Here is a 114,126-nt window from a genome sequence, read left to right as displayed (position 1 = left end):
CAACTCCATCCTGATTTTGGCTCAGGTCATGATCTCAGAGTAGTGAAATCGAGCCCCGCATCGTGTTCAGCTTTGCACTGGGCATGGAACCTGGTTAAGACTGTCTCTCTCCTTGGGGCGCCTGAGTGGCTCTGCCAGCTAGACCTCCAACTCTTGATTTTGGCTCTGGTCAAGATCTCAAGGTCCTGGGATTAGGCTCCGTGCTCAGTAGGGAGTCTGCTTGAGCATCCTGTCCCTCTGCCCCTCCCCCACTGTGCATGCCCTCTCTCTAAAATACATAAATCTTTTTAAAAAAAGATACGCTCTCTTCCTCTCCTTTTGCCTTCCCCCCCTTGCTTGCATGTGCACATGCACTTTTCTCTCTCTCTCTCTAAAAAAAAAAGAAAAACAAAAACAAAAAAAAACCATGGAGTTAAAACCATTCTTATCAAACTACTCTAAAAAAAAAAAAAAGAAAAGAATAATTTCCAAATTCATTCCATGAACCAAGAATAAACCCTGATACTAAAATCAGGTAAATATACCACGAAAAAAAGAGAACTACAGGCCAACATCCCTGATGAATATAGATGTAGAAATTCTCAATAACATATTTGCAAAGTGAATCCAACAATACATTTTAAAAAATCATTCAACATGTTTAACGGATTTATTTCTGGGTTGCAAATGTGGTTCAATATTCATAAATCAAACAACATGACATATCATGTTAATAAAAGAAAGGATAAGAACCATATGATCCTCTCAATAGATGCAGAAAAAACATTTGACAGAGCATCCATTCATGATAAAAACCCTTAACAAGGTAGGTTTAGAGGGAACATACTTCAACATAATAAAGGTCATATATGAAAAATCCACAGCTAATACCATCCTCAACAGGAAAAAACAGACCTTTTCCTCTGCAGTCAGGAACATGGCAGGGATGTCCCCTATCACCATGTTATTCAACATAGGAAGTCCTAGTCACAACAATCAGACAGCAAAAAGAAACAAAAGGCATCCAAATAGGCAGTGAAGTAGTAAAATTTTCACTACATGCAGATGACAAGATACTGTAAAATGAAAACCCGGGACGCCTGGGTGGCTCAGTTGGTTAGGCAGCTGCCTTCGGCTCAGGTCATGATCCCGGCGTCCTGGGATCCAGTCCCACATCAGGCTCCTTGCTCAGCAGGGAGCCTGCTTCTCCCTCTGCCTCTGCCTGCCATTCTGTCTGCCTGTCCTCGCTCGCTCTCTCTCGCTCTCTGACAAATAAATAAAATCTTTAACAAAAGAAAAAGAAAAAAAGAAAACCCAAAGACTCTGCCCCAAATCTGCTAGAACTGGTAAACAAATTTGGTAAAGTCACAGGATACAAAATCAACATAAAAAATATATTGCATTTCGGGGCGCCTGGGTGGCTCAGTGGGTTAAGTGGCTCAGTGGGTTAAGCCTTCGGCTCGGGTCGTGATCTCGGGGTCCTGGGATCGAGTCCCGCATCGGGCTCTCTGCTCAGCAGGGAGCCTGCTTCCCTCTCTCTCTCTCTGCCTGCCTCTCTGTCTATTGTGATCTCTCTCTGTCAAATAAATAAAATCTAAAAAAAAAAAATATTGCATTTCTATATACCAATAACGACACAGCAGAAAGAGAAATTAAGGAATCAATCCCATTTACAATGGCACCCCAAACAACAAGATACCTAGGAGTAAACCTAACCAAAGAGGTGAAAGATCCATCTTCTGAAAACTATAAAACATTGATGAAAGAAACTGAAGACAACACAAAGAACTGGAAAAACTTTCCATGCTCATGGATTGGAAGAACAAAGATGGTTAAAATGTCAATACTACCCAAGACAATCTATATCTATATCAAAATACCACTAGTAATTTTCAGAGCTAGAACCAACAATCTAACACTAAAGACTCTACAGAGCCACAAAAGACTCTACATAGCCAAAGCAGCCTTAGAAAAGAAAACAAAGCTGGAGGCATCACAATTCTGGATTTCAAGCTCTGTTACAAAACTATAACCATTGGGGAGCCTGGGTGGCTCAGTGGGTTAAAGCCTCTGCCTTCGGCTCAGGTCATGGTTCCGGGGTCCTGGGATTGAACCCGCATCAGGCTCTCTGCCTGCTGCTCTGCTTACTTGCGATTTCTCTCTGTCAAATAAATAAATAAATAAAATCTTAAAAAAAAAAAAAAAAGCTGTAATCATCAAGACAGTATGGTAATGACACACACAAAAAGACACCTAAATCAATAGAACAGAAAAGAAAACCCAGAAACGAAGCCACAATTTTATGGTCAATTATCTTTGACAAAGCAGGAAAGAATATCCAATGAAAAAAGAGACAGTCTTTTCCACAAATGGTATTGGGAAAACTGGACAGCTATATGTAAAAGAATGAAATCGGACCAGTTTCTTATACCACAAACAAAAACAAATTCAAGATGGACTAAAGATCTGCATGTGAGACCTAAAACCACTAAAATCCCAGAAGATAACACAGATAGTAACTTCTTTGACATCAGTCATAGCAACTTCTTTCTAGATATATCTCCTGAGGCAAGGGAAATAAAAACAAAAATAAACTATTGAGAAGACATCACAATAAAAAAAAAAGTTTCCTTCTGTACAGCGAAGGAAATAATCAACAAAACTAAAATGCAGACTATAAACTAGAGAAGGTATTACATATGACATATCTAATAAAGGGTTAGTATACAAAACAGATAAAGAGCTTTAAATTCAACACCCCCCAAATGAATAACCCAATTAAAAAGTGGCAGAAGACATGAATAGACATTTTTCCAAAGAAGACATCCAGATGGCCAACAGACACATCAAAAGATGTCACACCAGTCCTCATTGGGGAAATGCAAATCAAAACTACAATGAGATACCATCTCAAACCAGTCAGAATGGCTAAAATCAACAACACAAGAAACAACAGGTGTTGGCTAGGAGGTAGAGAAAGGGGAACCCTCTTACACTGTTAGAGGGAATACAAACTGGTACACCTACTGTGGAAAACAATGTGGAGACTCCTCAAAAAGTTAAAAATAGAATTAGCTTCTGACCCACCAATCAACCTACTGGATATTCACCAAAGAATAGGAAAATACTACTTCTAAGGCATACATGCACCCTGATGTTTACAGCAATAGCCAACATATGGAAACAGCCCAAGTGTCCGCTGACTGATGAATAGATAAGGAGGTGGTGTATATACATACAACAGAATATTATTCAGCCATCAAAAAGAATGAAATCTTGCCATTTGGATGGAGCCAGAGAGTACTAGGTTAAGTGAAATAAATCAATTAGAGAAAGACAAATATATGATTTGACTCATATGTGGAATTTAAGAAATAAATGAGAAAAGGGGTAAAAAAGAAAGAAAAGCAAACCAAGAAACAGACTCTTTTAACTCTAGAAAACAAACTGATGGTTATCAGAAGGGAGGTTGCGGGGGGAATGGGTAGAATAAGTGACAAGGTTAAGGAAGGCACTTGTTGTGATGAGAACCGGGTGATGTGTGGAAGTGTTGAATCACTATATTGTACACTGGAAACTAATATTATACTGTATGTTAACTAAAAAAAAATTACATTAAGATATTGTCTTAATGACTGAGCTTTTAGGGCTCTTTTAAAATTTTGAACCCTTGTTTTAACCCTGTGTCCTATTCTGAATTAGGTCATTAATATTCGTATTTGTACTTTAACTTCTAATAAAGCTAGTCCACAGATTTCATCCACTGCTCTCATGCAACCTGCACTTGCAGACTCCATATTCACTTACGTCCTCAAACTACCTTCCATTTGAAGAACCAATTTTTCACAGATGAGCCAACCAATAATGAATTGAATTATCTAGTGTTAGTACTGCTTGCTTGCTGCTGGCAAAGAGGCTAGCCTCAGGGTTGCCTGGGAGGCTCAGTCAGTTAAGTGTGGCCTTCAGCTCAGGTCATGATCCCTGGTCAGGCCCCACTGGGGAGTCTGCTCTCTTTCCCTCTGCCCCTCCCCCTGTTTGTGTTCTCTCCCTCACCCTCTCCCTCTCCCACTCTTGCTCTCGCTCTCGATCACTCTCTCTTTCAAATAAATAAATAGGGGCACTTCGGTGGTTCAGTGGGTCAAGCCCCTGCCTTTGGCTCAGGTCATGATCTCAAGGTCCTGGGATCGAGTCCCACGTCAGGCTCTCTGCTCAGCGGGGAGCCTGCTTCCTCCTCTCTCTCTCTGACTGCCTCTCTGTCTACTTGTGATCTCTCTGTCAAATAAATAAATAAAATCTTTAAAAAAAAAAAAAGAAGAAGAAGAAGAAGAAGCAGCTAGTCTCAGTCAGGGTGGAAGGAAAGTTTATTTTTAAAAAAAAAGCTTTATATTTTTGTGTCACCTGGTCTTAACTGGTAAAATCATCTGAATTGAACAACCTTAAATATATTCTCTGAAGATGTGAGCTGCACTGGATTGTGGGAGGGGCAGGCAGAATGGCGGAGGGGTTCCCTCAGGTATCTTCCTTGGAGGTCCCCTTCTGACTGAATTCTAGAGAAGGATATTCCTTTTCCCTATTCTGACTCCATGCCCTAGGTCTTAATTTTTTTCTTCTTCTAAGATTTATTTCTTTATTTCAGAGAGAGAGAGAGAGACAGACAGACAGACAGACAGCACTCATGGTGGGGAGGGGCACAAGGAGAAAGAGAGAGAGAATCCCAACCAGACTCTCCACTGAGCATGGAGCCCCATGTACAGCTCCATCTCCCAACCTGAGCAGAAATTAAGAGTTAAATGCTCAACTGACTGAGTCACCCAGGTGCCCTAGACCTTCATTTTATTATTATTATTATTTTTTAATTAACATATAATGTATTATTTGCCCCAGGGGTACAGGTCTGTGAATCATCAGTCTTACACAATTCACAGCACCCATCATAGAACGTATCCTCCCCAGCGCCCATCAACCGGCCAGTGCATCCCTTCAGCCCACCTCTCCTCCAGCAACCCTCAGTTTGTTTCCTGAGGTTAAGATAGATCTTCATTTTTAACAATTAAAATCATAAAGGGCTTTGTACGCAAATGAGAATACATATTTTCAAACACTGTGGAAGATTCACAATTTAATGACCTTATATCAGGCTCCAAAGGAATCCTCAAAAAAATTTTTTTTTTTTAGTTTTAGAGCAAGAGTGAGCATATGAGTTGGGGGAGGGGGTAGAGATAGAAGGAGAGAATCTCAAACAGAGTCTGCTCTGAGCATGGAGCCTGACATGGGGCTCGATCTCACAACCCTGAGATCATGAACTGAACTGAAACCAAGAATCAGACACTTAACTGACTGCCACCCAAGTGCCCCTCTCAGAAAAATTTTCAAACCTGGTAACAAAAAGCTATATTAATGGGGCGCCTGAGTGGCTTAGTGGGTTAAGCCTCTGCCTTCGGCTCAGGACATGATCTCAAGGTCCTGGGATCAAGCCCTGCATCAGGCTCTTTGGTCAGCTGGGAGCCTGCTTCCCCCCACCCCTCTCTGCTTACTTGTGATTTCTCTCTCTGTCAAATAAATAAATAAAATCTTTTAGAAAAAGGTATGTTTATGAAATTAGAAATTAAAAGACAAAGCATCACTACCATTGGAATTTAAATAACACACTTACAAATAGTCATGGGTTAAATAGAAAATAAATGGAAATTAGGAACGATTCTAAAACTGAATAGGAATGAAAGCACTTAATGTTAAAACTTCTCTACTCAGGAAATTGCACAGTCTTAGATGCATTTATTAATAAACTGAAAAGTTCGAAAATAAACTAAGCTTACAATACAAGAAGCTTGTAAAACAGCAGCAAAAATAAACCCAACGGAAGAAGTGGAAAGGAACTGATAAAGGTAAAGGCAGAAAGTGAATCAAACTTCCTCCACATTTTATTCTAAAGCAATCTCTCCCCAAAATAGAATGAGTCAATAAAACCCAAATTTGTTTGTTTTTTTTTTTTAAGCCAAGATAGACAACCCTGAAACAAGAATGATCAAGAAAAAGAAAGAAGGAATATATAAACATGAAAGAAAGGATGAAGAAAGCTAACCCCCCCCATGATAAAGGAAAAAAAAAAAAGCTAACCCCCAATAATAATTGCTTATACCAATCAAGTTAAAACTATAAAGACCAAACTTAGCTCAACCTAGAGAATCTGAGTCTATCCAAGGTCATAGATTAGAACAGTGGTTAATGATCTACCTGGAAAAGTGTCCCAGGCCCGGAGGCATAATGGGCCAGTTCAACCAAAACTTCAAGAATAGGTAATACCTATCTTATATACCAAAATCTATACAAACTGTTCCAAAACCTCAAAAACAGATGGCATGATGGCCAACTCATTTAATAAGACAAGCATAACGCTGATCAAAATTAAACGGGTGAATACTATAAAAGTGAACTATAGACCAATCTTCTAAAAGTAAATAAAACAGATCTTAAATAAAATTTTAGCAAATGGAACCCAGTAGCGTAACCAAAGAATGATCAAGTAAGGCTCCATCCAGCCTGCTGAAGTCAATTCCTGAATTTCACATTCTCTGAAAGCAAACAGGTCCCATCTGAACCACGCCCAGGGCCTGATTTATTCATGAGCTGTTCATGGTGTCTACCTTCCCCTCTTCAGTGGCCTACTTCAGGCTGGCTGGACTCCTGTGAGGGTCAGATCACATCATTCCTCTTTTCAAAGCCCTTCAAAGGCTTTGTACTGGCCACACTATCTCCTACTCCTTGCCTAAAGCCTTCACTCTGCTCTACTTTTCTCCCTGACATTTAATCATTACCTGACATATTATATATTTATCTTTTATCACTTCCCTCCAGCTGGAGTGCAAGCTCCATGACGGAAGGGACCTTGTGTGTCTTGTTCACTGCTCTAAAACTATTACCTCACAATGTCCATCACATAGTACGTTCTTAAATATTCAATGAATGAAGGAAGGAATGAATGAAATGATGAAAAATAGAACGGTACTTCAAAGTTCAAAAGAGCAACCACCTTTAAGAATAGCACACACTGGGATGCCTGGGTGGCTCAGTGGGTTAAGCCTCTGCCTTCGGCTCAGGTCATGATCTCAGGGTCCTGGGATTGAGCCCTGCATCAGGCTCTCTGTTCAGCAGGGAGCCTGCTTCCCCCTCTCTCTGCCTGCCTCTCTGCCTACTTGTGATCTCTCTCTCTGTCAAATAATAAAAAAAAAATCTTTAAAAAAAATCTTAAAAAACAAAAAAGAATAGCACAAACTTGGGGCACCTAGGTGGCTCAGTTGGTTAAGGGTCAGACTCTTGGTTTCTGCTCAGGTCATGGTCTCAGGGTTGTGAGATCGAGCCCCTGTTGGGCTTGTGCTGGGCATGGAGCCTGCTTAAGATTCTCTCTCTGCCCCTGCCTCCCTACAACTCTGTTCCCGTGTGAGCATGTGTGCTCTCTTTCTCTCAAGAAATGAATAACAAAACAACAACAACAACAACAACAATAATAATAATAATAAATAACACAAACGCACATACTTCTGGTTATGTGGGCACAGGGGTGTGCCAGATATTGTTCAAGGCTCTAATGATAGAGTGATGAATGAAAACGCTGAGTTTCGGGGTGCCTGGGTGGCTCAGTTGGTTAAGTGTCTGTGTTCAGCTCAGGTCATGATCCCAAGGCCCTGGGATGGAGTTCCACATCAGGCTCCCTGCTCAGCTGAGAGCCTCCATTTCCCTCTGCCTGCTGCTCCCTCTGCTTGTGTCCTGTCCCAATCTCTCTCCCCCTCTCCATAAAATAAATAAATAAAATCTTTTTTTAAAAGAGATTTTACTTATTTATTTGACAGAGAGATAGAAAGCACAAGTAGGCAGAGCGGCAGGCAGAGAGAGAGAGGGAGAAGCAATTTCCCCGCTGAGCAGAGAGCCTGAGGCAGGGCTCGATCCTTGGACCCTGGGATCATGACCTGAGCTGAAGGCAGGCACTCAACTGACTGAGTCACCCAGGTGCCCCTCCATCTGACAAATAAATAAAAATCCTAAAAAGAAAGAAAGAAAGAAAGAAAACGCTGAGTTTCTTGCCCAAACAGGATATAGTAGGAAAGCTAAACAGAGCAGGTTATTTAAATAAAGTGAAATAAATATTGTAATAGGAAAAATACCAGAGCCTAAGAACCCATGTAGCAGGGTTCCACCTAGGCCTGGGATAAGGTTTAAGTGGATGTCTGCACATACTAATAACTGAAAGAGGAATAGGAGCTAGCCAAATGAAGAGGTGAAGATATGTTTCTAGCAGAGGGAGCAGCATGTTCAAAGGCCCAGAGGCATGAGTTTGTAACTACTAATAAAGAGATTATCAGGTAGAAAGTTAAAGCTAGATCTCAAATGAAACTTAGTATGGTTTTGAGGTGTGATGGTATATGATGGATTGGAGTAAGACTGCTTCTATATACCCATAGTGCTGACTGATCTGAAGCCAAGAGAAGTGTGGTTAATACATTGATCATAGGGAGTTATGGTGCTGGTAGCCAGCACTAAGAGTTTTAGCCCTACTCTTGTAAGGGCCTATTCAGCCAGTGCGGCCCCACCCTGGTTGAACTGCCATTTTGTTGTAAAACTTAAATTGACCTTGCCCCCACCAGGGGAACTTACTTAAGAACCAGTCCCAGAAACCAGTCCCAGGTAACAAAGTCCAAGTACAAGGGTGGGTCAGACCAGGTGGAGGTATTCAATCAGGGGGCCATACTGTCTCCTAGCTACTAAGGAGTATGGGCCCCTGCCCTTTGGGAGCCTTTTGGCACCAATCCTAACCAAGGTGTGATAGGCTAAATCAAATGTCTACTAGGGTAAATTGTAATTCAATTGGTCACCTAGCATGACTGTGCAGCTTTCTCTGTGTGTTACAATTTCATTGGCCACCTGTGTGTGGTCAGGCCCAACCACATGGCCTTTGCTCTATAAAAGTTAGACTGGAAAGCAGGGAGGGGTCGTCCTCTCTGTAGGGGCGGCCCGACTGGTCTGTTTGACGGTCAATCTGATTCTTGATGCTTGGCGCAAAATAAAGCTTTGCTTGACCTTCGCTTTGTATCAGTCTCGCTCCTTTAATCACGGACCCATTATTGGGGTACCCAATTTTGGGGGGACCCAACAGTCTCAGTGGGGAAGAAGTTCAGCGAAGGTAGAAACAGATAGATGGGAGGGCAAGTGAAGCTGGTGATGAGGGAAAAAGGTAGGCTCAAAATGAGGGGCTCACTATATTATTGTTGTGCTGCTATTTTGTCAAATCATTGATGGCCATTTACTGAGTGTAGCTGACCCCTCAACACGGGGATCTGGGGCACCAACCCCCCCTCCATCCACACCCCATAGTCAAAAATCCATGTTTAACTTTGACTCCTCCAAAAATTTAACCACTAATGGCCTACTGTTGACCAGAAGCCTTACTGATAACCAGTTAATTAACACATATTTTCCCTGTTCTCTGTATCATATACAGTAATCTTACAGTAAAGTAAGCTAGAGAAAAAAAAAATTTCATTAAGAAAATTATAAGACAGGGGCACCTGGATGGCTCAGTGGGTTAAGCCTCTGCCTTTGGCTCAGGTTGTAGCGTTGAAGTCTTGGGATCGAGCCCTGCATTGGGCTCTCTGCTTGGCAGGGAGCCTGCTTCCCCCTCTCTCTCTGTCTGCCTCTCTGCCTACTTGTGATTGCTCTCTCAAATAAATAAATAAAATCTTTGAAGAAAAAGAAATTATAAGACAAAGTACACTTAAGTACTATACTGCATTTATTGAAAAACAAAAACAAAAACAAAAACATAAACAAACCTGCAACCAGCAGAGAAATTGAATCAGGAATCAAAAATCTCCCAACAAACAAAAGGCTAGGGCCAATTGGCTTCCCAGTGGAATTCTACCAGTTAAAGAAGAGTTAATACTTATTCTTCTCAAACTGTTCCAAAAAACAGAAACGGAAGGAAAACTTCCAAACTCATGTTACAGGGCCAGAATTACCTTGATTCCAAAACCGAACAAAACCCCACCGAAAAGGAGAATTATAGGCCAATATCCTTGATGAACATAAATGCAAAAGTTCTCAAGATACTAGGAAATCGGGGCACCTGGGTGGCTCAGTGGGTAAAGCCTCTGCCTACAGCTCAGGTCATGATCTCAGGGTCCTGGGATCGTGCCCCACGTCGGGCTCTCTGCTCGGCGGGGAGCCTGCTTCCTCCTCTCTCTCTCTCTGCCTACTCCTGATCTCTCTGTCAAATAAATAAATAAAATCTTAAAAAAAAAAAACAAGATTGTTTATACATGGTGTTTAAAAAAAAAAAGATACTAGGAAATCGAATCCAACAGTAAAAATTAAATAATTAAAAAATTATTCACCATGATTAAGTGGGATTTATTCCTGGGCTGTAAGGTTGGTTCAACATCTGCAAATCAATCAATGAGATACACTACATTAAAAAAAGAAAGGATAAGAACAAGACGATCCTCTCCATAGATGAAGAAAAAGCATTTGACAAAATACAGCATCCTTTCTTGATTAAAACCAACAAAGTAGGGATAGAGGGAACATACCTTAACATTATGAAGGCCAAATACGAAAGACCCACAGCTAATATCATCCTCAAAGGGGAAAAACTAAGAGCTTTTCCTCTACATTCAGGATCAAGACAAGGATGTCCATTAACATAGTACTAGAAGTCCTTTCCTCACCAATCAGACAACAAAAAGAAATAAAAGGCATCCAGACTGGCGAGGAAGAAATCAAACCTTCACTATTCACAGACAGCGTGGTATTCTGTAGAAAACCCGAGACTCTACCCAAAAGTTGTTAGAACTGATACAAGAATTCAGCAAAGTTGCAGGATACAAAATCAACATACAGATATCTGTTGTCTTTCTAAATACCAAAAATGAAGAAGCAGAAAGTCAAGGAATCAATCCCATTTACAATTGCACCAATGAATGAAACTAGATCACTTTTTTACACCATACACAAAAATAAATTCAAAATGGATGAAAGACCTAAATGTGATACCATCAAAATCCTAGAGAGAACACAGGCAGCAACTTCTCTGACACTGGCTGTAACAAATTTTTACTAGACACATCTCTGATGGCAAGGGAAACCAAAGCAAAAATGAACTACTGGGACTTCATCAAGATAGAAAACTTCTGCACAGCAAAGGAAACAATAAAAAAAACTAAAAGGCAGCTTATGGAATGGGAGGAGATATTTGCAAGTGACCTATCTGATAAAGGGTTAGTATCCAAAATCTACATAGAACTTATCAAACTCAACATCCAAGAAACAAATAATCCAGTTAAGAAATAGGCAGAAGAAATGAGTGGACATTTTTCCAAGGAAGACATCCAAGTGGCCAACAGACACATGAAATGATGCTCAACATCACTTATAATCAGGGAAATACAAATCAAAACCACAATGAGATACCACCTCACACCAGTTAAAATGACTAAAATTAAAAGTCAGAAAATGACAGATGCTGGTGAGGATGCAGAGAAAGGGGAACCTTCTTACGCTGTTGGCAGGAATGCAAGCTGGTGCAGCCACTCTGGAAAACAGTATGGAGGTTCCTTAAAATTCTGCACTACCAATTGTACTACCCAAAGTTACACATACAGTGATCTGAAGGAACACATACACCCCAATGTTTATAGCAGCAATGTCCACAACGACCAAACTATGGAAAGAGCCCAAATGTCCATCGACAGATGATGGATGGAGAAGATGTGGTATAGATATACAATGGAATATTACTCAGCCATAAAAAAGAATGAAATCTTGTCATTTGCCATGATGTGGATGGAACTAGAGTATATCATGGTAAGTGAAATAAGTCAGTTAAAGAAAGACAAATACCATATGATTTCACTCATATGTGGAATTTAAGAAACAAAACAATGAACATAGGGGAAGTGAAAAAAAAAGAGAGAGAGAAGGAGGCAAACCATAAGAGACTCTTAACTATAGAGAACACACTGAGGGTTTGTAAAGGGGAGGTAGGTGGGGGGATGGGCTAAATGGGTGATGGACATTGAGGAGGACACTTGTGATGAGCACGGGGTGTTGTATATAAGTGATGAATAACTAAATTCTATTCTTGAATATTATACTATATATTAACTAACTAGAATTTAAATAAAAATTTGAAAAAAAGGAACTTAAAGGAAATTAAACTTACTTTTTGGTTTTATAAAAGTAAAAAAAAAAAAGAAAAAGAAAAAAAGGAAGAAAAACAAAAGAAAAAGATCTTCATATAAATGGACCTGCACAGTTCAAACCCACTATTTTTCAAGGGTTAACTCTATCATGTCCAGGTATTACACAAGAAGCTTTACATATTCGTACCATAGAGATCTCACAAGATTCTTAGCATAGAATTATCTCTAGTAGGAATAATAAAGCTCAGAGAAGCTTAGAGACACAGCTACCAGAAAGATTAGAATCCAAATTTTGTTCTGTTTGGCTTTCAAACCCCACTTTTTCCACTCTAATTGGTCTATATAATGTGACAGATCCAGGGCTAGAATTGAGTTCTTTTTCACTGTCAAGTTTGTTTGCACTATACCTCTCAGATCATTTTCCAATTTGTATTCAGCACAGTATAGAATGCTACTTGGCATTCTTTACCTGGTGGGGAGAGAGATACCTTAACTTTTGAAGAGACTGGGTCATCAGTGACCTCACCCTTTTTTAAACAAGTTCCTGCAATATTCCATTAACTTTTAGAGCTGAACATAGAAATATTAAGAGGCACTCTGAAAAATCCTAAAGGTCCCAGATATAGTCCTCCCTGCCCCATTATATAGCAGCAAATTAATTCCTTGTCACCATCAGAACTGGTTCCCTTCTGGCTGTTGGTATAAGAAGCTAAAACAGCCAGATGATTGCCATATGTCCAATTCAGAAGGGGACATTATTGTGTCACTCCCTTCCCCCAGTGGGACCATCTTACCATTGGGAATGAAGACCCCAAAATTCTGTGACTAGGCTAAGAGGTAATGCACTCACTTTGAATCTTGATTCTCAGACCTGTGTGTTCTGGCTATGAAAGAAAAATTTGGTTGCAGACTTAAAGTCTACACTCTATCTTGTGGGACGTTATACCAGACGTCACTGCAACTGAGTCTTTGGGAGAGCATTCCACTTTTCTACCAGGCCAGCTGCTTTCTGAGGTGACAGGTTGTGGGAAGACCAGTGAATTCCCGTTGCTATGTTTCTTTTGCCATGGGATGGGTGATTTGATCAGAGGCAATGTCAAGGAGGTCCCATGGTAATGATGAAGGCATTCCGGAAGCCCACAGATGGTGGTGTAGACAGAAACCCCGAAGGCAGGGCAGGCAAAGCCATACTCAGGATATGTGTCTATTCCATCGATGACAAATGACTCCATGATGGAAAGGTCCAATGTCATCATCCTACTAGTGGGTGGCTGCTTTGTTTCCCAAGAAACGATGAAACTGAGAAATCAAAGTAGGTCTCCCCTGCAAACAGGCTTAGGAATACAGTAGTGAGAGTCTTTATTTGGCCCACGCGTAGCTTCTGTTCTTGAAGATACGGCAACTTTGTACATGGGCCACTGAGCCCATGGGGCGGCTAAGGAAAAGGCTGACATTCACAGTCGGGTCACTTTGCTCACCTGATCGAGGTGGACAATTTTTGCTGCAGATGTCCTTCGGTGTATATTCTTATGGAATACAAGTATCTTCTCACTCTGTCCGTTTTTTTTTTTTTTTTAAGATTTTATTTATTTATTTATCAGAGAGAGAGAGGGGGAGAGAGCAAGCACAGGCAGACAGAGTGGCAGGTAGAGGCAGAGGGAGAAGCAGGCTCCCTGCCGAGCAAGGAGCCCGATGCAGGACTCGATCCCAGGACGCTGGGATCATGACCTGAGCTGAAGGCAGCCGCTTAACCAACTGAGCCACCCAGGCGTCCCTCACTCTGTCCGTTTTATGAAATCTATCTGCATACCTGTTCTCTGAACCTGTTTGTCATCAATTTCCAATCTTGTTCCTTCCAAATCCATTACCATTTAGCCAATAGCTACTGCCTGGGAAGCTGTCCAGACCTACATCTCTTGGCCATCTCAGTGTACACAAATAGCTCGAATTCTGCCCATAAAGGGGATTTCCCTTCACCACTAGACTAATACTATAGTCGCGTTTTTCTTCCTTAGCTAACTGGTCCTAGGGAAATACCTCCCGAGGCCGTAGATGGGGAGCAAGGGACAGCTGCAGTACAGTGGGAGGAGCTGCCCTAAGATCCCAGCCACCCGCTCGCCACTTACCAGGACCAGCTGCGCCTGATACCTTACACCCTTAAAAAAAAAAAAAAATTGTATTTATTTATTATTTGAGAGAGAGAGAGAGAGAGAGAATAAGAGAGAGCACAAGTGGTGGAGAGGGAGAAGCAGCCTCCCCGCTTAGTAGGGAGCCAGACGCAGGACTCGATCCCAGGACCCTGAGATCATGACCCAAGGTGAAGGCAGACGTTTCACAACTGAACCCCCCAGGCGCCCTGACACACCTTTCCATTTAATGTAGACTGCAGCTGGGCACACCCAGTCTTACTGCCCAGTTCACACCGGTCAGCTCAGATCGCAAGGGTACTTGGTATCTTGCGGCAGGCATGCCCAGCAGCAATCTAGGAGCCGTTCTCGAAAAGACAAAAATTTTTTTTACAGAGATACAACTACTCCCAAACCCTGGAGAGGTGAAGTTCGAGCGGCAGAGGGGCTTGCACTGTGGCCCGCCTCGGTGTGGAGCCATCTCCTGCTCTGCCTGCCAGCAGGTTACTTGGTAAATGCGTGAGAGCAGCACACTCAAGTGTAGGATATGCAGCTTCCAAGAGCCCCCAGAACCCACAAGTGTTGTACATAGCGTTGTGGAAGGTGACCCCAGGAGCAGCATTGGCTTTTGTTTTGGGGGGAACCTGGCAACAAGCTCCAGTCCGCTGAACCTCTGGAAACTTCAGAGGTGGTGCACTCCAGAATTTTCATGGGACTCGCATCCACCTTCTGGCACTGTGCCCATTCTCTCTGGCTGACTTCCCTTCGATTTCTACCTAGCGTTGTTTAGTATGTTTCTTCTTTACCCCAGAGACTGTTTACTTTTTCTTTCTTGCTTTTTTTTTTTTTTTTTTAAAGATTTTATTTATTTGACAGAGAGAGAGAGACAGGGAGAGAGGGAACACAATCAGGGGCAGAGTGAGAGGGAGAAGCAGGCTTCCATCAAACAGGGAGCCGGATGCGGGGCTTGATCCCAGCACCCTGGGATCATGACCTGAGCCGAAGGCAATGCTTAACCGACTGAGCCACCTAGGCGCCTGGTTTTTAATTTTGCTTCCAGGTTCTCAACTCATTTTATCTCGAAGTTGCAATCATTTAACATTGATTCAATATCTACTGAATACCGATGATGTGCCAGGCAGGGTACATCGAAGCCATTTGGGCGCCGAGACAACACAGCTGCCTTCATTTAAGGGGGAATGTTAAGTACAACACAGTGGGCTATGACAGAGATAGCAGACGGAGGGCTGGAAACACACAGGAGGGGGATTGAAAGTAGATGGGGGAGTGGTCAGGAAAGCCTGCCAGGAGGTGGTGATCTTTAGGCTTTCTGAAAGCTGAGTGGGTCTCTGGAGGTAAAGCCAGGTCAGGGTCAGAGGGTTCTCCAGCTAAGGGGAGCAGCACATGCAAAGCCTGGAGGGGAAACAAGGGCAGCTCCTCTAAAGTGCCGTCAGTCTCCTTCTCCTTTCAGAGTTCTCCTTCTGGTTCCCACCCGTTCCCCAGTCCAGGTTTATTCCCATTCCTTCCCTGAGGAAGACCCAAAAGTTTGCCTTAAGTTATACAAAGACAATATAGCTTCATTACCTTTTGGGGAGAAACATGCTTTCAGACCCCTTATTTCTTGGGGACACAAAACTCTGGATCCTAGTTACTAAGGAATTTTGCTTTAAGCTTGGACTCTTCTTGCTGAAACAAATTATTCCTTCATTTCTGCCCATTATTCTTGACTCAGCAAATAATTATCAGTTTCTGATCATTACTAGGAGATAGTCTAGGGGTACAGTATCTTGCATTCTAGTAAAACTATCCACTTTTCGATAGTTAATAGGTATTTCCTATTGTTCATAGGCGAGTCATAAGACGTAGGTCCTGAAGGAGCAAGATTTGAAAGGAACTGGAATACAGATAAAAAATTCTATAAAAAATGGAACTGGTTTTCCAAACTAGTAGTGTTCCATGGCTTTCTCTAGTGTCATTGTGAAATGATTTCACGGTAAGAAAGGCTGATCAGTTTTCTGGTCATTTAATTAAATGTGTTCCTGTTATGTAGCCTGTCCTGGGATAAAGGCTCATAAATATGTGAGGTGGGATAAATACTAAAAAACCCAAGATAATATTGTGCCTTAAAGTAACTTTCTGTGTAATAAAGAACTGAGAGGAACATATGGGGTTTGCATATTATTTATTTCTAAAGAAAAGATAAGCTTGAGCACGTGATTTAATATAAAGCCACAGGCTATTAACTTTAAAAGAAACTATTATATTGCACTTACTCTCCTTCTATTTATAAATTACTTAAATTAGCACCTATATACCAGTGATATCGTCAATGAAGTGTTGCAAGCTATGGAGAGGTGTAGGTTATACGTATTTCTGTCTTAGCAATGAGAGAGTAAATGTTTTAGGACTCGTGCACTAAAAACATACTTAAAAATGTAGTTACAGAAAACTAGAACATTACAATGTAAAAATTAGCATAAAGACATCACTGCACACTAATCGAATTTATTAACAACCTACACGGCTACCAAGCTAAAATAAAGGTATCTGAAAAGCAAAAGTAGCAAAAACCATGAGCAGCTCCCAACAGTTACGATGCACTCATAAGGAAATGCCTGAGTCCTGGCTGGAGGGTAGCATCTGTCTGTTGTCTGAGAGGCTCTCTGTGGCACAGTAATTACACTTTTGGGAGTTTTTGTAAAATTATGAACCTTGCATGGGAACCAAGTTTTTTAGGAGAACAGACATAGAGTCTCAAGTAATTTTTTTTTTTTTTAAAGATTTTATTTATTTATTTGTCAGAGAGAGGGCGAGAGCGAGCACAGGCAGACAGAGTGGAAGGCAGAGTCAGAGGGAGAGGGAGAAGCAGGCTCCCTGCCGAGCGAGCACAGGCAGACAGAGTGGAAGGCAGAGTCAGAGGGAGAGGGAGAAGCAGGCTCCCTGCCGAGCAAGGAGCCCGATGTGGGACTCGATCCCAGGACACTGAGATCATGACCTGAGCCGAAGGCAGCTGCTTAACCAACTGAGCCACCCAGGCGTCCCGAGTCTCAAGTAATTTTAATACTGGTTTATGCTTATGATTGTTTATTCACAAATGAGTGAAAAAAATTTTAGCAACCTTTATCAATTCACTTAGTGGTTCCTAGTAAGGAATGCTTTTTGGCCTCCAGATGGACATGAATATCTACATAACTATGCATTGTTTACTGCTGAAAACTAAAGAACATGGCTTTCACCTTTGGGTTAGCTCCAGACCTATCAGAAGGGAATGCATTCATTGCCTGTGTCCCCAGGTCACACAACCTTCCTTGCATAAGCTGTGTATGCGTACCCTTCCTGCCCACAGGTTACGCCAAGGGCCATGTCTTAGAGATATTCTAAGGCAGAAGTGAAGAGGAGACCCAATTTTCTGGTTGATACAGATTTTATCTCTGGATTCAGAGCTAAAAAATGAATGACTCATAAAATATCTACCTACCACTTTTATTTTTCAGGACAACTCAGTCTCTTATAGCAAAGCTTAAGTGTTTTTTTCTTCTCCCTTCAACTCTTCTTTCACTTCTCAGTGATTGCACTCAGACAGTGTCTGCAGTGTTGTTTTCAGTTTTTTTTTTTTACTTTGAAAGTATTTTTAATGTCTTAAAAAGTTACTTTGAATAGAGAACTCATGGCTTAGTATTACATGTCGTTAATTAATACATGCATGTCATAGCCTCACGAGTTGACCACAACGGATTCCTATCCACAAACAGCTTTCAAAGAGTTTTTTGCACACACATATACATTAATGTATAAACATAGAATCCTTCTTCCACTGATTTGTGGACTACACTTAATTTGTTTTATAGAAGTACCCTATAAAACTAGCATGAAAACATGCTAGTAACATCCTTACATGTAAATATGAATGTAAACATCTCTATAAATTGAACTGTATGTTCCTATTTAACAATGGTTTTAATAGTAGATTAGGAAATTTTTCATACCACCTGGGATACTCTTTTAAAATACAACTCTTGGGCGCCTGGGTGGCTCATTTGTTAAGCATCTGCTTTTGGCTCGGGTCATGATCCTAGGGTCCTGAGATCAAGCCCCATACCAGGCTCCCTGCTCAGCAGGGAGCCTGCTTCTCCCTCTCCAACTCCCATTTTGTGTTCTTTTTCTTGCTCTGTTATAAATAAAGTACATCTCTTTGGTCAACCTCCTATCCAGGTGGTGAATATGATTTGAGGAAGAATTGCTGTGTATCAAAAAAGCTCTCCCAGGAACTTCACTTTCCATTCCCACTACAAACACTAAGAACCTCTGACTTTAAAGACAGCTTCAATCAACTGAAAAGGGGCTCAGAACTCCTGGAAAGCACACCTGTTTTCTTCACAAATAAGTGGCCAGAGACCAGAACTAATTTCCCATCTCCTATGACAATTAACCCATCATGTCTATATTCCTGTTGATGTCAGTCTCTACACATTCTAATAAACCTGGCTGTGTTTTGAGGACACAATTTCCTTATAAACCTTTCAAGAGGTGTCTGTTTTTGTTTTTTTAAAGATTTTATTTATTTGACAGAGAGAGATCACAAGTAGGCAGAGAGGCAGACAGAGAGAGAGGGGGAAGCAGGCTCCCCTCTGAGCAGAGAGCCTGATGCGGGGCTCGATCCTAGGACTGTAAGATCATGACCTGAGCCGAAGGCAGAGGCTTAACCCACTGAGCCACCCAGGAGCTCCAAGGTGTCTTTTTAAATCTCAAACCCTTGGTAGGCACCCCTCAGCTCCTCAATTGCTGACATCCAGATTATCCTTTCTCTTTGCCCACCCCAGGTCCTCTGAGCTCATGCCATCATGCCAGAAAATCTCCTACTCCTTTATTTATAGTCCCCACATCTCTGTAACTATTTCTTGTCACTTATTTTAATAGTCAAATGAATGGTCCATTGAAAACTCTGGATTCTAAGTTCTGACCTCCTTTCCCCCTTGATCTTTTACACCACCTCAATAACCCACTCCCACAGACAGATCCTACATTTCTGTCATTACCAAATTCTAAACTTCGCTCAAATCTCAATTTCAAGCATCCCATATACTGACACCACTTCTTGTCTTTCCAACTCATTCTCTCTGGTGTACATATTTTAACAGCCCTTGACCTCAACAGGACCTAAAACTACTAAGCCCACTTTCCTTTCTCTATCCGTCTCCCATTTTGCATGCGCCTCCAAAATGAGTCCCTCTTTTGTCCTTTTCATGTGTCTTCAATTCCCTTGTACCAACCATGCTGAAATCCAACCGTCTACCACGTAGCTGAATGTGGCTAGAGGAAAGAGACACAGCTAAGCTAGATGGTTTCAAGCTCATGACTCATATGCCAAGATGGTTCCTCAGTGCTGCCTGACAATCCTACTACAGGCCACTAATCAATTCAATTTCTCACTCTCCTGGGTAACTATTTCTTGAAACTTCTCCTACTTTTCCCCTTCCCCAGAGAAAACAAGGGCAATCTGAAGATAATTTCTATATCCGCCTGTCACTTGGATGGCTCTCCTTCCAGATATCCAGGTGGGTTTACATCTCTGCTCAGCTGTCACCTTTTCAGAAGGGCCTTCCCTAGTTACTATAAAAAATGGCTTCTTGATTTATCCAGTTTTATTTTTCTTTGTAGCATTCATGACGCCTGACATATACTGTCTTTTCTGTAGTCCTCCACACCATTACTCTAAACTGAAAGCTCTATGAAAGTGGGGATTTTGTGTTTTGTGCCTAGAACAAAGTCTGACAAGTATTAAGTGCCTATAAATATTTATTGAATGAAAAACAAAATATCCAGACAAAAGATTTTTGTTTTTCTTAAAATAGAAACATGACACTTTTTGTTATAAAATTACAGTATTTAGCTGTCCTTAAGAGTGTTGTAGTTTTCCCTAATGTTCAGTAAGATTCACTCTTCCTGGAGGCAGCATGGTACAGAGACAAATACAGTCCTGGGGTGAGGGCAGGAGGGGAGTAGGCGGTGGGTGGGGAGAACATTTGGCTTTTACTATTAGCTCTGTCACTAATTAGTAATGTCATTTAGGGTGAGTCATTTAACCTCTCATTTCCATCAGGGAATGTGAGAGAGTACTTTTATTTTTATCTAAAGAAAATACCACCAAACACAAAACCAGTAAAAACCACTCACTACACACACCAAAAATTTTGTTCCTTTCAAAGTGAATTGATGGGACTTTCATAGTTATAAAACAGAATTCCATTCCACAATCTAATAGATCATTAATAGTTTTTATACTAAATATGCTGTTAGCAAATGAGAGACTTTTCTCATTAGAATAAAATCACTCTCAAAATTCAAGATGATAATCATAACAGTCAATTAAATAGAAGAGTCACATATGTCATGAAAATTTTCTTGCTATGAATGTACAGAAAAAAATGCCCAATTTAACTGAGAAAGGCAAATTAAGATTATACCTAGTCAATACTCGTATGTATTTTAAAAGTGACATTGGTTTTTTAAGAATACAAACAGAATGAGTACTTGGTAATGTCCAGAAACTAATAAAAACGAATGGATTCAAATACTACTAAATTCAAGTAGTAAACTCAATATATCCTATATGCAGAAGTAACACCAACCCTCCCCACAACAAAAAAACACCAAATATTGTCAAGCAAAATATTTTTAATTAGTAGGCTGATCATAAATAAATCCACATAAAAGATTTAACAGAATTACAAAGAGTTTTGTATTTCTTTCGTGGACTCAATTCATAACACGCATTAGTCAACCTCATTCTTGAACTGTGACAAAAGGAGTTGTCATCCAACAATGCAGTTCAGTTTAAGCAATTTGTATTTTGTAGTTACATTTTTACATTTTCTTTACAAATGTAACATTTATGTACATTATATATATATTTTTCTATAGTTCATGTACTGAAATGCTACTTTTTTTTTACAGGGAAAATATTGAATTCATGAATACAAATCATTCCTTGTTAAAAAGTAATTCATATAAACAAGTAACACGGTACCACTGCCTTTTGGCATCTCTTGTCAGACAGAGTTCAAGTCCGGAAGAGTTTCTATCAATTATCAGAAAAAGGAATTGATCTAATTTGACATTATGACGTTATCATTCCACAGAGCTACCTAAATGTGCCGGCTTGCACTGCCGCACTACTGGAAATGTGCAGAAACCAATTCAAAGTGGACTCGGTGAAACAGCATCATAAATACCATTAATTCAGGCTGAAGAAAACCTGTCAAGTTCTTTCTTCCCCTTCACCTTTTGCCAAAGCCTCAGGGTGCTACACTCTACGCACTCTGTCTTGTAACAGCAAATGCCTTCGTTTCAAATATCCTAGATGTGCTTTCCTGACAGATTATGCTTTACCTAGGCTATGGGTCTTTTTCTTCATATTCAAATTTTATTCCACTTCACTTACAAATCTGCTGCTGAATGTGAAGCAAAAATTCATAGTAAGAGAATGCGGCTTCTGTTCGGTCTTCAATCAAATGTTGAAAAAATTCTGTTTTGGCAGGACTCTCATCTCTGAAATGAAAAAAAAAAGGGGGGTATTTGTCTAAAAATGCACATCATTACAGAGTATATATTTAAAAAATTACTAACACGTGGGGGCTTTAGGAAAATGGAACATGGCTATTAACCAATTAACAGCATTCTCCTATTAGTATATGTTTTCATAATATTATTTAAGGTTTGCTTTGAAGACATGCAGTTTCACACAGACTGCACAGGATAAGACAATTTCATAATTAAGTTACAGAAGTACTTACTTTACCACGTGAAGAATTGGGCTTAATGGTCTGTTGTCTCTAAGCCAAGTTATAAAGGATCTTGCTCTTTCTGATGAAAGTGTATCTAGCTCTGGAAGATGAGTCTGGTAAAAGTAATACAATTAGGAAATTACTTCCTTTCTTATGGACTGTAGCAATATTAGAACTAAATCATGATTCATTCCTGTTACCACCAACCAACTGCCAGCACTCTATTCCTAGACCTAAAGCAGCAACCAAAAGGGGGAAATTCAAATTGTTCACAAATCTGTTTATATTTTTCTGGATAAGTTAATAAAATATGTTTCATTCATTCATTTTTAGAGAGAGAGTGTGTGTGTGCACATGCGCAAGCAGGAGGAAGGGGAGCAAGGAGAGATAAAGGGAGAAGAACAGAGAAAATCTTAAGTAGGTTCCACACCCAGTGTGGAGCCCAAGGCAGGGTTCAATCTCACAACTCTGAGATCATGACCTGAGGTGAGAGCAAGAGTCAGATGATTAACTGACTGAGCCACCTACAACAGATGTTTAATGATAAGTATGTCACTGATATTTTGCCTGCATATTATATTTTTTCTAACTAAGTCAATAAAACATACACAATGATTAGTATGTCAATGGTATTGTACTGTACTTTTAGTTTCATCTAAAGGAAACATGCAAATGAAGGGGGTTATCACTAACTTCTAAATTTACCCAACAGTTATAGACTCCATCCTCTTCTAAAAACAGTTATTCTCAGAGAATTGTGTGTTTCCGTTAGTCCCTAAAATTTAAGGGCAAGGGACACACAGATGGCCAACAAGATGCATGAAAATATGTTAGTCATCACTAATCATCAGGGAAATGCAAATCAAACTACAATGAGATATACACCCCCCCGCCATGAGATGTCACCTCACATCTGTCAGAATGGCTGAAATCAACAACACAAGAAACAACAGGTGTTGGTGAGGGTAGGAGATGGGAATTCTCTCATACTTGTTGGTGGGAATGCAAACTAGACAGCCACTGTGGAAAACAGTATGGAGGCTCTTCAAAAACTTAAAAATAGAACCACATTACAACACAGCAACTGCACTACTAGGTTCTGACCCAAAGGATACAAAAACACTAATTCAAAGGGCTACAAGAATCCCTATTTATAGCAGCAGCATCAACCACAGCCAAGATAGGGAAGTAGCCCAAGTGTCCACTGACTGATGAATGGTTAAAGAAGAAATGATATATATGTTTCTCTCACTTATAAATATATATAATATATATATACACCCCCACTGGAATATTACTCAGCCATAAAAAAGAATGAAATCTTGTCATTTCCAACAACATGGATGAAAGTACATGCTAGAAAGTACAATGCTAAGCAAAATAATCAGAGAAAGACAAATACCAAATGATTTCACTCTGCAATGGAATTTGAGAAACAAAACAAACAAGAAAAGCGGGAAAAGAGAGGAGGAGAGAGAGAGAGGGAGAGAGAGAGAGAAACTAAGAAATAGACTTTTGACCACAGAGACTCTAGACTATGGAGAACAAACTGATGGTTACCAGCGGGTAGGGTAGGGGGGTGAAATAAGGGATGGGGGTTAAGGAGCGCACTTGTGATGCGCACCTGGTGGTGTACGGATGTGCTGAACTGCACTGCACACCTGCAACTAATATAACACTGTGTATTAACTAAATGGAATCAAAATAAAAACTTAAGAAAAAATGTAAGGGTAAGGAATTTTAAAGAACGGTGTGGATGTGTAAATACATTTAAAAACTACATGCAAGATTCTTTTTAAAGACTTAAGAGTTTATTCTTTTTTTTTTTTTTTAAGATTTTATTTATTTATTTGACAGAGAGAGATTACAAGTAGGCAGAGAGAGAGAGGAGGAAGCAGGCTCCCTGCTGAGCAGAGAGCCCGATGCGGGACTCGATCCCAGGACCCTGAGATCATGACCTGAGCCGAAGGCAGCGGCTTAACCCACTGAGCCACCCAGGCGCCCTTAAGAGTTTATTCTTATGTATTTTATAAATTGAATAAATACATATTACAAAATAGAAATAAATATTTTTGTATATGAATTTATATGATGGGAGGAAACATTTATATGTTTCCAAAGCCAAATTAATAAACTAAATCACTCAAAAAACAGCATGTAAAACAAAAAAATTTAAATAGAAAAGCTTTACTTACTGTTATTTTGTCTTCTTAATTATGAGTGAGCCTGAACATTGTTTCATATGGCTACTACTATATTTCCCCCCTGTAAATTGTCTATTCAAATCCTTTGCCCATTTTTCTTTTCCTTTTTTTCTGAGGGGACCAGGGTGTCTTTTTCTGAAAGATTTGTAAGACAACTTTTTATACTAGAAAAATTAGCTCATTCTCAGTCCTGAGCTACAGGTAACTTTCTGATTTTGTTGTCTGTCTTTTGGCTTTATTTATTTTACCACATAGAAATACTTTAGTTTTTAATGCTATCAGATTTATTAATCTTTTTCATCACTGACTTACAAAGGCCTTATCCATTTTAATACAATAAAGATTATTTTTCTAGTATTTTTTCTTTAAATATATTCATTAGCACATTCCATTTTTCATGAGTTAGATCCATTTCTGACCTCTGTTTTGTTCTGCTGATATGTTTATAAAGCTAGTATCACAGTGCTTAAATAACTACAGCACTAAAATAAAGTTTACTATTTTATTTAGAACTTCTTTTTCATATGCTTTTCCCATTTGCTGAGTTTTTTCCCTCTTTTCAAACTTATTAACTTCATTTGCTGAGTCTTAGAAGTGAACTCTGGAATTACTGTGTCAAATATAAAAAAAAAAAACAGAAATAGACAACAGCAATTGTTTGCTATTTGCAAACAACTGTGATTTGAAATAGCAATATCACAATCAGAATGTGATAAAAATTACATTGATTTTAAATTAACTTCCGGAGGAAGGACATATCTACAATATCCAACGGTAAAGTAGGCCTTTCCTATTAATTACAGAGAACTATTTTAGGATCATATTTCTTTGGTATTGGTTAATAAACATACAATAAATGTCCACTGAAAAAATTACATTTATTATCAATAAAATAACTTAAATCAGAAGTTAAAGTTGTTGGAAAACATTTTGGCAGTTTCTCAAAAAGTTAAACACAGTTTACCATGTGGCCCAGCAATTCTACTCCTAGGTATATACCCAAGAGAACCGAAACCGTGTGTTCACACAAACACTTGCACATAAACTGTTCATACTAATACTACTCACAAAGCACCAAAATGAAAAACACCCAATATTCATGAATGAATGACTGGATTTAAAAATGTAGCCTAACTATTTAATTACTACTTAGTCATAAAAAAGAATGAAGTACTCATACATGCTACAATATGAACTTTAAAAACATCATGAGAAGTGAAACAAACAAACACACACAAAAGGCCATATATTATGGAATTCCATAATTCCATAACATGAAATGGCAATGCCAGAGAGACAGAAGGTAATTAGTGGTTGCCAGAGGAAAGGAGGAGGGGAATTTGGAATACAGGTTTTTTTGGGTGTGTGTGTGACAGAAATGGTCTGAAATTAAAATACTGGTGATTATTGTACCACAGTTGTATACTTTATGACAACTGAAATGGTGAAGTGTGTGAATTTTAGCTCACTAAAAATTTTAAACAAACAAGCATACAAAAACTTAAAACTGTAAAAGGCACTGACCATTTTCTGTGGTATTGATGCAAAATTAGGATACCCGAGTACATCCTCTATGAAGTGATTGTCACAGCTTTTTCCAATCCAAATGTAAAAAACCTAAAATGAAAAAAAAAACAAAATATTAAAACTCCCTAATCTGAAATTTTAGAGTGCTTCACATCTTCTTAGCTTAAATTTCAAGAATTCCCATAAACTATATTTTACCATCTTCTATCTTTTTTCCCTTTAGAAGGTAGTATTTTAGCCAAGATAACCAAGTATTTTAGCCAAGACTCACTATTTTCCCTATCCACTTTTTCAGTTATTGTCTATTTTAACTAATGGGCTCTCCCACATCCACCCTTTTCCTGCTCAAAAGGTATCAGTTATGAAGTCATCTTGACCATTCTGATACCCTTCACCACCATCCTGCCCAGTGACTTCTCCTAAACTCCTAATTATTACTGGCATTTCAGGCAAAGGACAGAAGTTGAAACTGATAGACTACTGAGGTCCCTTTGAATTTTGGGATTCTAAATGGTAAAATCCTTAAAGACAGAACTTATTTCTTTACTATTCTATCAAGTATACATTATCCATACAATAAATAATCCATGATAATAAAACGATATCCAACTAGAAAAGTCTAAAATAAATTGACCTCTTGTGCCAGGGACTAATTTATTGCCTCTCTATTCCCTATTTCACCTTTCACTGCCTGATTTATGATCATACGTGTTTCTCCTTTTGCCCGCTGGAACAGTGTTAAACTTTATCAGTAGAGGGTGCTTACAGAGCCACAGTCCATAAGGAAAGCACCTTCTCTTGTCAGTTTCTCTGCAGACAATTTTTGAAGAGGTGGCTGAGGTACAACCTTGTCATTAACATGTATTGCACCCTGGGGGGAAAAAAAAAGATGGAGTGAGCTTATACAACTATCAGCACAGTGTGGAACATAAGGGCTACTAGTTCTTTATAAAATACTGAAAAACGACACTAGAGAATTTTGTAAGATGCAAAAAGTTACTGATAATACACTACCACCTTGACTATAGAATCAAGACACTCAAATGTACTCAAGTTACAAAGATAAAAACACGATGGGGCGCCTGTGTGGCTCAGTTGGTCTAAGTGTCTGACTCTCGGTTTTGGCTCAAGTGGTGATCTCAGGTCAAGAGATCAGGCCCTGTGTTGGGATCTGCATGAGGCTTGTGCTACGCAAGGAAGTCTGTTTGAGATCTCTCCCTCTCCCTCTGCCTCGCCCTGCTTGTGCATGCTCTCTTTCTAAAATAAATAAATAAAATCTTTAAAAAACAAAGATAAAAACATGAATATGTAAAATGATCTGTCCACTTTCTTCCTTTCTGAGATCGGATACGTTAAAAGTACGATTATTAAATCTTCTGGAAAGCAAGCTACTCTTTTACATTTCTCAAGGAGCAAAATACAGAAGATTCCAAAGAGTAGTTTTACTCTAGGAAGAAAAGACACTACACATTTGCATATTAAAAATAACTGTTGGATATCAGATCTGGTTTATAATATAATCAAAACTGCACTTGTATCAGAGAGAACATACCTCAACATAATGAAGGCCATATATGAAAAACCCGCAGCTAACATCATATTTAATGGCGAAAAACTGAGAACCTTCCCCTTAAGATCAGGAACAAGACAAGGATGCCCACTCTCACCACTTGTACTAGAAGTCCTATGCACAGCAATCAGATAGCAACCACAAAAATAAAAGGCAACCAAATCAGTAAGGAAGAAGTAAAACTTTCACTACTTGTAGATGACAAGACAGAAAACCCTGAAGGGATGCCTGGATGGCTCAGTGGTTAAGCTTCTGCCTTCAGCTCAGGTCCTGATCCCAGGGTCCTGGGATAAAGCCCGCATTGGGCTCTCTGCTCACCCCCACCCCCCACCCACCTCTCTGCCTACTTGTGATCTCTCTCTCTGTGTGTCAAATGAATAAATAAAATCTTAAAAGAAAGAAAGAAAGAAAACCCTGAAGACACCACCAAAAAATTCTAGAACTGATAAATGAATCTGGTAAGGTTCCAGGACAAAAAATCAATATACAGAAAACTGTTGTGTTTCTATACACTAATAATTAAGTAGCAGAAAGAGAAATTAAGAAAACAACCTCATTTACAATTACACCCAAAACAATAAAATACCTAAGGATAAACTTAACTAAGGATGTAGAAGACCTGTTTCTGAAAACTCTATAACACACTAATGGAAGAAACTGAAGATGACACAAACAAATGGAAAGCTATTCCACGTTCATGGGTTGGGAGAATAAATATTGTTAAAATGTACATACTATCCAAAGCAATCTGCAGATTTAATGTAATCAGTATCAAAATAGCCACAGTATTTTCCAGAGAAATAAAACAAATAATCCTAAAATGTGTATGGAGCCACAAAAAGCCCCAAATAGCTAAAGCAATCTTGGAAAAAAGAACAACAAAACTGGAGGTATCACAACCCCAGATTTCAAGATATCTTACAAAGCAATAATAATCAAAACAATATGATACTGGCACAAAAACAGACACATAGATCAGGGGAATGGAAGAGAGACCCCAGAAATAAACTCATGATTATTTGGTCAATTAATCTTTGACAAAGGAGGCAAGAATATGTAATGGTTAAGGACAGGCTCCTCAACAAATGGTGTTGAGGAAACTGGAAAGCAACACACAAAAGAATGAAACAGGAACCCAAATATGTGATCTGAAACTGTAAAAATCCTAGAGGAGAGCACTGGCAGTAATTTCTCTGACACTGGCCATTGCAACGTTTTTCTAGAAGGTCTCCTAAGGTGAGGGTATTGAAAGCAAAAATAAATCACTGGGACTACATAAAAATAAAAAGCTTCTGCTCAGCAAAGGAAACAATCAGCCAAATGAAAAGACAGCACACCGAATGGGAGAAGATATATCCAATAAACCGAAAAGGTTTAATATCCAAAATATATAAAGAATTTATACAATTATTTATACGACAACAAAAACCCAAATAATCCCATTAAAAATGGGCAAAAGACATGAACAGACATTTCTCCAAAGACATCCAGATGGCCACCTGACTCATGAAAAGATGCTCAACATCACTTATCAGGGAAATGCAAGTCAAAACCACATGAGTTACCACCGCACACCTGTAAGAATGGCTAAAATAAACACAAGAAACAACAAATGTTGGCAAGAATGTGGAGAAAAAAAGGAACCCTCATGTGCTCTTGGTGGGAATGCAAACTGGTGCAGCCATTGTGGAAAACCATATGGAAGTTCCTCAACTTAAAAACAGAATTACAATATGCACTATTAATTTCTATTTACCCAAAGAATACAAAAACACTAATTCCAAAAGACATATGTACCCCTATGTTTACTGGAGCATTATTTACAATAGCCAAAGTACGGAAGTAATCCAAGTATCCATCAACAGATGAATGGATAAAGAAAAAATGGTGTATACACACACACACACACACACACACACACACAATGGAAAATTATTCAGCCATAAGAATGAATGAAATCTTGCCACACCATGGATAGATGTAGATGGTATAATGCTAAGTGAAATAAGTCAGTCAGAGAAAGACAAATACCGTTTAGATCTCACTCACATGTGGAATTTAAGAAACAAAACAAATGAACACACACACACAAACCAAAAAACCAGACTCTTAACTATAGAGAACTGGCAGTCACCAGAGGGGATGTGGGTGGGGGGGTGGATAAAGGGGACCAAGAGTATGTTTATCATGATGAGCACTGAGTAATATACAGAATTAATAAAGCACTATATTATATACTGAAACTAATACATAACACTATATGTTAATTATACTGGAATTAAAAACAAAACAGGACACCTGTATGGCTCAGTCTTGTTAAGGCTTTGCCTTTGGCTCAGGTCATGATCCCAGAGTCCCAAGACTGAGCTCTGAGTCAGACAGGATCCCTGCTCAGCAGGGAAGTCTGCTTCTCCCTCCTCCCCTTTCCCCACTTGTGCATGCTTACTCTCTCGCTCTCAAATGAATAAATGAATAAAGTCTTTAAAAAAAAAAAAAAAAAAAAAAGAACCCAACACAAATAAAAATTATACTCTGATCACATTAAGAACAGCCAGTATCTACAAAATATAAATGGAAATGTCCACTCTACAACTTACTTTGTAATAAATATTATAACCAAATCACAAGGTGAATTACTTCCCATATTTCTGAAAACTCCATAACCACAGACAGTATCTGACAGTCCTATTATTCAACCAAATTCATAGCTAGTGTCCTTATTTAATGTATTATTACTATCATAGGGAATAAGCAGATGTAAAAAATTGTTACTAATACATTAGTAGCTTAGCTGTAGAATCAAGACACTCAAATATATTTAAATTACAAAAATTTCAAGTACACTAAAAATATTATACCTCATCTGTCAGTCTGTCTATCCTGTATAAGTTGGGGTGAATCATTTTCATCAGATGAACAAGCGGTTGACACTTTATCTGACACATGGCATATACACGATCATCGAGGCGTGTGCTTGTACCGGTTCTAAATGCTTTCTATAAAACAACAACAAAAACAACACTGTATTTTTCAAATAAAACATAAATATAGACAAATGTCAAAACAAATATATATACCATCACAGTATGGAAAAAGCACAGCCTTCGAATAGACCTGGATTGAATTCTCAGCTCTGACATTCAATAGGCAGATATGTGAGCTAGTTATTTAGCTTCTCGAAGCTATATTATCTTAAGAAAAACAGAGAAAAAAATACCTCTCTAGGCTGCTGTAAGGATTAAATAGGATGATGCATATATAACAACTATTACAGTGCCTGAGACTTGGAAAGATGTTCGATGGACAGTAAATCCTCTCCTTAGAGTCTCCTTCCAGAAGCACATACATTTTTAAGACTGTGCTATAAGCACACTATTATTCAAGCTGCTCCCACATACTGAAGAGCGAGAGCATATGGCTTCATGACAGTCATCATTTGTTTTTATATACTTTTTTCTACTGGTCTATTGTTTTTCAAAAACTTTTCCAATGCTAAGTAGTAAAACTATCTAGTTAATTATTAAAAACCCCAGAAAACCTGGATTTCATTTCATCTATGTACTGAGAAGGTATGTAATGCACCTGATACATGTATGAAATGTACCAGTGTAGACAGAGAGCTACCTGTTTGAGAAGGGCCAAAACATAGAGGGGAAAGAGCTTGAGGGAGCTGGGTGCTATCAGTGTGGAGTGCTGTAAATTTGAGACAGTTGAGCCATATGCAGACAGGGAGTCCACCACAGCATTCACTAAGGCATCTCTTGCATCTGACAGGCTGGACGAGACAGACCGATCAACAGCTGTAACGCAATCACAGTGAACATGGATTTAACCACCAGACTCCAATGAATGCTACAAGGGATAAAATTAACACGCATTATTTAAGAAACCAACAAAAATTCTACTTTTAGGAGAGAAAACTAACATTTTACTTGCCCCTTCATTTTCCAAGTGTCTGCTCATTACACAATTTTTAGGAAATGAATCTGGCTAATTCTCACAATCAGAGCAGATCTAGATTATTTTGGATCTTTTTTTCTTTATCTCTTTACATCTGAAACCACTTAACTGCCATTGATATTAGAGAATGTATATCAACCATTTACATCTGAGAAAGCTCTAGGGATGGTACAGTTACTCCAGTAGAAGTCACATGTATAAAATATCATTTTTTTTTCTGCATAAACAATGTAAGTTCTACAATCTGAGTTATCCCTTGTGATCCTCTGAAATCTTCTTTGTCAAAGCATTCCCGGGTCAAGGAAACAAAGAGGGCAATTGAACATAGGTTCTCACACAGACAGTGAAAAGCCAGATATCAGTGTGAAACTTATTTTCTTCTAAGTACATATTTTATTAAGCTAAAGATAGCCTACAGATATGCTCAAGTATTAAAAATAAAACTACACTGAAAAACAATCAGTTATAATATACTGAATTTGAAATATAGATAAAAAATAATTGAAAATTGGCATACTTTTGTAAATGCTATTATAATTTTCCCAAAATGAATAACAATGACTATTTTTCTCTAGGGCTGTATGAAAAATAAAGTTCATTTCATGCCCCAAGAGAAAATTCACTGAAAACCAAACATTCAATGTTATACGATTCCCCAAAATAATTTTTTAAAATTTACACACAATAAAATTTATGTTTTGGGGTATAATTGTACAGTGATTATATGTCAAACACACAGCCATATAGTCACTACCATAATCAAAATACACAACAGTTCCATTACCCCCAAAATATCCAGTGGTATTGCCCCACTGTGGTAAAATCCCACTACCTTTAACCCTGATAATCAACAATCTGTTTGTTCTCCATCCCTATAATCTTCCCTTTTCCAGAAGGTCATATGAATGTAAAACTCCTTTCATTTAGCATAATGCCTGTGAGAGTCATTCTTGTCTACTGACATAGCATTAGTTCATTTCTTTTTATTACTGAGTTGTATTTCCACTGTATGGATATACCATGGTTTGTTCCTACTTTTACCAGTTGAAGGACATTTGGGTTGTTACCAGCTTTCAGTGATTATGAAGCCCTCAAAGATTTTTAAACTAACGCATTAACAAGAATTATAAGAACAGTCCAATTCACAGTGCTGTAAATGAAAATGGAGAACGTATGTATCTTCTAAGTAAGGGATTTGTAGGGTAAAAAAAAATGCCCAGGTTTCAGTTTTTAGGACAGAAAACCACCTTTCACCTGTTCCTTCACATTTTCACTCACCCATGTTTGCCAGGAGGCAGATGGCAGCCTGTACATCCACTCCCGCATATACATCTGCAAGTGAGCTTACTACTGGCAAACACAGCGTGTGCACTCTAATTCTCCGCTCACCTACACAGAAGGAGGAAGCAACATCATTGCAGAAACACATCAGGCCAAGACAGAAATAAACCAAACAGTTCAAAATATTACTCAAATTACTATTCTGATTGGATTAAGTCACCCATAGAATTCTGAAATGTGAATACAAAGTGTTGCAAGTAAAACTTTTTTTTTTTTTTTAAAGATTTTATTTATTTGACAGTGACAGAGAAATCTCAAGTAGGCAGAGAGGAGGCAGGCAAAGACAGAGGGGAAGCAGGCTCCCCGCTGAGCAGGGAACCCAATGCAAGGCTTGATCCCAGGACCTTGAGATAGTGACCCAAGCTGAAGGCAGAGGCTTAGCTCACTAAGTCACCCAGGTACCCCTCAAGTAACATGTTTTAAAGAGAAATAAAACACTCTCCAAATCTGTGGACTATGAACCTATATTGTATTTTGTATATAGCTGAACATTAGGTTCTGGTTTTTATTTTAATATCGATCATTCCAAATTACATCCAACATAGCAAAAGGTCAGAAAACTTGACTGTCAAATAACTAATATGTGCCTTATGTGCTAGGTAGAATTTTTTATTTATGGGGCAAAAAATGCTGCTAAGGATGACATAACTGGATTTAGCATGAGTTTACCAGACACATATGACCCTGAGAATACATGACTTCCACGAGTCAAAAAAGATACTAAAGATTCAAAAATGAGTTAAAAACAACAACAGCAACAAAAACAGAACACATATTTGATTAACTATGCAAATTCCATTTATCTCCCACTGTATGTTCGTTCATTCTCTCTCCCCATTTCCCTAGCATGTAAAAGGAGGGGAAAACTACTACTGATTTTATTTCCTGTCTGTTAATATTACCTTTGCTTGATGTATATAACAGGGCTGTCTGAAAGCACACTAAGGAAGTATCTGTCAAATTTTCTTCTATTGACAATTGTACTGCAAATCCAGCATCAGGATTGATGTTGGCAAGGGATAACAAATCAGTGGAACGGACAAAGAAGTTTCCATGAAAAGTGTGCATTGAAAGACCTAGGAAAGAGAAAACTTTTTATAAAAGATGAAGTAACAAAAGTATCTTTATTTCAGGCTAAAGTTACTTTTTAAAGTAAAACCCATCTCTGATTTTTGAATCAAAAGGATAACTGGAGAGTAGGACTGGTGTGTTAGCAGAGGTTCTAAATACCAGTTCAGAAAAAACAATACAGGTTATATAAAAGGGAAAGTAGATATTTAACTTGTATTGATAACTGATCTTATACATTCTCATATGAAACAAATGGTAGTTACTGTGTAACTCTTTTAAGAATTATATTATAAATTAGAAAGGAGATTCCCTTCAGCAAACATTCACATGAAACTGAGGTAAACTAAAGACTAACTGAATGATTATGAAGGCAAAGATCATTTCATCAGACAATTTTCATTTACAGTCTTCCCCACTCCTCTAATTCTCCTTCTAAAATCACCTATAATGTGGCTTTCTCTTAAGTTCTTCCTAATAAAGCAAACATTACTTTTGCTTATTTATTCAAATTACTTAAAAAACTGGGCAGTGATTATTCAATAACTACATATATTTAAAAGAGCTTACAGCTACCTGGATGAGGCAGAAAGTTCTTCACAATGAAGGATCATTACAGGTAGTCACTGGCAATTAATTTTGACGAAAGTATATACTATAAAGCCTAACTTTAATAATTTCATACCTTTCGTACACCTTATTCTCATAACCGCTTCAAATCCAATTTTTCTTGTGAGATACCGTTTTAGGTCTTTTTGTAACTTTTCTGCTTGTGAAGGATTGTGAGTATAGTGGAAAGACGGGTAATAATAGATGCACCCTGCGGAGTACTTGGACATGCAAGCTTCAGAGAGAAACAGAAAAAGTATTAGCTACAGAAATAAGAATATCCTGTAATAATACCCAGTAATATCTTACTTGTCCAACAATAGAAGAGATTCTATGTCATGAACAAAATCTGTCATAATGAGAAAACCTAAGCAGTCAAAAGGATAATACATAAATCTGAGCAAACACAACTATTTGTAAAGTATGTGATAAGGTTTATTATTAAGCAAAATGGTAAAGGAATTAGATTTTAAAAACAAAGAGTAATAGCGTTTTAGATATGTATAGTGCTTTACAGTTTACTGGTAATTTTCACAGATTATATCTATCTAATTCACATGCTTTTTACCCCCAAATGTTGAGAACTCTTAATAAAGAGTTTAAATTTGACTACATGCTAAAAGCGTTTATGTAAACAGATGAACATGACGATATCTCCTTACCTAGAGAAGCAAGATCAGAATACTGTGAACTTAAAAGGAACAGATCCACTGCAGTCTGCTGCCCTGAGCAATCTAAAGCCAGTTTCTTATAAAAATCAGTTGCAGGGCCAAGATGTTGTACAACCTAAGTCAACAGGTCATAAAGTAAGAGCTAGAAACCTTGCACTGGACACATATTTCTACGTCTCTCTTACAATAACGAAGAGGCTATCCTTCGTCTTCCTATCAAACTAAGGAAGTTTTTTAAATGTCGATAGTTGGCACAGATCCTTTAAAAATACTAATAATTGCTAATATTTATAAAGCACTTAAAAAGCACTGTTCGAGATGTTTTATGCAAATTAAAGTTACCTACATTTTACAGGTGAGGAAACTGAGGCAAAAACTAGATTAAGGAATGACCGGTTACATAGTTACTGAGTGGTAGATGCTGGAAGATATACCTGCCAAGTCTGACCCCTGATTGAGTGCTGTTAACCAACACTGTACACTGTTCGTAAAGATGTTTAAGAGTCAGAGGTTAAAGAAGGCTTTTCCTACTGGTGTAAGGACACTTGAGCTGCGAAGGTGGCAGCCGAGAGGAGTTAAAAATCTAAGAGCCAGGCTCCAAGTTCTTCATTATTATCCTACGTTACAAAACAAAATGTTTCAATCCTCTTAATTATAGTGTAAAATTACTATATTAGAGTTTACTCCAGTATGAAGAAATATGTAAACCGGCACAGGCATTTAAACTTTTGAGTCCCAGGAAGATAAAGAATATTTCAAGGAGTTAAATGAGAAAAACAAAACAAAACTGCACTGAAGACTTCAGTAACACATAACTACTCTCCTGTGTTCCAAACCCCTCGGTATTCTATAATGGACTGCAATGGATCGATGAACTGAGTGACAGCTATACTTGACGAGTTTAAAAAATATACTTGCCCCAATTTATTTTAAAATTAGATTTTTTTTTTCCTGAAAAATAACTTAGAAATGTAGTTTCTGTAATAGTGAAATATGGCACTATTTTTCCCTGGCAAACTGGTGAAGAATAAAAAAAGCAATAATACTTAATGATGGTTAGAAGATTTGAGAGTCTTTAAGGGTATAGTTGATAAAACAAAACAAAACAAAAAAACCCCACACAAATAAAACACACTAATAACTTAAATAAAGCTTATACTCTTTGACCCAATAATTTTTTACTTTTAGGAATTTTTCCTAAGGAAAAACTGAATATGTGGCTAAATATTTAAGGTACTATTAAAACTGTTAAATTCATACTCATAATTATTTGCAGTAATATTTCTTTGAGGTCAGACAAAACTTACACATAGCACAAAATGATTCCAGTTCACTTACTATTTGAAATAAGGGATTCAAATACTCTAACAAAATCTTCATATAAAACTCAAGTAGTATTCAGACTCATAGTCTTCCTTTAATAGTGAAAATACTGGAGACAACAATTTAGTAGCTAGGAGGCAACTAGTTAAATAGAGTACATTTATATTTACTAAGAAATATTTCTTACTTTATTTTTGAAAGTTTATTTAGTTTTTTAGTAATCTCTACCCTCAAAAGGGGGCTTGAGCTCACAACTCTGAGACCAAGTTGCATGCTCTTCCAACTGAGCCAGCCAGATAACTCCAAAAAATATTTTTTAAAGATAATTTCCAGGGACCTCAGAAAATGCTCACAATATACTCTTTCAATGAAAAAAAGCCAGTTAAAAAATGTCCTGTATATGTATGATGCCCAACTATGCTTGTTTGTACGTGTTTATATAACTGAACACTTTTTTAAAAAGATCTTATTTTTGGGGCACCTGGGTGGCTCAGAGGGTTAAGCCTCTGCCTTCGGCTCAGGCCATGATCCCAGGGTCCTGGGATCAAGCCCCACATCGGGCTCTATGCTCAGCAGGGAGCCTGCTTCCTCCTCTCTCTCTGCCTGCCTCTCTGCCTACTTGTGATCTCTGTCTGTCAAATAAATAAATAAATAAATCTTAAAAAAATAAATAAATAAAAAGATCTTATTTTTAAGTAATCTCTACCTGCAACGTGGGGCTCAAATTCAAGACCTTGAGATCAAGAGTCTCATGCTCTACCAAGGGGGCCAGCCGGGTGCCCATAAACGCTATTATCTTGACAGTAAAGATTACTGATGGTTTAATTTGTTAGGCAATGATTTGTATTACCTTTGTACTTAAATGTTTATTAGTACGAGCATGTTAAATTATAAATATCTCAGACTCAGTAAGTATTATCCTTTGTATAACATGAAAGAGCACTGCAGCCAGAAGATCAAGTCACATCTTTACTATTAGTTATTCAACCTTTGGCAAGTTTTATCTGTTTTCCTCATCTGTAAAATGAAAGGATTAGTGGAAATGATCTCTAAATTTCTATGACTTGCAAACCAAGAACTAAAACAACAGAAAACAATAATCTGATTAAACCTTCTCAGCAGAGTTTCTACTATTAATGAAATAGAAAAGTAGAAGATTGAACAAATAGTCACACGTCTATAGAGGTACAAACACCATCTTAAATATGACCAAGAAAACAAATATACAATACCTTTGTGCTTGATCTCTGATTAGGGTCTTCTCTGGACTGCAGAAGTCCTGCACCCAAGGAAGGTAACTGTGTCTGAAATACAGACACACGGCCACCTGTTGGAGACATTAATTTAAAGGCAGCCTGAAGCGCAGGACCAAGGGCACTGTGTGTTTCTCTTGTATTGGTGAACATATTTGGTAATGCATTCAATAAGTCTTTTATAAGCTGGGAAAACAAAGATTAAAAATTGAATTACTGAAAGGGCAAGGAAATTTTCTTCTTTAAAACATTCTGGAGTACACTATATACCACTCTATCTTGGGGGACTGCAAACTGAGGGGTCAATAGATATGCTATCTACATCGTCTATGTAACAAATAAAGTAAGTAAACAAGTAAGACTTCAGTCAACAGTTGAAATAAAAGAAATATTTTCATACTTTAAGGAAAAAAATCTATCTCACCTCTTTACTCTCATATAGATTCACAAGTAAGCTATCCGGTGTAGGTAGGAAAACATCTAAAGGGAAGAACATTTATTTCAATCAACAGATAAATCAAGTCAAAGGAGTATCATCAATTTAAAAATCTTAGTTTTTATCTGGCCATATATAATGGGCGCCATAATACGGCTTATATATTCACTCTGCATACACTTTATATGTGTGTGCACACATGTATAAGTACATACACGGGCATAAAAAACTTAGAATGAAGTATTTTCCAGGAAACTATTTTTTTTTCCAGGAAACTCCCCCCACCCCCTCCAGGAAAATTTTTAAGACAAATATCAAAGGACAACTGCATGCACTTTATATGTGTGTGCACACATGTATAAGTACATATATGGGCATAAAAAACTTAGAATGAAGTATTTTCCAGGAAACGATTTCTTTTCCCCAGGAAACTCCCCCCACCCCCTCCAGGAAACTTTTTAAGACAAATATCAAAGTACAACAAATTATCCTTACAGAATTATGACAGGATATACTGTCAAACAGCCTCAATTCCAAAATCTATAGTTATAAAGACTTACTCACTGCTTACCATCTATATCAGACACAATCAACATTTGAGGCTGTGATAATCCTTCTTGTAAATTGTAGAAATGAATAGTGCTATCGAAGGTCATAAATCCTATTCTTGTTCGTGAATCTCCAGGAAGCCTAAGGATAAAAAGGACAACTTTAAATTCAAAGTTTTCAGTTGCATATTTTATTTTAAAAAATAATAAAATAGTAAACTAAGTCTAAGAATAATTACATGTGCTTTTCCACAGATGACAGGAAGTTATTCCTCCCTAAACCAACATACATCAGAGAAGACCAAGGATGAAACATCCCATTTTCAGATGAAAGTACATGTTTAGAGTTAGTATTTCAGAAAACTGAACCATAAATAATAAACCAAAACTAAAAATGAAATGATTAGATAATTGAAGATTTCTGGGGTGCCTGGGTAGCTCAGTCAGTTAGGTGTCTGACTTGGTGTTTGGCTCAGGTCAATGATCTTAGGGTTGTGAGATCAAGCCCTAAGTTGGGTTCCACGCTGGGTATGTGGAGCCTGCTTGGGATTCTCTTTCCTCTTCCTCTGCCCCCCTCAAGCACACTCTCTCTCAAAACAAAACAAAAAAACCCCAAAGATTTCTTGCTAACTTTCCTCTAAAACACACTCCTTTAACTAAAAATCTACTCATATTTTTAGTTCCAATATTACAAAAATAATGTATCTAGTTTAAACAGTTTAAGGGAAGAATGACATATGAGTACCTGCCAAGAAAAAACAATATAATGTAAATTAGATTTTAATGTAGAGATTTTAAATAAAAACCACATTTAAGAACATCAAGACATTTTATCTATTATCAACCTTTTAGAAGTTTTCTGTTAGAACTCAGTATTCAAAAGTCAATGCCTTGGCAAAAAAGAATAAATTACCATTTCATTTGGATGCCTCATCTTAAAAAGGTATGTTTCTATGTACCACCAATTATATTAGCAGCTGTTATATAATTTTATATATAATAATTATATTTTAGCAATATTTTTAAAAATTTTTGAATATTAGAGGATGCCAAAATAGTGTGCATCAAAACAAGAAGCATTATTCCTATTATGCATGACTGATCAGGCTAGTTAGATGGTCTGCAAACAAGGTCAAAAAGCACTTCAGAGAACAGAATGCACCAAGTAATGCAAGTATTTAGCTTGCCAATATAGGTCAGAATTTATGATGTTTTTACAGACAATTCTTTGTTCCTCTGAAATTTCCAAGGTCAATGAGTATTAGGGTAGTTTGTTACCAATTAGAATGGAGACTATGCATCCACTCTATTCCAAGCTCAAAATTCAGAATTGAGCTGGAGTTGCTCCACATCAAATTCCTTCCTCAATGTTGTTATCACTAGCTCTTTCCAAAAACAGGTTACCTTTTTTTTTTTTAAACTTTCCTAATGCTTCTATTTTCTGCTTAATTAAACATATATATATGTTTTAAGTGATTTTCCATTCCCAATTTTGTCCTTTTGGTTTTGCATAGCTTATTTAACTCACAAATAGTTACTCATTAGTCTGGCTCCTATTTCTATATCCTCACACTCTTCCAGCAAGCTGACTCAACAGTTTCAAAACTATCTCTTTGCACAGTCTTCCATTGCCACTCACAGCTAGAGTTCTCTCTGAATTAAGCATCTGTGACTAAAACCAGGGCAAATGCTTCAATAAGGATAAAAATATGAGAGCTCTAAGTTACCAGCAGAAACTAAAAGGAAGGGGCGCCTGGGTGGCTCAGTGAGTTAAAGCCTCTGCCTTCAGCTCAGGTCATGATCTCAAGGTCCTGGGATGGAACCCCACATCGGGCTCTCTGCTCAGCAGGGAGCCTGTTTCCTCCTCTCTTTCTGACTGCCTCCCTGCCTACTTGTGATCTCTGTCAAGTAAATAAAAAAATTAAAACCAAAACAAAACAATTTTATGATTCAGATACCATGTCATAAAGAGCAGTAACCGAAGAAGCAGGACCCTTAGTCTGAGGTGGACAAGAAGTACTCTTGCAGTGAGAGATAAACGAAGTCAAACTGTAATTAAAAACTAACTCCATAAATTGCTAATAAACTCTTCACATTTATATATATTTGTAAACACACATCATGAGTAAAAAAATTTCTTACTTGTCTAGATTTTCTAACAATGACTGGCACAAAATTGTCAAATATCCAGCTTCTACTGCGTTATGAGATACATCTAGAACAAATAAGTAAACTGCAGGTTGAGGAGGACGAAGCTGAAAGGAATGAAAATAATGTACTTTATTTAGCAGGCACAATTTATTCTTTTTATAACACTATTATTACTGGATATTTACTGAGTAAATGACACACAAAAAATACACAAATAGGAGGACTGACATTTTATTAGATCTTATGTACTAATGAAAATGACACTCCTTTAACTTTCTTTCTTATAAAGTTGGTTATGGATTAAGCATAATAAGGCAGTTGTTAGGTGCGGCCGGGTGGCTCAGTGGGTTAAGTGTCCAACTCTTGATTTTGACTCAGGTCATGATCTCTGGGTTGTGAGAGATCCAGCCCCGCATTAGGCTCTGCATTGGGCATGGAGCCTGCTTAAGATTCTCTCCCTCTCCTCTGCCCTTCACACCAACCCAGCTTGTGTGCTCTCTCTCAATTAAATTAAAAAAAAAAAAAAAAGGAGTTGTTACATAGTAATGGTTAAATAAATGGGCTAATGTTTACTGGTAGAGTGTTGATTGAGATTCATCTTTCAAAGAAAAACATGAGCTTATTTTTTAATATGAACACCTCTATCCCTTCCCTAATCCAGAAAAACACTGTTTTTTTAAATATTTACTTGTTAAAATTGGACAATAGTACTAGCCATTAGTACTAGCTCTAGGGTTAGCTGGTCATGGCTAAATCCCAACGGTTAAATGCCAAGTATAAAGGAAGTCCTGTGATGGCATTCTAAGGATGTTAAGTCATTATCTGCTAGAGATACATACTGAAGTACTTATAGGTTAAATGATATGTACAAATTCCAGGGTGGTGTGAGGGGAGGGGATATTGAGGTGGGATTGGGGATAGATGAAATATATCTAGAAAAATGCTGACAACTGTTGAAGCTTGGTGAGGGGTAAATAACAGTTCACTATACTATTATCTCTTTTTTGAAGTATGCTTGAAAATTACTGTTATAGAAAGTTGAAAGGATATAGAAAATCCTTTTTTTTCTTAATATGCTGACCAAGGATCACATGGGTCATATGACAAAAGTTAAAGATTAACTTCTTGCTTTACCATTTTAATTAGATTAAGATCCTACAGAGTTAGACCAGAGTTGGGAATGTAAGTTGTAAAGAAGGTAAGAAGCTGAGAGTAAAATCGCCCAAGAGAAAAAGTTTACTACAGTTAATATGGAAACAGACAAGGAAATAGTAGTTTAAGTGAGCAGATGCTAAAGTGAACGCAAAGGACCATAAAAATTACAAAAACCAAGAAAGAAATGGGCCAAACAGAAATTTAATACACATTAGCTGTCTCTGTTCACCTTTCTGCACTAGCAACACCTTCCATTTTTGCAGACAACAAATATTAGTGACGAGGGTACTGAAGAAATAAGTGTAAGCTATTATAAATACATTTAAAATGAGCAGATACAATAAAGAAGATGAGCAGAACTTAAGCCAAGAATTTGTTTTTATAAAGGGAAAAGAATGAGCTCTTGTAGTACAATTAAAGAGAAGGTAGGGGGCGCCTGGGTGGCTCAGTGTGTTAAGCATACATCTGTGGCTCAGGTCTTGATCTCAGGGTCCTGTGATGAATCCCACAATGGTCTACCTGCTCAGTGGGGAGTCTGCTTCTCCCTCTCCCCTCCCCTCGGCTTGTGCTCTCTCTCTCAAATAAATAAAATCTTAAAAAAAAAAAAAAAGAAAAACAAAAGAAAAGTAGAATTTGATGACAAACTGGAAAGAGAAAAATTAAAATCACTGTCCATTTATCTTGATATCTGTACTGGATGAATCAGTAAGAGGGTGATATCTTTAAGAGCCTGAAAACTGCACTTTTTGGCAAAAACGTGAAAATTTTTTCTGTTTGAAGGTCTTAAATATTACACGGTAAAAGAATATTTATTTTCATTTCATGTCAGCAATTAAATCAAAATGGCAACAATATTGTAAATAGTCCCTATCATTAAAAAAACTACTAATGTTTCTTATTGATATAACTGCATTCTTCTAGGACATCAAGTAACCTTTACAAATGTAGAGTTTTCTATTTGTGAAGTATAAACTTTCAGCATTATTTAAAAAAAATTCATACTGGAGACAACTCAAACTTTCCAAGAATTCACTCAACAGCAAATTATAAATGACAATGCAGTTACAGCCCATGACTAATTTTTACACTGAGCAGTTACCATGTAATCTGAAGAAGCAATGAACTCCACAGTTGAATTCTGTACTTCTGGTCGTTTATGAGGCTCTCCGTAAGATCGAGTAAGGGGATTATACATAAATTCTTCAGGAACTAGGTAAACATTAGAAATCCAGTACAAATTTAGTAACATAATTTGTAACTAAACAAGACATATGCATACCAAGAAATAAACATCTTTACCATCAATATCTGTATAAGGTTTACAATGGTTCTGTGAACATCCAATGATAAAAACGCTCTTTAAAAATGTATCAAGATAAAAAAAAACTTATTGTGAAATCAGGTGAGGAAACCAGGACACAGGTAACCTTGCTTCTTAGGCTTATGTCCTGTTTGCTGTATCACATGACACGGAAAAAATACCAGAAACACAAATTTGAAAGCAATTATACTAAGAGGACCTAAGAAATGACTAAAGGGGATAACAGAGAGACATGGCACAATTAGTCTACATGACCTTCATTGCTTGTTTTGTGACTATTTTTTTTACTTTGCCGTTACTGTCACTCTCCTAATTATCAATCATCCCCAGCCGAGATCAAGTGTCCTTAGCCTATATTCTCGCATAAATAGTGGCATGAAAGTGTTTAAAGCAATGGAGACCAGCTAATGACCAAAAATGTCAAAATGTTTAAAATAATATTAGACACACTTATTTTAAGAATCTGAAACTCACCGTCATTAACTCTATAGCACAAATTGCATTTCCATCTCCGTTGATCAATGAATGATACAAAAGGGTTGATATATGTTCGACAAGATCGGCACCTCACAATGGTATTTGATGTTATCACTGGTAATTGCTAGGAAGTAAAATAAAGATGTTGTAGCAGAAAAAAAGCACTTCAGGGTAAAAATGGAACACATACTCCTCTGCTCCACAGACAGAACAGAAAACCGTAACAGTGTTCTGAAATGGAAGCATTTTCATAAAATCCGGTGATATGCTGAGCAACACAAGCAGCCATCAAGTCTTCTCCTCTGTCACAAACAGTAAGATAACACCAAACCAAATGCAGTTAAGTTACTGACTGATATGAAAAGCCTGGTTGGCCAAGAAAATAATTTAATTCGGAGCTCATCAGCTAGCCTCCAGAAACACCACTGAGAAAGAAACACATACCACATAGAAATGTTTTTGTGTCTGCTGCCTGACATTACCTAGTCCCAGAGCATAAGGCACTGTGCACTAGATGGCCGCCACAGTCCTAACGGGGACCAAGGCCACAAGAACCAAGCACAGTGTGGCTTTTAAAAGAAATATGTGGAAAAAAATTTTTGTGTGCGTGAGACAGTTTCAGATGACGAAAGGCAGAAGTCCCACCTAATTTGAATGAGTTGTTTTTTTAAGAGGGTGAAAATGTTATGGTGCTAAACTTAACAAAAAAAGAGACCATTGAAAAGCTGGTAATTTTAGTGATCTTCTCAAGTGCTGAGGGGGCAAAGATTACAAATTATGCTATGTTAAAATAAACCTATAAATCTGTTTCAGAGAGCTTCTGGAAAAGGAAAAGGAAAGAAAAGATTTGGGAAAGGAAGTTTATATTCATTTTTAAGAAATTTAGAAAATACAAAAAAACACTTAGAAATCACATATTATTCTATCTCCCTGAATTAATCCCTAATAACATTTTAGTATATTTCCTTCTGGCACTTTTTTCCTATCTCTACATTATAATTATGTGTTTGTATTCAATTTCTTTCACATATATAGTTTTTATTACACAAGTAATGACATCATACTTATGAAAAAACGGAAATACAATTAACTGAAAATGAGAAAATAAAGAATTGGCCAGAATTCTACAGCACAGAAAAAGTTACTGTTGCCAATTTAGTGTATACTTCCAGAAGGTATCATGATGGTATCTGTGTTTAGACAAAAATTCTCACCTATGTATATGGGAAATTAACGATCTTGATTTAGAGATAATAGCTAAAACAGTATTACAGGTGATCAAACAGTATTTACTAAGTGAATAAATTCAAGGTATTTACTGCACATTTATAATTATTTTATTTTCTATCCACTCTGCTCCTTTCTATGTATCCTAGTTAGTACGCAAGTTAGCTCCATGAGGACGCTTACTAGCCTTTGTATCTCAGCACCTAGCATAATGGGTAGTTTATACACATTTTTTTCGGATGAATGAGAGCAAAAGAAACTCAGTAGCATTAAAAGGGGTAGAAAACCACGGTAATTAAAAAAATGTGAGAGAGTAATGCACCTTTTAGAGTACAAATAAAACGTATCTGCAGAAACGTAATTTCTGAAGTTTAGAAATTTTAAAGATAATATTTGCATAAAATATCAGAACTATATGTAAAAATCCGGCAGGCTTAGTATGAAACCAAAAGACTATGGAAATTTAAGAAATGTTTTCATTCAGAAGACCTGAAGCATTTGGACTTATTATTACAAAAGTTATTTGTTTCACAGAATTAGGAACCAGCATACAGTTCCTCCACCCCCAAGTGGACAACCGTTGGTGTGACCTTTATGTTTAATAAAGACGCCTAAGGTTTAACTGTAATGGCCTTTCCAACTTCCAAAACCATTAATCTTTCAAAGTCCAGCTCAGACCTCATCACTCTTAACAAACCTCTGCTACTGCACCCAGTACTATACTATACTCCCTGCCTATAAGCAACTCGTAGAATTTGGTTAGGTACATGTATTAGTTACCCTGTACTGTAGTTATTTCTTTTTATATCTTTGTCCCCTGTTAGATACAAATTTCTCAGGGGCAAGGTCAATGACTTCATTATCTTTGTATTTACCAGTGCTTGGTTAGGGCCTGTTACAAAGCAGGTAGTTAGAAAATGTTTGCTGAGGTGAACTGACAAAAATGATTATTTCTAACTTAAAAGATAAAAGATGAAAAAATCTCCAAGAAAATATATAGTCAAAACACACTACACATAAACACACATCAGTACCCACAAGTATTTTAAAATATGTTACTTTACCGTCAAGTCTCTGAAGGGATGTAATAACAGTCCTAAAGGAAGCTTAGCTTTATTCAATAAAGCCTGTGTCTGCGGAATATTTGTCAAAGTACACCGAAATGAACTGCAAAAAAATACAGACAACACAGACTTTATTAATGATCAGAAAATACATATATACTACAGATGCAGATAATCAAGAGAATTTAAGGGCATAAATGAAAATCGTCTGAGTGTTATATAACTACAACTAGGAAGATCCATATTACACTAAGCAGGCATATATACAATATAGGTCAAAAACCCTAATTAAGGACTCAACATTTTCATGGTGGGAAAGTACAACAGATTTGGGAAAAAACATCACTAGCATGTAGAATATAAATTAGGAAGGACTGAAAAGGAAAACAAAAGTGAACAGGAAACCTCTGTATCTTTAATAATGTTGTTCCTACTTTACTAGCCATTTTTCACCCGCTGAAAGTCCTTTGATGAGTCTCTTACTTTGAGACCCGTCAAAATTACCGCTTCTTCTGAAATCACCATTCCCTCCAATCACAAGTCAGAAGAAACGATGTCTTCCTCTGTGCTCTGAGATCAGTTTATGCTTCTATGGTATCATTAGTCTGCTTTGATTTAGTTGGCTGTGTACGCTGTCTGTCTTCTCCACTTGAGATAGTCATCATTTTGTTCTGTGACATCATAGTACTATCCCTCTCTTAGAGAAAGTGTTCATAACTTACTAAGTACTCACTTATTTAGTGTTTATAACTTACTAAGTTATAAGTTAAGGTCAGTAGACACAGAATCAATAAAGGAGCAAAGAGGTAAGCAGGAGAAGTACTGGAAACCAGGAAAGGAATTTTAAGAAGAGCAGCTCACAGTATGTCGAGATACCCAGACACATTTGGACTCCAGGCTGGTGGCATTCCTTGAACACTAAGATGATCCCTGCTTCATGACTTCTGCATTTGCTGCTTATGTAGCTTGCACATGCTTGGCACTTGCTTCCCAGAGTCATGTGGTTTGCTCTCACCCTTCATTCAGATCTCCACTCAGTGTTAATTCTTTGGGAAAACCTGTCCTGACTGCTCAACTGAATACAGTCACCCTCTACTGGTCTCACTACTCCCTACTTCACCGTAATATTCTGACATTACATTACACAGATGGTGTATAATGTCTGATGGTTAACTTAGACATTTTGACTGTTCATAGTATGTCTTCCCTAATAGGATAAAGGTTGCAAGAGATAGGGAACTCTGTTTACTGGTTCATTCCTGGCATCTAGAAACAGTGCCTGACCCTTAATTTAGAAGGCATTCAGTAAATATTTATTGAATAAATGATTTACCTTTATATGTAGGCACAATTATTATTCCTGTTTCACAATTGACAATATTGAAAATTTGTTAAGAAATCTGCAGAGTCTTACAGCTACTCATCAGTGGAACCATGGTAAGAACCTGAGTCCATCCAACTGTAAAGTCTATACTCCCAAATACTATGCATTGCTATTTTGGTAAGAGAGGGACTTTCACAGAAAACACATAACTGAGTAGAAGCATACACCATCCACTATCTATGACATATATAAACACTATATTCACCCACTTAGGCAATGCCTAATCTTTCAAAATAGAAGGCCAAAATCCACATACTCATAGACCTGACAGCAACTTATATTCATAGGAATGGGCAGCTGTTTTCCTCTTAGGATCAATGATTATACATTTTCACAGCAATGATCTTGACACTGCCTCAGGCACTGATGGGGGTTGGTCATAGTGTGTGGCAGAAGGAACTCCATTTTCTTGTTTCTGTATTGGAAATCTACATAAGATTTTGACTGAAAAAAGAGAAGTTTACAGTTTTCTTAACAAGCCAGAAAACTACTGCCCTAATAAAAAAAACACTGGCTGTAAAGAGGAACACTAATTCTCCTAATGCGAGGAAGAAGACACATGTTCTGTGAATCAGAGTTTACTTTATAAGGAGCAGAAAGATGTTTTCTAGGAAGCATCTGGGTGTGTAGGAATATCCTACTCTCAGGAGAAAAAAGTATTGAAAGCACACAACAAAGGAGAAGGCTTGGTTTTGAAGGTACTATGAGGTGCGTGGCAGAACTAACTCATCCACCAGGAGGAAACACCGGGGTTTGGTGGCCACCAGATGCCAACAGTAAGCTAACCTTCTCCATGAGGTGAGGAAATATTCAAGAAAGGACATCCAAATTTAAATCCAGGCTGGATAAGGTAATGATCTTACATTCTATGCTGCGTGGAAAAAGGAAACTCAGAGATAAACCATTTAAACCTGTTCTTGGGATTATGTTAAGTGAAGTCAGTGTCCTTTTTAAAGCAGAGATCGAAGGGCATACATTTTTAAAGATTCCACCTTATTTAAAAGACATCAGAAGTTATTACTGGTGATAAGTAAGGAAAAAGAAATTTAAGAAAAATAGAGTTGGATCTGGGTTCCTGATTCCTTCACTCAAAAAAAAATTTCCCTTGCATTAGGTGATAGGTAATAGGACTGATGGAAAGATAGAGGCAGGAACAGGACCTAAAATGAATTTTATAGCTAGAACTTCTGTACAAAGTAAAATGGAAAATTCCCCATTAACAAAACTTCTAATCAAGGAATTAATATATCACTTTTACTAGCTTTGAAAGTCAAACATTTCTGACAAAGTGTTACTAAAGATCATAAAATAAATACTTACTCTGGGCTACAGTTTAATTTTTTGAGGTCTAAGTTTAAGTTCGGTACAGGAGCCCAAACAGGAGTCACGGGTAAAATATTCCTCTCCTGGGTGAGGTTTATAGGTCTCAGACTTTCTGGTTGTGGAGAACTCTGAAGACTCAGACCTCCTAGACTGGAGGACAGCTGGTTCATACCAGGATACTGCTGAAAAAGCAATTTAAAACAAAACAAACAAAAGAACAATATAACGAGCATGAATACAATGTACTATGCTACATATAGGATTTTAACATACTGAATAAGTAAGAATATGAAAAAATTTGAACCTGGCTTGGAAACAGAATGGTTTTAATTGGGCAGCTCAATTTAAAGAAATCTTGAAAAAAAAACTCAAAGCAAAATAATGAATACATTTAAATCTTAGCACGGTTAAACCTCTTAACAAAATTTCAGCAATGTTTTTCAGCATCAAGAATTTGGATTCTGTGAGGCAGGATAAACGTTTTTGTTTCCAAGTTTTTACAACAATCAATTTTCAGGATAATGAGTTGATGGCATAAAAATGTATAATCATGTTCAATGAGTTTTGCTTTATTTTTTCTGTGTTACATTTGTTATATTTTTAGTATTATTATGAATTCACAGCTTTCTATGAACTCTAAGTGACTTAATGAATTACACTTATTCATTTTGATGCTCAAACTACCCAATTTTTGGCCAGTGGGGGAAAAAAACCCAGACTATTTAGTAAATGATAGTGAACTTAGAGCTATTTTTTGGGAGGAAAATGAGTTTATTATTTACATTATAAACCAAAATAAAACTTAAATAGATTAAAGATATAAAACTAAAATCACCTAAGAACTAAAAAAATTTATAGGGGGAATATTTCCTAATCTAAGGTTGAAAAGATCTTTTAAAGGATTCAAACACAGGTAAAAACAAAAGAAATCATAATATGGGGACACCTGGGTGGCTCAGTTGGTTAAGCATTTGTCTTTAGCTTAGGTCATGATCCCAGGGTCCTGAGACCTAGCCCTTTGTTGGGCTCTCTGCTCAGTGGGGAGCCTGCTTCTCCCTTTCCTTCTGCCTTCCACTCTCTCTGCTTGTGTTCTCTCTGTCAAATAAATAAGTAAAATCTTTGAAAATAAAATTAAAAAGAAATCATAATATGGCTATATAAAACTAAGATACTCCTTCAATGCCAAAATATACCATTAAAATTAAAAACAAATGTCAAGGTGGAGGAAATATTGCAATGTGTATCAGACAAACCAGAAGACCTGAGTAATTATGAAAGAATATGAACTGGGACTTGAATAATTTATGACTAAATTATTTAAAAAAAATGTCTGCTTAGGGTGCCTGGGTGGCTCAGTGGGTTAAGCCGCTGCCTTCGGCTCAGGTCATGATCTCAGGGTCCTAGGATCAAGCCCCGCATCAGGCTCTCCGCTCAGCAGGGAGCCTGTTTCCTCCTCTCTCTCTCTCTCTCTGCCTGCCTCTCTGCCTACTTGTGATCTCTCTCTGTCAAATAAATAAATAAAATCTTAAAAAAAAAAAGTCTGCTTATAAAAAATAATTTTTTAATAAAAAATAATTCTTGATGAACTTGGTAATACAGCGCAATGGGCATTCATATACACTTCCACTGCCTGCTACATAGCTCCATGTAAATGTCTACTAGGCATTTTAATTTAACATGGCCAACTCGATTGCCACTCTTAGATGTATTTGTCTCTCTTCACCTTCAAAGTAAAACAAACTATCCTCTACCCAGTTGCTCTGTCAAGAACCTAAGTTATCTTTTATATGTTCCTTTCTCTCAACTACCATAACAAATCCATCAATAAGTCAAAAGACAGACATTATCCATCCACTTTTCATTACCTTCACCAATAACTACCTTAGAACAAAGCACAATCATACATTTCTGTGATTATGGCAAAACTTCCATTTGTCTCCCTGTTTCCATTTTTGTTTTTTAAGATTTTATTTATTTATTTGACAGAGATCAGAAGTAGGCAAAGAGGCAGGCAGAGAGAGGAAGGGAAGCAGGCTCCCTGATGAGCAGAGAGCCCGATGTGGGGCTTGATCCCAGGACCCTGGGATCCCAGGACCCTGGGATCAAGACCTGAGCCAAAGGCAGAGGCTTTAACCCACTGAGCCACCCAGGCGCAACCGTTTCCATTTATGTCTTTTCAGAAAATTCCATCCCTGATCTGTTCTTCACATAGCAGCCCAAATGATTCTCTAAATAATGTAAATCAGATGTAGCACTCCATTACATAAAATCTCCAATGTCTCCCCTTTGGACTTGGGATAAAATCTAAGCTTTTGACTATAGTCCTTCATTTCCTCCGATCTCATTCCTATTACTCTTTTGTTTTCTTAATTTCCCCCTCCCCGACAATGTCAGAGTTCTCGGTCAGACTTGAAAACACTTTAAAACAAGTCCTTGGCAACCTCCAAATTATTCTTGGTGACCCTGATACCCCTCTGGCCATAACTGTGAACCAGAAGGGCATATAAAAGTCACCTTTAAGTGGCTTCTTCTAAAATTAGCTTGCTAATATTAATCTTAGATTAACATCTACGATCTTTTTTTAATAGATAGGTGAGAATTTAAATGTACATCCTAGCTGTGTGTTTAAATTATTATTGCTTACTGACCCTGAAACTAATGTCCAAAAAACTACTTTAAATTCAGATTAAATAAAACCAAATTGCTGCTCTGTCATCTTCCTTAGATACATATATCAAGTGTGACTTTGGTCTTCTTTTGCACAAGTCCCTACCATTTAAAGAGAAGGAAAAAAGTGCTTAAATTTAAACTGTAAAGACTTGTATTCTCAGAACTAAGCCTGGTCTTGGACAGACAGTTTCACTTATCTGAGTCTCAATTTCTTCACTTCAATATGAAAAGAAGATAACTACTACAAAAAGGTCAAAATTCCAAGTGTTGCCTAGGACATACAGTAACAGTAACTGGAACTCTCGCACACTGTGAATGGAGGTATAAACTAGAACACCTGCTTTGGAGAACTGTTTTGCATTAACTTCGGAGAGTCTGGATACTCCACAACCCAGCAATTCCACTCCTTGATACATACATTCATTTAAAAGACATGAACAGAAATATTCACAAGAGCAATATTCATAATAGCCCCACACTGAAAACTTACCCTAACGCCCAGCAACAATGGAACAAATAAATAAACTACTATATTCACATAATGGGGTACATGAAACCATGAAAATGAATGAACACAGTAAGCACACAAGCATAAGGTTGAGCCAAAGAGTCTAGGCAAGAATATACATAGCTATTATTAAAAACAGGTAAAATTAATGTGCAGTATTAGAAGTCAAGATAGTTACTAACTTTTGTTTGGGGGTTAGTGGCTAGAAAAGGCATGAGAAAGGGCTCTGGCTGTTGGTTACATGTGTCCAATTTGTAGAAAGGTATCAAACAGTAGGATATTGATTTATTTAATTATACATAAATAGAATACAGATGTTTCAATAGAAAGTTATAAAAAAGGAAAGGTATAAGTCACTGATCTCTAACAGTATAAAGTCTAAAGCTTTTGCTTCATGATGCTCATTTCTCCCGTGATTAATCATCAGTTACTTTTTAGTATGCCTCTGTCTCCTTCATTCAAACTCCTGTGATCCTTCCACTGGAGCTAGAGTATAAAAAGGATGGAAATTACAGAAGGACAGAATGAAGTTATTTTTATTTTTTTGAAGATTTTTATTTATTTGACAGACAGAGACACAGTGAGAGGGAGAACACAAACAGGGGGAGTGGGAGAGGGAGAAGCAGGCTTCCTGCTGAGCAGAGACCCCCAATGCGGGGCTCAATTTCAAGACCCCGGGATCACGACCTGACCCGAAGGCAGATGCCTAATGACTGAGCCACCCAGAAACCCCAGAATGAAGTTATTTTTAAAATCTAGTATAATAAATATTAATTTTTACTTTTAGTCCAAGGACAATCTTTAACTTCTGCAAAATAAAATGGAAAAAGAATACTTCTGGAGTTCCTCAGTGGCTCAGCTGGTTAAAGAGCTGCCTTTGGCTCAGGTGATGATCTCAGGGTCCTGGGATTGAGGCCCACATAGGGCTCTCTGCCCAGTGGGCAGTCTGCTTCTCACTCTCCCTCTGTACTCTCTGTTTCAAATAAATAAATAAATTCTTAAAAACAAAAACAAAAAACCAATACTTTCCATTCTACTATTTCAAGGGTAGGCAAACTTTCTCTGTAGAGGGTCAGGTAGTAAATATTTTAAAGATTTTATTTATTTATTTATTTATTTATTTATTTATTTATTTGACAGCGAGAACACATGCATGGGGAGCAGTAGGCACAGTGAGAGGGAGAAGCAGGCTTCCCACCTTATAAGCAGGGAGCCTGATGTGGGGCTCGATCCCAGAATCCTGAGATCATGACCTGAGCTGAAGGCAGACACTTAACCGACTGAGCCACCCAGGTGCCCATTTAATCTTCATTCTTAGTGTACCATAAGATGAATTTTCTGTAAGTTTAGTCTACTAAGAACAGTTTTTCATTTTAAGTAGAATGCTTTACCATTTCAATTGTTTTCTTACATTTTACATTCTTAATAAATATAAATGTAAGATACTATTCCCTATTATTAAATTGATATGGCATTTAAAAGGTGACTCCAAAAAAGGTCGTATCAGAATGGGTCACTTTGTTATAAATGGGTCATTATATATATCATATATAATAATAATATAATAATATATGATATTATATATCAATATATTATATTATTAAATAATACAATTTATATTCTTATATATTAAATGGGTTGTCTAATATACATAATAATCGGCCATTTATTGTAATAAATACAACTACTGATTAGCATTTTTTTGTAGACTGTTGTGGAGACTGTTACCAATTTCAGTTCTATGTCGCACCATGAAGAATTCTTTGATCTAAGAGTTGGAACCAGAATTCCAAACCACATTTATAACATCTTTTTTTTTTTGAGGAAAAAGCCAGCTTAATATTACAGACTTTAAAAAAATTTAACATTTACTTTCCTGATTATAAAAGAATAATTGAAATAGTAGAATGGAAAGTATTTTGTTTTTGTTTTTAAGATTTTATTTATTTGAGACAAGAGAGTACAGAGGGAGAGTGAGAAATAAAGAAATAAAGAGCAAGGCTCTAAAAAATAAAAGTACAACAAAGGACAGAAAAATCATACCTAATAACTTGATCCAGATTTAAAGACTTTAAAGATTTGATATTTATATTTCTTTTTATCTCTATCTACGTACACACAAATACACACACACACACACACACACACACACACACACACACAAATTGGAACCAAAATCTATGTACGTTTGACCTAGGCTATCTGTATTCACACCTAAGATCCATTTGAATCACCAGGGATTTGTGAGAATTGATAATAGTTTGACCATTCTAGAACTGCGGTGTCTTTATACATACCTGAGCATACGGCTGGAATCCAGAATACCCTGGGCTACTGGGCGGTACTCCAGAGTTAGGTGGTGCTGTAGCATTCTGATAACCGGGCTGAAGAGTTGGGTAACCATACCCAAATGGCTTGGCCATTTTTGAAGGCTGAGGAGCAGAAGATGCTGGAGCAGGAGCAGAAGCAGGGTCGGGTTCAGGAGCGGGATCAGGAGCAGGACTGCTTGCTGATGAGGAAAGCATATCTAGCAAAGGGAAAAACATGGTGTTAACATTGAAAATCAGGACTCTGTAAACAGCTGGCTCCAGGGCAAGGCATTATCTTTGGCATTTTCCTTTTATAAACCTTTGACCAGGAGAAATTGCAAACATCCAGAAATTATAAACATCCACAGAAGTAGAGAGAATAGAATCATGAACCCTTTGCTCCCTTTACTCAGCTAGAAGCCTGTATTATTTGCAGAGGCAAAACTGAGATTATGAAAGACTAGTGTATAGTGTTCAGCTTCTAAAACAATGTCTGGTATGTAACAGATGCCAAATAAAATTTAATGAACAAATGTTCTTCCATTATTTAAATTTAAAACAAAAAACTACAGGTTCCTGGTGGCTCAGTTAAGCATCTGCCTTCAGCTTGGGTCATAATCCTGGGGTTCTGGGACTGAGCCCCACATTGGCCTCCCCGCTCACTAGGGAGGCTGCCTCTCCCTTTTCCTTTGTGGGCTGCTCCACCTGCTTGTGCACACACACTCTCTCTCAAATAAATAAATAAAATGTTAAAATAAAGAACTAAAATTTGATTAAAACAGAAAAAACTGTAGAAAATTTAATCATTAAGCACAAAAATCACAAGAAACCCTAAAAATTACTACACATACCATTATTAATATGTTGCTACACTATTAGTCTTATTTTAAAGTCAAGTAAATCTATACCATATATTTGAATTTCAATCTGTTTTTCATATAAAAATTTTATTCTTCACCAGGAACTAGACTCTGCAAAAATATGCTCTTAAAAGCTTGTGACTTAATAAAACATACTTTTTAAAGATTCTTCAAGAATCATATCTTTCTACTGACCATATCTATTGGCTCTCATTTTGGAAGATATGTTCCCAGACATTCTTTTATCATCTTGTGCTTATTAGGCAAGGGCTGGCTTACTGGTTTTCTGGAAACCTCCTAGGTTTCCAGAAAGTTTAATGTAGTGTCATATCCTGCTTATCCTTCATCACAGTGATGGGAATGTAAGTAGAAAGTTCTCTTAACATGCTAAGAGTAATTAGCATAAGATATAAAAAGCTTAAGTCATAAATGTGGAGATCTAAAACGTCTCCCCTTTCTTAGGAAAGGGACAATATATCGTACATTTCTATAGTCCTAAATTCTATCCTAGCACCTGACACAGTATTTTCAATTCATTTAATCTTACTGCTCTAGATATTCACATCTTTAATTCTGGCACACTATAAATAGCTAGAAAACTTGCCTAAGGTCACTCACTTAGTGTCAGCACAGTTCATAGGAAGATTATGATTTGTTGATGAAATGAATATGGACAAGCAAATCAAGGTCAAACTTCAAAACTTCAAAGCCACAATCTTTTAACTATCCCATTCAGTATTTCACTTCAGGTTAATTTTTGTTTTTGTTTTGTTAGGTTAATTTGAAACTCATGAAATACTATATAGTTATAGTAAATGCATCTTAAAAAATTTTTTTTTAATTAAACAAATGGATAGTTAACATAGAGTGTTACATTAGTTTCAGGTGTACAATACAGTGATTCCACAAGTAGTATTCCCCTTTTACTGAACAAATGAACTCTTCTGGAATATTTTGATAACCGTGATTGCTTTTGGAACGGTCCCTAATTTCTTACACAAACACGCATCCCTAGAGGAAAAAAAATCCTTATGCACAAAAGAGTAGCTTATTGAAGTATTCTTGAAGTATTAAAAGAGAACTCTATACTAAGCTGAGAAGATGAAAGTTTTCTACTGCTTCATAGCACAGTGATAGCAAGATAGTATGTTAAGTTCAGCATATGTCAACTTCAATTAAGCTCCATCCTGGATTATTACGAAAGTGGTAAGAAATAAAGAGAAGGGCAAATTACTTTTCTGTTCATCCTAAAGTTTCAAATCATTAGAAAGTGAGAAAAAGAGAAGTCAGATGTGGTTGTCAGTTTATCTGTGATAAGAGACATACAAAAAAGGAAGATCAAATTTAAGATATAATGAAATGACTACTAATTCTAAAACTTAAGTTTGTATTTTTAAAATACTACGTACCACTACTATTCCTATGTAATGACCAAAGTTATTTCCAGATAAAGTTAAAAGTAATGCCTCCAAGATCTACCCCCAAGTTGGTTAATCTATTTACCTGGTGAGGCAGCCATTGGGGGAGTAAAGAGTCAAAGACTATTTATACTCAGAGGCTAGTTGGAAGGAATTCAAGGACCTAAGCATGAGAACAGAAATATAAAATTTACTTAAGAAGTTATTAGCATACGAAAGAAGGGAAAGAGGAGAATTATTTAGCATTAAAAAACTTTTAGAAAGAGGAAAAAGATAAAGAGCATGATAACAAAAGTAAAATAATAAATTTTCTTAAGTCTCCCAGAAACAACATTTGTAGTTGTTACACGGCAATTACAACTATTAAATTAAGGCTGAAAAATAACAGAAAATGTCCCTTTTTTTCTGTTAAAAATACTGCTATATAAAAAAAAGCCCACTAATTATGTCTAATATATGTTCATGTTTGGAAAAAACTGATGGTCAGTAATTTTTCAAGTAAGCATCAAATAAGCACAAAATGAATTACCTGGGTAGCTGCCTCCTTCCAAGGCATCATAACTGTTGGGCATAGGAGAAGCACTGCTTGTCGTAGAAGAGCTGTCGACACCTAAAAGGAAAAACCAAAATATCCACTAAGTTTAAAAGGACAATGGATCGTAGAGCACCCCCTGGCAATTTTGAAAAAGATGTTTTACTGAACTAGGAAAATTTTTGACTTTAAACTGAAAGTGACTGATGTTTAACGACTTTTAAAAACCATATGTAAATTTCTGTTAATATGAGTGGGGAGAATATGGAGCTGACAAGTGGAACAAAATTTAATCAGATGATGTGAAGCTGTCTTAGAGAACAGGTATCAAACTTTTAAAAGCAGTCAAAAACACAAATATAAATGTTAGATTGATGGAAACGTTACTAGAGTAACACCTCCATGATTGCATCTACCAAATCTCAAGCTATTAAATACATTTTATCAGTATTAGGGTATCATAAGATAATGCAATTTTAATGACTTTTACAAGGCAGCACAGCTGTATGAAACCTTCTTAAAAAAGGAGTCTCCAGCTTGGGCTAGGTTGCTATTTAGCCTGCTACTCAGCATTTCTATGCCTCAGTCAGAATCGCTAGTTAGTATCAAAAAGCCAAGGAAGAGCAAGCTTTGGTCAGGATATAAAGGAAAGGTAACCCTCCTACACTGTTGCTGGGAATGTAAATTGGTGCAGCCACTATGGAAAACAGTATGGAGGTTCCTCAAAAAAATGAAACAAACAAACAAACCCAAACAATCCAGTCATTCCACTAGTGGCTATTTACCCCCCAAAACCAAAACACTAATTTGAAAAGATACATGCACCCCTATGTTCACTGCAGCATTATTTAAAACAGCCAAGGTATAGAAGCAACCCAAATGCCCACTGACAGATGAATGGGTAAAGATCTCTCTCTCTCTCTCTCTCTCTCTCTCTCACACACACACACACACACACACATACACACACACACAGGAATATTATTCAGCCATTAGGAAGAACGGCATATTGCCATGTGCTACAACACAGATGGACCTAGATGGTATTATGCTAGGTGAAATAAGTCAGAGAAAGATAAATACCATATGATTTCACTTATACGCAGAATCTAAAAAACAAAAACAAATAAACAACAAAACAGACTCTTAACTACAGAGCACAAACTGTGGTTACCAGAGGGGAGGTGGGTAGGCGGATGGGTAAAACAGGTAAAAGGGAGTAAGAGGTATAAACTAGTTATAAAATTAATCAGTCATGGAGATGAAAGTACAGCACAGGGAATACAGTTGATAATATTCTAATAACACCATATGGCAACCCGTGGTGACTACACTTACTGTGGTGAGCCCTGAGTAATGTATAGAATTGTCAAATCACTATGCTGCACACCTGAAATGAATCTAACACTGTATATTAACTATACTTCAATAATTAAAATAAAATCCTTGTTTAGTAAGTCTCCCCCCAAATATACCACAGCTTAAATATTTATCAACAGATGAATGGATAAACAAAATGTGGCGTATCTATATAATGGGATATTATTCAGCTATACACATGAGTGGAATACTGATACATGCTACAATGTGAATGATCCCTGGAAACATGCTAAATAAAAGAAGCCAGACACAAAAGGCCATGGTTATGATTCTATTTATATGAAATATCCAGAATGGGTAAGTCTACAGAGATAGAGAGTAGACTGGGTTGCTAGAGGCTGAGAGGAGGAGAAAATGGCAAGTTACTGCTTAATGAAAATAGTTTCTTTCTGGGATGATGAAAATGTTCAGTTCTACCTAGCTTAGTACTTTCTCAAAGTCAGAACAAGAGAAAAGTGGTGACTGCACAACCACCAAAATGACAGAGCCAGACAGAGGCGGTGGTTGCACTATTTAGACAACACTGAATTATACGCTTTAAAATGGTTCATTTCATGCTATGGGAATTTCATCTCAAAACCTTATGTTAAGACAACATGAATGGGGAATGAATATTCTTTTCAATAAGACAGCCACGTGAAGTAGAATAAAGTTAGACCCCTTCCTTACCCTCCAATAAAATTAACTCAAAATGGGTCACAGACCTAAATGTACGCAGCAAAAATATGAGAATATAGGAGTAAATTTTTGTGACCGTGGACTAGCAAAGGATTCTTAAATAGGACATCAAAGGCACAAGCAACAAGAAGAAAAGAGTAAACTGGATTTTATGAAAATAAAAAACTTTCATGCTCCAAACAATACCCTCAAGAAAGAAGGGACAATCCACAGAATGGGAGAATATATTTGCAAATCATATATCTGGTAAGGGTCCAGTATGCAGAATATAAAAAGAATTCTTGCAACCCAACCATAAAAAGACAAATAACCAAATTAAAAACGAGTAAAGGACTTAAAAAGACACTTCTCTGAAGAAGACAAACAAATAGCCAATAAATACATGAAATGACGTTCAACATCATTAGCCACTAAGGCAATGAGAATCAGAACCACAATGAGATACCACTTCACATGCACCAGGGTGGTTATAATTGAAAAGACAGATAATGCCAAGTTTTAGCAAGAATACAGAGAAACTGGAAACTACATGAGACTTTAAAAGGGTACAGTTGGAAAATGTCCTGGTGGTTTCTCAAAAGGTTAAACACAACACAGAGATACCTAAAGACCTGGCAATTTCACTCAAACTAAATGAGAACACAAACCTCCACAAAGACCTGCACATATATGAATGTTAATAGAAGCATTATTCAGATGGCCAAAACATAGAGGCAATCCAAATGTCCATCAACTTATGAATGAATAAATAAGATGTGATGTAGCTTCACAACTGAGTATTAGCAATAAAAAGGAACAAAATATTGACATATACCACAATGTGGATGAACCTTGAAAACACCATGTGAAGAGAAAGAAGCCAGTCACAAAAATCCACATATTATATGATCTGTTTATATGAAATGCTCAGACAAATCCAGAGGCAGAAAGTAGATTAGTGGATGCCTAGAGATTCATGTACGTATGCATGGAGGAGGGTAAGAATGGTAAGTGACTGCTAAAAGATACGAAGTTTCCCTTGGGGGCAATAAAAATGATTGGTATTACATGGTGATTGCCTCATACCTTTGTTAATATGCTACAAACTCAAGGAGTAAATTTTACAGTACTTCAATAAAGCTATTATTTAAAAAAATACATAGCATTCCTCTCTGATCAAGAAAAACTTTTAGGGGCACCTGGGTGTCTCAGTGGGTTAAAGCCTCTGCTTTCAGCTCAGGTCATGATCCCGGGGTCCTGGGATCGAGCCCCACATTGGGCTCCCTGCTTAGCGGGGAGCCTGCTTCCTCCTCTCTCTCTGCCTGCCTCTCTGCCTACTTGTGATCTCTAGCAAATAAATAAATAAAAATATTTACATTAAAAAAAAAAGAAAAACTTTTGATTTTTTTTTTTTAAGATTTTATTTATTTATTTGATTGACACAGAGAGAAGTACACAAGCAGGGAGAACAGCAGAGGGACAGGGAAAAAAGCAGGTTCTCCTGAGCAGGGAGCTTGATGCAGAACTTGATCCTAGGACCCTGGGATCACGACCTGAGCTGAAGGCAGATGCTTAACCAACTGAGCCACCCAGGTGCCCAAGAAAAATTCAAATGTAAATATCAGGAAATAATTATTCTTGGGAAAAAAATAATGTTAAGACTGTTTACACATATCAAATTATTTTAAAGCTTTAAAGTATTAATTTTGTAGAAATAATCTGTTTTCAGGTGCCTAGGTGGTTTAGTAGGGTGAGCATCTGATTTCTGATGTCAGCTCAGGTCATGATCCCAGAGTCCTGGGATCAAACTCTATGTGAGGCTCCAGGCTTAGCAGGGAGTCTGCTGGAGATTCTCTCTGTCTCCCTCTTCCTCTGTTGCTCCCCCACCCCAACTCTCTCTCTCAAATGAATAAATTAAAAAAAAAAAAAGAAATATTCTGTTTTATTTATTAAATATTTTGAAACCTGCTAGCTTACTCTAAAATTCACTTTAGGAAAAGAATCAATGCAAATCTCTATTTTCAACTTTTTTTTTTAATTAAATATTTTTATTTATTTATTTCACAGAGAGAGAGAGAGAGAGAGAGAGCACGCAGCAATACAGGTAGAGGGAGTGGGAGAGGGAGAAGCAGGCTTCACTCTGAGCAGAGAGCCTGATGTGGGCCTCAATCCCAGGACCCTGGGATCATGACCTGAGCCAAAGGCAGACCCTTAACGAATGAGCCACTCAGGTGCCCCTCTATTTTCAACTTGTTAAATAGCAAAGCCATGATAAAAGTTTTAATTCTAGATCACTAAACATCTCAAGTTTTGCTAAAACTTATTGTTTAATTCTAACTCAGTCATGACTTCACTGCCAACACAAGTTGAAGATGTATTTTTTTAAGAGGTACATTATACAAGTTAGTATTTTGAACAAATTTAAAAACACCTTCACTATTCCCTTACTATCTTACAGAATAAAGTCTAAACACCTCTGTGGTATCAAAGAGTTTCAAAATGTGGCTTCCAATTGCCCTCTTTACCTCTTTTCCTGTTCCCACACCACTTTCTCTCTCTTACCTCACGATACAATCACACTGATGTTTTCATTCTGCACCCAGCATACCATCTTCTCTTGTATTTCTGCACTATAGATATTGGTTCACTAGCCTAGATTCTGTTCTTCCACATGGCAAATTCCTACTCATCCTTCAAATTTCAAATCCTCCATAAAACCTTTCTAATATACCCATGGAAAATCATTTCCTTTCCTATGTCAGGAAATTTCCTCACCCCTTATTTAATGCACTTCTCAAGACATTCTGTGATCACATATGCTTCCCTATCATCTGATGAGTATATGGAAAAGGCTATGCTACTGTATTAATCTCTGAAGCATGACACCAAGCAATATATACTGCTTTCTGTGCACGAGCTGGCTTTAGTCAAATGAATAGCTTAGGGACTTGCCCTCATTCTTAAACCTTAGACAGGACCAGTTTGCAGGTACTTATAAAACACATAATCTACATTACATTTGCCATGGCTGGAGAAAAAAAAGAAAGCATTTTCAAATGTTTAGTATTTCAGTTAATTAGATTTGGGGCTAGCCTAGACATCTAATTACTACGAATGCCATTTCTTTTTGAAAGTAGCTTTTGAATTCTAACTCTAGATGCCGGTACCGTATCTCCTTCCTGTAGCCCTAATACTCTCCCCCTCTCGCTCTGCAGAAAGTTGGGAGTTTCCAGCTAAAGCAATCATATATACGTATGTATGGCATGTTTATAAGTTAAATGTCAGGTAACATGTAATGTACAAAATGTAACAGGTACATTTTCTTTTTATTATAGATGAACACTGGGGCGCCTGGGTGGCTCAGTGGGTTAAGCCGCTGCCTTTGGCTCGGGTCATGATCTCAGGGTCCTGGGATCGAGCCCCGCATCGGGCTCTCTGCTCAGTGGGGAGCCTGCTTCCCCCTCTCTCTTTGTCTGCCTCTCTGCCTACTTGTGATCTCTCTGTCAAATAAATAAATAAAATTTAAATATAGATGAACACTGAAAACCTTCAGATACTTTTCTTGTGGCATGAATATCCTTCAGAAACCCAGGACATATATTCAATTTATAAAATTTAAAAAATATATATGTACTGAATTCAGCTGAAAGATATCCACTTGTTAAAATAATAAAACACTACATCAATTAAGGGGAAATACAGATTTGAACGCTTTTAAGGATTCACTTCTGAGGGGGTAGGGGAAAGGGAAAAGGGGGAGATACTGGTCAAAGAGTACAATCTTCTAGTTGTAAGATGAAGAAGTTTGAGAAATCTAATGATACTTGAATTAAAAAAAAAAAAGAAGAATTCTCTTTGGAATTTAGACCTAAGCAGGCCAATATTCTCTTGTTATCCACAGGAGTTGACTTAACTTATTCTGTGTCATAAGAAAACATTATCTTTTAAAATATCCACGGCAAACCATAAATGTATCATTATTTCTAACACAGTACCTGGAGCTGATTAATTACTATTAGCCTGTGTGAAAGTCAAACAAAAACGGACTACGACCTTAAAACTCGTTATGAGAAATCAAAAGTTTTATTCCACTAGCACTTATAAAATACAGCACCCAAGCTGTCACATTCCCAGAGCCATGTGAGAAAGCTACCTGTTGCCCTCTCGCCCTTCCCAACCTGAAAATTCCTGAGAGGAAAGGTGCTTGAGAGTTTGTATAGCAGGTAACAGAACAGTACCTGACGATATTCTGCAGGAACAGGGCTGATAAAGTCTGAAGTCTGAGTTAGTCTTTGTGCTCATTCCCCAACTTCACATCATTTCACTTCTCAATTTTTATTTCGCTGCCTACTTCCTTTCACTCTAGTCCTTACTGTAACAACTATGCCAGCATTTGTCCGCAGTGTGGGACCTAAAACTAACTGACCACCAACTAGCACCAACAACTGAAGGAGCGAATACCTGTCACCAAATAAACTTAAAGACAAGGATTTAAGATAAATCACATGGGCACCTGATAGCTTGCTACTTGTTGAGCTTCCTTTAAGTTTATTCTCCAACAATTCTGAACTTTTAGTAGCTTCTAACAAAATGTAAGACTTACTACAAAGTCTATACCATAACTAAAAAGAGGAATAGTAATGATTTCTGAACCTGCTCAAATATTTCCTTGTTGTTCAATAAATTTTTTCAAAAGTGGAGAACAATTCCATATAAACTCAACACACAAAAGTTCCATGAATATAGGGAATGAATACCACCGAAACGCTTAAAAAGTAGAGCACTCTGAAGCTCTACTTTTTATAAGTCCTTATATGTAGTCCCCACAACAATCCGAGCGATTTTCTTTAACCTCATCACACATGAAAAAATTATTGGAACTGAGCAGGGTTTAAAAAATAAAATTAAATTCTTCTAAAAGTTACATCTTCTTTTCCATTCAGAACATGTCTTTAATTTGCAGTCAACAAATATATGATTTTTTTTTTTTTTAACAAACCATGAATTGAGAACACAGGATTCTAATAAAAATGTCCATGGTAGAGTCCTACTATTTTGCTGTATAATAAAAAAAAGCAGGAAGAAGACAGTATATAAGTGACACAGTAGTGATTACTGCCCCAGGCCCTCTAGTTTCCCTGAACTGCAGTGTTTTGTGGGCTCACTAGCCGACAGAGACTTTTTCCTTTTCACACCTTCATGCAGACAAGACAGACATCAGTTTCAATCTCCGCCCTGCTATTTAGTAGTTGTGGGACCAGAGACAGGTGGTACTTAGCTCCTTCAGATCACGGTCAACTCTGCAAAATGGAGCCAATTCTCTCTGGTTTACAGGACTGCTGAACAAAATAAACTGCAGTAAGAACATAACCTCAATGTTAATTACTGTTATCTTTTTGATTTTCCAGACACTGTTCTCCCATCCAAGTACTAACCAGGCCCGACCCTGCTTAGCTTCCGAGATCAGACGAGATCGGGCGCGTTCAGGGTGGTATGGCCGTAGACTCCAGACACTGTTCTAAGTTCTTCACAAAGAATACTGTCAATCCTCAAAATAACCCTACATGAATGTTATTATTATTATTATTATTCCCATTTTACAGATGAGTAAATTGAGACTCAATGAGTTTAAGAAACTTGTCACAAAGCTAGTTAAGTGTCAAAGTCAAGATTTGAATCTAGAAAAACTGACACAAAAATCCATCAGCTCTTTAGTGCTGCAACTGGCATACAGTAAGCGCTCAAAAATGTCCAGTATTATCAAAATCTAAATGCTACTGAGCTAAGAACTTAGAAATTATTCTGGTGCAGCCACTCTGGAAAACAGTATGGAGGTTTCTCAAAAAGTTAAAAATAAAATACCCTATGATCAGGGCGCCTGGGTGGCTCAGTGGGTTGGGCCGCTGCCTTCAGCTCGAGTCATGATCAGGGTCCTGGGATCGAGCCCCGCATCCGGCTCCTTGCTCAGCGGGGAGCCTGCTTCTCTCTCTGCCTCTGCCTGCCTCTCTGCCTGCTTGTGATCTCTGTCTCTCTCTCTCTCTCTCTGTCAAATAAATAAATAAAATCTTAAAAGAAAAAAATACCCTATGATCCAGCAATTGCACTATGAGGTATTTACTCAATGCACCCCGAGGTTTACAGCAGCATTCTCTGTAACAGCTAAATTATGGAACCAGCCGAAGTGTCTATTGACTGATGAACGGATAACGTACACCCACAGGAATATTACTCAGCCATAAAAAAGAATGAAATCTTGCCATTTGCAATGACATGGAATGAACTAGAAGGTATTATGCTAAGCGAAATAAGTCAGAGAAAGACAAATACCATATGATTTCACTCATATGTGGAATTTAAGAAACAAAACAAATGAACAAAGGGAAAAAGAGAGGGGCAAACCAAGAAACAGACTCTTAACCTATTGAGAACAGACTGATGGTCACCAAAGGGTAGGGGGTGGGAGGAAGGGTGAAAGAAGTGATGGGCATTAGGGGGGCAGTTGTTGTGATAGTCCTGAGCATTGTATGGAAGTGCTGAATCACTATATTATGCACTTGAAACTAATTATTACACTGGAGTTTAAATAAAATCTTTAATAAACTCAGAAATTTTAAATCTGTAATATATTCAAGAAAAAAGTAAACAAGACAAAGATGATAGAAGAAAAACCATAAATGTTTAACTTTTTTGAGTTCCCAATATTTTTAGCCTAAGGAAACAGATTTTACAACAACTGCACCTAATTACAAACAATAAAAATGAGAGTAATTTAGTTAATTATACAGGAATTCAAAAAAAATTACAAAAAGAGGGCAAAAGTTAGGCTGACAAATAACATTATATGAAATAATACACTTTTGAAATGTGCAAAGTAAGGATCATGAGAGGATCTGAATAATATATACATTAAATAATAATACTACTATAGGGCCTGAGAACAAACGACCTCTTAGTGGCAATAACCACAAACTACAATTAGATCTTAGTTTCTAAAATACCCTTCTTCACTAAAGGAAACAGGACATCTTGGAGAAATGGCTCAGTCCACTGTTGCAGCAGTATAAGATGAGCTAGGAATATCTTACTGAGGCCTCGATGTGCTTAAAGATTCATGAGAACATGTTCAAAAGACGGTCTGAAGGATCTGTCATGGCCACATCTCAGATAAGCCGCTATGAAAATAACTAATGATTGAAATGGATTATTACTGAGTGAATAAAATAAGAATCCATGAGTCAATATGAACCCAAAGAAGTCAACAAGGGAGAAGAAAAAGCTCTCCTTTACACTGAAACCGTGACTCCTAAATATAGAAGGAATGTAGGAATTAGAAAATCATTAATAAATGCTAAAACTGAGTGACAGTTTAATTAAGAACAGGACATTTACACACTATCAAAAAATCTCCCCACAAATTACTTATTAATTTCAAGGGGAAAAAGTGGTAACTTACAGTGGAGAAACTTGGCAGACACCGTTTTAATCAAGTGATCAAAGTTAACATCATCAATATGGGAACAAATTAACATCATGTGCCTGGGACAGGACGCACCAAGAACATAACATTATTTCAGTGGTAATCCTGCCAAAACCACAATTTGAATCTAATCACAAGGATACATTAGATATACCCAAACTGAGGTACATTCTAAAAACAACTTGCCTGTATTCTTCAAAAATGTCGAAGTCAAGAAAAAGAAAGGAAGGTTAAAGGACTGTCTTCGATGGAAGGAGTCTAAACAGAAATGGCAACAAAATTCAATGGATGACCTTGAACTGGATCCTGGGCCGTGAAAACAGCTATGAGAGATTTTATTGAGACAATTGCTGAGATCTGACTATTGATTGTGTAGCAGATATTATTACAACAGTGTTTAATATCCTGAATACTGTACTGCATTTATGTTATGTAAGACATTGTTCTTATAATGAGGAAATACATACTAAGGTACAGAGGAGTAAAGCTCCAACCTACTTTCAAATGATGTAGGAAAAAATGTATAATAATAAAGCAAGAGGGGCAAAATCGTTTATATAGATGCACATGGGAGTTTCTTTTACTCTTCTTCTACGTTTTCTGTAAGACTTAAATTATACAGAATTTAAAAATGACAAAAAATCCAAAAAGACAGATGGGTATTTAGATATTTAAAGAAAAAAAATTACCCCATCTATAACCCTCTATTTTTAGCCCTCCTCAAATTGTGCACAAGGATCTGAATATTTCAAAAATGCATTAAGAAATAAACTTGTGTTTAAACATATAAAAATACTGTTTATAAAGCATATCCTTCTACTCACTAATAAAGATGACCAAAGGAGAATCATGGTCAGACACACCTTGAAAGGTCAGCACTTATTGGTTGTCTTACACTGTTAGAATTAATGAAGTAAGTGAACTGCTTAATGTTCAGCAGTGTGCTACCCAGCAAAGCTAGAAAAGGATATTAAACAGGTTGCAACACATAATTACATACACAACTTCTTCACTAGCAAGATGTGAACTACCTCAAGAAGCAGGATAGTAACTACAAATTCTTGCTCTTTTAAATATATGATGAGAAGGGCCAAAAAGGACCTTAAAAAAACACTGTCAATTTCTTTTTACTATTTTAAAACCCATATGGTTCATTTCAATTAGATGAAAGTGACATGCAAAGCAGAATATAAAACACTATTCCTAAAAGGGTGCTAAAGCAATCATAAGCCAAAAGCTTCAGTTAGGGCTCATTCTTTGGCATGTGACATGAGAGGAAATGCATTTCTGAAAGAAAGCACTCTATCATCATGAAAGATGCGTTGTTACTTACAAAATGGTAAAAGATGTCCAAAGGAAGAAAAATAAAATAAAAAAGCAAAACACAACCTTTCTGTAACCCAAGTGACCCAACCTCTCAGGTGACCCAACCTTTCTGTAACCCAAACCAAGCAAATTCATGGAGCTAAATCTGCAACACTTTTTTTTTTTTTTTTTTTTTTTAAGGCTAATAGACTATGGACATAAAAAGAAAATTTGAGTAGGAAAAGATCGAGAACTGGTGTAAAGCTAAAGCAGACCTGCTTCCTCATCCTCCTCCTCCTCTTCCTCATCATCGGAAGTTGATGACAAGGGAGTTGGTGCGGAGCTAGCTTGATTATTAACATAGTCACCATACTGCATGCCTGTAAAGTGGAAAGCACAAACACAAGAGTCAAACCAACAGGAAAGATGAGAAATAAAATTTTGACATTGCATTAAAAGTGAGAAGGAACTCTGACATTCTAAAGAACATCCCAGCATGCATTTTAATGTTAGCAAATTTATTATCAAAACTGGAACCGTTAGAAAATTTCTGCAAAGCAGTTTAGTAAAAGCAGCTTTTACATGAATTGGTTTAAGTGTGAAATAAGTACCACGTATTACACTGATAGTATTCAGGAAACTGCAATGATACTTTGAAAATTTTACTGAGCTCTATACATGTTTACCTTCTTTGACCTTGGGGCCCTTGTGGTATACTTCCTTTGGGACTGTACCCTCTTGCTGAGCAGTGATCATTTCTACTGAAATGAATTTATACCGCATTCAACATACATGCAAATACTTGATACCTTCCTTCTGCTAATGCCACTTTGATGGTAACTCAGTTCTCATAACGGAAAAAGAATGACAGTTAAAGAAAAGAACTGTACTCAGAATAGTTCTCTGCTCACAGATGCTCAAAAAAAGAGTTTATTAACTGTGGCCCTACAAGTGTGACAATTACAAAACACTGAATTTTCTGAGATGACCAATCATCTCAGCCTATTGCCTATAGGTTAGCCTGAAGCAGATGAATGAGACTGGTCCTCTTGTAAGACACACTGAGTGACGACTGTGTGGAAAAGGCATACTTGTAAGACACACTGAGGGAAGACTGTGTGGAAAAGGCACAGTGGTTAACTATGTAACACTTCTTCTCCCTCTACAAAAAAAAAAAAAGAAAGAGTGATTGGGCATTTTTATTGTTCGATACATCTGGTAAAAATTAGCCTAAAAATTGACATTCACAAAATTTTATGAGGGAAAATAAAATAACCCCAATGAAAAATAATATTAAAAAAGGAATAAATATCCTTATAAAGAAAACCTTGTAATTCAACTTGGAAAAAAAAGATACAAGAAAAAAAACACAGAAACACAGTGTGGATTTTTAAGGACATTTCACAATATCGGAAGCACAATAAAGCCCTGCCTCACCAAAATCACATGGTAGTCCTCTGAAACTTTCTTTTTTTCTTTCAGATGACCTTTTAAAATTAGCATGTTAATAAACATAATTCACGTCTATCATAGGAAAAAAGCAATTAAGGAGAAAAACCTGAGCTCAGAAGAGCGCAAAGGTTAAACTGTTGATGAGTGAAGCTTTGATCTTCCCACTAGGACCAAATAAGTCACAGAAAAATCTGCTGGCTTTGCTGAGACATCTTTTAAAGTTAGATAAAATAGGGGTGCCTGGGTGGCTCAGCTGGTTAAGCATCTGACTTCAGCTCAAATCATTATCTAGGGGTCCTAGGATCAAGCCCCCTGGTGGCTCTGTGTTCAGCAGGGAGCCTGCTTCTCCCTCTGACCTTCCCAGCACCCCCATGCTCGTGCTCGCGCTCTCTCTCTCTCATAAATAAGTAAAATCTTTCAAAAATATATATAGATAAAATAGTAGTTATTACAAACTCATCTGAGAAAGTAAAAATCAATGCAAACTAAAATTCAGGCAATACAAGAAATCAATTTGATACTTTGAAAGACCCCATTCAGAGTGGCATATTCCTCTAATAAAAGCCTATTTAAAATGAAAATTTGGCTAATATTAGACCTTGCATTAAATATACTAAAAAGTTTGCAATTAAACACAAGTTAACATTAAAAAGATTTTATTTTATTTATTTTTAAAGATTTTATTTATTCATTTATTTCTTTGACAGAGACACAGTAAGAGAGGGAACACAAGCAGGGGAAGGGGGACAGGGAGAAGCAGGCTCCCTGCTAAGTACGGAGCCCAATGCAGGACTCGATCCCAGGACCCTTGCATCATGACCTGAGCCGAAGGCAGACGCTTAACAACTGAGCCACCCAAGAGACCCCTGTAAAAAGATTTTAGAGAAAACAAATTCTTCAATTTAAGAACCTCTTTAAAAATGAGTACTTTCTCAAAATGCAATTAGCATTGCACTTTAAAAAGTACAAGTGTGTATATACAATAAGAAGAAATGAGAAAGAAGAAACTCCACTCACTGTGCTAAGAGAGGCCACTAAGCAGGAAAAAAAATCAGAAGAGAATCCACTCTTTTCATGACTGAATCGATATTCAGGCTGTTGACTCTGACACTAACCAAAGGAGTCAAAGTACAGCACAAACCTATATATATGATAAAACATCTTCCTTTCTTTCTCCACATTTACTGAATTAAGAAGATTCACTTATTAGAAAAATATCCAACGCTTAATTGGAAACAAATGAGATTGCTATACAGTGATTTAAAAAACCTAAAGAGCAATTACTTAATGTACTGGAAGAAACCTATGAATAAGACAGAATAGAGTAATGTTATTTTTTCATTTTATATTATACAATGGATGTCAACATACTGTATTAACAGACCGTCACACAACATACTCAAATTTTTACTTTCCTGAAAAAAGATGCAATCCATTTTAAGAAGTGCTAATGATAAAAGCGTCAAGACTTAAGCCTTCCCCAACTGTGACTCTTACTATGCTCAGAATTTAGCCTTCCTTTGCTTGTCCAAGTAAACTTTGTCTAAAGCTGGAGGATATTAAATGGCACAAGAGTATGACATTTTTATTTGTGACTCCAGAATAACAACCAATCCTTATTAAAACGTCCCGCTTTAGGCTAGGTACAATACATACAAATGGCAACAAATGGGGAGTTACAACCAAAAAGGAGTTGACAGCCAAGTCATGTACTATAGGGTGTGTGAATGGTTAGGCAAACTTCCTGACTGCCTTTCCTGAGACCTTCTTTGAGAGCCAGAACCTATAGATGAGATACTCAGATTGCATATATGAGGTGGCAGAATACGGCACCCTCTAGAGCTTAGTCTAAAAGCCACTGCAGAAAAGCACATGGAGTACCTCCCACTCCACCCACCACCACCACCCCTACCACCACCACCAAAGGGCATAGGAATGCTGTATCCTAACTTTGCTTTACCCAGAGTTTTCACAGTTTGAATCTAGTAAATCAGGAAGTAATCTATCTTCATAGATAGAACCTAACATGATGAAGAGCTTTATTATCAACTGAGCCCCAGTATTTTAAAAAGGACATTCGGCTTAAACTACCTCTCATATTAAAGTAGCTTTGGGCAAAACTCTCCAAGAGATCATACTCTTGGAGCTGCTTAATACAGGGCATCTTCACTGTTCCCTGGATACAGCTACCCTGGGAATAAATAAAACTAGTCTGAAGAGAACAAATCCCTTGTGGAAGTTAGCTTTTTTAAATTCAAGAGTTCAGAATTTTGAGTGCTATCTTGCCTAAGCTGGTCTTCAAACTAGGTACACACACTACTATATGACTTTTTTAGTCTTTGCAAAATAATGGTTTTAAGGGAATCAATTTCCATAGTACTCTCTTTCTGAAACTTACCAGCTAAGAAAGTGCCTATGTTAACAACAGCCATTCCCTCACTTTACAAAGGAAACACATACTCTTAATTTATCCTGAATCTTCCCGTAATACATGGCCCTGAGATATAAAAATACCTCCGGCCCTGAAAGGAAAGCTTCCTTCCTCCTTAAATGATTAATCAAGACACCCTATATCTATAGACTTTCTGTTACCCTGCCATTCATGTTTCAGTTAAGACAAAATATGTTAGAAATAGGGTTGGTGCTCACTGGAATATTTTTAACTTAGAAATATTGAAAAGTAGACTGGTGGGAGTAATGATGACTTTATTTAATAATTCTGTATACATGTAGCTCAAAACTACTACTGTCAGAGAACACACTGCTTTTGAAAAGAGTCCCATGAGAACAAAGCAAAAACAGTTAGGAAGACTGAAAAGACAAGCTGAAGGATGCTGTGAATAAAGATGGGGACTCTGGATTTGATTCTAGGTTCTTTCACTTACCAGCTATGTTCCTGTGGGCAAGTTACTGACCTCTCTAGTTTTCATTTACATCATCTGTAAAAAGGGGTAATAACTACCTCAAATGGTTGTTGTAAGGATTAAATGAATTAGTATATTTCAAAGTTTAACATTTCAAATGTTGCCTGAAATATACTAATTACTATCTAATTATTAGCTATTATTATTGAATTTTAAAAATGTATCTTTGTGTATATTTAATTAAAAACATTTATTTATACTTAATCCTACAGGGGATAGGGCAAGTCATTAAAAAAAAACCTCCACCAATCTTAGTAGTATTCTTAGCAATGTAAATTCTTTTAAAAACAAGTAGAATGTTTTCTAGGATTGACCAATTTTTTCAAGATACACTGGATAAAACTCATAGATAAAAACTGTACATAATTTCTTTCAGAGTCAATCTGAGATATTCAATAAAGTATTTTACAACCTATTTTATCATAAAATACTTACAATGATTATAATCATTTTTCACCTCCTTTTATTTTATACAATATTTAATTCTCTCTGCCTCCTTTTTTTTAAAAATTTAATCTTATTTTTTTATGTGACAGAGAGAGAGATCACAAGTAGGCAGAGAGGCAGGCAGAGAGAGGGGGAAGCAGGCTCCCAGCTGAGGAGAGAGCCTGACGTGGGGCTTGATCCCAGGACCCTGAGATCATGACCTGAGCCGAAGGCAGTGGCTTAACCCACTGAGCCACCCAGGCGCCCCTCTCTGCCTCCTTTTAACAACAAAAAAATATTTACTAATGGGAACCTACTATCACTTAATGGTATATATTTTTCTTTTTCAATTAATTACATGGAAATATTTTAATCATGATGTCTGAAGAAATCAACAGTTGTTTCTGATTTTTATACTTGATTCCTATTTAAACATTTTAAAAAGTCAAATATCAGAGTCTGATACACACAATGCATATATTTACCATAGGAATACAATGCTTTTCAAGCTAATCCTCACTTCATAAATAGCGTAATATTGGGTACATGTTGCACTGCTTTATTTCAAATTTGGTAATGAAAAACAGCATACTGACTCATTGTCTAGTTTTTATAACTTACTCTAAAAAAGGATAAATTACTCACATTAGATCTTTGTTGTTTAAATTTGACTGCTTTTAGTAATTTGGCTTAAAAGATATATGCTATAATTTATTTCTCAATGGAGCTTATGATACGCCTTTGAAACTCCAGGAATACGTTTCTTTAGATTAAAAAAATGAAATTAGATTTTCTGACAAAGAATAAAATTTGTCCCACTGGTTTGAAAATGAAGACTGCCTTTGCCAATCAGGTTATATGTGATACCACAAATAAAATGAATGACCTCTATCACAACTTCAAGTCTTTGATAAAAATACATTTAAAGGATATGATATTGTACTGGCAACGGTACAATGAAATTCACAATATTCTGAATATTGCTGATTCAGTTAAACAAGTTTTAGGTTTGAATGCAGAAGATCTATACTGATCTTGGCACCCCACTCAGGGAGTTTGTTTTTGGGTAAGACACCTAACCTCTCTAAACTTCAATTTCTTCTTCTATAAAAGGAAGATGAAATATGCTATGCTTGCTTCACCTGATGATCAAGTGAGAAAATAAAAGTTAAAGACACTTTATAAAGTAAACTGCTACATGACAGTAATGATGCTACCATCTATCTACAATCTGGAAAATAAAATGGAACAAACAACAATAAAAATTTCTGATATGTAACTCAGAAGTTAAACATATTAAAAAACTCCAAAGAATAATACTGCTTTAAAAAAAGCCTTTCATTACCATTCCTAGCTACTTCACTTGAACAAAGTTTATAACAATTATATGTGTGAAAATAAAAACTATGGGGCGCCTGGGTGGCTCAGTGGGTTAAGCCGCTGCCTTCGGCTCAGGTCATGATCTCGGGGTCCTGGGATCAAGAGCAGAGAGCCTGCTTCCCTCTCTCTCTCTGCCTGCCTCTCCATCTACTTGTGATTTCTCTCTGTCAAATAAATAAATAAAATCTTAAAAAAAAAAAACAAAACTATGAATAAAATTTATCTGAAGTTTATCTTATTCTGGCACTCAATCATATACAACTCAGGTACACAAACCTATGGTGGGGATGGGAGAGAGCCATTCATCTCATCCAAAGATATACTTCCAGTAAAAATGTACTTCCCACTAAAAAATAGGCAAACTCATAATGTTTATATGTTGTTTTGACCAACTATATGCTAACAATAATTGTACTGACAGTTTAATCCAGAAGAAAAAATGTTAATGCTTAGATCTTATGGTCATAGACAATAAAGCAAAATGTAAAATTTCAATTTATATAATATTACTATGGCAGAGAAGTATGATAGAATGATAAAAGAGTTTCTAGCTTAAGAGTATATTATATTATTATATTCAGGGAAAACAGTACAACATTAAGGAGAAAATTTTTAAAGAAAAGTTCATTTGGGCCTTTTTTAAAAGCATGATGGTAGGTTCATTCTAGTGGATACAAAGAATAATACAACATCTTTATTTTAAAAGTCAATATACGCATTATGTTGAAAAATTACATGCCTTCAACTATTTAGACTTCTGGTGAAAAATTTTAGATGTCAATCTAAAAAATGTTTAAGTGGTTACAGAGTTTACCCAAAAAGTTTTTAGGAGATATGCAAGCAAAACTTTGCAGCCCCCTGCCTTAAAACCAGTATAAGAATGCTGGGTCCTTCTGAGAATAACTAGGCAAGGATGTCTTTGAAGCCGGGAGAAAAACAGTGATCTCTTTGAAGCATTAATATTTTAGTAGGGATATCAGAACCACAGCATAGCTTATGCAGCTCACACACCACCTAAATACAATAGGCACCATTCACACAAACCACAACTTACACAACACATATAGTAGCCCTACCGCACACTGTATGTTGTACATCCAGATCTATCCAAAGGTAAAAAGGCCACTAAGCTAAACCAATCCCTTACTTAAGAAAAAGGAACAATAAAAGCTACAGTTCAAATGTTTCTAATATTCTCTTTACTGTTACTTATTCAAGGAGCTTCTCTTAGGTACATCAAAAGATTGTTAGCAATAAGAAAACAATTCACCCTCACTTTATAGAAAAATAAACAAGTTTGAATTAAAAATCTTTCACTCTGCTACTTAGGCAGAGTAATTTAAAACCTTGGGGAAATCACCTAATCTTTGTGAATCTCACTTTTCTCATCCGTAAAACAGGGATAATATTATACGATTGCAATGGGGGTTAAATGAGACAATAAATATAAAGTTTCTGGCACATTGTAAATGCTCCATAAATGGTAGCTCCTCTTTTCAAATCTATCCTATTAAATCTGTATTAGAGTAAGAAAAGAAAGGAAACATAATTATGATTATTTTGTGGGAAGGTGGTTTGTAAAACCATGTAAAATGACAAAGTACAATGGTAAGATGCTACTTAAAGTAAAATGGTAAAAAAAGAAAATATAATAGGAAAAAAGATATTAGGAGGAGGAATGTGAAGGGTAAAAATGAGCATAATATTTAAGAAATGGAAGGCAGTCATAAATGTAGGGGAAAGATACCATTCATTTGTTAGGGGTTCAACCTATGCTTGTGTTTTTTCTACTCATGATAAGCAAAACTTTCTTACCAGTCCCTCATTTTAAAGGCAAATGCTTATAAAAAAAACTAGATTTTATTCCTAATATACCCACTGGCTTGTTGGGAATCAATGGACACTCCAGGATGCTGCAGTTGGTTTTCCTATAAAGCCAAATAAGAAAATTTATAATGTATTATCTGATCAAATGATAGAAAGTACTCTTGACCACATACTCAACAGACAGCAAGTAGTGAGATCAACCTGAAATGCTTTTTCTGAGTTTCAGAAACATGAGAGAAAGAGAATTCTGCAAATTCAATGTGAGAAGCTGCCATAACACAGTAAGTATAGTCCCTAAAATATCACTAATGGTTGCTATGGAAATACAAACTTCCTAGTAACAGTTCAGTTCTCTCTCACGAAATAAAAAATACAGTATTTCAACTGGAAACATCAACAGATTTGGAATTTTAGACAGAAAAAAAAAAACAAAATAAAAGGCAAAGTAGGGAAAGAGAGTAAAAAATAACACATTTTAGTTACCTGTCACTTATTTAACACACGGAGAATATTAAACAAGCAAATGAATACACTGTATTGTTTGTCCATGCTGCAAAGGTATGGCTTACAGTTTCGTTTTCATCCTTCTTATTCTCAAAACTGGGTCAAAAGTTACTTTCATTAATAATAACAAGCAGAGAAATCATCAAATAGGATATGGAGATTCATTAAATAAAAAAATCTTGGATGCTTTATCCTAAAAGAAAACTATAATAACCTTTAAAGAATAAAAAACAAATGTTCACAATAGAGGGATGGACTGGTAAATTGCAATACACTGAAACGATGAAGTATTAGCCATGAAAATGACTACAACGACTATATGTGGATATATGAAGAACTGTGTATAATTTAATAAATGTAAACACAATACACAAAATGGTACGTAAGATATGACTGTGATTATGTAAATAATCATAAACAGACTGGAAGTTAATATATAAAAAGGGAATAGTGTTTGAATTGAGATTAGAAATTACATTTTGTCTTATTTTCTATATATGATGGTTACACAGTTTGACTTTTAAAAAATTACCTCGTTGAGGGGTACCTGGGTGGGTCAGTCAGAAAAGCATATGACTCTTGATCTGGGGGTCATGACTTCAGGCCCCACATCGGGTATAGAGATTATAAATAAATAACTTAAAAAATTTTTAAAAATAATAAAATCAGGTTTTTGAATCAGTATGTGTGTATAAATATGTGTGCGTGTGCGTGTACACGCTCTCCACATATATGTAATACATTTTTAAAATACCTTTCTGTTGTAGCAGCTCCGATGGCTCTGTAACTGAGGCTACAGGCTCAACTAGGCGATTTGCAGCTGGAGGTGTTCGTGTTGATGAGGCTCCTGATAAAACAGTGGATACGACTGGGCTGGACTTGAGAGGCTGAACATTTTGCATAACAGGACAAGATAAAGAATCTGTAACTGGAGACAAAAAACTATTTCACCCACAGCAATCAACTTGAAAATATTAAGATACCAACAAAATATGGTTTATTTGAAGTTCTTGTAGAAACCTTGGTAGGATCACATTTATCTAGTATTATATAGAGAAAATAAGAATGTCCAAAGAAATGATTTCCAGAAAAACTGAAAACTTAAATACCAAATGTTTTAATAATCTTTAAGAGCAACTTTCCTAAAACATGTTGTAAGCCTCCTTACCTTTTTAAACAAAATGCACCCCAAACAATTTTTCTTTACTAATAGTCGCTACTATTAATTCATTATCGTACTACATAATGTTACCTAAGAAAAGGTGAATAGAGGCTATTTGCTTCTGCAGTAATGTAGTCCATGAATTCCACAAATGTTTCTAGTATCTCTAGTATCAGCTCAGATCCCCTTTTGTTTCAATTAGCAATAATCGCGCCTCGGATAAACCTCACTGGCTACTTTGGCTACGATACTGGCACTGCACAAAGCTCAGATCCCCTTTTGTATTATAAACTGTCACATCTTATTTACTGCTACTAATCAGAGGCTGTATTTCAAACCTAATCCAGTAAGGACTCAATGGTAACTCTAGGTTGGACGTCTGGAATAAACAAAGTACAGGTGATTCACACTGGGCCTGTGATAGCTCAAACCGCCCGATCTAGACGATAATCTTCAATTGACCAAGAGCTCACTGAAAAACCCATGGCAACAGCCTAATTGTCCACTGATGGGTGAGTGGATAAAAAACACCCACATGAATATTATTTAACCACAAAAAAGGAAATCCTAACACTTGTGACAAAATGGATGGACCCTGAGGATATTGTGCTAAGTAAACTAAGTTTGAGAAAGACAAACAGTACACGATCTCACTTATATGTAGAAAAAGTTGGAATTCATAAGAAGAGTGGAATGTGGAATGGTAGCTTCCAGGGCCTGGCATGGGGGTGGGGTGGAGGGGGAAGGAAAATAGGGAGATGTTGGTCGAAGGGTATAAACTGTAATTATTTTATTGACGTATACCCACTGGCATACAATACTGTATTAGTTTCGATTGTACAACATAGTAACTTGACAATTACATAATGCTCACCACAATAAGCATACTTACCATCTGTTACCATAAATTTTTAGGTTTTTTTTTTAAGATTTTATTTATTTATTTGAGAGAGAGAAAGAGTGAGAGAGAGAGCGTGGGCCAGAGGTGGTGGGGTGTGGGACAGAGGGAGAAGGAGACTTTCTGAGCAGGGAGTGTAAGATGTGGGGCTTGATCCTGAAACTCCAGGATCATGATATAAGTCGAAGGCAGTCGCTTAACCCACTGAGCCACTGAGGCAGCCTCATAAATATTTAGTTGAGTAAGTTCTAGGGATCTAATGTACAGCATGGTGACTACTGTTAACAATACTGTTTTATAAACTTGGAAGTTGCTAAGACAGTAAATCTTAAATGTTCTCTACACACACAGAAAAGGTAATTCTGTGAGTTGATGGATATATTAACTAACCCTACTGTGGTAATCATTTTCTAATGCATATGTGCGTCATATATCAATCATCACTTTGTATCTCTTAAACTTACACAATGTAGTATGTCAATTATATCTCAAAGTTAGGGGGAAAAAAAACCTATGGCAAAAAACTAGTAGTGAACAGTGAAAATATAATGAACACATGCATATATGTATGTACATATGTGCATGTATATTTAAATATATATGTGTGTTTTCATATAGAGAGAGACAAACTTAGAAGGGCTAAGACTAAAACAAATATAAGAAGGTAGTGATAGAACAAAACATGTTATATGTTGGGCACCTGGTTGGCTCAACTGGAAGAGCATGTAACTCTTGATCTCGGGGTCACGAGTTCAAGCCCCACATTGGGGATAGAGACTACTTAAAATAAATAAATAAATAATGAGAAAAACTCCCCCAACACATTATATGCCCCACAGTGTACAAATGACAGAAATATAATAGGGAATGGGAAAGAAGGTGCTATTCATCGTTTTTAGGGAGGACAAACATCATTTTGGGAAACTGAAAACATGGTCACAGTATTCTGCAATTCTTCTCATGAAGAAGTGGAGTCTATTTTCCCTCCCTCTGAATTAGGACTGACCTTGCGACTGGTTTTAATCAACAGAATGTGGCAGAAGCAACGGTATACAAGTCTCAAAACTCAAATCTCAGGAAACCTTGTAGCTATCCACTCTGCTCTGGAAATGCTGCCCTGAGGTAATCATGTAAGGAAGTTAGTTAAGTGTTGAAAAACCTAGGTACCCCTGTAAACTATCTGCACCAACTGCTGGATACATGAGTGAAGTTCTAGGATCTTCCAACCCAGCCAAGTCTCCAGCTAAATGAAGACCCAATGGTGAGTCCAAGAAAAACCAGTAGAGGAATTGTCCAACCAACCCACAGAACTATGGGGAAAAAAAGTCATTTTGTTTTAAATCAGAATTAGATAACTAATATAATCATTAAAACATAACAGAGTGATGAGTATATTTAAGAGTACAAAGTGAAAATTAAGAAAGATAAAATCATCTAACATTGGGTGATAGAGAAAAGGGAAGGGGGGTAGAAGACACAGTAAGGATGGGTGAGGTAAAGACCGAACCTCCCATTAAAGGTAACTTTTTTTTTTTTAAAGATTTTATTTATTTATTTGACAGAGAGAGAAATCACAAGTAGGCAGAGAGTCAGGCAGAGAGAGAGAGAGAAGCAGGCTCCCGCTGAGCAAAGAGCCGGATGCGGGGCTCGATCCCAGGACACTGAGATCATGACCTGAGCCGAAGGCAGCGGCTTAATCCACTGAGCCACCCAGGCGCCCCTAAAGATAACTTTAAAAACCATGTTTTTTCAAAGATTTCATTTATTTATTTGAGAGAGAGAGTGAGCACGAGTAGGGGGAGGGGCAGAGAGAGAGGGGCAGATTCCCTGCTAAGCAGGGGGCCTGATGCAGGCCATCCTCACACCCTGGGATCATGACCTGAGCTGAAGGCAGCCACTTAACCAACTGAGCCACCCAGGCGCCCTAAAAACCATTTTTATAATACTTTCCTAAAATCATCAAAGACCTAACATGCTATTAATAAATTTCTGGGCCAAAATCTGTACAAAATTGAAAACTCAGAGAAATAGCCAACACTCACAGCTGCTTTCACTGTCTGCCACAAAGCTGATCTGCTGTTTTCTGTGTTGAAACAGAAGACACATGCCAGGGCATACCGGGTGGGGTACCTGATAAGGCATCCCGTACTTCCACTTTGAAGCGAGTGCTCTGCAGGGTTATACCCTCAGGAGAAGGATAAACCAAGAAACTAATCCTAACAAATACCAGCAGCTTTGGTTCAGAACATTCAGAGCCCAGTGAGGCTAGAGTTCTGGACTTGAATTAGTGCAATAAGCTGGTAGTACCTAGAGGCACTTGGCAGAAGAAAGCAAAAAAAAAAAAAACATGTATCAGGAACAACTCCATCATCCTAGGCCTCAAACTAGTCCCACAATTAATTTCTCAAAAGAAATTCCCAGCACAAAGTAAAAAATAAGTAGTTTAAACAGGGCCCCTCTCTGTTCCAGAACCACTACAGCCAGTCTCTGACATGCTTATAATCCTTCAAAATTCTGCCAGTGCTTCAGGGTGGAGACAAAACATCTTACCCTTGAAACTTCCTAACATGGTTACCGAGGCCTGGAATGATCCTAAGTCCCTAGCCTCATCCTGGCCTGAGTTCTCCTCTGGCTTCACTGGTCATCTTCCAGTCCCTTGAACTTGCCATGCTCTCTCCCCAGTAAAGAATACACTGACTCCCAGCTTTGTTATCACAAGCATTTTTCTTTAATAATTGGTATAGATGAGCTTATGATACGTGTATGCATATGTACATAAATACACATATAAAACCATAATAAAATACCTATGAACTCAGCAACCAGTTGTGAAAATAAAACCTTTCCAAAACTGCTGACGCTGTCCACGTACTTCTCACAGAAGTCCTCCCTTCCGAATTGTGCTTATTATTCCCTTGCTTCTGTTTTTAAATAGTTTACCACACAGACAAGTATTCCTAAACATGATTTCTGCTTGCTTTTTTCACTTGGTAATGGTATCACACTACATGCATTCTTCATGACTTCTGCTGTTACATTGCTGGGATTCACTCATGTTAATGAGCGCAGCCCTCGATCATATTTTCACTTCTGTTCAGCACTCCACTGGAAGGACATTATTTATTCACCCATTCCACTATCATGACTTTTGGGTTTCCACTTTTTGGTTTTACAAAGACAGTGCTGCTATAAATATTCATGAACCTGTCCCTGGAGCAGATACGCATGTTTCTCTAGGGCGGAGCTTCTCAAGGTGTGTACCCCAGCTCAGGTAGCTGTAGGTGTGAGGCAAGTGGCTCAGAATCCCCCTGGGGAAAATAAGGTCTTTTGGCCTCTTAGAGCAGACCAGTCCTTTTTGCCCAGTATTCCAAGCAAATGTCACCATGTTCTGTAAGTGCTACACATCTCAAAAGATATGGTGCTCTAAAGCCTTCCTATGAAGTGTGGTACCTAGGCTAGCAACAGCTCTTGCAGACACGTGATAAAAATGTTGTCTCTTTGGCCATGCCATACAAGACTTGGTAAGAACAAGCATTTTAATACGAATCTGGGTGACTCATGTACCACATTATAGAAGTGGAATAGCTGCATTTTAGGGCATGGCCATCTTCAATTCCAGTAATGCCAAATTCTCCTAAAATACTGAAGCCATAAATCTTCCTAACAACAAGAGTGTCTAAGAGTTCTGTTACTCCACATCCTTGCCAATGGTGTGGTCAGGCTCTCAAATTTTTACTATTCTGCTGCTAAATATAAAAAGATATCCCACTCTAGTTTAATTTTCTTTTCCTGATTATTATAAGGTTGAGTATGTTTTCATTTGATCTTCTGTTTTTTTCTTGGGTTTTTGCTCTCTTCCTTATTAATTTTATGTATTATGTGTGTATTCTGGATAAATACTGTATTTTTTCCTCCCAGTTTATGCCTTGTCTTTTTGTTTTCTTCATGTCCTTCAATGAAGAAAAGTTCTTAATTCAAAAATTAGTCAAATTGAGCATGCTTACTCTTTAAAACTATAATTTATTTTACTGTGTTGTCTTTAAGAAACCCTTCTCTACAAGTTTCTAGAAGCAGTCTTTCATACTTTTGCTAAAAAGTTTCTTAAATTTTGCCTCGTACATTTAAATATTTATTTTGCCTGCAATTTACTTCATACTTGAAGAATTTATTCTTCAGACTGCGGCTGAAATATCAGGGAACACTGAGAATTTATTTTGCTTTTCCTCAGGCATATCAGTTACAAGACAACAGTACTCAAGACAACAGTTACAACATTAACTTACCAGTAACTAGATACTGTATGCCACGTATATTGTGGATTTTTTTTTCTTTTTTAAAAGATTTTATTTATTTGACAGACAGCACAAGCAGGCAGAGGGAGAGAAAGAAGCAGGTTCTCCACCGAGCAGGGAGCTGGATGTAGGCCTCAATCCCAGGACCCTGGGATCATGACCTGAGCCAAAGGCAGCCGCTTAACTGACTGAGCCACTCACGTGCCCCTATATTGTGGATTTTTATACAGAATTATATAGAAGTTTATTATTATTATTTCTATAAGTACTTTTAAAAATGCTTCTTGTTTTATAAAATTGCACACAGTAAAACACCATTAGACAATACTATTTCATAATATTAATATGTGATTCTCCAGGGAAAAAAAGTAAAAATAATTTTAATGAATATAATATCTTCTGGCAAAACTCTACTTCTTAGCCAAGATTTATCTTGCTAATCTTTAAAATTATATAATTTTCAAAACAAAGGGATAGTAAAAATTTAAGAAAATGATTTTAAATGATGTTCCAATACTCACCTTGCTATCAAAGATAGGTATCTTTATAACCCAAAGTTACATACTCAACTAACTTTATCTCAAACTAGGAAAAACTTTTTAAACCTTCAGAGATTTATCTACAGTAACAGTCCTAATGAAATGACACTTTTTACATAGCAGCCAAAACTTCACCCTATGTTAACAAACATAGCACCCCAGACATACATAGTTGGGATAGAACTTTTATTAAAAAATCTGAAGTTCTAGTGCTGAAATATTCTGGCTGAAATATACTGCTGAAATATACTCATAAAATAGAGAGGGAAGTGAGATAACATTTAGAGTTCTCTTTTATTCCAATGTTTCTGAAAATGAACTCAATGACTGCCTAAAAATAGTAGCATGTATGCAGCAGCATGTTTTTGGTAATCATTTAACTCATGTTCATGCTTTTGGATCTCCAACACTTTATGAATTGTTTAAGAACTTGTGTTACACCTGAAAATGTAACTAGTATAATCCAGTAATAAAAAAGTACAATCATTTTTGTTAATTACTCAATGGTTGAATTTCACCTAAAACTATGTTTAATAGCTAAGATAATTATTCTAATGTGCCAATATTATGTAAAGGCATCCAAAGCAAATAAAAGTCTTTCTTTCTAGAAAATTTAAATCAATATTTCCATGGTTGCCAAACCTTGTACCTAGGCACCCAAGTCACCGTGGCAAAAATTCATATGGTTCCAAAGGTTTTTTTTCGATGAATTAAGTTTATTACATCCCAATATAGCACATTTATGTACTAAGATTAAGTGGGTTTTTAGTAAAAGTATCGTAAATTAAACAAAAAATTAAAAATTTCAACAGTTTCATGTATTTAGCATATCATACAAAACAGTTCCTTGCTATTTAACGATTCACTTAAGTATGTATGTGTATGCTTACGATACTTCTAACAGAGAACACTTGTACACGAGTAGAGAATTTTGGGAAGGATATACAAAAAATTGTTAATTGTGGCTATCTCTGAAAATTAGTGGCCAAAATCTCTAGTGGTAGGAAACATTTACTTTCCATTTTATCTATTTCTTTGAACTCTAAGTATATTCATTATTTTTTCATTATAAAAAACTACCATGGGATGTTTTAAATTTCTAAGAGAAACACAGTGATATCTACCAAATACCTTATGAACTATTATTACTAAGTTGCATAGAACATCATGAAAAATAATATTGATAAACATTGGCTCAATGAGAAAATTTGGGAACTTCGATAATATTTCAAAGTAGGTTTTAAAAGTAACTTCTTCATTTCTTTTGAAATATGAAAAACAAGTGTCAAATTAACCTGATATATATGTCAATCTCCAAACTATAATTAAAAAGTAATTTACCAATCTAAAGGCAAAAAAACCCCTATTTATCATGAATTAATTTCTAAAATCATATTTATTATGGCGTTCACAGTATAGTACTAGGATTAAAAGAATGGAAATAAACCCCATCTCTTTATATGAAGAACTAATTACTAGTCATTCAAATAGAAGGTAATTTTGTAATTATTTGTATTCTTTATTCAATATTTTTTTCAGGGATAGTGTTTCCCAGTTAGGTATTCTGTTCATTAGCCAAGTGGCCCCATGTTTCCCTGATCCTTTATCTCAGGATAATTGGTTCCAACCAGGATTCCATTCCCATCTCAGAAATAAGAAAGGAATTACGTGTATTTCTACTACTTCTTTTTTTTTTTTTTTTGTCCCGAAAGTCACAAAATCCTGAAGTCAGAGAGACTTAATCTGATCTGATCTGATCTTGATCTGATCTGTAAACAGACTGCTGAAAGAAGAGAGGAAAAAACCCAGAATTTCTAGAGGACAGAAAGCCCTGACTGAGAAGGGAAGGCTGAGAGTCAAAGAAACTGAGCTCCAGGACAAAACTTGGGTTTCTAATATTAATGATCACAAGCAGGCAACCCAACTTGGATAGCTTTCCTCATTTGTTTAAAAAACAAACAAACAAACAAACAAACAAACAAACAAAAAAACTGACCTTTTTTACTAGGCATCATGACAACATCAAGTCAGAAATATGGATTCCCAAGACGAGCCTGGAGAATGAGATTCTATTCTAGCTCAGTAAGTAAGGCTGAAGATCACAATCTGTGCAAGAGATTCTGATACAAGCCAAATTTGGGAACTGTGACAGATGCTTTAGGTTGATTCACCCAAGACCCAGTCAATGCCAACCCTCTTCTTTCTTACCAGCGTCTACCATGAAGGCTACAAAGATAAGTATTCATTTTCTAACCTTCCCTAAAATAAGGGATTCTCTCTTTATTTATTTATTTATTTTATTTATTTATTTGACAGAGATCACAAGTAGACACAGAGGCAGGCAGGGAGAATGAGGGGAGGAAGCAGGCTCCCCGCCGAGCAGAGAACCTGATGCAGGGCTCGATCCCAAGACCCTGAGACCCTGACCTAAGCCGAAGACAGAGGCTTAACCCACTGAGCCACCCAGGCGTCCCAAGGGATTCTCTTTTAAAACAGCTATGGCAAATGATAGGGAAAGTCTGCCAGTGCCATCACCCCATCTTCTTTCCTTTCCCTTCTTCCTGCTTTTAACTCTGACTTGATGTCTACAGGCACAGAAGTTTCTGGAAACCAACATCAAAGAATGGTAGACCAGGGAGAGAAAAGACACCAAGGACGTCTGGATCCACTACATTTACCTAGACTTCTTGTTATGTGAGAAAAATACCACCTTTTTGTTTAAACCACTATTAGTTGATTGCAGCCAAAAGGGTTTCTAAATAACAGCAATGAAAGAATAGATGATCTCAAATATATTCAGATATAATATTCCGAAGTTCTAATTTTAAATAATTTAACTGTCCAGGGAAGGATACTTTTCAATGGCATCCTTGACTTAGGGCTATTTGGACTCTGATACAGAATTTAAAGGCAACATTCAGAAAACTACCACAGCTTCACCAGTTCCCATTCTTTATATACATTTTCATTCAGTTCGAGAGGGTATTTTGTTAAGTTCAAGCTTACAAGCTGAATTAAAATGAGTACATGATATGGAAAGCCCACACTAAAACGACCACATAATTTACATAATTTTTAAACTAATAAATTTAACTACATCTTGGTTTAAAAAGGTCAGAAAGATTAACTACAAGACTATTCTTCAAGTATCTTTCTTCATCTTCCCCAGCCTCCATCTTAATTTACCAATTTGGGAAGAGGAAACATAAGCTTTAGTATGTATTCCTACATATTATATGCATATATATTATCTTCTGTGAGCATCATTAATTGGGGCTCACTTAGAGAAACCACGGTAGTATTCTATATATAGTGAGTAGGGTTCTGGCTGGAATAGTAACTGTCCTAAGGCTGAACAATATAAAAAAGCAAGTAGTGGCTAACAAAGCATATGCCCAAATGGACCCTCCTACTTTGCCCTTGACCTAACTCATACTAAAGACAACTACTGCAGAGGCATAAAATTTATCAATAAATATTGACTAAGATCCCAGTCATGATAAGGAACATAACTATGCACGGTAGGTGGTTGGGTGGCTAACTGAATAGGGCAAGGGGAAGGGTTCAGGGAGATGTTGCTAAAATAACATAATAAATAAAGCAAATAAACTGCAAAAGTGAGCTAATTTCCACTTTCTCTATTAGGCAGTATCATCTTAAATCTTCATGCAAATAAAAACCTGACTGGAAATGCAATGATTTTCAGCCATGCTTTGGTGAACTTTACACTCAACCTACCAGTATTTGTTGGGTTGCTGTTGGCTGTTGCCAGGGAGCCAGTGTGGTTTCGGACGATATTATGCTGGGTTGAAGGAAGGCCTGAAGCTGACCACGAGAGAGTACTGCATCCTGAAAGACTCTGCGGCTGGTGGTACTGGTGTGATGGAGGAGGTGGAAGCGGTAAGGGATGACTGATGGCTGTACTATGATCAGAAAATGAATTCTCTCTGAGTGGCCTGACCGTTGGAGCATTCTGTGAGGTAAACATTTGTTGCCCATATGGATCACCGGCAGGCAGAGAGGGATATGAAACACTAGGATATGCAGCAGTAGAAACAGTTGACATAGCGTAGTGAGCACAGGTAGAGGGAAATCCCTGAGAAGCAACAGAAGAGTTGGCAGAGTACATGGCTGGGCTACTGTAGTGATTCACAAAATGGGAGTACCGCTGGGCGGCACTCGTATGCAAATGCAATGTTGGTGATGTGGCACCCTGGAAAGATCCCGGAGTGGATCCCACTATATGAGGTGCAGGAGGACCCCTGCCATACATGTGCTGTGCTCCTGGTTGTTGATTTGCTGTATTAGGAGTCACCACATTTTGTGTCGGTACCGTATAGAGACCGGAGTAGTAATCACCACACTGGCTATCCAACGGCAATGAGGTCATCTTCCCAGGTCCTTGAGGATAATGTCCTGATGAAGCAATGTAGTTTTGAGGATGCACTCCATACCCTGATGGAACCTGCATTTGACTCTGTGCCGGACCTGAGAAAAAGAAGAGCAAACACAGGAATTGGCAAGGAGATAACTAATTTTTAAGCAACGTTCCCATCAAATGTCGCCCTAATTAATTTACTTCTCCAATAGTCACAAAAAATAATACTGTTACTGTTGGAGGCTGTTACTGTTACTGTTACTGTTGGAGGCTGGCTACCCACTGTGGTAGCCAGCCTCCAAGATGGCCCCCAGTGATCCCTACCTCCTGGATTTCATACACTTGTATATGAATTCACACCGTCCCACAATATACCAAGACTGATTTGTAGGACCAAAACCATGTCGGAGAGGTAATGATGTATCACTTTCAAGATCAGCCTGATCTTGGGTGCTGGTTTTCCTCTCTTAAATCACTCAGTTTGAACAATGCTGCCAAGTTGTGAAGAGCCCTATGGAAAAATCCATGAGGTAAGGAACTGAACGCTGTGGCCAATAGACAAAGAGAATCTGGGGCCTGCACCAACCCCATCAGTGAACTTGGGAGCAGATTCTTCATACCCAGTAAAGTCTTGAGAAAACTATAGCCCCAGCTGACAGCTTGACTAAAATCTCATCACATCCAAAGTCAGAACCACCCAGCAAGGTTGCTCCCAAGTTCATGTCCCTCAAAAACTCTGAGATCAAATATTAGCTATTTAAACCACTAAATTTGGGGGTATTTTGTTACGCAACAATAGATAACTATTATACCCAGTACAAAGTGCAAACCTTTTTTATTAGCTTCTTTTAAACTATAAAAGTAACAATATACCCACTGTAAAAAAAATATTCAAATAATGAAGAATACAAAGTAAAAAGTACAATTCCCCCTCTTTCCCTGGTAGCTAATATCCTTCTTTCCACATGTATCTATTACTTAATGGCTTTTTTATATCCTTCATAACACAGTTCCAAAACCTCCTTTTCTTTTACTTAATGTGTCCTGAATATCCTTCTATAAGCATACATAAATCTTCACTATTCTTCTAAAAATCTACACAGTATTTCATTAGAGATGTAACATTATTTACTAAATCTCCCTTGATGAATATTTATTTCAGGGACTGATCTAATTTATATTTATGAGGTCAACCTCTGTAATGAATCCATAGGATAAGTTCCTAGAAGTGTAACTGGGAGTTCAAAGGGATTGTGCTTTTAAGATTGACAATTACTGTCAAATATCTCTTCAGAAGTCTATCAATTCATACCTCCTATGAATAATGCTTAGGAGTGCCTCATCTTCCCAACATTGAGTAACATTTCAATCTTTGCCAATCTGATAGGGGAGAAATATTTCAGGTTGCAGTACTTAACTGAGTAATGCTGAGACTCTTTCCAGATACTTCTTAGCTACTTAGGTGTCTTCTCTGTTATTTGCCCTTTTCTCACAGTCTTGTGCTTTCCATAATGATTTATAAATGTTCTTGTATATTAAAAAATTTAACCTTAAATTATTATTATGTACTACACGTATTTTCCATCAGGTTACTATTTTTTGACCTCGTTCATTTTAAAACCATACTTAAAGAGCCTTCCCTTTTCTTTCTTTTTTTTTTTCTTTAAAGGCAGAGAGAGAGGAAAGCAGAGAGAGAGGAAGGCAGAGAAAGAGGAAGGGAAGCAGGCTCCCTGCTGAGCAGAGAGCCCCATGCAGGGCTCCATCCCAGGACCCTGGGATCCCGACCTGAGCCGAAGGCAGAGGCTTTACCCATTGAGACAGCCACCCAGGCGCTCCGAGCCTTCCCTTTTCTAATGTTATATAAATATATACTCATTTTCCTCTAATGCTTTTAATACTTCCATTGACATACACATTTATTTCCTTGATCACTAGAGAACGTATTTTTATCAATATCATTCAAATTAACATTAATCTTAGTATTACTTTTGTTAATATTATAAAAATCATTAAACATATTACGTTATGTGCCACTCACTGTCTTTCAAAGCAAATTTATCATTGGGTTACCCACTTTACAAGTTAGGCAAATGAGGCACAGAAGTTAAGTACTATATTTATTTATTTTTTTTTTTAATTTTTTTAAAAGATTTTACTTACTTATTTGACAGAGACACAGCAAGAGAGGGAACACAAGCAGGGGGAGTGGGAGAGGAAGAAGCAGTCTTCCAGCTGAGCAGGGAGCCGGACTCGGGGCTTGATCCTAGGACTCTGGGATCATAACTGGAGCTGAAGTCAGATGTTTAATGACTGAGCTGCCCAGGTGCTACCTAAGTTAAGTCCTTTAATACAGTCACATGCTTAGGAAGTAACAGGACCAATATAAATTAAGTAACCAGGCCCAAATCCATGCTTTTAAAACAACGACCTCCCACCCACACCATGCTAAAGTCTGGCTGGCTTTCCTTAGCCCAGCAAATGGTCAATTGTCCCTAACAATGGAATTCCAGTCTTGGTTCCAAAGAAGGGCAAACTTTATCCTCAAATCTAATTTTTCTATGTTGTGGAAGGAAATCATTATCTGTACCATACCTCAAATGAAAGGACAACAAAAAAAATATTCACAAGCTGTTTCAAGTTCACTGACACAAAGGAAGTGCCACTTCCTTTGCTATAATAATGTATTAAAATAGAAATAATGTACTATTATATAATGATGCATTAAATTACATAACAATGTATTAATAACAATTAAATAAAATATAATAATAATGTATTAAATGTATATAATAATGTATTAAAAATAGAAATATAATATATATTGCCATAATATATAATATTACTATAATAATGTATTAAATATGCTGTAATAATGTATTAAAAATAGAAAACATAAAAATATAAAAATGCTTGTTATAAAATATATATGAATAAAGCTTATCTTTTCTTTTTCTTTTTTAAGATTTTATTTATTTATTTGACAGAGAGAAATCACAAGTAGATGGAGAGGCAGGCAGAGAGAGAGAGAGAGGGAAGCAGGCTCCCTGCTGAGCAGAGAGCCCGATGCGGGACTCGATCCCAGGACCCTGAGATCATGACCTGAGCCGAAGGCAGCGGCTTAACCCACTGAGCCACCCAGGCGCCCCAAGCTTATCTTTTCTTATTCTGTTTTCAATTTCTACTCAATAATGGAGTGGCAGCTTAAGTTTGGTCACATAAATACATATTCTATGGTAGAAAAAAAGATAACTTATGTAATCAAACTATAAGGAAAAAATAACATCTATACTTATTATAATTCCAAGAAGTATACAAAGAACCCAAACTTGATAATGCTGTTTTACTAGGTGTATAATTTACTTTTCTTACAGGATATTTTACATGGTCATAGTTCACCTGAAAGAATTTATTTACTTAAAAGGAAAAGAGTCAATAGGAATCTTTCATTAACAGGCCAAAAAAAAAAAAAGAAATGTTCTCCCTCCTTCTTTCCTTAAATATACAAAGATGGTTTGCTACTCTTGTCTTTAGTCTCAGAAAACTCTACCCTGGTAAGACTTAATTAGTGAAGAGAAGAGCCAAGTCAGAATTAGACAAATCTATTTAAGTATCTATCCACTTAATAAATACTGTGGCTCATCATGCTACATGATCTGAAAACAGGGAAATAACCATCAGTATGTCCAACCTACTCAAATATCATTCTTCTAAAACTAACAGAAATGTTGTAACTAGATGCTAGAATTTATCAGAAGTGAACTACCCACCAGAGGAACGTTTTTACTTCCAGTCCATCAAAGAAAGTGCTTACTTCAGGGGAATGTGAAGGTGTACAGAGCTAACAATATGTCAATGCTCACCATTCCTTATTCTATATCAAGATCTAAATGTTCTAAATGTATGAAAAGTATACAAAAATAATTTGGTCAAAATGATGAATGAATCAAGACTTCTTTGGAAGAAAAATATTTCCTTTCAAATATTTTATATCAATTTTCAAAAGCTTCTACTTTAAAAAAAATAAACATAAAGATCAGCTTAAATAAAAAGAAAATGGTATCTAGGACATGTAAAAATATATATTTTTTAAATTTTGTCTTACCGTGACCTAACAAGAAACACATTTTCTTCAACTTTAAAATGTATTCGATAACTCTCCTAATTTTATTATGGTTTAATACCAAAACTAATATTAAAGTTTTATTTCCTCTGTATATACTAAATATAAATACATAAGTCATATAAACTTATTCTCTTTTATTTTTTACACAATCTATAAATCATGGGCATTTCATTAATATTAGCAGTTTCATTTGCCTGTATTTCCTATAATTCCCTCAGTAACTGTGGCAGTTTTAAAACATGGTCCCCAAATTCTCTGATACTGTGGGGACTAAAGGGTGAAATCTGTCTACTTCCCCTGAATTTGAGCAGGCTTATCACAGCTTCCACCAAGAAAGATTGGCAGAAGCAAAGCTATGTGATTTCCCTGCTTGGTCAGAGACAATTCAGTTGCTGTGTTGTTTGATGGAACATTTGCATGTGGATCCCTGAGCAGCTAGATATGTAGGAAGTCCAATTATTCCACAGCTACCATGGTCTGGGGAAGTCAAACCACATGGAGAGGTCACCTTTAGGCACTCAGGTTTGAAGTTTGGGAGATGTTGACTCATTAGCCATCAAAACACCTCTGAGTCTGCTAAGCTGAGGCCCTAGACATCACAGAACAGAGAAAAGCCATCTTGGTACTGCCCTGTGCAAAGTCCTGATCAACAGAATCTGTGAGCATAATAAAATACTTGTTTTCAACTATAAAATTTTGGAATAATTTATTATGTAGCAATAGTAACTGAAGGCAGTAACTAACTACTTTTTTTAAAAGTTAGAATCCAGGGACACCTAGGTGGCTCAGTCACTTAAGTGCCTGTCTTTGGCTCAGGTCATGATCCCAGGGTCCTGGAATCAAGTCCTGCATTGGGCTCCTTGCTCAGCAGGGAGTTTGCTTCTCCCTCTGCCTGCCACTCCCCCTAACTGTGTACTCTCTCTCTCTCTGACAAATAAAAAAAATATTTTTTTTAAAAAAAGGTTCAGATTCCAGATTCTAAAACTGAAAAACATCCACCTTTCCCTAACACAAAAATGCATTATATTCTTAAAAGTCCAGACATCATAGTTTCAGTAAGTCTTACATAAGAAAGTATTATTTTCAAATAAGTTAAACATAGTATGTGTACATATGTAGAGAATGCACTAAGTTATCCTATTCTTTTAGAAAAATAGTTCCTTCCTAGAATATATTACTTGGGAGCTATAAAGCATAAAGAAAATATTAAAAAATTGAATCAGGTACACTAGGAAAGAATGAAAGGAAAAAACAACAACAACTAAGTGCTGAAAACTGGATCTATCACAAGAGGTAAAAACACCTGGAATCATACACATGTGCTATAGACCTGCACTATCCAATATGGCAGCCACCAGTGACACGCGGCTGTTATGTACTAGAATATAGCTAATCTGAATTAAGTGAAAAAACTAAGATATCTCAGTAATTTTTTAATATTGAATACATGTTAAAATGATGTTTTATATATTATGATAATTGGATAAATCAAAATTGATTTTACTTCTTTTTGCTATCTAAAATTACATGTGTAAGCTATTAAGTTCCTACTGAATATAACTATTAAGACAGAAAAATATAAACAGAAAAAAGAGTATCAGTGTGTAGGAAATGCTTTCAACCTAGGCCTAAACATTAAGGTTGGACATTAATTATAACATTAATTATAAAAAGTATTTGGAGGTACTACTAAATTTCATTAATGCTACTGATTTTTTTTATTATGTTCAATTAGTCACCATACATCATTAGTTTTTGATGTAGTGTTCAATAATTCACTAGTTAATGATACTGAGTTCTTAAAAAAAAAAAAAAAGAAAAGAAAAGAAAAAGAACTGGCTTTCTGGGATAATTTAGATGCACATATTATTTTGGATTAAAAGTGGTTCTGGGGCACCTGGGTGCCTCAGTTGGTTAAGCAACTGCCTTCAGCTCAGGTCATGGTTCCAGAGTCCTGGGATAGAGTCCCACATCGGGCTCCCAACTCCATGGGGAGTCGGCTTCTCCTTCTGACCTTTTCTGCTCTCATGCTCTCTCTCGCTCTCTCTCTCAAATAAATAAAATCTTAAAAAAAAAAAAAAAAGTGGTTCTGCAGGGGTACCTGGGTGGCTCAGTTGGTTAAGCATCATCTGCCTTTGGCTCAGGTCATGATCCCAGCATTCTGGGATCAAGTCCCACGTTAGGCTCCCTACTCTGCAGGGAGCTTGCTGCTTCTGCCTCTCCCCTCACTTGTTCTCTCAATCTCTCTCTTTTTCTGTCTCAAATAAATAAAATCTTAAAAAAAAAAAAAAAAAGCAAAATGGCTCTGCAGCGTATTAGACTGCTGATATTTTAATACTTCTAAAATAGAGATAAAGGCTGTGGAGGAAAGGATAAACTAGTTACATATGTGGATAGTCAAATTTTTGAAAAATAACTCTAGAAAACTGTTTTTTGAACTACAAATGTTATATATAGTCATTGCAAAAAGAGGTACAGGAAATTATCAAATAAAAACCATCCATAAACTTACTACCTGAGATAACTACTATCAATAACCCAGTAATTTCTTCTTGGATTTATCTAATTTAAACAAAAGTAGAATTATAATTTACATTTTTAAATGATTTGTTAAATCATTTTAAGCCTGACTTGAATATCTTTTCATCATGATTTTTAAATGTCTGAATAACCATTATATAAATTTACCATATTTTAATCACTTTTCTATTTATCACCATTTAGGTTATTTCCCATTTTTTAAAAAACATTAAGCTACACAATGATAAATGCATTTGTAGGTAAGTCTGTGTGTTCATTCATTTTACTTCCCTGAAAATTATTTCTTGTCAGTTACAATTGTTGGGTCAAGTCCCTAGCTGGCAGCTTAACTAACTGTATAGACAAAGTAGAGACACTGAGATGTTCAGTAAAAAAAGAAAAAAAATCAGGCAGAGACCAGACTCAAAGTGGTCCCCAAAGATGAATTTAGCAGACAAAGGCTTCAAAGCAGCTATTATAAATATGTTCAAAAAAGAAAATATATTTAAGGAATTGAAAAAAATAATATCAGTAAATGAACAGAGAGAACCAAAACAGAAATGAAAACTATTTTGAAAATGAAAATCAAAATAAAGCTGAAATAATTATGTTAGATGGCTTCATCAGTATGACAGAAGAAAAAATCAATGAACCTGAAGAATAATCAATAAAATGATCTAATTTGGGGGTGCCTGGGTGGCTCAGTTGTTCAATGTCTACCTTCAGCTCAAGACATGATCCTGGGTCCTGGGACCGAGCCCTGCATTCGGTTCCCTGCTTAGCAAGAAGCCTGTTTCTCCCTCTCCCACTCTCCCTGCTTGTGTTCCCTCTCTCGCTGTGTCTCTCTCTGTCAAATAAATAAACAAAATCTTTAATTTAAAAAAATGATCTAATTTTGGGGCACCTCCTGGCTCAGTCAGTAGACCACACGACTCTTGACCTTGGGGTTATGAGTTCAAGCACTAAGTTGGATGTAGAGCTGACTTAAAAATGAATAATTAATAAATAAAATGATCTAATTAAAAGAGAAGACTGAAGAAAAATAAAATTTTAGAAACCGGGGGAAGCAGTCTAACATTTATGTAATGAATAAGGGTAGTAGGTTGAACAGCAGCCTCCCAAAGATACATCCACATCCTAATCCCCAGAATGTGTAGAAATGCTTTTATACGGGAAAGGACCAATATTATCTTTTATGACAGAAGACACACGACTAAGTTAAGGATCATGAGATTATCTGACTGGGTCCTAAATGCCATCACATATATCTTTGAAAGATGCACATAAAGAGAAGACATAAACATCAAAGAAAAGGCAATGAGAGGATAAAGCAGACTGATGTGGCCAAAATACAAGGAATGCCAACAGCCAAACAAAAGCAGGAAGAGGCAAAAAAAAAGATTCTCCCTTAAAGAGAGAATGTGGCCCTGCCAAATACCTTAACTGCAGACTTTGAGTCTCCAGAACCAGAAGAGAATAAATTTCTGTTGTGTTAGGCTACCCAGTTTGTAGTATTTTGTTACAGCCGACCTAGGAAATGCATACAGTAAGGATATAGCACAGCAATTCTCAAAATGTAGTACCTAGAACCCTGGTAATACTGGAGACTCCTGGGGGATCCACAGGTAAAAACTTTCTTAACAATATTAAAATCTCTGCCTTCTTCACTGTGGTGACATTTGTACTAACGGCACAAAAGCAATGACGGGTAACACGCTGGTCCTGTGGCATAAACTGAAGCAATGGCACTAAGCAACACTAGTAATTACCATATTCTTCACTACCACACACTCACAGTAAAAAAATAAAAGCCACTCCCCTACTCAACAAAGTTCAGGATTTACCGCGTACTTTAGTAAGGCAAGAAAAAGAAATAAATGGCACACAGACTAGAAAAGAATAAAGCGATATTTACAGAATGACAGGATTTAAAAAAAAGAGAGAAAAAGAGACAAAAGAAAAGCCTGGAACTAATAGTAAGTGAGTTTATCAAAGTCACAAGACAGAAGATCGGTATGTAAGAGTCAAATGTACTTCTCACACTAAATAACGAACAAATAGGATTCACAATTTTTTAAAAACAGTACTATTTATAATATCACAAGAAAGTACTTAAAATATAAATCTAATGAAATATGTGAAGGACCTATATGCCGAAAACTACAAAACACTGAGGAAAGCAAGGATTTCTTTAAAAAAATGGAATGATATACTGTATTTGTGAACTGAAAACCTTGGTTTTAAGATATAAATTATTTCAGTTTTGATCTTTAAGTTTGATGTTGCCGTGATAAAAATACCAATAAGGCTCTTTTATAGATATCAACAAGCTGATTCTAAAATTTCTATGGAAAGGCGAAGGTACTAAAATCTCAACAATTGTGAAAAAGCACAGTTGGAGGACTCATATTACCCAATTTCAAGGTTTGCTTTATATGCTACAATAATCCAAAAAAGTGTGGTACCAGTAAAGGACAGACACGTAGAACATAATAAAAAAGGGGCTCTGGAAATAGAGTCACAAAAATACAGCCAACTGATTTTTTACAAAGCTGTCAAGCCAATTCAATAAAGAAAAGATAGTATTTCCAACAAATGTGGCTGCTGTGGTCCATATTCAAAAAATGAAACTCAACATATCTCAGGTCTTAAGCAAAATTTAAGTCAAAATGACTCATAGATCTGAAAGTCAAATTTTTTTTTGATATATATATTTTTTGAAAGTCAAACTTAAAAACTCCCAGAAGAAAGTATAGAAGATTATGTAGGCATGATTAAGAACAGAAAATATTGGGGCACCTGGGTGGCTCAGTGGGTTAAAGCCTCTGCCTTTGGCTCAGGTCATGGTCCCAGGGTCCTGGGATTGAGCCCCACATCAGGCTCTCTGCTCAGCAGGGAGCCTGCTTCCTCCTCTCTCTCTCCCTGCCTCTCTGCCTACTTGTGATCTCTGTCTGTCAACTAAATAAATAAAATCTTAAAAAAAAAAAATTTGAGAAAAGTGACTTTATCAAATTAAAAACCTTCAATTTACAAAAACCACTAAGAGGATTATAAGACAAGCTACAGACAAGGGGATAATATTTGCAAATCACATGCCCAATGATTTGTATCCAGAATTTATTAAGAAATAATAATCCAACCAAAAACCTGGCAAAAGGTCTAAAAATAGAGTCACCAAAGGAGATATAGGGATGACAATAAACATACACAAAGATGCTCATCATTAATCATTAGGAAATGCAAATTAAACCATGAAACATTGCTATACATCCATTAGACTAACTAAACCCCGCCCCCCCCCATCACAGAATATCAAATGTTGGCAAAGATGTGGTGCAACAGGAACTCTCATTCATTACTGGAGGGAATGCAAAATAGTACTATTTTGCCATCTTGGAAAATAGTTTGGCAAGTTCTATTAAAGTTAAATATAGGGGCGCTTTGGTGGCTCAGTTGTTAAGTATCTGCCTTCGGCTCGGGCTATGATCCCAGAGTCCTGAGATTGAGCCCCGCATCGGGCTCCCTGCTGCGTGGAAGCCTGCTTCTCCCTCTCCCACTCCCCCTGCTTGTGTTCATTCTCTTGCTGTGTCTCTCTCTGTCAAATAAAAAACAACACAGACCCCTGAACAACACAGAGATTAGGAGCAAGAACACCCTGCACAGTTGATATGAGTATAACTTTTGACTCCCCCAAAACTTAACTACCAATAGTCTACTGTTGACCAAAAGCCTTACCAGTAACAAACTTAACATATATTTTGTACGTAACTATACTAAAGTAAGCTATAAAAAAGAAAATGTTACTAAGAAAATCATAAGGAAGAGAACACATTTATAGTACTGTACTGTATTTATCGAAAAAAATCTGCATAAGTGGACGCATGCAGTTTAAACCCATGTTGTTCATAATCAACTGTATTTACCATTTGACCCAGCAGTGCTACTCCGACATGTTTAACCTAAGTGAGCCAAAAACTTGTGCTCCCACAAAAACCAGTACATGAATGTTTACAACTGCTTTATTCACAATCAGCAAAAACAAGAAACAATCAAGATATTCAACAACAGAGGATGGTTACACAATCCCAGTACACACATACAATTGAATAGTACACAGTAATAAAAGGGAACAGACAACCGATTCATGCAACAGCACAGATGAATGTAACTCAGTGAGAGAAACGAGACCTAAAAGACTACATATTTTATGATGCCATTTATATGACATTCTGGAAAAGCAGAATGACAGAATTGGAAAACAGAGCAATAGTTGTCAGGGCTGATGCAGGAAGAGATGAAGATTACAAAAGGACTACGTTAAGGCCATTTTATAGTAACAGAACTGATCTATATGATACTGTGGTGGTAGATACTTGACTGCATGCATTTGTCAAAACCCATGGAGCTGCACACTACAAAGAATACAAGCAAGTTGTACTAAATGCAAATTTTTGTTAAAAAAAAAAAAATCAACCAGGATGTCAAGATAATCTAGGATAGGGGGCGCCTGGGTGGCTCAGTGGGTTAAAAGCCTCTGCCTTCGTCTCAGGTCATGGTCCTGGGGTCCTGGGATCAAGCCCCACATCGGGCTCCCTACTCAACAGGGAGCCTGCTTCCTCCTCTCTCTCTGCCTGCTTCTCTGTGATCTCTGTCTGTCAAATGAATGAATAAAATCTAAACAAACAAAAAAAACCCAACCAAACCAGAAGCTACTAGCACAAACTAGGATAGATAGAATAAAAACTGACAGATCAGTCTAATTGCATTACATGTAGGATAACCCAACTGAAGGATGTTAATATATATACACAGAGGGACAGACGTAGATATAATTATGGAGATGTTTACATACATAATTTAGTAGATACATATATATCTCCTGACTCTGTCTACTGAGAAAGCCTTGAGGCAGTGATATGCCAGGAGCTACAATATTTTCATGGCCCAATTCTCAGTTTCTAAATACCATGCCCTAAAAAAAGGAACCAGGGCTCCTGGGACAAAGGACTGACTCTGGTGCTGGGATAGGGCAAGGAAAAATGGAGTATCTTGAACTGTCAGAAAGTAGGGAAGCATAGATTGGAAGAATAAATATTGTGAAAATGTCTATGCTACCTAAAGCAATCTACACAATCCCTATCAAAATCCCATCCTTTTTTTTCAAAGAGATGGAACAAATAATCCTAAAATTTATATGGATTCAGAAAAGACTTCGACTAGCCAAAGGAATATTGAAAAAGAAAGCCAAAGTTGGTGGTATCACAATTCCAGAATTCAAGCTCTATTACAAAGCTGTCATCATCAAGACAGCATGGTACTGGCACAAAAACAGACACATAGATCAATGGAACAGAACAGAGAGCCCAGAAATAGACCCTCAACTCTATGGTCAACTAATCTTTGACAAAGCAGGAAAGAATGTCCAATGGAAAAAAGACAGCCTCTTCAACAAATGGTGTTGGGAAAATTGGACAGCCACATGCAGAAAAATGAAACTGGACCATTTCCTTACACCACACACAAAAACAGACTCAAAATGGGTGAAGGACCTCAATGTGAGAAAGGAATCCATCAAAATCCTTGAGGAGAACACAGGCAGTAACCTCTTCGACCTCAGCCACAGCAACTTCTTCCTAGAAACATTGCCAGAGGCAAAGGAAGCAAGGGCAAAAATGAACTTTCAGGATTTCATCAAGATCAAAAGATTTTGCACAGCAAAGGAAACAGTTAACAAAACCAAAGACAACTGACAGAATGGGAGAAGGTATTTGCAAATGATGTATCAGATAAAGGGCTAGTATCCAAAATCTATAAAGAGCTTAGCAAACTCAACACCCCAAGAACAAATAATCCAATCAAGAAATGGCCAGAGGACATGAACAGACATTTCTGCAAAGAAGACATCCAGATGGCCAACAGACATATGAAAAAGTGCTCCACATCACTCGGCATCAGGGAAATACAAATCAAAACCACAATGAGATACCACCTCACAACAATCAGAATGGCTAAAGTTAACAAGTCAGGAAATGACAGATGCTGGTGAGGATGTGGAGAAAGGGGAACCCTCCTACACTGCTGGTGGGAATGCAAGCTGGTGCAACCACTCTGGAAAACAGCATGGAGGTTCCTCAAGAAGTTGAAAATAGAGCTACCCTATGACCCAGCAATTGAACTACTGGGTATTAACCCTAAAGATACAAACGTAGTGATCTGAAGGGGCACATGCACCTGAATGTTTATAGCAGCAATGTCCACAATAGCCAAACTATGGAAAGAACCTAGATGTTCATCAACAGATGAATGGAGAAAGAAGATGTGGCATATATATACAATGGAATACTATACAGCCATCAAAAGAAATGAAATCTTTCCGTTTGTGACAACGTGGGTGGAACTGGAGGGTATTATGCTTGGCGAAGTAAGTCAATCGGAGAATGACAACTATCACACGATCTCCCTGATATGAGGAAGTGGAGATGCAAAGTGGAGGGGGGTAGGAAAAGAATAAATGAAACAAGATGTGATCGGGAGGGAGGCAAACCATAAGAGACTCTTAATCTCACAAAATAAACTGAGGGTTGCTGGTGGGAGGGTGGTCGGGAGAGTGTGGTGGGGTTATAGACATTGGGGAGAGTATGTGCTATGGTGAGTGCTGTGAAGTGTGTAAACCTGGCGATTCACAGACCTGTACCCCTGGAGCTAATAATACATCATATGTTTATAAAAAAATTTAAAAATTAAAAAAAAAAAAGAAAGTAGGGAAGCAGTCGAAAAACACAACAGTGGCAGCAGAGAAACACAGGAGACAACCTCAAAGAGATGTCAATGGCTAAAACTGTACCAATCTGAGCAACAAATATAAATAATGATAGTGCTATAATTCAAAGAATAAAGTAAATATTCATGAGTCCAAAATAATAGAAATGACTGAAAATATTTTAAAATGAAAAAAAGGGGGCAGGTCTTCCTTACGGAAAAAATCCAAATAATAAATAAACGAGGAAAAGAGAAAATTACCATTAGAATTCCATAGTAAAAATCACTGCAGGTGTGAGCCACTGAGGAATGCTAAAATTAGTGGATAAAATTTTAAGCAGCAGCAGGATAGTAAAGTATCTCCCCAAGAATATTTAGGAATTACTGTGATTTCAGCATATAACTACAAATTATTTGATACACCTCACTGCAGAAGGAAAAGTGTAATTCTTAATTCCCCTTCTGTTGAATGTGGGCTGAAGTTAAGTTACTCCTAACAAACAGTAGAAAAAAAATATTAATTTTGCAGTGGAGGAACTTGGCAGCCTCTATTAGAGACTGAATATGTCCTCTCAAATTCATAAATTGAAACCCTATCCCCCAGTTTGATAGTTTTAAGATGGGGCCTCTGGGAAGTAATTAGACTTAGAACAGGTCACAAGGGTAGGACCCTCATGATGGAATTAATATCCGTATAAGAAAGAGATGCTTAATGACTGAGCCATCCAGGCGCCCCATCTATGGCATTTTGTCATAGAGGTCTGAGCTAAGACACTTTAATCTAGTGTTCAAGAGATTAACAAAACTAGTAATAAAACAAGCGGATATATATAATCCCTGATATGATACGATGTGATAAGGACACTTCGCCTCTGTGCTATTCTTCCTAAAAATTCATAAATTCTTAAGAATCCACCCAGCCTATCATGGGAAAGCATCAGCAAAGTGAGGAACTGTCTACAAAATAACTAACTGGTCCTGTCAAAGCCCTAAAAGACAAACAAAAAACTAAGGCTCTGTCACAGATCAAAGGAAGCTAAGGAGACATGACAACTAAATACAACAAGATATCTTGGACTGTATTCAGGGACAGAAAAAAAAAATGGTGGAAATGGTATAGTTTAGCTAATGGTATTTCAGCAATGTTAATTTCCTAGTTTTGATAAATGTACCATGATTTTGTAAGATGTTAAGACATGAGAAGATGTAATACTTAGAGGAAGCTGAGTGAAGAACAAGGCATTTTCTGTACTATCTTTGCATCACTTCTGCAAATCTAAAATTATTGCAAAATAAGCTTTTAAAGCATAAACGGGAAAAAGTGCTGGCAATGACTTACTAAACTGACACAACTTTTAAAAAATTATATTTATTCATTTGAGAAAGAGAGAGAGGGGGTGTGTGCACACACAAGCCGGGGCAGGGAGTGGAGCATGATGAAGGAAGCAGACTCCCCTCTGAGCGGGGAGCCTGATGTGGGGCTCGATCCCAGGACCTTGAGATCATGACCTAAGCTAAAGGCAGACACTTAACTGACTGGGCCACCCAGGCGCCCCTCTATGACACTGTTTTTTAGACAAATGATTGCACCACACATAACCTGAGTGATCTTCCTAGAAAGCAAATCTGGTCATGTTATTTCTCTGTTTAAAGTTTTCTTTTCTTTTTTTTTTTTTTTAATTTTATTTTTTATTGTTTTTTTAAAGAATTTATTTTATTCAATGACAGAGAGAGATCACAAGTAGGCAGAGAGGCAGAGAGAGAGAGGAGGAAGCAGGCTCCCTGCTGAGCAGAGAGCCCGATGCGGGACTCGATCCCAGGACCCTGAGATCATGACCTGAGCCGAAGGCAGCAGCTTAACCCACTGAGCCACCCAGGCGCCCCTCTGTTTAAAGTTTTCTAATGGTTTTTCTTGCCATCAAGAAAAAATTCAAAATTTTAAACATAGTCTGTAAGACATTGGGAGCCACAATAATTCACCAATGCCCCGCTGCCAAATGTCCATGTCCTACTCAACAGAACATGTGAATATGATACATTACATGGCAAAGGGAGATGAGGCTGCAGACTGTATCAGGATCGTTAACCAGCTGACCTTAAAAACAGGAGAAAAGCCTGGATTATCCAGGTGAGCTCAACGTAATTGTAAGAGTCCTTAAAAGCAGAACAGAGTCAGGGAGATGTGACTACAGAAGATCCTAAGAGATGGTGCCAGATGTTGCTGGCTTTGAAGACAGAAAGAAGGGACCATGAATCAAGGAATGCGGGCAGCCTCTAAAAGTGGGAAAAGGTAAGGAAACGGATACTCTCCCTCAGCTTCGAGGAGGGAATTCAGCCCTGCTGACGCCTTGATTGCAGCCTTTCTATGTTTTTTAAGAATTTTTTCTTAAAGATTTTATTTATTTATTTAAGAGAGACAGAGAGAGAGATCAGTAAATAAAACGTAATTTTGTTAAACCAAAGGTGCCTATCATTAGGTCAAAGTGACACAGAATGATGACCTAGCAGGAAGGGAGCAAGGAAGCCACAACATATCAGGAAAGAGTATATGTGAGAGTTTTACCTCAAAAGGCCATCAAAGGGGTTGGTAAGCGCAGAATACAGTTAAGTTGCCTTGTAAAGCCTTCTGAAGGGGATCAAATAAACATGTGATACTTTTCTAAAATCTGCTTTTTTAAAATGCAAGTGTCTAAAGTTTAATTCCTTCAAGAATGCCACCACCTAAAATTTTAGCACTAAGGTAGCCATGAGTATAAAAAGGCTGAGAAACACTGCTCCACACGCACTCTGACCATACTAAATTTTTCTCAAACTATGTTTGTTCACCTCTGACCACCCCCCAACCTGGAATCTTTAAAAATTCCCTCTTCCCCCCTTCATCTGATCAACTTTTACTCATTCTTCAGATCTCAGTTCAGCTCTGCTTCTAGAAAACATCTGCTAACCCAGCAAGTGAATGGCTACTTAATGTTGCATCTGTAGTATCCTGGACCACAATGCTAGCACTTTTCACATGCTACTTTAACTGTCTGACTGCAAACTCAGTGAAGGAGTCTAGTTTGCTCTCAGCTCTATCACATCCCTAAAGCTCAGCATAGTGCCTGGCTCATGGAAACCATTCCTATATTCTGAGTCTAGTAAAGTCTAGTAAATAATCATCAAGTATTTCTGAATCAGGCATTTCCCTCATCATGATTGATCAACAAGGACTACATGGTAAGTAAAAAGAAAACACAAAACTTTAAGAGCTTTCACTACTTAAAGCAACTTACACTCTAGTACAAGAACAAATATGTTCTTGTAGATTTGAACTTGTTTACTGTGCCATTTTACACATTTTACTCTACTAATTCAAATACAAGAACATCACTTGAAACAAAAGAAAAATAGTAATATACTGTATTTCATTATATCTAAGGTGTTTTGATGCTGCTGCTTTTTAAACCTACAAGGTATATTCTGCTACTGTAACAAATTACCATAAATTTAGTGGCTTGAAACAACACAAATTTATTATTTTACAGTTCTGGGGGTCAGAAGCCCAAAATCAGTTCATGGGGCTAAGGTCCAAGTGTCATGGGCAGAGATGGTTCCTTTTGAGGCTCCAAGAAGAGAATCCCTCTCCCTGCCTTTTTCAGTTTCTAGTGGCCACCTGCATTCCTTGGCTTGTGTCCCCTTCCTCCATCTTCAAAGCACATCACTCCCACCTCTGCTTCTGTGGTCTCATTACTTTCTCTGCTGGCTGACTCCTTCTGATTCCCTCTAATCAGGTCTGTTGTGATTATATCAGGCCCACCCAGATCCAGGATAATATCCCCACTTCCTAATCTTAGCTGCAAAGATTTCAAAGATTAGGATGCGAACATAGTACCGGGCCATTACTCAGTTCACCACATCAGATGTCAACGGCAGCTTTTCAAAAAACTATACTGTAACTTCTACAGTTTCAGTAAAACCAATTTCAAAATTTCACCAATTCTGGGACACCTGTTTGGCACAGTCAGCTAAGTGTCTGCCTTTAGCTCAGGTCATGATCCCAGGGTCCTGGGATGAGTCCCATATCGGACGCCTTGCTCAGCAGGGGCCTGCTTCCCTCTCTGTCTGCCTCTCTCTCTGACGAATAAATAAATAAGATCTTAAAAAAAAAAATTACCAATTCTAAGATGCTCCCCAAATTCAGAGATAAAAATGTAAAAAAAAAAAAAAAAGTGTCTTAGAATCGATGAAGTAATATAATTACCGCATCCACCAAAAGAGCATCACAAAAAGAGCATCAACAAATCACTGAAAAGCAGAAAAATTCAGATTATATACAATCTCTGAAAAGCTTCTACATTTTTAGCCTCAAGTGAGGTATGTCTGTATAAAAAAGGAAACAGATTATTCTAACACATTAGCTACTCACTGTTATCAAACTGACTTGAGAAGTAAATATAAGATTTTCAACAAATAGGCTATATACCTTTCAATAGAGGTACTTAGCTGGTCAGCCTGGCTTATACCATCAGTTAGATACCAGTTAGATACAGCCTCTGGTTTTCTCTAGGCATCTATGCCCTTCTTGGCAAGACTAAATTATCACAAGATCTACCCAAAGGATGTATCTGCCTCAGGAACATAATCTCTTTCTAGAGACTAGATTCCCACCAAAGAAAAGTTTATTCTATTCTTGCTGTAAGCAAGCCAGACATGAAAATCCAAATTTACAAGGTAAATATTTTATGAAATATCTAGTCACTATACATTTATAAAAAAAATTAATCATAAGCTCTCCTTAAGTGAGTTTCCTCATCTTCTCCCTTGTCAGAGAAGTAACATTTCTTTAAAAGATTTTACTTATTTACTTGACAGAGAGAGAGAAATCACAATAGGCAGAGAGACAGGCAGAGATAGAGAGGGAAGCAGGCTCCCCACTGAGCAGAGAGCCCGATGCAGAGCTTGATCCCAGGACCCTGGGATCATGACCCGAGCCGAAGGCAGAGGCTTAACCCACTGAGCCACCCAGGCGTCCCAGAAGTAACATTTTTAATATCAAGAATATTTGCTTCATTAGTCTTTTCTTGAATCACATTTCAATATTTTTTTAAGTCAGATTAAAGTTTTTTTTTCAGCACCTTAAAAAGAACATCAAGGTCAGCAAAGTATAAGCTCCTTTATCCTACAGAGACACATTCATACTAACCTGGAGAGGCAGAATCAGATATAACAACATAATTTATTCATCACTGAACTACCAAGAAATAGGTCAATATCCAGCTACTATGCATTTTAACAATCATTTTTGTTAAAGAATGCCACCAGTAAATAGTCACACAGCCCTGATCCTGCTTTCCCGTTATACTCCACAAAGCTGGCCCCTTGCCCCAGACCTGCAAGACCTCCTCATGATCCAGCTAATTAAAAGACTAAGGCCTGGAACATTACAGGCTTACAGAATCCTGTTCTGGTGTCAAGGCTGGTATCCATTTAGTCATCAGTACCCGTAGTACTGATTACTCAATATTTTGGATATAGGACACCTGGCAATAAAGTATCAATAATGTTGCTAAAATACACATTTTTTACAAGCATAAAAAATATATGACCACCATACCCATAGTGATTTCATTTTTATTTTTTTAAGAAGATTTTATTTATTTGAGAGAGAGAGATCACAAGTAGGCAGAGAGGCAGGCAGAGAGAGAGAAGGGGGAAAGCAGGCTCCCTGCTGAGCAGACAGCCCGATGCGGGACTCCCGATCCCGGGACCCTGAGATCATGACCTGCGCCGAAGACAGAGGTTTAACCCACTGAGCCTTAACCCACTGAGCCACCCAGATGCCCCTTAGTGATTTTAAAAAATGAGGAATTCCTGGGTGGCTCAGTCAGTCGAGCATCTGACTTTTGATTTCGGCTCAGGTCATGATCTCAGGGTCCTGGGATGGAGCCCCACATCAGGTTCAGTGCTCAGTGGGGAGCCTGCTTGAAGATTCTCTCTCTCTTTCTCCCTCTGCCCTGCCCCACTTCCACGTGTTCTCTCTCTAAAATAAATCTTTTTTTAAAATGAGGAATTCCAATCACATCTGGATACCCTGGATTATTCTTTTCTTTTTTTTTTTTTTTAAAGATTTTATTTATTTATTTGACAGAGAGAGATCACAAGTAGGCAAAGAGGCAGGCAGAGAGAGAGGAGGAAGCAGGCTCCCTGCTGAGCAGAGAGCCCGATGCGGGACTCGATCCCAGGACCCTGGGATCATGACCTGAGCCGAAGGCAGAGGCTTTAACCCACTGAGCCACGCAGGCGCCCTGGATTATTCTTTTCTAATGGAAGACTAATAGCTACAAAACTAACTGTCCCAGTCACTGCTGGCAGACAGAGCCCACAGCCAGACACAGTCTATATGACCATTTGGATGAAATCTCACTGCATTAAGTCCATCAGTTTTCCTCTTTGGCTGCTTTAATAAAGTGTTAAGAGTAACGGGACTGGGGTGCCTGAGTGGCTCAGTGGGTTAAGCCTCTGCCTTCCGCTCAGGTCATGGCCTCACGGTCCTGGGATCAAGCCCCGTATCAGGCTCTCTGCTCAGTGGGGAGCCTGCTTCCCCCTCTCTCTCTGCCTGCCTCTCTGCCTACTTCTGATCTCCTCTCACTCTGTCAAATAAATAAATAAAATCTTTAAAAAAAAAAAAAGAGTAACGGGACCAAAACAAAACAGATACTGGTTGAGAACCTACTACATGCCAAGTACTTTGCTTTTCTCTATACATAATCTTACATGATTCTTACAACAACCCTGTGAAGTAGCACTATCCTATCATCATTTTACAAATAAGGACATGCAAGGTCATTAATATATACAGATTCAAATAGTTGGTAAGTAATGAAAAGGCCAGGCATTGCAGGTTCCAAAGCTTACTTCACAATACCTGTTTCTCAGAAATACTAGGAAAAACAAGCAAGCTACAACTTGGCCATTGGGTTAGGCGAGGCATTTTACTACTCCCTCTTGCCTCCCTACCTCATCCTGCTTTTCTTTGGCTCCTATTACAAGCAGTTCCAGCACAGAATTTTAGAAAACTTGAAACCAATTAAATCCACCTTCCCACAAGCCAGCTAGCTGAGGTAGATGGCCATTAGAGGGAACCTTCCAAGAGCAGATCTGTTGGAGGGAGGAAGAGCTGGGCAGTGGAAGAAGATAATAAAAAGACGGAAACAGTGATTAAGCCTTCAATATAGGAAAGGATAGGGAGGCTGGCCCTACACAGATCCTTTTAGGGGAGTCTTCAAAAACAATAGTGAATATGAAGCCAAGTTCACTTAACTCAGTTGAGTGCCTACTGCCTGCGGCCATTGTGAATATGATGAGGAAAACTCATATAGCCTCCACCATCTGAAGAAATTATATCCTGGTATTCTGAAGGAGATGGAATGTAGGAGACTCTCATTTGCTAAGTATCTCATTTTGCTAAGCACCAGGTACTTTAAAAATGGTTACTTATTTAATATAATTCTCTCAACAACTCTAGAAGGAAGGTATTATTATCCCCTTTAGCTCAAAGATGTTAAGTAATTACCTCTACAAAACCAGGAGCTGTATCAAAGCCGTCAACCTTCTCACTAGCCCACACCTTCTGACAATTCTGAATAAAACACGATCTGCTCTCGCATGCAGGGCTGACTGTGAGGATGCTCTCATTTCTAGGAAAGTCCACTGAAGACTGGCTCAAAAATGTCAGTGTCTTGAGGCTTCTAATACTTCAGGGTTTACAGATAATTAGGAAAATGAAGTTAGCTGAAATACTATAACCAGTGGCAAGTAATGGGGTTTACAAAAATTATTACAGATCTAGTCTCAGAAACCGGGGGTGGGGTGGAGTAGGAATAAGATACCACAATAACTAATGCAACACAAACAGCAACGAAGAAGAAAAGTTAAACCCAGATAAAAGGCACTTGTTTATATAAGGAATGATTTTTAAGATTCTCGAGATATTAATCAGCTTAGAAGGAAATGCTGTATCCAGATGGTTACATTACACCATGGCAGTATCTTCACCAGAGGACCTGATGCTTCTGCTAAGCTATAAAGGAAGACTAGAAACCTGAGACACAGATCCTGCTCTGAGCAAAAGGAACTTACTTCAGACACACTAGGGAGATTTTCATCCTTTTAAATTTTGCATGTGCTCTCAAAGCTGAAGGGTTTCCTATAACTGACCAGATAGTACTGCTGAGCAAAGGGTATGTTTATATCTTCCATAATGGATCCCAGTAATTCCCATTACTAACTCATCTTTCTCACATGATTGGCTATAGAAATGGTAAAACTGCCAGTAGTATCATTCCTGGAAAAGGCATATGGAAAGAAGAAAACACGTTTTCATTTGAGAACGAACACCATTTGCTTCTTAAATAGAATGAAGCGATAGTGGTTTACTGTTAAATCTGAGTGCCCCCCCCCCAATCAAAAGCTTTTAAACTATCTCTTTCAGGGGCACCTGGGCGGCTCAGTCGGTTAAGTCTCTGCCTTTGGCTCAGGTTGTGATCCCAGGGTCCTGGGATTGAGTCCCGCATCAGGTGCTCTGCTTGGTGGGAGGGCTGCTTCTCCCTCTCTCACTCCCCCTGCTCGTGTTCCCTCTCTTGCTGCCTAATAAATAAACAAAACCTTTAAAATAAATACATAAATAAATAAACTAATTAAAACATCTCTTTTAAGTCAACTGGGAGAAATTTTGGAATTACACCATCATATTACCAGGATATTATTTCACCCAATCTTCCCTTCTTTGAGGACTGGGCTTTGGAGAGACTCTCAAAAGGTAGAGTAAAATCTGAAGAATATTCAACTAACACTTCATATGGAAGTACAAATAATTCTAAAAGCCCATAACCTGCTCAGTGAAAAACTGAAGTATAGAAATACAAGTACACAAAAGGAAGTTTAAGACAAGTACATCACAGGCTCAAGTCAAACTGTATCTTCAAATGAGTGGGGGGGAAAGCATCTGAGCAGTTAAAACTAGAAAACAAAAGTGATAATGAAGTCTCAGTTTTCTGCCTATTCCCTACCCTTGCAAAAACAGGTCAAAGTCTCTAAAGAGACTTTCTATAGTCTCTTAATAGAAAGAGAACTGGAGGAATTAGGAAGACTGAATTGGACTTGATGTAACAAATGTTTAATGAATACCTGAATATACAGCAGTGACAAGAGCAACAAAACTGCAGCCCTCACAAAGTTTACACAGGAACTGGTGAAAAACATACCCACCTAACCTTTCCGGATCTTGGTTTCATCTACAAAACTGGACATCTACAAAAGTGGACCAGGTGTTTTTCAGATTGCACTCCAAGAACACCTGAACCCCTACCTCTATTTTAACTGTAGCAGGTTCACGTTTTTCGGATTTCTCCATCAGTGCTCTAGCCACTACTTTCTTTGAAAAAACAAATCTGATTTTTAAAATGTTGGATAACCATTAAAATAAGTGATCACTAGACACCATTTCAGTTTAACAATTCTGTCTTCTGTAATGTTTCATATGCACACTTCTGACCTGTTTCTTTTCACCATGTCTGGAATTCCACGGAGACACATTAAAAGGCAAACTGTTTCATGCAGGCCTAAAGAATAAACCAAAACCCCGAAGGATTGCTTAATCTTTATCTATAAATGCCAATACAATGCAGCAAAATTTTTTTTCTAAGATTAGCAAAAAAAACAAAAAACAACCACAAACCCAAAAACTAGATTTGACCTTGTTACTTCTCAATTTAAGCTACTACCTTCCACAAAACAACAAAAAAATTGACCCTAGTTCTTTATCTTTTTTAAATTGAGATATAACTGACATAGGCTCTATTAGTTTCCAGTATGTAACATGATTCAATATTTGTATAAATTACAAAAATGATCATAGAATAAGTGTGGTTAACGTCTGTCACCATACATAATTACAGATTTTTTTTTTCTTGTGATGAGAACTGGTAAAATTTACTCTCTTGGCCTATGAAGGAAATGGAATGTAGGAGGAATTTAATTTCCAAATTCCATGACAATGACATTTAAGGCTTTTCTGCAACCTGACCCCTTTTTAAGTATTCCTTTCAGCTTCAATGCCTTGGGTTCTCCCTATTACCCAGGACACTTCTTGCCGCTTGACAGCTTAGTTTCTAAACATGCCATACACTTTCACAATTAGAGACTAGCTCATGCTGTAACCTCTGCCTCAAGACAGTCTTGCCCTCTTATTCCTACCCTTCAAATCCATCAAGGTCAGAATCAACTTGAATCAACAAAATAAAGGTGAATTTAGGATACAGGCAGGGATTCTGATTTCTACTAGGCTAATATTAAGAACCCAACTGGTAAATACCAACAAATGCTGAAATGAATTATGTTAAAATAATGATTACAAACATTAGAAACTAAGCATCATCTATATTTGGCTTCTAATGTTCTTAACAGATTTAATATCCTCATTACAATAGATATCCTGGCATCTCTTGGGCCTTCACAAAATTTGTAAGGCTAAGAGTCATATTTGCCACTTTTAAAAAATCATTCACAGGGCACCTGGGTGGCTCAGTGAGATAAAGCCTCTGCCTTGGGCTCAGGTCATGATCCCAGGATCCTGTGATCCAGCCCCACATCAGGCTCTCTGCTCCTGGGAGAGCCTGCTTCCTCCTCTATTTCTCTGCCTGCCTCTCTGCCTACTTGTGATCTCTGTTAAATAAAATCTTAAAAAAGAATCATTCACTAACAAAATAATGCATACCCAGAAAATCAAGAAAAGACAATCCTTGCATCACTGTTAAACATGGGTTTACAATACTCCAAAAGACTTGCAATCTCTCCTTAAAAAAACATGTGCTAGTTCCTTTACACAGAAGACCGTTTAAAAGGAAAAACAACAATTTATATCAAGTTTACAAGGACAAACACTGCTCAGAAATATCTTTATGAATGTTCAGGACAGGAACACAAAATGTACTACACTGTTCACTCTACACCCTCGTAAACAATGACCACTAGAAGTAAAGCATGTAATATTGACAAGTATGGCTGATCCAAAGGATAGCCGGCTCAAGACATCACTTTTATGGGGGAAAAAAAAAAATTCAACCTCTGATACTCAGGATAAACGGTATTCATGTTTGAAAAGCGTCAGCTGAAAAACCACATAGTGGCTGAACTGATTTATATAGTCCAGTGAATTTCCATTAACAATTTGGACAAAACAGGTCAGTCTAACAACTGTTTGAAAAGTACTAGTGTAGTTTTGTTCTCTTACAAAAACAGGGCCTTTTTCATGACTTTCGACGGTTCTCACCTAAAATACTATCAAGTTCTCACTAACATTCAGATCCCAATGATCAGGGAATAAATATCCTAGAAACGATCGTTTTTCACTTGAATCTCCCGCATACTAAAAATGCTACGACTTTAGCATGAACGCGGCTTTCAGGTCGCACTGGCTGCTGCCTGTGTGAAGGCCTTGGAAGCTTCCCTCCAAGCGGGGCCAACTCTAGCATGCTGTCGTCTTTCTGAAAGTGGAGCTGGCGGAACCCCCCCCCCCCCCCACACACACACCATCTAAAGGTGTTCGTTTAAATCCGTCTGACACCTGCTCCCTTTCCAACACCACAAGCAGGCTCCGAACGCCAGAGCGGCAGCCGCAGCAGCAATGACAGAGCCTGCGGCCGAACTGGGTCAGGATTACGGTTACACTTGTGTTGCATATTTACACCCTTTTGTCTACAAACTTGAGCGCTAACTTAAGTTCCCTTCAAGGCAACGTGCTCGCTGGGCCGCAGAAATCAAAGCAATTTTCCTGAGACGGGAAGGGCACAATCCGTGCAGCTCGCGGGCTACACCAGGCTTCCCCAGACCGCGCACTCCGCGGCCTCGGCTTCTCGCCGGCGAAAGGGTCGTTCGGGGCAACTCGCCGGCGCTCAGGCCGGGTTACGAGGGTTTTTTAAAGCGGACCTGGGCCCCTCCTTGTCCACCTCCCCTACTAACCCCGGACGCCTTCGGGCCTAGGGTCACATTACGTAAACAGCCCCGGCCCCAGCTCTCCCGGGTCGGCCCCCGCCCCCGCGCCAGGGCGCCCGTCCCCTCCCCCCCGCGCCCCGCACCCCGCGCCCCCCCCACGGTCCGCCCCCAGCTTATTAGCCTCGTCCGCTGTCCCCTCACCTTCGCCCCCACCCCCGGCATCCCCCGCCCCATCAACCCTCTGGGCCCGGCCCGGTGTGTCCTGAGCGGCCGCGCAGGCTGCCCCGCCGGCGCTAGGCCCCGCGCTCCGCTGGGGCGGGCCGCCTCACCGTTCTGCTGGTGCGGCGCCGGGCCCGGGCCTGCGGGCGTGGCGGCTCCTGAGGCTGTGGCTCCGCCAAGCTTGGGCGAGATCCGGGCGCTGGCGGCCGGATGAGGGGACTCGGCGGGGGCCGACATGACGGCGCGGCTGGCGGCGGCGGCTCCGCTTCGGGGAGGTGGGCGGAGGGAAGGGAAGGCGGGGCCGGAGAGGCGAAAGGAAGAGGAAGGAACGCGCCCCGCGTCACCGAGGGAGTCGCCCGGGACCGCGGCCGGGCGTGCCGGCGCTGCACCGCGGAGCCAAGCTGGGCCGCCGCGAGTGCCGCGATCTGGCCTCTGGCCCCTGACGCCTGGTCAGTCCCGCCCGGCGGTGCTGCGCGCTCCCAACGCTGAGTGCGAGGTTCTAGCCTCGGGTCGGTCCCCGCACCGCGGGCCTCGGGCCGCCGCTGCAGCGCCCCCTGCCGGCGGAAGCCCGGCGCTTTCAGGCCCAAGGCGGAGCGGCGGGGCCGCGGCCTCACTGCCAACTTGGCGACAACGGCTCCGGCCTCGGCATAGCCAGGGTCGCTGTGAGGCGGGGGGGATGGACCCCGGTAGGAGAAGGAAACCTGGGCCGGCTCCCACCGGTGCGGAGGCTGGGCGCGCGGCGAGCCTGGCGCGACGTTGCTGGGAGGGGGATCCGAGAGCCGCGGGGTGACATCCGGAGCCCGGGGGCCACGCTGCACCGGACTGACCCCACCCACCCGTCCTCCCTTCCCCCGAAAGAGAACTCTGGATTCGGTTTTGGTTTTTAATCCTGAATTTACCCCCCTTACTTTTAACTAAAGGAAATAGGAGTTTCAGGGTCCCTGA

The 114,126-nt window shown here is 37.7% G+C and overlaps 1 protein-coding gene and 1 long non-coding RNA gene across 7 annotated transcripts; one reads left to right on the top strand and one right to left on the bottom strand.

Moving 5' to 3' along the window:
* Nucleotides 1-823: 823 nt before the first annotated feature.
* On the top strand, nt 824-27,823 carry LOC116584588. The gene is made up of 3 exons (XR_004283245.1): nt 824-1,057; nt 1,808-1,810; nt 27,790-27,823. It is a non-coding gene; the product is annotated as an uncharacterized LOC116584588 (long non-coding RNA).
* On the bottom strand, nt 20,952-113,480 carry SEC24B (SEC24 homolog B, COPII coat complex component). 6 transcript variants are annotated; one of them, XM_032333123.1, is made up of 25 exons: nt 113,292-113,480; nt 86,951-87,700; nt 77,076-77,249; nt 68,495-68,566; nt 68,084-68,188; nt 56,987-57,067; nt 54,168-54,397; nt 48,690-48,874; nt 45,986-46,088; nt 43,692-43,818; nt 42,996-43,105; nt 40,733-40,845; nt 38,614-38,732; nt 38,031-38,086; nt 37,586-37,792; nt 35,022-35,145; nt 34,436-34,594; nt 33,585-33,758; nt 32,620-32,730; nt 31,006-31,181; nt 30,240-30,377; nt 26,578-26,682; nt 25,809-25,901; nt 22,090-22,193; nt 20,952-21,844 (listed from the first exon to the last, which is right to left on the bottom strand). In XM_032333123.1, the coding sequence occupies exons 1-25, from the start codon at nt 113,416-113,418 to the stop codon at nt 21,730-21,732; spliced, it is 3,858 nt and encodes a 1,285-aa protein (XP_032189014.1). In that variant the 5' UTR covers nt 113,419-113,480; the 3' UTR covers nt 20,952-21,729. The 6 variants fall into 6 exon arrangements, with proteins under 6 accessions (XP_032189014.1, XP_032189015.1, XP_032189016.1 ...); XM_032333124.1 differs by having other exon boundaries at nt 48,690-48,871; XM_032333125.1 differs by lacking the exon at nt 68,495-68,566.
* Nucleotides 113,481-114,126: the final 646 nt, after the last annotated feature.

Source organism: Mustela erminea, chromosome 2, assembly GCF_009829155.1.
Source record: "Mustela erminea isolate mMusErm1 chromosome 2, mMusErm1.Pri, whole genome shotgun sequence".
Lineage (NCBI taxonomy): Eukaryota > Metazoa > Chordata > Mammalia > Carnivora > Mustelidae > Mustela > Mustela erminea.
Note: the sequence above shows the minus strand (reverse complement) of the source record. Positions and strands in the feature narration are given on the sequence as shown.

Excerpts from the sequence above, each read along its gene's own strand:
- SEC24B (XM_032333123.1), bottom strand. The coding sequence starts at position 113,418 with ATGTCGGCCCCCGCCGAGTCCCCTCATCCGGCCGCCAGCGCCCGGATC. Across the intron at positions 43,106-43,691 it reads GTGCTATAGAGTTAATGACG|TTCCTGAAGAATTTATGTAT; the intron begins GTGAGTTTCAGA and ends ATGTTTACCTAG. Across the intron at positions 33,759-34,435 it reads GAGAATAAGGTGTACGAAAG|GTCTTTCAATGCACACTTTT; the intron begins GTATGAAATTAT and ends TCTCTTTCCTAG.